At 50.0% G+C, this 124,631-nt stretch overlaps 5 protein-coding genes and 3 long non-coding RNA genes across 17 annotated transcripts; 5 read left to right on the top strand and 3 right to left on the bottom strand.

Annotated features, from left to right (window-relative positions):
* The first annotated feature begins 9,472 nt into the window (after nucleotides 1-9,472).
* LOC108176638 (uncharacterized) lies at nucleotides 9,473-22,672 on the top strand. Of its 2 annotated transcripts, XR_011380044.2 has the most exons (4): nucleotides 9,478-9,691; nucleotides 13,679-13,995; nucleotides 14,448-14,507; nucleotides 22,536-22,672. It is a non-coding gene; the product is annotated as an uncharacterized LOC108176638 (long non-coding RNA). The 2 variants fall into 2 exon arrangements; XR_007919446.2 differs by lacking the exons at nucleotides 14,448-14,507; nucleotides 22,536-22,672 and adding an exon at nucleotides 14,138-14,417 and having other exon boundaries at nucleotides 9,473-9,691.
* Nucleotides 22,673-35,153: 12,481 nt separating this feature from the next.
* Nucleotides 35,154-82,432, bottom strand: LOC103348262 (uncharacterized). 4 transcript variants are annotated; one of them, XR_011380042.2, is made up of 4 exons: nucleotides 51,237-51,373; nucleotides 49,315-49,419; nucleotides 43,325-43,439; nucleotides 35,154-35,409 (listed from the first exon to the last, which is right to left on the bottom strand). It is a non-coding gene; the product is annotated as an uncharacterized LOC103348262 (long non-coding RNA). The 4 variants fall into 4 exon arrangements; XR_516691.5 differs by lacking the exon at nucleotides 51,237-51,373 and adding an exon at nucleotides 50,468-50,605; XR_011380041.2 differs by lacking the exons at nucleotides 49,315-49,419; nucleotides 51,237-51,373 and adding an exon at nucleotides 82,294-82,432.
* Nucleotides 50,614-54,447, top strand: LOC100340483 (tubulin alpha-1A chain). The gene is made up of 4 exons (XM_002711101.6): nucleotides 50,614-50,698; nucleotides 52,438-52,660; nucleotides 52,801-52,949; nucleotides 53,257-54,447. Exons 1-4 carry the CDS (start codon nucleotides 50,696-50,698, stop codon nucleotides 54,235-54,237), a joined length of 1,356 nt encoding a protein of 451 aa, XP_002711147.1. The 5' UTR covers nucleotides 50,614-50,695; the 3' UTR covers nucleotides 54,238-54,447.
* LOC100357307 (prothymosin alpha) lies at nucleotides 67,641-69,027 on the bottom strand. Its single transcript, XM_089308736.1, has 2 exons — nucleotides 69,013-69,027; nucleotides 67,641-68,255 (listed from the first exon to the last, which is right to left on the bottom strand). Exons 1-2 carry the CDS (start codon nucleotides 69,025-69,027, stop codon nucleotides 67,767-67,769), a joined length of 504 nt encoding a protein of 167 aa, XP_089164862.1. The 3' UTR covers nucleotides 67,641-67,766.
* On the top strand, nucleotides 82,289-85,523 carry TUBA1B (tubulin alpha 1b). 2 transcript variants are annotated; one of them, NM_001195806.1, is made up of 4 exons: nucleotides 82,289-82,382; nucleotides 83,653-83,875; nucleotides 84,016-84,164; nucleotides 84,365-85,522. In NM_001195806.1, the coding sequence occupies exons 1-4, from the start codon at nucleotides 82,380-82,382 to the stop codon at nucleotides 85,343-85,345; spliced, it is 1,356 nt and encodes a 451-aa protein (NP_001182735.1). In that variant the 5' UTR covers nucleotides 82,289-82,379; the 3' UTR covers nucleotides 85,346-85,522. The 2 variants fall into 2 exon arrangements, with proteins under 2 accessions (NP_001182735.1, XP_069907386.1); XM_070051285.2 differs by lacking the exon at nucleotides 82,289-82,382 and adding an exon at nucleotides 82,913-83,555 and having other exon boundaries at nucleotides 84,365-85,523.
* Nucleotides 85,524-87,063: 1,540 nt separating this feature from the next.
* Nucleotides 87,064-100,326, bottom strand: LOC138844347 (uncharacterized). The gene is made up of 2 exons (XR_011380043.2): nucleotides 99,973-100,326; nucleotides 87,064-88,003 (listed from the first exon to the last, which is right to left on the bottom strand). It is a non-coding gene; the product is annotated as an uncharacterized LOC138844347 (long non-coding RNA).
* Nucleotides 100,327-100,460: 134 nt separating this feature from the next.
* Nucleotides 100,461-115,372, top strand: LMBR1L (limb development membrane protein 1 like). 5 transcript variants are annotated; one of them, XM_002711093.6, is made up of 17 exons: nucleotides 100,461-100,855; nucleotides 103,355-103,439; nucleotides 104,305-104,338; nucleotides 105,300-105,439; nucleotides 105,586-105,689; nucleotides 107,066-107,189; nucleotides 108,375-108,443; nucleotides 108,584-108,648; nucleotides 108,983-109,055; nucleotides 109,145-109,228; nucleotides 109,327-109,403; nucleotides 111,087-111,164; nucleotides 111,248-111,321; nucleotides 111,540-111,630; nucleotides 111,731-111,797; nucleotides 114,488-114,649; nucleotides 114,805-115,372. In XM_002711093.6, the coding sequence occupies exons 1-17, from the start codon at nucleotides 100,784-100,786 to the stop codon at nucleotides 114,873-114,875; spliced, it is 1,470 nt and encodes a 489-aa protein (XP_002711139.1). In that variant the 5' UTR covers nucleotides 100,461-100,783; the 3' UTR covers nucleotides 114,876-115,372. The 5 variants fall into 5 exon arrangements, with proteins under 5 accessions (XP_002711139.1, XP_089164403.1, XP_089164405.1 ...); XM_089308277.1 differs by lacking the exon at nucleotides 109,145-109,228; XM_089308278.1 differs by lacking the exon at nucleotides 105,586-105,689 and having other exon boundaries at nucleotides 100,473-100,855.
* A 2,018-nt stretch (nucleotides 115,373-117,390) lies between these two features.
* On the top strand, nucleotides 117,391-122,062 carry DHH (desert hedgehog signaling molecule). The gene is made up of 3 exons (XM_070052190.2): nucleotides 117,391-117,996; nucleotides 120,636-120,897; nucleotides 121,183-122,062. Exons 1-3 carry the CDS (start codon nucleotides 117,694-117,696, stop codon nucleotides 121,806-121,808), a joined length of 1,191 nt encoding a protein of 396 aa, XP_069908291.1. The 5' UTR covers nucleotides 117,391-117,693; the 3' UTR covers nucleotides 121,809-122,062.
* Nucleotides 122,063-124,631: the final 2,569 nt, after the last annotated feature.

The following is a 124,631-nucleotide window of genomic DNA, read 5'->3' as shown; positions in this document are numbered from 1 at the left end:
GATTTATTTATTGATTTGAAAGAGTTACACACAGAGAGGAGGAGAGGCAGAGAGAGAGAGAGAGGTCTTCCATCTACTGGTTCACTCCCCAATTGGCTGCAATGGCTGGAGCTGTGCCGATCCGAAGCCAGAAGCTTCTTCTGGGTCTCCCACGTGGGTGCAGGAGCCCAAGGACTTAGGCCATCTTCCACTGCTTTTCCAGGCCATAGCAGAGAGCTGGATTGGAGTGGAGCATCCAGGACTCAAACCAGTGCCCATGTGGGATGCCAGCACTGCAGGTGGCAGCCTTACCCGCTATGCCACAGTGCCGGCCTGTTAGTTATAATTTGTAATTGCTGCTTTGAGGCCTCCACCAGCTACAGCCACCCTCCAGAGACAGTGAAAGATAGTTTGTGATGCCTTTCCCGAGGATGGTCCTACTTTGCTACCTTCTGTGTGTTTTATTGAAAACTGAATATTTTATCTTCATCTTCTTTGAAAGCAGAGAGACAGAGAGAGATTTCCCACTTGCTGGTTCATTTCCTAAATGCCCACAGCAAGACAGGGATGGGTCAGGCCAAAGCCAGGAGCTGGGAACTCCTTCTGGGTCTCTCAGATGAGTGCCAGGGGCCCAAGTACTTGAACCATTACCTGTTGCCTCCCAAGGGTGCACATATGCAGGGAGCTGGATTGGAAGTGAAGGAGTCAGGACTCAAAACTAGGCACTTGAGGGCTGGCACTGTGGTGAAGTCGGGTAGGCCTCTGCCTGTGGCACCAGCATCCCATATGGGCGCAGAGTTCAGGTTCGAGTCCTGGTTGCTCCTCTTGTGATCCAGCTCCCTGCTAATGGCCTGGGAAAGCAATAGAAGATGGTCCAATTGCTTGGACCCCTGCACCCATGTGGGAGACCTGGAAGAGGCTCCTGGCTCCTGGTTTCAGCTTGGCCCAGCTCTGGCTGTCACAGCCCTTTCCATCAGCAGATGGAAGATCTCTCTCACTGGCTCTCCCTTTTTAAAAAATATATATTTTTTAAAATTTGAAAGTCAGAGTTACAGAGAGAGAAGGAGACCCAGAGATTTTCCATCTACTAGTTCATTCCCAAATGGGGAGATTTGGGCCAGGCCAAAGCCAGGAACCAAGAGCTTCTTCTGGGTCTCCCATACGGGTGTGGTGGCCCAGGACTTGGGCCATCTTCTACTGCTTTCCCAGGAACATTAGCAGGGAGCTGGATCGGAAGCTGAGCAGCCAGGACTAAACCAGTGCCTACATGGGTCGCTGGCACTGCAGCAGTGGCTGAACCTACTTTGTAATAGGGCCAATTTCAATTCTGTCTGTGCGTTCACTTTTACTTCCTCTTGGGCCCTTCTTGATCTGTGTGGTCAGCTCCAGTTCAGCCTGGCCCAGGTAATGATTCTCCTCTGTAACTCAGAGCCTCAGAGCCAGGAATAGGTCTGCCCCAGGCCAAACATGGCCAGGAGCACCACTGGCCCTGCTCTACTCCAAATCTGTGAGGCTGGTCCTCAGGACAGGCCCCACCCTGGAAAATCTCTGTGCTGACTGCTCAGCGACAGGCATGTCCCCAGGCAAGGATGCCACCAACCCCACTGTTATCAGGGACAGACCAGCAGGTATGCAAACACAAACACTGCTGGACAGGGCTGTTTTTGTCCACTTTCTCCAGCTACAATTTGTAGTTCCTTTTTTTTTTTTTAAAAGATTTCTTTTATTTATTTGAAATACAGAGTTACAGAGAGAGGTAGAGACACAGAGAGAGGTCTTGCATCTGCTGGTTCACTCCCCAGATGGCCAAAACGGCCGGAGCTGCGCCGATCCGAAGCCAGGAGCCAGGAGCTTCTTCTGGGTCTCCCACATGGGTGCAGGGGCCCAAGGACGTGGGCCATCTTCCACTGCTTTCCCAGGCCATAGCAGAGAGCTGGATCAGAAGAGGAGCAGCTGGAACTACACTGGTGCCCATATGGGATGCCGGAGATTCAGGCCAGGGCTTTAACCCACTGCACCACAGTGCTGGCCCCTGTAGTTCCTTTTTCAAAGAGAGGGTTTCCCCACCTCCTCACTCTGCCAAAGCTGGAAGTGTGAATAAGTAAATAAACCCTCATATTCTGTCTTCTGCCTGTGTCCCATCAAAAACTACCAGGCACTTCTCATGCATTAACATGGGACCTGAGTAAGATGGACCTGGCGGGGGGGAGAGGGGGGCAGCGCTATGGCATAGTGGGTAAAGCTGCCGCCTGCAGTACCAGCATCCCATATGGGCAGCGGTTTGAGATCCAGCTGCTCCACTTCTGATTCAGCTCTCTGCTATGGCCTGGGAAAGCAGTAGACCATGGCCCAAGTCCTTGGGCCCCTGCGCCCATGTGGGAGACCCAGAAGAAGCTCCTGGCTCCTGGCTTCAGATCAGTGCAGCTCCGGCCATTGCAGCCAATTGGGGAGTGAACCAGCAGATGGAAGACCTCTCTCTCTCTCTGCCTCTCCTTCTCTCTGTGTGTAACTCTGACTTTCAAATAGATAAATATATCTTTAAAAAAAAAAAAAAAAGACAGACCTGGGTTGAATTCCAGCTTGGTCACCTCATCATTGTGCGCTTGGAAAGGACACATATCACCTGCAAGTCTCAGGTTTTCTTCTGCTAAGATGATACCCATAGTGTCCCTGTAAAGAAGGCAGGGGCAGGATCTCAGGAGCTGGTGGCTGGCTGGCTGGGGCCTTTTGCAGCACAGCATGGGCACAGGGCTGTGCTCCTGCACAAGGTATAGAGTCTGGGATACCTGGAACCCTCTTTCATCCTTACACAGCGGAGATATAAGTAGTGGGAATGCAGGGCTAAGATCCTGAAAGCCTCTCAGATGGACAAGGTATCATTGTGTTTTATTATGTTTGGGAACGTTAAAAAAAATCCCCTTTGCTGGGAAATTTTGTTTAGAATAGAATTTTAAAAATAGGGAAGTTACTGAAACTACTTCCAACTTCCTTTTTTTATTTTTTATTTTGTTTGAAAGGCAGGGTTACAGAGAGAGAGAGAGAAAGAGAGAGAGAGATCTTCCATTCCCTGGTTTACCCCCCAAGTAAGTGGCTGCAATGGCTCGGGCTGTACCAGGCCAAAGCCAGGAGCCCAGAGCTTCTTCTGGGTCTTCCCACATGGGGGCAGGAACCCAGGCACTTGGGTCATCTTCCACTGCTTTCCTAGACACATCAGCAGGGAGCTGGATGGGAAGTGGAGCAGCTGGGAGTTGAACTGGCGCCCCTATGGGATGCCAGCACTGTAGGTGGTGGTTTTACCCACTGCACCACAATGCCAGCGGCGCCCCTCCCTTTTCAAACTTGGACATTTTAATCATGATTATGTGGATATGTTCTGAAAGGCCAGGACTGTACATGCAGATGCTTCTTAATCACACACTTGGATATTTTTAGGTGTTTATTCTGAGAGCTGAAGGGCGTGGACCCCTAAATCAGAAGCTAAACATCAGTCTGGTGGTGAGAGATGGGGGAAGAAGGAACATGACTTTGAAAAGAATGTTTGGAATTTGAAATGAAAATAGTATGGGGAGGCCTTTGGAGTTGCATTTACGGCTTTGTTGAAAATTCATCTCTTTCTGCAGGCAATGCATGTTTGAAGATAGGATTAAAAAAATCTGCTCTTTCTAACGACTCTTAAATTTCTTCTTCTTTGTCCTTTCTCTAATCAACCAGGCAGTTTTTGTCATTCATTATTGTTACCACTTTTTCCTCATGTAAGTCAAACTGGCAGCTCTTTAAAAAAAAAAAAAAAGATTTATTTCTTTATTTGAAAGTCAGTTACACAGAGAGAGAAGGAGAGGCTGAGAGAGAGAAAGGTCTTCCATCCACTGGTTCATTCCCCAGTTAGCCTCAATTAGCTTCCCAATTAGCTGAGCTGCGCCCATCTGAAGCCAGGAGCCAGGAGCTTCTTCTGGGTCTCCCACATGGGTGCAGGGGCCCAAGCACTTGGGCCATCTTCTACTGCTTTCCCAGGCCATAGCAGAGAGCTGGATCGGAAGTGCAGCAGTTAGGACTCGAACCAGCACCCATATGGGATGCAGGCACTACAGGCGGCAGCTTTACCCACTATGCCACATTGCCGGGCCCTGGCAGCTCTTTTTAAAACATTTTATATATTTGAGAGAGACAGACAGAAAGAGCTCCCTTCCACTGGCAGCAGGGCTGCAACTGCTTGAGACGTCACCTGCTGCTTCCCAGGGTGCCCAAGAGCAGGAACCTGGAATCGGGAACAGAGCCAGGATTCAAGCCTCACTTGACACGGGATGTGATTCACTCTGACACAGGATGTGAGTGTCCCTCCTGCCATCCTCACGGCGAGGTAAAATGCCTGCCCTCAGACACCCAGCTCTCTGCAGGCAGGTGTGACTCTTCTGTGTGTCCTCCATGATGCCTGGCATTGTCCTGCTACTGTTCCTCACCATCACTTCCTGTCAATAATCAATTTTCAGGGCTGTCATTGTGGCATAGTAGGCTAAGCCTTTGCCTGTGGGGCCAGCATCCTGTATGGCCACCTGTTCGAGTCCTGGCTGCTCCACTTCCAATCCAGCTCTCTGCTATGGCCTGGGAAAGCAGTAGAAGATGGCCCAAGTTCTTGGGCCCCTGTAACCACGTAGGAGACCAGGTACAAGCTCCTGGCTCCTGGCTCCAGCTCCTGGCTTCGGATTGGCCCAGCTCCAGCTGTTGTGGCCATTTGTGTGGAGTGAACCTGTGGATGGAAGACCTCTCTCTCCCTCTCCCTCTCCCTCTCTCTCTCTCTCTTTTTCTTTCTCTGTAACTCTGTCTCTCAAATAAATAAAGAAATCTTTTTTAAAAAAATCAGTTTTCTTCACTCTCTTAGAAACTTTCTAGGATTCCCCAGTGTCCCTAAAAGTGAGTTACCCCCAAATTTGTTTGATTGCATGTGCTTGTTTGTATGTTATACATCCTCTTATATATAAAATATACACACATATATGCATATATACAGTTTACTTAAAAATTGTCTATCTAGCATTATGCTCCTATTTTATGTCCATCATAAGCATGTACCAAAATACAAAGTTTATATGAAGATGACCTAACAAAGTATAAATAGAATTTGTGACAGTTTTTTCTCTGCACTTGCTGAGTATTGTCTATAGGACAAAATCCAGGTTCAAAACCACAGTCTTCAAGGCAGGTGTTGTGGTGCAGTGGGTTAAGCTGCTACTTTGGACACTACATCCCATATCAGAGTGCCTGGCTTGAGTCCTGGGTACCCTGTGCTTCTGATCCAGCTCCCTGCTTATGCACCTGGGAGGAAGTAGAAGACAGCCCAAGAACTTGGATTCCTGCCACCTACATGGGAGACCTGGTTGGAGTTCCTGGCTCCTGGCTTCAGCCTGGCCTAGCCCTAGCTATTGCAGGCATTTGGGGAGCAAACCAGCAACTAGAAGACCTCTCTGTCACTCTGCCTTTCAAATGAATAAATATACCTTTTAAAAAAGATTTATTTATTTATTTGAAAGGCAGAGTTATAGAGGCAGAGACAGAGAGATCTTCCATCCACTAGTTCACTCCCCAAATGGCCAGATAAAAAGCAAGGAGCCTGGAGCTTCTTCCAGGTCTCCCACAAGGGTACATGGCCCAAGGACTTGGGCCACCTTCTACTGCTTTCCCAGGCCATTAGCAGGGAGCTGGATCAGAAGTGGGGCAGCCCGGTCTCAAACCAGCACCCATATGCGATGCCGGCAGTGCAGGCGGTAGCTTTACCTGCTATTCCACAGAGCCGGCAGATTTATTATTTTAAAATAATAAATAAAATCACAGTCTCCAACACAATGTTGAGGGGCTACCAAATGTCCCCTCTCCTGAAAGTCACCTGCCTGAGGCCCACTTGCCACAGCTGGCTTCTCTCCCCAGCCTGCCTTTCCCAACGGCTCACAGCCTTCCCGACAGAAAGAAACCCCTCTGCCACCCTGAACTGCACCAGGCCCTCTGTCTACAAGCAGTAATGATCTAAGAATGCACCTGTGCCTGGGGGACAGTGTCTGGAGAGACACGTAAGAAATGCTGCAGGGCCATGTGACAGTCACAGCAGTGCTCCGTGCCTGGGCCAGTTTACAGCCACAAGTCACAATGAGGGGCCAGGCCACCAACAGCCACACCAGCATCCAGTATGAGTGCAGGCTGGGTCCTGGCTGCTCCATTCCCATGCAGCTCCCTGCTAATGCACCTGGGATGGCAGTGGAAGATGGTCCAAGTCCTTGGGCCCCTGTACCCACCCACGTGGGAGACCCAGATGGAGTTCCAGGCTCCTGGCTTTGGCCTGGCCCAGCCCTGGCCATCGTGGTCATTTGGAGAGTAAGCCGGCAGATAGAAGGCCTATTTATCTCTCTCTCCCTCCCTTCCCCTCTCCCCTTCTCTCTATAACTCTTGATTTTCAAGTAAATAAATCTTAAACAAAAATAAAACAGAAGAAATCTTCAAGTGAGATAGGGGGCTTCCTGTTGGAAAAAACAAAGCTAAACTTTTTCAGATAGAAAATGTCTTTTTTGCCTGGTTTGGCAACAGGGATTGGTTTTGCCATTTAAGTGAACTTTTTTGCAAGTGGAGTTCCCCAGATCTGGGTTGCCAAGCTCGCGACGAGGACATATGTAGAGCCCTTGGCCAACACTCAACACACTAGGGATCTCCAGGACTTTGCGTTGGAGCTCCCAGCTCACCGAACCACCTCTTGCTGGCGCCAGGCACCCCTCCACATCTCCACCTTTGCTTTTTTGGACTTGCGTTGGTTCCTCCATCGGAAATACCCCTCTTCCGCTTCATTGCTGTGGAACTCCTAGCTCACACCTGCTAGCTGTGGGGCACCAGTAAGGCACTGGGGGTGCAAAATGAACACAGCAGCCTTGGCCATATTCACAGAAGGGAGGAGACAGTTAGGGAGCCGGACAGACACGCAGTGGTGAGGATGCTGTACTTTCAGAGCCGGGCCAGGGCGGGCTGCACATGGCTGCCAACTCTCAGCACCTGGAAATCAAGGATGTCTCCCGCCAGAGGGGAAACAGCTCAAAAGCTAAGACCCTCCGAGGAATCTTTTTGTTGGCAGAGAAGGGGGCTGATCCATGCTGAGAGAACAAAAATGAATGAGTTGGGGGCCGGTGTTGTGGCGCAGCAGATAAAGTCGCTGCCTGAGATGCCAGCTTCCCACACGGTCGTCGCCGGTTCGAGTCCTGCTGCTCCACTTCTGATCCAGCTCTCTGCTAAGGGCCTGGAAAAGCAATGGAAGATGGCCCAAAGGCTTGGGCCCCTGCACCCACATGGGAGACCCAGAAGAAACTCCTGGTTCTTGGTTTTGGCCCAGGCCATTGCAGCCATTTGGGGAGTAAACCAGCAGATGCAAGATCTCTTCCTCCCTGTCTCTGTAACTCTTTCAAATAAATAAGTCAATCTTTTTCTTTTTAAATGAGTGAGTTGATATTGTTAAGGCAATTGCTCTGTGGACTCAGGAAATTAACCATGAGGGACACCCTTAACCCTACAGCCCAGCCTGAAACTCTGACCAGATGCCAAGCTGGAGGTCAGGCGAGAGGTCACCTCCAGGGAATTTTCCTCTTGCTTTTAGCCAAAGCTAAGGACGGGAGCCTTGAGCCCTGCGCTGTTGCTGGGGAAACCGGCGGCCCTCGGAAGGAGGTCAGGTTCCCCAGAAACAGCACAGGGAATGCTCTAGGGACACCTGAGGAACATGCCAGGTGGCTTGCGTGCAGGGCCCTAGTCTGAGGGCGGAGGCACCAGCGAAACAAGTAAGTTAATGAAATAAGGAGAACCGGAGAGGAGAACATTTGATTTCAAGGGCCTGCCTGGTGCTGCATTTAGAGGAGGCAGTGAGGGCTGCTCAGGGAGTCTGGGCCACTTGTGTTGCGCCTCTGCCCTCTGCACTATCCTGGGGCTGCAGCACCTCCACTGAGATGCTCCACCAGCTTCCTAATGCCCAGATGCGTGCTGGCTTTTTGTTTTTCAGTCCAGCTACTTCCTTCTATAAAACTCACTGGCCGTGAGATCCGCTACATGCAATGTCAACCATTATCTGTTTCCCATACTGGTCACCGCCTGGAACCCCCCTGTTAACTCTTTGTCCAGTGCCAACACAAACTTCTAGCTCTCCAGTGCCACCTAACCCGCCATCGCCGCAGGGTTGGTTCACGTTCTCTTTGCTTTCTAACCAAATTCCTGACACACACACACACACACACACACACCCCAGGTCTCTGGGCGGGGGGGGGGGGGGGTCTCCTGAATCCCACAGACCACACCCAAAGGCCGGCCCAGGAAGCCACCACACGCCCCGCCCCGGGCTCTGCAGGACCACTCAGCTGGGAAAGCTGCTTTTCCAAGAATGCAGTCCCTTAACACAAAGACCTGGCTTTGTGATGCAGTAGCCACCCCAGTGGCTTATCACCAGCCTGATAACAACAAACGGCTCTTATCAGGGAGACCACATTTTTTTTTCCCCAACTGCAATCTCTCAGATTCCACTCTGCCCAGAGCCCAGTCTTGATTATGAACTTTCACAAGGTTTGCAACAATGGTGAATGCGCGCTTTTGTCCAGGCAGGTGCAGTGCGCACAGGGCTTTCGGCCCTGGGGTGGGCAGCGCCAACAGAAAAAGCGGCAGGAGCATCAGAACGGCCTGAAGGTTTGGGGGGGGGGAGTGGGGGGGCGGGCTTGGAGGGTTTTAGATCAAAGCCTCGGCGAGGTGGCACTTGAATAACCGGCAACTCCCAAATTAATGTCATTTCTGTCACCCACTACACCTACGCCTGGTAAAATCACAGGAGCACAACAGCCCCCGACGACCCTCTGCGGGCAGTCCCCACTTCCGGCCTGCGCCCGAGCCCCCGGCGGGTGACCCTCCCCGGTGGCCCTAGGACCCCCACCCCTACTCCCCACCCCCAACGCGGCACAAGCGCCGCCGCCTCCAGGCCTGGCGACCCCAGCACACCAAGCCCGTTCTCCTGGGGAGGGTCGGCCGGGACCCATTTCCGACACGCAGAGGGCGTGAGCGGGGCTACGTTAGAGCGAGGGCCAGTGCTGGGCCCCAAGCCGGGCCTTCGCCGCAGCCCCGCCACCGCCTCCCCCGGCGGGGCCCGGTAGCGGCGCGGCGCGGCCAGCAGATGGCGCCGCAGCTGAATTTTCGCGAGCCGCGGTCCACGCCCGGTAGAAGACTCGGGGGGGGGCAGTCAAGGGGGGGATTTGTCTTTTTTTTTTTTTTTTTTAATAGTGGTCCCATTTTCAGTATCATCTGGCCTTCTTTGTCGTGCCAGAGACCTTTTTACGGGGACACATCGGAATGAACGTCAGCTGTTTGACTATCAGGACGCAACCCCAAACGTGCGGGTTTCCAACTCTTTCTGCAAACAGTCCCGCGGCATTTGTTGTTAGGGAGGGGTTCGGGGGCCAAGGGAGGACGCGGCGACACCGCCGCCTGCCGCCGAGGCGGGTAGAGTGGAGAGGGCGCGGGCTCCACGCGGCCCCGCGCTTCCGTCGGGAGAAGCCTACGCGCCCGCCGGGGCCTCTGGCGGGCAGAACGGCTTCCAAAGCCTCCCCCACGCTAAAGGGCAGGTCTGGCCTTTTGGGTAACGTTATTTAAGGCGATCCCGAAGGCAGATGGAAAATGGAGGGCTGTGGGAGCCCTCTCTGGTTTACTCCATCCTGAGGTAAATGCGAGTCCCCAGGCGTCATGCGAAAGCGGATCGTGACAACAACGGGGCTGGGGGCTGCGCCGCCGCTTCCAACCCCGGCCTTCATTCGTATTCCAGGCTTGCGGGAAGGCCCTCCTCCTCTCCCCACTTCCTTTTCCTCCTCGCTCATTTGCCGGGAGCCTCGGCGGCGCTCGGCCCAGCGCGCGTTGCTGCAGTCCACTGGGGCAGCGCGGTGGCGCCACCGCGCCCCTGCGCCTGCGCGGCTCTGCGCTCGCGCCCGCCCTTGCGCCTGCGCCCTGCTGAGAAACCCGCGCCTGCGCCCTGCTGCGGAGTTCTCGCCCGCGAGGCCCGGCCTTCAACGGCGCCCGGGGTGGGGGTGGTGGGGGTCGATGCGAGTGTGAGCGCCGTTCCCGCATCTGTCCTGGCGATAGGGTGAAGCCATGTGGGCCCGCAGACTCGCACCTCCCATAAGCCCGCACGCTTTCGCGGGGAAGCAGCCGGGGCCAGGGAGAAGGGGGAGGGTGGGGTCTCAGCAGTGGCTGCCAGGGCCGGAGCCCTCACCGTCTCCGCGTTGTTTTCGGGACACGGCAGCCGTGGTTCCGCAGTGACCTCGCGAAATCAGCGAGATCTCTGCCCTTGTTTATCTGCACACGTCTGCCCAGGCCAGCGGGAGCCGCCCCGGCCCGGCCCAAGCCCGGCCCTTCTGGGGTGGGGGCGCGAGCTGCCTGCTGGCTCTTTGTTCTGCCTTGGAAGATGGGGCTCCAGTCCCAGACGCCAGCTGCTTTCCCTTTCCCCTCCCGCGGGGAGCAAAATAAATTCATCGCCAATAATGCTTTGGACGGCGTATTTATGGAGCTAGGAACTCTGACTGTGGGATCCAGGGTCAAACTATTTTGAGAGTCCTTTTTTTTTTTTCCATTCCTTGTCATTTTTAAAAGATATTTAAGGGATACAATATTTCAGGTATTTCCGATATATTTTTTAAAGAATTCTAATGTGAGTTTTTGTCCTGGACTTCTAGACAGGGATTACAGAACTGCGCCCCTCTTTATGAAAATAAAATAAATAAAAAGACCACCCGCAGAAAGAGGTGCCATGGACACTGCTGTGAATTGTACTGGCCACAGGGTGCACCTTGCATTTAAGTCTGTGATTTTGCAGGTTTTGCTAAGGAACCATCTGAGATATGTAGCCTGTTTACATTATAAATGACATTTTTCTCCTAAAAACGATTCAACTTGGTCCCTTTAAAAGAAAAGAGGAAAAAAAAAAAAAAACCACCACTCACAATGGCTTATCCCTGATTTAAGCACCGAACTAAGACAAAGAGTGCAGAGCCTGACAGCTGCGGTGGCCTTTTATGTTCGGTTAGAATCCCCACCGCGGAAGCGAGCCCACCACGCGGGTTTCGGCCTTGCGGACCGAGGAGGACCTGGATGGGCATATTGGAAACACCGCAGGTTTCCTTCCCGGGGGAGTCAGCGCTCAGCCCTTGGAGGCATTCCCTCCCAGGGTGCTCGCCCCCCACCCCTTTCTGCTTTTTCTCTAAGAAAGTTATGTTTAACGATTTCTCTCCCCCTCATTCTTTGCGGCTGACCTAGGAGGAAGTGCGGGCGCCCCGCACCGGGAAGCCAGCGTGGCCTGAGCGCTTTCGGGCGAGGGGTGACCCTCGTGCTTCCTCCTGCCCAGGCCCAGGCCGGCTTCGGGCCGTTCTGAAGCCCGATACTGACACCGAGGCACCAAGGCGTGGAAGGGATTGCAGATGCCCTTGTAATGAACGGACAGGCTTGACAGAATGGCCGCTGGGCACACACATTCATCCTCCTGGGCCTGTGTAGGACACCCAGCCGGCACACTCAGTGGGTTCTGGCCAGGGACGGTGCACGGGGCTCCTGTGCTGCCTCCTGTATGGAGGAGGTTTGAGCAAAAAGAATTAATTACAGGCACTGGGAGGGCAAGGGGTCTGCTTTGCAAGTCCCTGTGTTCACCCATGCCCAGCAGGGTGACTATGCAGTGGGTATTTCAAACTCCTTGCTCCTTGCTTTAACACACACACACACACACACACACACGAGAGGAATGGCTGTGCTGGGACCCTGAGGCCAGGCCTGCTTGATGGTCAGTTCGATAGTGATCCTTTAGAGACAGAAGCCAGCAGCCAGGGTGTTGCCAACGTCTCTGACCGGTGATGACAGCAGCTGACAATCCCACTCTGAATACTCCACCTGCAACATCTGGTGTCAGCCTCACTGGGCCCGCAGGCTGCGGACCACTGCCATTGTTACTGTCACCCTTATCCTACACGGGGCGCAACGTCACCCCAGTCACGCTGGATCAGTTAGCCGCAGGAGGATTTGGGAGTGGCTCCCGGGCTCCTGTGCACAGAACACCCAGCAGTGCCACCACGCGTGGCTCCTCGTGTGAGGATTAGCCAACCCTTCTCAAGCCTCTAAAGTGGCATTGGCGCAAGCACAGATCAGAACCTACATAGCTGGTGTGCCTGGGTTTCCTGTTCTGTGTGCTGTGTCACTGAGTACCCCGCCCTGTGCCCTGGGTAGTACGTCACTGTTAACTTTGAGTATTGTGAAGACAAGTCTGTGGAAGAGTAGGGTAAACAAACAAACAAACAAAAAGTAAATGCTAGAATACCCAGAGGCGGAGAGCTGACAGCTTCTGAAAGCTGGCCTGCCCTCACTTGCTGGTGTGGGCACTCTGCCCGCCTGCCTTCCCTCCCTCCCTCCCTTCCTTCCTTCCATGTGCTCAGTATCCTCCAGTCAGCCACCCGCTGTGCCTGGATTCTTTTTTTCCCCTGCCCCAGAGACACAAATATGGTTGCATGTGGACTTGCTGTGCCATTAAAAAACTTCCAATGCACAGGCAAGGTAGGGAGAAAACAGTGAAAAGTAACTATGCGTGGAAGGCTACGGAACAGTTCAGAAGAATGAATCAGATTTAAATTCAATGCCGAAAAAAGACAGTTTTTTTTTTTTTTTTTTTTTAAGAGCAAGTTGAGAGCATGAAGTACAGCATGGCAGCATCTGTGTTTTAATAAGACACACGAAAGCGATGTGATTTGCATGCACACACAGACACACACTCACACATCTGCAAACCCAGGAGGTAAACAGTTGATTATGCCTTACATTGGGAGTGGTGCTTTCTCTGGCATGAAGTGGGTGTTACTGGCAGACTTGTCCTTTGTCTTTTTGCAAGATAATTTATTCATATCATAGGCATGGAAAAGAGAAAGATAAAGGGCAGAAAAGGAATAGGTGGCCCTGCTGGAAAATAAATGAGACGAGCAACGTGCAGTAAGGCAAGCAGCACTAATGCACCCAGCAAAGTCTAGTGCGGATCGGTTAGGAAGAGAGTCCTCAGGCGGACATGTCAATCTAGGGCTTTTGAAAACTGACCCTCTCTGGCCTCCGACACAAAGACAGTCTTGAGACATGCCCTAGAGTTGGTACCAACAGCCTGGATTCAAGACACAGCTGCCTCTTCCTGTAACCTCAGGTTAGTCTCTCAGGCTTAGTGGAGAGAATGGTCCCATGCCTTACAGGGAGCTGGGTGCGGTGGGGGCAGACGTGATGCGGGGATGCAGACTCTGCCCGTGCCACTCTCTTCCCATCCTCTCTCCCCCTGAGCTGCATGGAATCATTTGTCTTTAGGATGTCTGAAATGTGCCACAGGGAGGGAGAGCTAAGTTGATAAGCTGGCAGGCGGTCTTTGCTATCTGCTAATAGCAGATAGGCCTTCGTTATTTGAGACTTGCTGCCGACGCATGGTTTTTAAACTTCAATAATGTGCACTCATGTATTTACTGTAAGAAATACACTGACATGATTCATTTCTAAAAATAATACCCTTTCTCTATGAGCTCCACTTTTGACGCAAGAACTAAAATACCCAAATCAGGCCACTTAAAGTATCAGTCAAAAATATAATCACAATTGGTCTGGCATCTTAAAAATGTGTTTTTTTGTGGTCCTAATACAATTTTAGGCCCTCCTGAAGTGTCAAGAATCAAATTCCACGCCCTTATTCAGAAGGACTGCAGGAACAATAAGAGAAACCATAGTGCCCTCAATATAATTGAAAACAAAAGGAAATACGAACACATTCATGAATGCCAGTGCCATGCTCACAGCACCGTGTCCAAGCCACGCGGGATACAACTATTTTCCATCACGGTCTCACCTCTGAAACAGAGCCAGGGTCTCCTTTGCTTTCGCCGGATGTGGGAGCGACTGTTGAAAGAGCACGAGAGCCGGCAGGGTTCCAGTGAAGTGGAGCAGGATGCTGGTGGAGAGGTTCTGCAGGTGGGTTCAGATGGAATCCCTTTGCAGGAGCTCACTCCAAGCACACAAAGCCCCCGGCTCTCCCAGGCTTCCACCACCCCATTAACTGGGCTGTCATTGCAGGGCTGGGTACCCATTGTTCACTTTCTTCTCCTCTAATTAGATTTGACAGATTGCTCTTCGGGCGGGACTGGCTGCTGCCAAGAGCAGAGAGAAGAGAGATGAGGGTGACCTCGCCATTACGCCCTTGGGATCCATCCAGCCTCTGATGCTGCAGCCTTAGCAGCTGTCAGGCGGCCCTTCCTTTGCCTCCAACCTCTTCCTTAAGTGCCCCCTGGCATTCTCAGTGCCACTGAGCTTCCTTACTTTCAATACTGTAGGATTCAAAGCCCAAGTAAGCGGTGGGAGTGAAATAAACGGTGCTCTAATATTTTTCACAATAATTCTCTGACCCTTTTTTTTTTTTTTTGCAGCCCTGAGAAGAAAAACAGATCATGTCTCTCCCTACCTATTTCCTCTATCTCTTTCTGCAGGTTAGTTTTACTTATTTATTTTAAGATTTATTTGATAGGCAGAGTTACAGAGGGAGGGAGAGACAGATCTTCCATCTACTGCTTCACTCCCCAAGTGGCTGCAATGGCCAGGGGTGGGCCACACTGAAGCCAGATGCCTGGAACTCCAAGTGAGTTTCCAAATATTCTGGCCATCTGCTGCTGCTTTCCCAGGCCCCTTAGCAGGGAGGTAATTAGCAGAGCAGCCAGGACTTGAACAGGAGCTCTGGTAGGAGATGGCGGTGTCCCAAGCAATCCTTGAATCTCTGTGAAGGCATGGGATACGGCAATTAAGGTGCCATCCGGGATGTCCACAATTCATGTTAGACTGCTTGGTTCAAGCTCCGCTCCACTACTTCTGATGCAGATTCCTGCTAACCTGTACCCTGGGAGGCAGCGGGTGATGGCCCAACTACTTGGGTCCTTGTCACTCGCATGGGAGACCTGGATTGAGTTCTGGGCTCCTGGCTTCAAGTGGTCCTGCCCTGGCCATTGTAGCCATTTGGGGACTGAACCAGAGGATGGAAGATGTGTGTGTGTGTGTGTGTGTGTGTGTTTGAACATGCACATGCTTGTATGTCTTTCAAATAAAATGAAAATTACTAAAAAATAATTTTTGAGTCTTTACCGTATCAAACACATGCTATAAACTGGGCTATACTGGTATTTTTTAAGAATTAGATACTGGGGCCAGCATTGTGGCTTAGCAGGTTAAGCTGCCGCCTGCAGTGCCGGCATCCCATACAGGTGCAGGTTCGAGTTGTGGCTACTGTATTTCTGATTAGCTTCGGCTAATGTGTCTGGGAAGGCAGCAGAGGATAGTCCAGGTGCTTGGGACCCTGCATTCACCCAGGAGACCTGGAGGAAGCTCCTGGCTTCAGCCTGGCCCAGCCCATGGCTGTTGCAACCATGTGGGGAGTGAACCAGAGGATGGAGGACCTCTCTCTCTCTCTCTTTCTTTGTAACTCTGCCTTTCAAATAAATGAAACAAATATTTTTTAAAGTTTTATTTAATTTTATTTGAGAGGCAGAGAGAGAAACAGAGAAAGAGGTCTTTCATCTGATGGCCACAACGGCCAGAGCAGCGTTGATCCCAAGTCAGGAGCCAGGAGCTTCTTCCAGGTCTCCACGTGGGTGCAGGAGCCCAAGGACTTGGGCCATCCTCTACTGCTTTCCCAGGCCATAGCAGAGAACTGGATCAGAAGTGGAGCAGCCGGGATTTGAACGGCGCCCATATGGGATGCTGGCACTGCAGGCTTACCCGCTTTGCCGCAGTGCCGGTCCCTGAAACAAATATTTTTTAAAAAAGAATTAGATACTGAAGTGATGAAATTGGAAGTGAATCAGCATATAATGCAATATCTTTGGAAGATTCAAAAACACAGACCAAAAGAGGGAAGTGGCACGCACAATGTGTGATACACAGAGAAGCTGGTTCATAGACTTTAAATGCCTGGCACCGAGCAACAGCCTGCCAGCCAGTTTTGTCAGTAACCAGCCATTTCCCAGTTTAATCAATGCTGGATAAACCCTACTAGCCAGAAAAGCAAGTTTTTTTTTTTTTTCTTTTTTCCCTCGGAGGAAGGAATTCTCAATCAAGGATTATATTTTCCCTTTACTGAGAATTTAATGGCTTTGCAAATGCCACTGTGCTCTCATAGGAACACAAATAGAAGTGGCCTCACCCTGACCTAGCCCTGACCCTCTCCTAACCTCAAAGAGTTGTGAGCAGCCTTGGGGTGCAGTGAGTTAAGCCTCCACTTGGGTGCCTGCCTCCGGTATGGGAGTGCCGGTTCAAATCCCAGCTGCTTCCAATCCAGCTCCCTACTTCTGTGCTCGGGAAAGCAGCAGGGGTATTTGAGTACTTGAGCTCCTCCCAACCATATGGGAGACCCAGATGGAGTTCCCGGCTCCTGGCTTCAGAGTAAACCAGAGGATGGGAGATCTCAGTCTCTATCACTCTGCTTTTCAAATAGATACTTTTTAAAAAAGATTTATTTTATTTATTTGAAAGACAGAGTTACAGAAAGGGGTAGACACAGAGAGAGAGGTTTTCCATCCGGGGTTCACTCCCCAAATGGCCGCAACAGCTGGAGCTGCGCCAATCCGAAGCCAGGAGCTTCCTCCGGGTCTCTCATTTGGGTGCAGGGGCCCAAGGACTTGGGCCTTCTTCTAGTGCTTTCCCAGGCCATAGCAGAGAGCTGGATCAGAAGAGGAACAGTTGGGACTAGAACCAGCGCCATATGGGATGCCAGCACTTCAGGCCAGGGCGTTAACCCAATGGGCCATAGCGCCAGCCAAAATAATTGTTTTTAAAGAGTTGTGAGCAGGAGTTCTTTCCAGCTTGAGTCCCACCTCTGCTTCTAATCCAGCTTCCTTTCCTGGAGGCAGCAGAAGATGACCCAAGTACTTGGATCCCTGCCACCCAAGTGGGAGACTGGAATGGAATTCCTGGCTCTTGGTTTTGGCCTGGTCCAGCCCTAGATATTGTGGGCATTTGGAGAGTAAGCCAGTGGATGGAAGATATTTCTCTATCTCTGTCTCTCAGTTGCTCTGCTTTTTAAATAAACAAAAATGAGATAAAATAAAGAAAAAATAAAGGAGAAAGTTCTTCTGGGAGACAATTTAGTGTTTACTGAGTTATTATGTAAACCCATTCATTTACAGTCACTCACCTACTCCTAAGCATTTATTAAAAGCCCATTACTTGCTAAGCCACTGCAGACTGACAAGACTATAATGAGTAGGACTCAGCCTGGAGAAGTCAGAAGTCACCAGCTGAGGAATTCTGAGCCCTGGTGCACTGTGGTGGCCATGAGGGGTCTTTCTTGGTATAAGAAAACAGCCACCAACGAAGAGATTAGAAATTTTGGAAGAGATCCACAGGAACAGGACACAGAAAGGGAAGAACTGTGGCTCTGATCTTGGTAGCTCATGGGAAGCATTGTAAGATGGCTCTGGCAGGCAGATGGGTGGGATGGAGCAAGACTCAAGGCAGAGAGGCAGTAAGAGACCATCGCAAAAACGTAGGTGAGATAAGGTGGCTGACCCAGTGTCTTCAACAAATCAGAGAAGAATAAAAGGAGATTGGGCAGGAGGGAAGTTTTTTAGTTTCTAAGGAACCCCAACCACACACAAAGAGACAGTTAAATGCAATGTATACACCTTGTTTGGATCTTGATTCATACAGAGCAACTGTAAATGGAAAATATGGGAGACCGAGTATTAGATGATATTACAAACAAACCACTGCTAATCTTTTTTTAAAAGATTGATTTATTTGTTTATTTAAAAGGCAGAGTTACAGAGAGGCAGAGGTAGAGGTAGAAAGAGAGAGAGAGAGAAAGAAAGAGAGAGAGAGAGAGGTCTTCCATCCACTGGTTCACTCTCCAAATGGTTGAAACAGCTGGTGCTGGGCTGATCCAAAGCCAGGAGCCAAGAGTTTCTTCCTGGTCTCCCATGTGGGTGCCTGGCCCGCCAAGTGGGTACCAGTTCAAGTCCTAGCTGCTCCACTTCTGATCCACATCCCTGCTAATGTGCCTGGGAAAGCAGTAGAAGATGGTCCAGGTGCTTGGGCCCCTGCACCCATGTGGGAAACTTGGAGGAAGCTCCTGGCTCCTGGCTTTGGCCTGGCTGAGTCCTGGTTGTTGTAGCCATTTGGAGGAGTGAACCAGTGGATGGAAAATCTCTCTCCCACACCCCTACCCCTCTCTAACTCTGCATTTCAAATAAATAAAATAAATCCCTAAAACAAAAAGACTGGCTAACACACCTGCATCTCATATTGGAGTGCCTGGGTTTGCTACCAATGTGGCTCCAGCTTCCTGCTAATACAGACCCTGAGAGGCGGAAAAAGCAGCTCCAGTGGCTGGAGACCCGGATTGAGTTTCTAGTTCATCTCTGATCTCTGGCCATTGTGGACATTTGGGGAATGAGTCAGTGGATGGAAATTCTCCCTTTCAAGTTGAAAAAAAAAAAGAGGACACAGAGGTATTAATGGATAGGATGTTATGATGTCTGATGTCTGATATCTGGATTTGTAATAAAACCCTTTACCAAAAAAACAAAGTGACCATGGGAAAAAGTTAATAATTCAGATGATGGGGGCTGGCGCTGTGGTGCAGTGGGTAAAACCGCTGCCTGCAATGCTGGCATCCTATATGAGCACCAGTTCAAGACATGGCTGCTCTTCGTCCAATCCAGCTCTCTGCTGAGGCCTGGGAAAGCAGTAGAAGATGGCCCAAGTCCTTGGGCCCCTGCACCCATGTGGGAGACCTGGAAGAAGCTCCTGACTCCTCGCTTAGGATAGGCTTAGCTCTGGCTGTTGTAGCCATTTGGGGAGTGAGCGGGCAGATGGAAGACCTCTCTCTCTCTCTCTCTCTCTCTCTCTCTCTCTCTCTCCCTTCCTCCCTCCCCCTCTGTGTCTGCCTCTCTGTAACTCTGTCAAATAAATAAAATATTTTTTATTAAAAAGATTTATTTATTGCTACTAGCATTATGGCACAGTGGGTAAAGCTGCTGGCTGCGAAACCGGCATGCCATACAGGCACCAATTTGTATTCTGGCTGCTCCATTTCCAATCCAATTCCCTGACAATGGCTTGGGAAAAGCAGAGGAAGATGGTCCAAGTGTTTGGGCCCCTGCCACCTATGTGGGGGACCTGGATGAGGCTCCTGGCTCCTGCTTTCAGTCTGGAACAGCCTTGGCTATTGCGGTGGTCTAGAGAGTGAACCAGAAGATGGAAGATCTAACTCTCTCTCTGTGTAGCTCTGTGTTTCAAATAAAAAAAGAAAGAAAGGCAGAGTTACAGAGGTAAATGGAGAAACGGCATGGGCGCAGGGAGTCCTTCATCCACTGGTTTACTCCCCAAGTGGCTGCAATGGCCAGGGCTGGGCCAGGCCAACACCAGGAGCCTGGAACTCCATCTGGGTCTCCCAGGGCTCTGGTCTCCCAAACACAACTGTCTCCACTCCATGCCATCTTGCAGTGTTGTGTCTGGAAGACGTTTATAAAGTATGGCCATGCCCTTGGTCTGCTCCCCATGTGGTACCTACTGAACCAGACAGTGACGCAAAGCCCTGCTGTAATCTGATCCCAGTGTGCTCTTTTCAGCCAGATCTCTTTGGTTTTGTTTGCTGGCTGGTTTTTGTTCCGTGGGCTTTATTCTGTTTTCTTTTTCAGGACCATTCCTCCCAGAATATCAGATTATTCATTATTTTCTGAACACGTTCATTGCTTGCAATTCAATAAAGGGCTGAGACAGTGCCAGCATAGAGTAGCTCTCCACAGATGTTAGTTTTGGATACTGAACTATTTATAATTCCTCTCCACTTCATGCAGCTCTTTTTACAGTAAAGCCTCTTTCCACTTTCCTCCATGTCGTGCTACCAGATTCAGCTCAGGGGGCATCTATTTTAGGAGACCTTTCCTGGGTTCTCAGGCAAGGCTGGGGTGCCCTTGACCCATGCTTTCCTTACACTTAGCCTATTACCTCTGCTGCAACGGCTGCTCCTCCTCCGATAGTGTGCTCTTCCCAACCATCAGGGCTGTGTTTTCTGCAGATTGAGGTGAAAGGCTAACACCATATTGGGTACTCAGTATGCTTTTTTATTTTATTATTTAAAGATTAATTCATTCATGTATTTAAAAGACATACTTAGAGAGAGAGAGAGAGAGAGAGAGAGAGAGAGGAACACAGAGAGGGGCTGGCACCGTGGCTCACTTGGTTAATCATCTGCCTGAGGCGCCAGCATCCCATATGGGTGCTGGGTTCTAGTCCTGGTTGCTCCTCTTCCAGTCCAGCTCTCTGCTGTGGCCTGGGAAGACAGTGGAGGATGGCCCAAGTGCTTGGGCCCTACACCCACATGGGAGACAGCAGGAAGCACCTGGCTCCTGGCTTTGGATTGGCGCAGCACTGGCCATGTGGCCATTTGGGGAGTGAACCAGCTGAAGGAAGACCTTTCTCTCTGTCTCTCTCTCACTGTCTCTCACTGTCTAACTCTGCCTGTCAAAAAAAAAAAAAAAAAAAAAAACACAGAGAGAAGGATAGAGATCTTCCATCCACTGGTTCACTTTTTAAATGGTCACGACAACCAAAGCTGGGCCAGGCTGAAGCCAAAGAGCCTGGAATTCCATCTGGGTCTTCCACGTGGGTGCAGGGGCCCAAGCACTCAGGCCATCTTTCCCCAGCCCATTAGCAGGGAGCTGGATCAGAAGTGGGGCAGCTGGGATTTGAACCAGTGCTTATATGCTAGCATTGCAGGCAGCAGCTCAACTCCACCACACCACCAAGCCAGCCCCTAAAATTATTTTATACCCGGTGAAAAAGAGCCAGTGAAAAGCTTTGAGGGGGGTGTACAACAGTCTCAAAAACACACACTGAAAATGAATTCTGTAACTAAGAGGAGTAACAACTCCCCTGATAACTTGGAACTGTGTGCATTTGGTAAGGATGTGTGTTAACTCACTTGCTCACGTGAAGTTTCTTTCTTTATTTTAACTTGAAATCTGGGTCTGTAATTTTCACTCTCCCTCCTCTTGTGAAAAAAAATGTATTAGGCAGCTAAAGGAAAACAAAAGGTGTGGGAACAACAAATCAGATCTTAGCACTCAAGGATAAGGGTTGGGATTCAGCATTTTCGATGGATACAAAATACAGAGAACTCAAGACCCTCCCAAAGGGTCTTCTGTTTCTCTTCCAGCCTTGTTAAAGGCTGTCTGTAAGCCATGCTCCATTACATACAACTCAACCACTTCTGTCCAAGCAGTCTCACAAGTTAGGAATTTGACCAGCTGTTCATGGGGAAGTAGGGTAAAAAATGCCGAGCATTCCCCCTCTCTGGTTTGCATCCCCCCCACCCGTGGCTCACTCTCTGCCCCCCCTCCCCACTTCTCTCCCTAGCTCTCTTACACACGCACACACACACACAATTATGGTGAAATATGCCACATGTATGGTATTTACTTACATAGCTTGTTCCTTATTCTCAGTTATTTTTATCCTCTGTAAAGTGGGAAGTGCTGTGGAAAGCAAACTGTTCTTAGTTATCCCTATGATTCACAGTGAGTTAAGTCAGCCCCTGGGGCCACTGCCATTAGCCATGGCCGCATCTCAGGAAATCCTCCCAGTTGATACAATTTCCCACCATAGATCTAGGGACTTGATCAGAAACCACAGGTGCGGTTCCAGGCAAAATGCATTCAAGAGGGAAAACTGAAGAACATCAGGCCCTTGAAATTATTTTGATTGTTTTAATTTCATGTCTTTATTTTTATTTGAAAGGTAGAGAAACAGAGAGAGTTTCCAAATGCCTATGACAGTCAGGGCTGGGCCAGGTCAAAGCTACGACCCCAGAACTCAATCAGGGTCTCTCCATGGGTGGCAGGGGTCTCCCAAGTACTTGAGCGATCACTGCTGCCTGCTTCGGCAGCAAGATGCATCTGAATGAAGCAGAGGAGCCAGGATTCAACCCTGGCACTCAGGTGTGGGCTAGGGTGTCCCATGTAGCCACCTAACCACTGCCCCAAACACCCAGCCCAGCCTTGAAATGCTCAACTTTTGGTAAGCAGCAAACTCACCTTAGGAGGTTTTAAGATTTGTTTATTTGAGAGGCAGAGTTTCAGAAAGAGAGAGGGAGAAACAGAGAGGTCTTCCATCTGCTGGTTCACTACCCAAATGGCCACAACAGCCAGGAGTGGGCCAGGCTGAAGCCAGGAGCCAGGAGCTTCTTCTGGGTCTCCCACATGCATGCAGGGGCCCAAGCACTTAAGCTATCTTCTGCTGCTTTCCCAGCCCATAGCAAGGAGCTGGATCAGAAGTGGAGCAGCCAGTACTTGAACTGGAGCCCATATGGGATGCCGGCACTGCAGGTGGCAGCTTTACCCGCTATACCACAGCTCTGGCCCCTCTTAGGGGGCTCTTAAAACATATTTGGAATGGGGGCCCAGGGTTGTTTTTTCAGAGTTTCATGGCAAGTCTACTGTCCTAACCCCACTTTCTTTGTGTCACAGGCAGTGGTCTGTGGCCCAGAGCAGCTGCTGGCTTGCCCAGGACCACATGCCTAGCTGAAAGCAGAATCCAGGAGCACAGCGGCTTCAACCACTGCTTGGGACCCCTGCATCCCATACCAGAGTGCCTGGGATCTACTGATCCAGCTGCCAGCTAATGCAGACCCTGGGAGTAGCAGATGAGTCTGTACTACCCACACACGGGAGATTCTGATGGAGCTCCTGGCTCCTGGGTTCTACCTGGTCCAGCCCTGGCTGTTGCAGTCATTTGTGAAGTAAATCAGCAGATGGAAGATTGATCTCTCCCTCCCTCTCTGCCTTTCAAACAAAGAGAAAGAAATAAACTTAAAAAAAAAAAAAAAAAAAAAAAAAAGCAGGAGCAAGCCCAGAATTCAAAACTCCTCATTCCTGGTTCACAGTCTTCATTATCACACCAGCATCCCATCCCTTATCTTCCAAATATTTATGATTATTTCTTCCTGATACATTTGAAAATGTGTAGTTTAAATGCTGCTTCTTCAATAACAACACCATGGAATTACAAGATCTAGCATTCATGAACGTAGCAAGTCACGGAAGAGTTTGCACCGTATGATTCTATTTCTGTGAAGTGGGCAGAACAGGCAAGCCCACCAGGGTAGGAGCAGATTAGCAATTACCAAGAGCTGGCGAGGGTGCAAATGAGCACATGGCTTCTTTGTTGTTTTCCTTTTTGTTATTGCTTTAAGTGCACATCCTTATGGGCTACAGTGTGGCCATTCAATACGTGGGTGTGATGTGTAATGATCAAATCAAGTTAGCTGACATTTCCATCTCCTTATGCTTTTTTTTTTCTTTTTTAAAGATATATTTATTTTTTACTTTAGAGTCAGAGTTACACATAGAGAGGAGAGGCAGAGAGAGAGAGGTCTTCCATTTGATGGTTCACTCCCCAATTGGCTGCAAGGGCTGGAACTGCGCTGATCCGGAGCCAGGAGCTTCTTCTGGGTCTCCTACGTGGGTGCAGCGGCCCAAGGACTTGTGTCATCTTCTGCTGTTATCCCAGGCCATAGCAGAGAGCTGGATTGGAAGTGGAGCAGCCAGGACTAGAATTGGTGCTCATATGGGATGCTGGTGTTTCAGGCCAGGGTGTTAACCTGCTGCGCCACAGCGCCAGCACCTATTCTTTTTGTTTTAAATGTTGATTAACTATAACTGTACATATTCATGTGGTATGATTTTTTTTAAAAAAGATTTATTTATTTACTTGAGAGGCAGAGTTACAGACAGAGAGAGGGAGAGACAGAGAGGTCTTCCATCTACTGGTTCATTCCCCAAATGGCCGCAGTGGCCACAGCTGGGCTGATCTGAAGCCTAGAGCCAGGAGCTTCTTCCAGGTTTTCTACTGCTTTCCCAAGCTAGAGCAGAGAGCTGGATTAGAAGTGGAGCAGCCAGGACTTAAAACAGTGCCCATATGGGATGCTGACATCACAGGCAGAGGTTTAGCCCACTGTGCCGCAGTGCCACACCTTCCCTTGCCAAATACTCAAGATTGTGGAAGAATGCCATCTCTTCCAGTAAGGCTTCTCTGACATCTCCCTACCCCTTGGGATTACTCAGGCAGATCTGAAGGAATGGTGAGGAAAATGCAAAGAAATGGACAAATCTGAAAAATGCAAAGGAGGCAGATGGGCAAATTGCTAACTATAAAGGTCAAGCAGAATAAACAGTGAGTTTGGGGGCCGGAGCTGTACTGCAGTGGGTTAATGCCCTGGCCTGCAGCACCATGCTGGTTTGAGTCCCAGCTACTCCACTTCCAATCCAGCTCTCTGCTATGGCCTGGGAAAGCAGTAGAAGATGGCTCAAGTCCTTGGGTCCCTGCACCTACGTGGGAGACCCGGAAGAAGCTCTTGGCTCCTGGCTTTGGATCAGCTCAGCTCTGGTCATTGCGGCCATCTGGGGAGTGAACCAGCAGATGGAAGACCTCTCTCTCACTCTGGCTCTACCTCTCTCTCTAACTCTGTCTTTCAAATAAGTAAAATAAATCTTTAAAAAAAAAAGAAGTAAGTTTGTGAATAAGATCTGAAGGATCTGCTAACAATTCAAAGAAATCCCATTTGTTTTTTCAAGCTCTGTGTTGTCTGTAGCTTAACAAGACAGATTCTCTGGCTCTCAGAGAATGAATGACCCAACTTCCTGCTGCCACGTAGCTCTGCATCGCTAGGCAGGTCACTCCACTCTTCCGGCCTGGATGACCAGAGAGGGATCTTACTTAGCCGTCCCTTTCATAGAAGCATTTTGCTTTACTGATCCAGAACCTTTTTTTTTTTTTTTAAAGACTTATTTATTTATCTGAAAGGAAGAGCTACAGAGAGAGAGAGAGAGAGAGAGAGAGAGAGAGAGAGAGGTCTTCCATCCAACGATCCACTCCCCAGATGGCCAGAGCTGGGCGAATGCAAAGCCAGGAGCCAGGAGCCTCCTCCAGGTCTTCCCACATAGATGCAAGGGCCCAAGCACCTGGGCCATCCTCCACGGCTTTCCCTGTCTTGCACCAGGCCTACTCTGCCTTGCTCTAGGCAAGGGTGAGGCAACCCAGCCCACAGGCTGTTAAAAGGCTCAGGAAATCATCTGGTCTGGCTTTGCTGAGGCAAGGACCTAGAGCAGGCAAATTTTGAAGCTGCTAGTTTTGTGTGGCCTGCGAATGGTGTTCTAAATATCCAAAGCACCCTTTGCAGATAAAAGGTTCCCCACCCTTGCCCTGGAGGCCTTGGTGGCCGGCCCAGACTTTCCGGTCACTCCCCAGGCTGGCTCAGGCTGGTGGCTCCATCCTCCAGGAGGAGGCCCTACTGCTAGCACTTTTGCCACCCCACTCCTCATGGCCTTCTCAGGGATCACTAAGTGAAATCTTGCCTGCCTGGTCCACTCCATGCCCTCTGAACTCCTGAGGCATTCACAGTTGTCAGCACCCAACTTAGCATGGAATGGCATATGCTCGTCTTACATAACTTACTGTTGTTTCCATGTGCATTAGTCATGGTTTCCCCAAGTAGATTACATATTCATTGAGGGAAGGAACCACAATTTATACTTCTTCAAAATCCTAAGTTCTGGAGTCAGACTGTGCTCAAACCCCGGCCCTGCCACTTCCTAGCCATGGGGCATTGCGCAAACAGCTTTACTTCTCTGTGTATTAACTTTTCCTTACTGAGTAGGTTGCAAATAAATCTTTTTGAGACACCTAAGAGTATCAGAAACTCTTGGGATTGGCAATGTGGCCTAATGGGTAAAGCCGCTGCCTTCACTGCCAGCATGCCAGGTGGGCAGCCGGTTTGAGTCCTGGATGCTCCAATTCTGATCCGGTTCTCTGCTATGTCCTGGGAAAGCAGTATAAGATGGCCCAAGTCCTTGGGCATCTGTATCACCCCAATGGACCTGGAAGAAGCTCCTGGCTCCTGGCTTTGCATCGGCCTATCTCTGGCCATTGCGGCCATTTGGGGACTGAACTGGCAGATGGAAGACCGCTCTCTCTTTCTGCCTCTGCCTCTCTGTAACTCTTGACTTTCAAATAAACAAATAAATCTTTCTTTAAAAAAAAATAAAAGAAAAAGAAAAGAAAGGAAAGAAACAGAACAGAGAGCTCCAGAGTGTTCTGGATGCCAGCTGCCAGTAATCTAAGAATCCATACCACAGAGCCCCTGTGGATGTAGTTTTCTGTTTGTAAATGCAAGCACTTTAAAGAAGCAAACACAAATTACCAAGCCCACTGGTGGTTGAGGCGACAGTATGTCTGGTAGTGCAAGACAGTGATAGAGGTAAGGAGACAGTAATTAAAGACCCAGAACCAAGCTTGCACACACACTGCTATTATATTCTATGTTACACCAGCTACCACGTGTGCCCTTCCCCCACCAGTACAAACAAACGACACGGTGTCCACCAGCTTATCTAAAAAAGCCACAGATTTGAGTCCCCTGTGGTTCCTGGACTGCACTCCGGTAAAAGTCACTATTGAGAAAATGAATGATTGGCATGAGGACACTGTGAGGCTGCAACAGCTGGGGCTGCCCAGATCCCATGGGCTCCGGGATCCGCAGCATCGGAAAAGACTAGCAAGTGAACTGCTCTCACAAGGACTCTACAGGATGACTCCCTCTTCTGTTACAGGTACATATCATATTTTCCAAGGGGAAAAAAAAATCAGAGCTAGCTGAAACACATGAGATGAGACACAGAGGCCAGAATCCTATGGGCCTACGCAGGTCTCCTTGTCCGATCCTACTAAAGTGACTGGGGCAAGGCCGGGGCACTGGGTGGGTGGGAGCGCCATGGTGCTGGCCAAGGTGTCACAAGAAGATGTTGGCCCCTGGCCAGAAGTGTCTGGGAAGTACCTGCTGGGAGCTGGATGTAAACGCGCAGCTTCAAGAGCAGAGGAGGAGGATGACACCCACTGCCTGGCCCTGTGGCACTGCCCAAGGCTGTCCCCTATGCCGGCCAAGCAGGAGTCCACACAGACTGGTGGAGACACTGCCTCTCTCTATGTCCTTTTACTCGGCAGCCTCCATATTTTTTTTCTGGGTCTCTCAGTGCAGTCCTCTGAGATTGTTTCTGAGCGAGCAGTTGGCAGGCACAGGGAGGAGTCAGCCCTGTGTGCTGGCGCTCTGGGGTGCGCCTCCTGGCACCCACCCAGCTTGGCCATCAACAACAACAGCTTCCCTTTATGTTTCCAGTAAGTTATAAATACAGCTCCTCCATCCCACCTGTTTTCTGAGAAGCGCTGTAGCTGTGTCCTCAGCCTTGGGTGAGAGAGAGCGAGAGCGAGAGAGAATAGCTGCTGTAGGAAAACAGCTTTAAAATTTCCACAGAGCAACGGCTCGTTTTCGCAGAACCCTCCTCCCCACATTTGGACGAGTAATGTGAATTGTGGCCCCTTTGTTGCCAGGTTTCAGCACTGCACTGCTTTCCCCCTTTATGCTAATTGCCTTTTGAAGCTGCCCAGCCCTAAATAACCTTCTTGTGTACCATTAGCTGTGGAAGGAGGTGCTGGCTTTCTGAGCGGCAGAGAAGGTGCGGCCGCCCCTGGGGTAGCAGGGCGGTGGCCAGCCAGGCTGTGGCTTTAGGGACTCTGATCACTGTCCCCATCAGGTGAGAGGGGCCAGGAGTGCCTGGCACCAGGCCAGCCACTACATGAACAGCAGAACAGAGTTCCTGTCTTAGCCAAATGAGAAAACATCCTCAGCCGCAGTCCAAACAGGTTGGATTTCTGAAACGCCTCTCGTCACAAACCTCCTCTCAAACACCGGGTCTCAGTGCACTGCTCTGAGGTGAACAAAAATTGCATTTTCCAGAATGAGGTCAGGCACATCATTCCCTGCTGCAGTCAAGGTCAGAATTTAATGAATCTGCTGCATCCAGTCTCAGAACTGCAGAAATGAGTCATTTCAGCTGATTCATCACTGCGTTCATATGAGCAACATGTTTCCTGGGGCCTTGAAAATTGAAACAGGAATGTTTCCCTCACATTCCAGGGGCTGAGCAAAGACCTGGAAGTCACAGAAATGAACTTCACCCAAGAAAGGTTCCTGACAGATCTTCGGTCCCTGTAAGGGAAACACATCCCCGTCCCTGTCCCTGTCTAGTAATGCAAACGTTGCACAAGTAACCACAATTCAGGTGACTGTTTTATATTCTTTTTCTTTCTTTTTTTCAATTTATTTATTTTATTTTTTTGACAGGCAGAGTGGACAGTGAGAGAGAGAGACAGAGAGAAAGGTCTTCCTTTTGCCGTTGGTTCACCCTCCAATGGCCGCCATGGCCGGCATGCTGCGGCCGGCGCACCACGCTGATCCGATGGCAGGAGCCAGGTGCTTTTCCTGGTCTCCCATGGGGTGCAGGGCCCAAGCACCTGGGCCATCCTCCACTGCCCTCCTGGGCCACAGCAGAGAGCTGGCCTGGAAGAGGGGCAACCGGGACAGAATCCGGCGCCCCGACCGGGACTAGAACCCGGTGTGCCGGCGCCACAAGGCGGAGGATTAGCCTAGTGAGCCGCGGTGCCGGCTTATATTTTTTTTTTCTTTTTTTTTAAATTTATTTGAAAGGCAGAATTACAGACAGGCAGAGGCAGAGAGAGCAAGAGAGAGGTCTTCCATCTGTTTGTCCACTCCCCCAGGTGGCCAAAATGGCTGGAGCTGGGCTAATCCGAAGCCAGGAGCCAGGAGCTTCTTCTGGGTCTCCCACATGGGCGCAGCGGCCCAAGGGCTTGGGCCATCTTCTACTGCTTTCCCAGGCCATAGCATAGAGCTGGATCAGAAGTGGAGCAGCCAGGTCTTGAACCGGTGTCTGCATGGGATGCCAGCTTGGCAGGCGGCAGCTTTACCCCCTACGCCACAGTGCCAGCTCCTATCTCAGCTGCTTTTGCAGAGTAGGAGCACCTGCTCATGCCTGGTCTAATCTCACCACCTGTGCACCTGAAGAACCAGCATGACAAAACAGAGAAGGAATGCGTTGCCACGGATCTAGTGAACACCACTCAGCACCATGTGGGGACCAGATACCTGCAGCTCCTTCATGGTTTTGCCATCCCAGAACCCCTGTATCCTCTTAAAAAACAAACACAAAACACCCCGAACACTCTCTTTTAGCAGAGTTTTTGAGACCATGAGGTCTGCTACCTTCTCACCTGTCAACAGATTAAATGTTCTCTTTCCTTCACCCCAAAACCTTGTCCTTGTTACTTTGATTTGGCACCAGTGACAGGAACTGAGATTTTGGTAATGGCACCACCATCTCAGGGACTAGGACATTGGGCTTGTGTTGTGGCGTAGTGGGTTAAACCACCACCTGCAGTGCCAGCATCCCATATGGGCACCAGTTCAAGTCCTGGCTGCTCCACTTCCAATCCAGTTCCCTGCTAATGTGCCTGGGAAAACAGAAGAAGATGGCCCAAGTGCTTGGACCCCTGTACCCATGTGGAAGACCTGGAAGAAGCTCCTGGCTCCTGGCTTCAGCCTGGACCAGCCCCAGCCACTGCAGTCACTTGGGGGAGTGAACCAGCAGATAGAAGACCTCTCTCTCTCTCCCTCTCAATCCTCCCCCTGTAACTCTTTAAATAAATAAAATAATTTTTTTTTTAAAAAAAGAGAGACAGAACTGAGACGTGACAGGCTGAAGGGGCTCCCTGAGAGTGCCCATATTCTCATTCTCTTTCTTTTTCCTTCCTTCCTTCCTTTCTTTTTTCTTTTCTTTCTTTCTTTCTTTCTTTTTTTTTTTTTTTTTTTTTTTTTTTGACAGGCAGAGTTAGACAGTGAGAGAGAGAGAGAGAAAGGTTCTGTTGGTTCACTCCCCAAATGGCCGCTACGGCTGGCGCGCTGTGCCGATCCGAAGCCAGGAGCCAGGTGCTTCCTCCTGGTCTCCCATGTGGGTGCAGGGCCCAAGCACTTGGGCCATCCTCCACTGCCTTCCTGGGCCACAGCAGAGAGCTGGACTGGAAGAGGAGCAACTGGGACAGAATCCGGTGCCCCAACCGGGACTAGAATTTGGGGTGCTGGTGCTGCAGGTGGAGGATTAGCCAAGTAAGCTGTGGCGCCGGCCTCATTCTTTCTTTTCTTAATAGTTTTGCCATATCCATAGGCATCCCTGGGCAGAAGGTGTTTAGTTTTGCCTGTTGTTGGTACTCTTCAGCTAGGATTGTTGTAACAATGCACCACAAACTGGGTACCTTGAACAGACACTGATCATCTTTGGTTCTGTAGATTAGAAGCCCAAAATCAAGGTGCTGGCAGGGTTGTGGGTGGGGTATCTGCTCTAGGCCTCTCTGCTCAGCTTGTGGATGGCCCTGTGTCTCCACATATCTACCGGCCTTGTCTTCCTCCTCAGCTTGTCTGCGTGGTCTGGCTTTCCCCTTTCTGGAAGGAAACCTGTAATGTGGGATTAGGCCCTACCCCAGTGACCCCGTGCTAACTGATGACTACTGTAAAGACCCCGTCTCCAAATAAGCTCATGATCTGAGGTCTCGGGAATTAGAACTTCATCACCTGACTTTTGAGGTGGGACACAATTCAGCTACATTGCCACGGTGAACGTTCTTGGGAACGCAGACTCTGAGATGGAGTTGGACGTGCATGGGTGGTGTTCGCAAAGCTTGGTCTTTGGAATCAACATCTGGGGATGGGAGATGGAAGCAAGACTGTGCAGAAGGCAAGTTAAGCTGGGATACAGACCTGGCTGGCTCCCCAGGGGGCTCTCTGCTCTGGCAGCAGGGCTGGGCTGGGCTGAGAGGAACAGGCAGCTGTCTGTAGGGGAGGCCCTCTGTGAAGGGTTAGCTGCTGAGGGCACCTGTCAACAGCATTCCAGCAGCCAGGACGGCAAGCCTTCATCAAGGGCTCGAGGGCAAGGCATCACATTGTCTGCAATGCTGGCTTTGACTTTCATAAAAATGGGGTGCCAGGGCGGGGGTTGCTGACGCTGTGGCATAGCAGGTTAAGCTGCTGCCTGCAGCACTGACATCCCATTGGTTTGAGTCCCGGCTGCTCCACTTTTTTTTTTTTTTTTTTTTTTTTTTACAGGCAGAGTTAGACAGTGAGAGAGAGAGAGAAAGAGAAAGGTTTTCCTTCTGTTGGTTCACCCCCCAAATAGCCACTTTGGCCGGAACTACGCTGATCCAAAGCCAGGTGCTTCCTCCTGGTCTCCCATGCGGGTACAGGGCCCAAGCACTTGGGCCATCCTCCACTGCCTTCCTGGGCCACAGCAGAGAGCTGCACTGGAAGAGGAGCAACCGGGACAGAACCGGCGTCCCAACCAGGACTAGAACCCGGGGTGCCAGCGCCGCAGGTGGAATATTAGCCTAGTGAGTGTGGCACCAGCCAGCTGCTCCACTTTTGATTCAGCTCCCTGCTAATGTGCCTGAGAAAGTAGGAGAGGATGGCCCAAGTGCTTGGATCCCTGCACCCATGTGGGAGACCCTGGTTGTTGCGGCCATTTGGGGAGTGAACCAGTGGATGGAAAACCATTCTATCTGTCTCTACCTCTCTCTGTATCTCTGTCTTTCAAATAAATAAAATAAATCTTTTAAAAAAAAAAAAAACATTGGTGAAGTCACATAGGTGACTTCACACTGTGCCTCCAACTGTAATTCATTATACAGGGTTTATTTTTCGCTCCCTCCTCTTCCTTGTCTGTAACCTCCCACACTGACAGTAAGAAAGAAACCTGCCCTGCCACCTGCCATCCGTTCACTTCACTGTTCGATTCCAGGGCACTTGGTGGTGGCTTCAGGACCGTTAGCCAGGGCTTGCCTGGGAATCCACTTCGTGGGCAGGAGGACAGGGCCCTTCATCTTGCAAATGCCACTCATTTCCAGAGTTACTTAGGTCCATGTCTTTTCTTCTCACCCTCTGCAGTGTTGTTTTTCACACATTTGTGATACGGCTGCATTATTTTACTAGATGCCATTCTGGGATCCTCTGACCTAAATGCATCAGGAATCAATTTCTAAAACTCACAATCTGAGTGCTAAGGAATTTCTTTTTAGACCTATGCAGCGAACAGAGCCAGGAAATATATATATATATATATATATATTTTGTGGCTATAATGTTTTCTTTGTTAAAAAAAAACCTTTTTATTTAGTTATAATTAGCATATCATATAACCCACCCATTTAAAGTCCACAATTCAATGGCTGGGAGCACATTCAGAATTGCGCAACCATCACCACAGTCCAGTTTAGATCATTTCCCTCAGCTCACAAAGAAATCCTGTATCCATCATCACTCTCCATTTCCCAGCCCCTTCCTATGCTCTCATGTCCCACCAGAAAACCTCCAATCTACTTTCTATCTCCATGAATTTGTCTTTTCTGAACATTGACCATAAAAGGAATCATATGGGGCTGGTGCTGTGGTGTAGCAGGTAAAGCTGCTGCCTGAAGTGCTGGCATCCCATGTGTGTGCCAGTTTGAGTCCCGGCTGCTCCTCTTCTGATCCAGCTCTCTGCTATGGCCTGGGAAAGCAGTAGAAGGTGACCCAAGTGCTTGGGCCCCTCACCCCTGTGGGAGACCCAGAAGAAGCTCCTGGATCCTGGTTCCCCATAGGCACAGCTCCAACCATTGCAGCCAACTGGAGAGTGAACAAGCAGATGGAAGACCTCTTTCTTTCTCTCTCTGCCTCTTCTCTCTCTGTGTAACTCTGACTTTCAATAAATAAATCTTTTTTTAAAAAGAGGAATCATACAACATGTAGCCTTTTATGCATAGCTTCTTTGATTTAGCATGTCTTCAAAATTAATGTTATTGTATGTGTCAGTATAGCACTGCTGTTTTCTTGAAGAATAATATTTCACTTTAAACATAATTTAAGGCTGGCGCCGCGGCTCACTAGGCTAATCCTCCACCTTGCGGCGCCGGCACACCGGGTTCTAGTCCCGGTCGGGGCGCCGGATTCTGTCCCGGTTGCCCCTCTTCCAGGCCAGCTCTCTGCTGTGGCCCGGGAGTGCAGTGGAGGATGGCCCAAGTCCTTGGCCCTGCACCCCATGGGAGACCAGGATAAGTACCTGGCTCCTGCCATCGGATCAGTGCAGTGCGCCGGCAGCAGCGCGCCAGCCGTGGCGGCCATTGGAGGGTGAACCAACAGCAAAGGAAGACCTTTCTCTCTCTCTCTCTCTCTCACTGTCCACTCTGCCTTTCAAAAAACAAAACAAAACAAAACAAAACAAAACAAAAAAAAACCCATAATTTATGTAATTTTCACCAGCTGATAAACATTTGCATTTTTTTCACCTTTTTAAAAAAGAAGCATTTTATTTATTTGAAAGGCAGAGTGACAGAGGGAGGAGAGACACAGAAATAGATCTTCCATCTGATGGTTCACTTGCCAAATGGCCAATAGCTGGGGCTGGACCATGCCAAAACCAGGAGCCAAGAACTCCATCTGGGTCTCCCAAGTGGGTGGCAGGGACCCAAGGACATGGCCATCTCTGCTGTTTCCCAGGTACATTAGCAGGGAGCTGGTAGTGGTATCAGAAATTTATTTTTAATTATACAGTGTTGCTTCTTTTGAGGCTAGTGCTATGGTGTAGCAGGTGGAGCTGCTGCCTGCGAAGCCAGCATTCCACGTGGGAGCTGGTTCAAGTCTCTGATGCTCCACTTCCAATGCAGCCCCCGACTAATGTGCCTTGGAAAAGCAGTGGAAGATAGTTCAAGAGCTTGGGCCCCTGCCACCCCCTTGTGGGAGACTGGGATGAAGCTCCTGGCTCCTGGCTTCGGCCTGGCTTGCCCCTGGCATTGTGTCCATCTGTGGGGTGAACTGGCAGATCTCTCTCTCTCTCTCTCTCTCTCTGTAACTCTTGCTTTCAGATAAATAAATAAGTCTTTAAACAAACAAACAATTGTAATTCAGTGAAACTTAGACTTGGATTTGAGCTCTGGCTCTATTGCATTTACTTGGTGACTTCTGTCAACTTAAACTTTTGTGCCTCAATTTTGTCATCTGTAAAAGGGAAATAATCATTGTATCTATCTCTGTTGAAGAATATCTATCTCTGTGTTGAAGAATAACTGAGTAAAAATGCCTAGAACAGAGCCTTAGCAATCAGTGATAACTTCAGAAATGTTAGCTTTTACCATAGGTCTCAAATCATCTAGCAATAAAATTAAAGGTATTTTTTTCTTTTATTTTTTCAGGATTTTTTTTAAAAAAGACTGATTTTATTCATTTTAAAAGCAGAGTGACAGAGACATAGAGAGAGCTTCCACTAGTTTACTTCTGAAGTGGCCTTAACAGCCAGGGCTGGGCCAGGCCAAAGCCTGGAACTCCTGCCAGGTCTCCCACATAAGTGGTGGGGCCCATGCTCTGCTGCTTTCCCAGACACATTAGCAGGGAACTGGATCAGCAGCAGAGTAGCCAGAACTTGGACATGCACTCTGACATGGGATGCCAGTGTGACAGACAGCAGCTTAGCTCACTGCACCACTGTCCCGGCCCCAGGAAAGCTTTTTCAAATTAAAAACATTACCGAGCAGTGCCAGCATCCCATATGGGCACCTGTTCGAGTCCCAGCTGCTCCTCTTCCAATCAAACTCTCTGCCTGGGAAAGCAGTGGAAGATGGCCCAAGACCTTGGGCCCCTGCACCTATGTGGGAGACCTGGAGGAAGCTCCTGACTCCTGGCTTTGGATTGGTGCAACTCTGGCCATTGCAGCCAACTGGGGAGTGAATCAGCAGATGGAAGACCTCTCTCTCTTTCTCTTTCTGCCTCTCCTTCTTTCTCTGTGTACTACTCTGACTTTCAAATAAATAAATAAATCTTAAAAACAACAAAAAAAGTTGCTGCCTGCAGTGCCGGCATCCTATATGGGGCCGGTTCAAGTTCCAGCTGCTCCACTTCCAATCCAGCTCTCTGCTATGGCCTGGGGAAGCAGTAGAAGATGGCCCAGGTGCTTGGGCTACTGTATCCACTGGGAGACCCAGAAGAAGCTCCTGGCTCCTGGCTTCGGATCATCCTAGTTCTGGACACTGCGGCTATTTAGGGAGTGAACCAGTGAATGGAAGACTCTCTCTCTCTCTCTCTCTCTCTCTCTCAGTGGCTCTCTGAAACTCTGCCTTTCAAATAAATAAATAAATCTTCAAGAAACAAAAACCAACCAAACAAAAAAAATTATCAAATTTTATTTTGTTCAGAGGATACAAATTGAAAAAAAAAAAAGAGGGGGGTATGATTATGCAAAGGGAAAGCAAAGATTTTTGGTTGAAACAAAGATTTTCAGAAAATGTGATTTGGCTCCAAGGCACTGAACCAAGCTGTGGCTAATGTAAAATGCTGCAATCCTGCAGATGGTCCTTTGGGAGAAACATTCGTTTCTAAATTAGAATTCCAACCATATACTTCTTCAACACACTCGCTTGTTCCTGTGCAGATAAGAAGAGGAGGGGAGATCAGATGAATGCAGGAGAGCTGGGGGTGGGGGGGAAGGGGGGTCCCTGCCTCAGCTCAGCCCAGCTGGAGCCCCCATCCACTGACTCCAGGGGCTGTCACTCCCCACTGAACAGCACAGGCTGCAGCAAGTCTCAGGCTGGGGAGTTGCTGAGGGCTGCAGGGTCACTGCGCCAAGGCCAACCCGAGCGAGCAGACAACTCCAGAGCTGCTACTCAGCACCAATGAACACCGCACTGCAGAGCTTATTTCCACAAGGAAGGCACTTGCTATTCATCAAAACATGTAACAGGGAGAGCCCAGCCGAGAAGCCAGATAGAGCCAAGTGGGGATTCTCATTTTGCCTCTGATCAGTTGTCAGGGCTTGGGATGTACTATTTATCTTCCCTGAATCTGTTTCCTCAACTCAGGAAAACAGTGAATGTAATTGTACCTACCTCCTAGAATTATTATTGTTTAATATTTGTTGATTTGTTTGAAAGTGTGAGACAGAGAGAGGGACACACACAGAGGCAGAGAGAGAGAGAGAGAGAGAGAGAGAGAGAGAGAGAGAGAGAGATCTGCTATCTCCTGGTTCATGCCTGCAATGGTGGGGGCTGGATCAGCCTCCACCCATGTCTCCCACATCATGGCAGGTGCCGAAGCACTTGGGCCATCACTACACCAGTGTCACAAGTAGTGGTTTAACACATTGCTCTACAATGCCAGTCCCGCTGCTGGAATTATTCTGAGGACTGAATTAGATGATAGATATAAGGAATTGGCCTACATTTGGTAATCAACAAGAATCATAATAAATAAGTCTTCAGATGCTCTTCTGGAGTTCAAATATCTGACAAGTAGATATTTATGCCATATAAACATTAACTAGGAAGTGAGGAGCATTTCATCTAGCAGCAAAGCTACCAGTTAAGAAGGGAAGCCAGCTTCCTTTGAGGGAGATCGCACCTGCTGACTCCTGATTCCAGCTTCCGGGTAGTGCCGACCCTGGGAGGCCTTGGTAATGGCACAAGTGATTAGGTTTCTGCTACCCATGTGGGAAAGCTGGATTGCATTCCCAGCTCCCACTTGGATCATGGTGGGCATTTGGGGAGTGAACCAGAGGATGGAAGCTGCCTGTCTCACAAATAAACATAAAAAATGTAAAAACACTGTTTCTAAATCTCAGCCCAGGTTTGCAACTGTTGCCAAGTTCAGAGCTGTAACCATCTACCTGTGGACTGCAGATGGTGGAAACAAGGTAGGAAGCCGGCTGTTCTGATACACAGGTTGTGAGAGGTGCAGAGGTGTACAAAGACAGCGTAGCCTGAACTGGGTAGCCTGAACTGGGTTCCCTCCGTGATAAAACTGTCCCCGCGTCTGGCATGTTTGTGCAGGGTTGTGTGTATCTGTGGGGTTTATCTGAGCCAAGGTGTTTAAAGTTGAGAGGGTGACGTCAGTGTTTCTGGGACTGACGCTGAAGTGGCTCTCAAACCAGGATTTTCTGGATGCCTATTTGAAACAGGCCCTGTCACTGGCACCACGGCTTCTGCAGACACTGCATGTGATCTCAGACCGTCAGCAAAGGCTGGAGGGACCGTCTTGCCTCAGACCTGGGGGTCACCTATGTCTCATGAAACCCCTCGATTCCTGACTGTTCTCGTGGTTAGAGCTGGTGACAGCAGATCATAAATCCTATGTAAATCAACCCCTTCTGGAGCATCCTCTCAATGCTCCCCCACAGACAGCCTGGGCACTGGTTGAAAGGAAGCCAAGGGCGAACTCCATTTTACACTGATTTTCAGTGAACACAAGATGCCTGTTTGCTGTCAAACCATTGAGGAAAACGGGTTCTGGACTTTTTTTTTTTTTTTTTTTTTTGCAATGATTTTTATCTCCTGCGTCTGGCACTGGCTAAGGTTTCAGGCAAACAGAGGCACAGAAGACATAGCAACAATCGCTGGGGAGCTTCCTGGTTGCTAGGAACAGTAAATACCACAGAGACACAGAGACTCCACCTTTCTCCTGCACACAATGAGACCTGGAGCTGGTTTCTCATTGCAGATACAAGAGTCCTCCAGGCAGAGCACAACAGCTTCTTTTCCCTCTTCCCTTCCTGTTAGATTTTTACAATTGTACACTTTGCACACGCTGCCCAGGTGCCTGCCTGTTGGCTTCTAAATTCACCCAAGAGCACTTAAGTTCACTAACCTCCGTCTCAGTGCTGCACGGGTGAGATGGCAGGAACCAGTGCTGTGCATCTGACCGGGGAATGCTGGGTACTGTGTGAGCTCCTCACCTTGTTTATGATCGCCCGCGGTCTGGGAGACTTACTGTGAGATGCTCGCCCTACTGCAAACATTCAGGAGTGATCTCCAAGCCTACTCTCCAATCTCTCTTCAGAAAAGACAGTAGAAGCATGCAGAATACAAAATGCAGCCCTGGAAACTTAAGATTTTTCCATGACTCATTCAAGGAAATTGCATAATAGCCTTTCCCTGCCAAGCTCCCACACTCTTCTCAAATACCTTGCTATTTTCCTTATTCTATTCCCTTATTCCCCAACCTGTCTCTCTTTCCAACCTTTCTCTGTGCCACTGATTCCCCCCCCCCCCCTCTTTTCTCTAAGGCTGTAAAGCTCTCTAGGGTCTTGTCACATGATGGGAAAGGTGATCGTGGAAATCTGAAGTACCCCCGACCTTGCTAGCTAGTCTGTTTCCTAGCAACAGCACATGTTGCTTAGTAACACAGGAGCTGAGAGAGAAGTTGCTCTTCCATATCTGAAAATAATGAAAGCCTTCAAAAAGATTAATAGTGGGCTTACTTATTAAAATAAGCTAAATCCAGAGACAATTTTACCACAGAGGGGACACAGTTCAGGCTATGCCATATTAGTAAACCTGTAACATCTCTTACAATCTGTGTAACAGATGCTGTTCAGATAAGCAGATGAAGGAGTGAATGCACAGCCTTTCCTCTTTCTCTTCTGCAGAGGGCACAAATCAATGTTGAAGTCCAAAGGGAGATGGAGAAATGTTTCCTAAATGATCATTTAGGCTGGGCAGATATAAAGACACTCAGCCTTCTCCAACTTTCCTCTTCTGCACATGAATAATTGATTTTTAAGTCTTAAGGAATATGCGGAAATATTTCTTAAGATGCCTGCTTTGGCTGGGCTTCTTTGGGCGTTGGCTTTCAGAGTGCCATCAGTGATTCTCAATCAAATTATCCAGGGCCTCTAGGGATCTAGAAATAACAGAGTCAGGAGCTGGCATCATGATGTAATGGGTAAAGCCTCTGTCTGCAGTGCCAGCATCCCATATGGGTGCCAGTTCGAGTCCTGGCTGCTCCACTTCTGATCCAGCTCTCTGCTATGGCCTGGGAAAGCAGTAGAAGATGGCCCAAGTCCTTGGGCTCCTGCACCCATTTGGGAGACCTGGAAGAAGCTCCTGGCTCCTGGCTTTGGATTGGCTCAGCTCTGCCAGTTGCGGCCATTTTGGGAGTGAACCAGCCAATGGAAGACCTTGCTCTCTCTGCCTCTTCCTCTCTGTAACTCTGCCTTTCAAATAAATAAATAAATCTTAAAAAAAAAAAATAACTGAGCCACAGCAAACACACTAAAACTGTTTGGCTCCAGAATGGTAAATTAATAATTCTGAAAGTTTTTATTATTACTTACTGAATTAGAGCTACTGAATCAGACTCTCTAGTTATACAACTGGGAATCCATATTTTTGACAGGCACCTCAATTGGTTCAGCACATTTAGGGATCGAGCCAACGTGTTTCAGGGGAAATTTTTTATTTTGGTTTCAAATTTACATACATAACTCTTAAAGAGGAAGCCTGGAAGGCTGAGTCCTAAATATTCTGTCACATCCTCCCCTTTACCTAGGCCCTTCAGGTAGTAAAAATTGGTCAAGAATTGGAAGACTAGTCATTTTGTTGTAGGCAGGCATACAGAATAAAATTGATCAGGTTTGTGAGCTAGAAGACCACGCCTCCACACCCTGCCCCATGTGACCTCATGCCATACATGGAAACACCTGTGCACCCACCTGCCAATCAGTCTAATTAACCACTCCCCTTTATAAGTGGATTAAAGGCCTGAAACATGGTGGGCCCAGCCCTTTTTTCCTTTTGCCCTAGACCCCTTTTCAGCCCTGTGCCTCCGGGATGTGTGGCCTTTGGGCCACCCGCCCCATGCATGCTTCCTGGCCTACATGCTCCTCCACGTGGCTGGCTCTTGGTGCTTGGTATGAATCCAGATTTCCCTCTCTCTTATATAGAGCTCTCACTCTCCTATGCATTTCTCCCACTGAATAAAAGCTTAAAACTTATCATGCTGCCTGGTTCATTTATGCCAGTATTCAAAATTCTTCTCTAAATTCATGGCAAGGGACAACAAGAGTTATTAATATTCCAAATTTATTAATAAGCATCCGGCAACATAAATGGAATCCCAGATGGGACTTCTAAGGGATATGTTTCCAATATTAATTTGTTCTATCTGCAAATATTAAGACAATTCTGACATATGAATGACATAATTTCGTGACAAGTTGGGGATAAATTTAAATGTATTAATACATGTGAAGTACTTAGAAAAATGCCTGGAACATAGTGCTAGATGAAGTTATCATTTTCATCTGGCTTAGTATGTCAAAAAGCTGGTCATAATGAATGGAAATTGAGAATATAGAATAACTGAGGATACTGAGCATATAAAATATTGAAGAGAGTAACAGAGAACAATAATTAATTAATAATTATTAATAATAATTAAAATATCGATAATAATAATTAATAATAATTTAGGTATGTTGAAAGTGGGATGTCTGGGGACATCCAGGGGAATAAAACCAATATGAACTAAGTCTCCAAGATGAGAGCATTTTTTTTTTTTTTTTGACAGGCAGAGTGGACAGTGAGAGAGAGAGACAGAGAGAGAAAGGTCTTCCTTTGCCGTTGGTTCACCCTCCAATGGCCGCCGCTGCAGCCGGAGCACCGTGCTGATCCGATGGCAGGAGCCAGGATCCAGGTGCTTTTCCTGGTCTCCCATGGGGTGCAGGGCCCAAGCACCTGGGCCATCCTCCACTGCACTCCCTGGCCATAGCAGAGAGCTGGCCTGGAAGAGGGGCAACCGGGACAGAATCCGGCGCCCCGACCGGGACTAGAACCCGGTGTGCCGGCGCTGCAAGGTGGAGGATTAGCCTATTGAGCCACAGCGCCGGCTCAAGATGAGAGCATTTTGTATAAGGCATTTTAAAAATAAATTTTGATTTTGTGTGGGATTAACTATACATACAAAAGAATCAGTTATAACTCCCAGTGTTTTATGTATAACAAGATCCAGGCAACTATAAACACTTTTGGAGGCATCAAATGCTTTTTTGTTCACTAGTAAATCAATCTTACCCTGGCTTATGTACAACACGGAATTAATTAAGACAAAGATGGAGAGAAAAGAGAAAAGCCCACATTTGGGGGTTGGGGGATGGGGTCCGGAGTGTCTTTTGATTACTATCAAATCCCTGGGGCCAGTGCACCATGGCAACCTCCCTGGTCTGCCACCTAATTTCCATCCCCTTTGGGAAGGCAGGGGGCCGGACAGAGGTGGTTCAGTCTGCATTATTTTTAAATGATCACATCTTTTCATTTTTTAAAGATTCAATCATTTATTTGAGAGTTAAAGTTATAGACAGAGAGAGGGAGAGATAGAGAGAGGTCTTCCATCTGCTGGTTCACTCCCCAAATGGCTACAATGGCCAGAGCTAAGCCGATCTGAAGCCAGGAGCCCAGAGCCTCTTCTGGGTCTCCCTTGCGTGTGCAGAGGCCCAAGGACTTGGGCCATCTCCCACTGCTTTCTTAGGCCACAGCAGAGAGCTGGATCAGAAGTGGAGCAGCTGGGACTCAAAATGGTGCCCATAAGGGATGCCAGCACTGTAGTCAGCAGCTTTAACCGCTAAGCCACAGTGCCGGCCCCCAGTGTGCACTCTTGTGCATATGTGTAATTTGGGTCAATGAAATGCAACCAAATTATAAATTGTGCTTCGTGGAGACAGATGATTTCCATCTTCTAAGTTTCTGTTCCTTCTTCTGTAAGAATGCTTTTGAGCCTCTTCAAATTTTGTCCCCTTTTTCAGATTTCATTGGAAGGCTTGGGTTAATCACCACCCCGATGCACTAGGAAGAAGTGCAAATTAAAATGTGTATCTGAGGACATAAATACTTCATTAAAAACAGTGCTTCAGGCCGGTGCCGCAGCTCAATAGGCTAATCCTCCACCTGCGGCACCGGCACACCAAGTTCTAGTCCCGGCCAGGGCCGGATTCTGTTCGGGTTGCTCCTCTTCCAGTCCAGCTCTCTGCTGTGGCCCGGGAGTTCAGTGGAGGATGGCCTAAGTCCTGCACCCGCATGGGAGACCAGGAGGAAGCACCTGGCTCCTGGCTTCAGATTGTAGGGATAGATTCCCTAGTTTGCTAAATAAGCTCTCCTGGAATTTATGACCTTCTGCTCCCCACCAGCTCCCCTGGAATTTATGGCCCAATGCTTCCCCCCAGTGACTCCCCACTCCCTGTGCCATCTCCTTTGTGTGACCTTCCCGCCACATAACGTATACAGCCTATACGTTTAAATGAACCAATGAACATGTTAGGTCCCAATGCCTACCATATAGAGAGTAAGAAGGTAACCTAGGTAGGAGATGACCTGCACCCTTGTAAGTGTGAGGCTATAAAAACCTCTCTTATGCAAACGAGAGGGCCTTTTGCCTGTGCACTGCTAAAGGGCTGTGTGCAGGTAGGGGGTCCTAGCCGGCTGGTACAAATAAACCTCTGCTTTTGCATCCGGCCATTGCGGGGTGAACCAATGGAAAAGGAAGACCTTTCTCCCTGTCTCTCTCTCTCTCTCTTTCACTGTCCACTCTGCCTGTCAAAAACAAACAAACAAACAAACAAAAAAACAGTGCTTCAGGGGCCGGTGCTGTGGTGCAGCAGGAAAAGCTATTCTAGCTCTCTGCTATGGCCTGAGAAAGCAGTACAAGATGGCCCAAGTCCTTGGGACCCTGAACCCACTTGGGAGACCTGGAAGAAGCTCCTGGCTCCTGGATTCAGGTTGGTCCAGCTCTGACCCTTGCAGCCATTTGTGGAGTGAACCAGCAGATGGAAGACCGACCTCTCTCTCTCTGCCTCTCTGTGTGACTCTGCCTTTCAGATAAATAAATAAATCTTAAAACAAAACAAAAGCAGTGGTTTGGGACTGGTGTTGTGGCACAATGGGTTATGCAGGCACAATCGCCTGCAAAGCCAGCATCCTGTATGGGTGTCGGTTCTAATCTCAGCCACTCTGCTTCTGATCTAGCTCCCTGCTAATACACTTAGAAAAGCAGTGAAAGATGGTCAAGTCCTTGGGCCCCTGCCACCCACGTAGGAGACCCAGATGAAGCTCCTAGCTCTGGTTTTCCCTCAGCCATTGCTGTCATTTGGGGAGTGAACCAGCCAATGGAAAGATCTTCCTCTCTCTGTCTCTCCTTCTCTCTCTGGAACTCTGCCTTTCAAATAAACAAATAAATCTTAAAAAAAAAAAAAAAAAGTGGTTCAGGAAATGATTGAACATCAAAGTATTCTACCACCAGAGACACATTTTCAGAATTACAGAATATAGATACCTATCATGCTGTTGTATATCTTACTTCTGGAATAGAAAGTCAGTAATATGTATCTCTGCTATATACTGAGTCTTTCCCAACATACATGAAACTCAACCAGAATGACTACAAATAATTCTTACCATGGTTATCCAGGAAAAAACTAGTATGCAGTAATATTGCACTGTGTTGCCCAAGTTTGAGGGAAAGCATGTTATATTTTAAATAAAATTCTGGATTCCAGAGAGAGGGTCATACTCTTACCTAACTTTTTAGCACTGGAGTGTGCCCTGGGTGACTTCAATGGTTAGTCTTTCGAGGCCACCCACGATGAGAGCGAATTTCCTCAATGTCATAATCACTGTAACATTGCTAGATCCTAAAATGAAGACCAGCATAAATTCAGTGTGGTGACATAATCAGACCCACCTCTTTGTTGAATTTAGACTTTGAGGTGTACTTTGCAAGAGAACTTAAGAGAAATCTAGTTGTTTGAATACAGCCATGGGCATTCGAACATACGCCACTCAGGCAGGTGACACGCAGGTATGGGCACGCTGTGAAGGGGACAGAGGTAGTAACATGGTGTGAGACAAGACACACTGAGCAGAAAAAAGTGGGGACTGTGACTTCACGGCACCTGGAAAACCACACAGCCAGCTTTGCCTTTGTGTCAGGCAGCTCCTGTGTGGCCTCTGTTCCCTAGCTCTCAAGACATTGTATTGCATTTTGAACTCCACCAGAGCAACATTTCCTACTGTCTTTTATTCCAAGCCCTTGTTATATGTTGATTTCCTTGTTGTAAAATCCAAAACGGGGTCATAGCTGTGGGATAGGAGGTAAAGTCAACACCTGCAGTGCTGGCATCCCATATGGGTACCTGTCCTGGCTGCTCCATTTCCAATCCAGCTCTCTGCTGTGGCCCAAGAAAGCAACAGAAGATGGCCCAACTCCTTGGGCCCCTGCACCCATGTGGGAGACCTGGAAGAAGCTCCTGGCTCCTGGCTTCAGATTGGTGCAGCTCTGGCCGTTGAGGCCACTTGGGGAGTGAACCAGCAGATGGAAGACCTCTCTCTCTCTCTCTGCCTTTCCTTCTTTTTCTGTGTAACTCTGACTTTCAAATAAATAAATAAATCTTAAAAAAAAAAAAAACACTTTAAAAAATCCAATGAGTACTCTTCCGTCTTTACTTAACAATTTCTCTACAGTATTTTATATTATGCAGAGCCTTCTTTGTTAATTTTTTTTGAGAGGCCAAGAGAGAAAGAGACAGTGCTGTTTCATTCTCCAAATGCCTGCAATGGCCAAGGGCCAAAGCTAGGAGCTGGGAACTCAATCCAGGTTTTCTACATGGGTGGCAAGAACCCAATCATTCTACTTTGGAAATTTATATTCATTAAATAAAAGATAAAAAAAAAAAACTTAAAAAAAAAAAAAAATGGGGGGGAAAGCCATTGTAACCCATGAGACGTACTTTGGAAATTTATATTCATTAAATAAAAGATAAAAAAAAAAAACTTAAAAAAAAAAAAAAAGAACCCAATCATTTGCTCTGTCACTTGCTGCCTCCCAAGGTCTGCATTAGCAGAAAATTGGAGTCAGGAGCAGGAAGCGGGAGTCAAGTCCACATTCCAGTGTGGGCTGTGGGCATTACAGCTTAGCCCACCCCTCAGTACTCTCTTGGCATTCTCTCCTTTGTTTATAAATGTCAAGGTCATCTCCTTGAACTTCTCCTTCTTCTGGACACTACTTCTATCCTCTTCTGACACTTGTTTCTCTGGTGGTCTTTTACTGTTGTTCATTTATTAAATCTATTCCCAAACCTGGTAAGTCAACCTCCTAAATTTCCTCTTCTGTGGCATCACTTGAAATTCTGTGTCACACTGGAGAATTCTAGTCTCCTAACATCCCACTGGCATTAGAACCATACTGTTAGACTTCAAGTGTAGGTCTCTGCCTCTGTCCCAGCGCCAACTTGAGATTCCCAGTGGCCACCAAGACTTTTGCTCTCAATCCCTCCATCACCTCAAATGGTTTAACACTCAATGTATAGCTCGCGTCAACTCAACTTTCCTGACCTTAACACCCTCCTCCCAACACACAGACAGACACACATTTCCTGCTCAGACTCACTTCTCTTTTCAACTTCCCTATTTCTGTCAATAGCACCACCACCAGTTCATTCTCTTAGGCCTGTAGGCTAATTATTTTAGAGTTAATTTTGACTCCTTCCTTTCTTTTACTATGTGTCCAACCAAACACGCCAAGACTCTTTCTTTGAATGATCTCTTCCATTATCTCTTTCTATTTCACTGTTGATTATGAAGGTCTGGAACCTTCAGCTTAGATTATTGCAATATTTGGGTCCCTGCCACTCACATGGGAGAGGAGACCCTGGCTCAGTCTCCCTCCTGCCCACCATTGAAGGTATTTGGGGAGTGAACCAGCCGATGTCTCTATCTCTCTGCCTTTCAAATACATAAACCTTGGGAGGAAAATTATTTCTGGGAGATCTAATAACAAACAGGAGGGACTTTAGTTTCAAGGAGTGATAGGAGCATAACCCAGACTGGAATGGATTTAGAAGCAAAAAAGGAGGAAGAAGTAGAAAAGTGTTAGAGAGTTCCCTTATTTCCTATGTAAGTTATGATATGTGGGATCATGCATGAGGTCCCTCTCCATACACCAAACACATGCTACTTTCAAACCTACCCATATGTGCATGCTTTAACATCTCAATTAGATTGGAAGATTTCAGAGAAAAGAGAATTCCCTACTACCAGTGATGGTCTAGGGCTCACTTACAGACACAGAGTAAATGCTTTTTTTTTTTTTTTTAAGAGAGATTTATTTATTTATTTGAAAGTCAGAGTTACACAGAAAGGGAAGAAGAGGCAGAGAGAATCAGAGAAAGAGGTCTTCCATCCGATGGTTCACTCCCCAACTGACTGCAACGGCCGGAGCTGTGCCGATCCGAAGGCTGGAACCAGGAGCTTCCTCTAGGTCTCCCATGCGGGTGCAGGGGCCCAAGGAATTGGGCCATTTTCTACTGCATTCCCAGGCCACAGCAGAGAGCTGGATCAGCAGTGGAGCAGCTGAGACTCAAACTGACACCCATACAGGATGCTGGCACTTCAGGCAGTGGCTTTACCCTCTGTGCCACAGCACTGGCCCCAAGTAAATGCATTTTAAATATAAATGGTGGTGCCAGCGCTGTAGCATACTGGGTAAAGCCGCTGCCTGCAGTGCCGGCATCCCATATGGGTGCCGGTTCAAGACCTGGCTGCCCCTCTTCCAATCCCGCTCTCTGCTATGGCCTGGGAAAGCAGTAGAGGATGACCCAAGTCCTTGAGCCCCTGCAAACACATGGGAGATCCAGAGGAGGCTCCTGGCTTCGGATTGGCACAGCTCCATCATTGCGGCCTTCTGAGGAGTGAACCAGCAGATGGAAAACGTCTGTCTCTCTCCTTCTCCCTCTCAAATAAATAAATTAATTTAAAAAATTTATGATAAATTACTTTGTTAAATACTTTTAGATTAGCATAGAGAGCTGTTCATTTAATTCCACAAGCATGTATTACTATCCACTGTACGCCAGGCACTTTACAAGCAACTAGGACTCAACTTGCATTTTAACAAAGCAGAGTATAGACATGCAAAGAAATCATCAGAATTCCGTAAGTATTATGAAAGAGAAATGTTTCATGCTATTACTCTGTACAAGAATGATCGTTAGCAAAATATTTAAACATGCATAATGATACTGTAAAAACTGGTGGGGCCAGCATTGCGGCTGAATATGTTCAGCAGCTGCCTATGATGCCAGCACCCCATATGGGTGCAGGTTCAAGTCCTGGCTGCTCCACTTCCTATCCAGCTCCCTGCTAATGTGTCTAGGAAAGCAGCAGAAGATGGCCCAAGTGCTTGGATCCCTGCCACCCACATGGGAGACCCGGAAGAAGTTCCTGGCTCCTGGTTTTGGCCTGGCTGAGCCCTATATGTTGTGATCACTTGAAGAGTGAACCAGGCCAGCGCCGCGGCTCACTAGGCTAATCTTCCGCCTTGCGGCGCCGGCACACTGGGTTCTAGTCCCGGTTGGGGCGCCGGTTCTGTCCCGGTTGCCCCTCTTTCAGGCCAGCTCTCTGCTGTGACCAGGGAGTGCAGTGGAGGATGGCCCAAGTACTTGGGCCCTGCACCCCATGGGAGACCAGGATAAGTACCTGGCTCCTGCCATCAGATCAGTGTGGTGCGCTGGCCACAGTGCGCTGGCCACGGCGGCCATTGGAGGGTGAACCAATGGCAAAAGGAAGACCTTTCTCTCTGTCTCTCTCTCTCACTGTCATCTCTGCCTGTCAAAAAAAAAAAAAAAAAAAAAAAAAAGAGTGAACCAGAGGATGGCAGATATCTGTCTCTCCCTCCCTCTGTGCAACTATTTCAAATAAAAAAGGAGAGAAAGGGGATGAGACTACTGGATAACATATACAGGGCCCCAAATGTTTCAGGAATCATTCTGATTTTACTGAGTCATTAATACCATAAATCAAAACTCTGCCACCCCCTACTTTTGAATAATCCTACCCAGGCTGGGGTGAGCAAGTTTAGTATAGTGTTTAAGATGCCACTTGGGAAGCTCCCATCCCATGTCAGACTACCTGGGTTTGAGTCCCAGCTCCTCTTCCAATCCAGCTTCTTACTAATGTACATTCTTTTTTGAAGGCAGAGTCATAGAGAGAGAAGGCGAGAGAGAGAGAGAGAGAGAGAGAGAGAGAGAGAGAGAATCTTCCACCTGCTGGTTCACTCTCCAAGTGGTCGCAATGGCTGGAGTTGGAGTTGGCCCAGGCAGAAGCCAGGATCCAGGAGCTTCATTCAGGTTTCCCATGTGGGTGAAGGGGCCCAAGCACTTGGGCCATCCTCTGCTGCCTTTCCAAGTGCACTAGCAGGGAGCTGGATCAGAAGTGGAGCAGTCAGGGCTCGAGAAGATATCCATATGGGATTCCAGCAATGTAGGCGGTGGTTTTACCCACCATGCCACAGTGCCGCCTCATTAATGTACATTCTGGGAGGCAGCAGGTGATAGCTCATGTATGTGTGTCTCTGCCACCCATGTAAGAAACCCAGATTGAGCATCTGGTTCCTGGGTCCCATCACTCATGTGGGAGACCTGGATGAAGCTCGTCCTCCTGATTTCAGCCTTGCTGAGCCTGGGCCGTTGAGGCCATTTGGGGACCGAACCAGCAGATGGAAGATCTCTCGTCTCTCCCTCTCTCACTTTGTAACTCTGCCTTTCAAACAAATACATATTTTAAAAATTAGCAGTAAAAATAGGAAGTAAATTAGTAAGAAAAAATTTTTTTTTGCTTTCCATAGTTTGAATGCTTTTAAATCAGATAATGAAGAAACAAAAAGAACAGAGTGGTTATTTTCTCTGATCTCCCGCTTATATATTTAAGATTGTCAAATACACTATTGCTGACCTAGATCTTATTGTTACTTCTGCCCAAGAGGAGGGAGAAAGACCTTCATTTACACAAAGAACAGAATGGCTCTGAGATAGAGTTACAAAGAATCAATACCATGAACCCTCCTCTCTTGTAGTTAAGTCTCTGTAAAACACAAAAAGGACTGAAATTACTGGGGCGATGAAAATTTTCTTAATTTATTTTTTTCTACTGTAAGGAAAATAGAAATTCAAGACTATTGCTCATTCCAAAAAGAAGATTTCTATACTTACTATATACAGTCTAGCAATGTTTGATTTCCTTTGTTATTAAAATGGTTTAAGCATTTTTAATGATCTATTAATCTTTATGCTCTCTAGGCCATTTACTTTTTATCTTTGTTAAACACACTTCTGGGTTCAGAAAGTATTCAAGTCATCCTCAATCCTTCTGTCTCTTTACTGAAATATATTTTATTGGCTAAAAGGATTGCAACAAGGTGATGTTGACTACTTTTACAATGAAATATGCAAGCAGTAGATAAAATGGCTTGTGTGTTAGGCTTCATTTTTTTCTAGAGAACTTACTGCAGCAAATCTGTGCAAGCAAAGCAGAGGTGTGGCTAGCGCAGTCCCACAGCCGCCATTGTCATCCCACAACCTGCAGTGCTGCCCACGCCCTGCTCTGCCCACCAGCCCGCAGCAGTGACTGGGCTCCACAGGGCGCTGTAGTAATGCAGCCCCCGAAAATCAGTTGCTGGAAATTGAAAGGAAAAACAGAAATTTCTATTTTTGATAGTCAAACAAATCTCTTTACCTCTGAAATGTCATCCACAATGGCAAGAGGTGCACAGCCCGGAGACCTATTTTGCATAGCCCATCCTTGATGAGAATGGAGCTGTTCTGAGCAGCAAACCATTTCCTAGGGGGGAAAGCAAAGCCTTTTTTGTCCCCAAGAGGCCTCTGGGCAGCCACCAGTCTCCAGCTGAATAACAGCGGTGTGAGGCCGGCTAAGGTTCCCACAGTTAGGAGGGTGTGGACCCCATTCTTATAAGCACTATATAAAAATGGACTGCGGTTGAACTGAGACTGCAGAGTTGCCTGCAGATGGAGGCAACAATACAAAGTGGTCCTCTTTTTGCATCCTACATCTTTCTTGTCTTCTTTTTAATTTAGTGTTTTGGTTACTCTTTTTTGTTTGTAACTTTCCCAAAAGGCGAGCAATGCAGAAATATAATTGCACACACAAGGGATACCGGTTTCTGCAGTCAATTCTTTCTCCTTGTGTTTTCCCAATTCTGTATTGGGAACGATGATTCATTTCTACATCTCACAAAATATATTACAGAGTCTTTTGGCAAATGAGTATCTCTCATCAGCTAACCCTCATGTGTCCATTAGCTCTCACCGACTGCAATGCTAGAACCTTTTGTGTTCTTTTATGCGGTATGGCTATGCCTCCCATCACCCATTTTGTTGAGCTATTTGGGTGTCTGTGCCCAAAAGAAGATATGAAAATACATTAATTGAACCTGCAGAGCCTTTTTTTTTTTTTTTTTGGATGACTGTATTACCGGGTCCTTTTCTAATTAAAATAAGAGAGAAAGGGAAAGCATATTTACTCAAACCATTTTGAGTATCGCTCCCGTCTTTCCCACTTTATTTTTAAAGCAATTCGAGATGCTGGTTCGTAACCAAATGTAGCTTAGTGTACTGTCAGGGGGCGATTCTTCACGAAGATTCCATCTCAACACAAATGCTACGATTGAAACCGTACCTAGGTGATTTTAGCTGCAGGTTGAGACTGAAGCGATAGAAAATGATCTAGCCGCAGTCCTCTTTCTTCCCTTCCGCCCCTCCCGAGAGCCCCACCCCGTAATGGATGCTGGGCTGCCGGCTTTGGCTCGGTCTCTTTGTCTGAAGGATGCAGTCTATGGATACTGGGGGAAAACGGGTGGGGGAGCGATTACCTCATCCCATGTCGCCTGCACCAATCAGCACTCTTCTGCCGCGGCTTCTCCGGGCAGAGAGAGGGGTCTGGACCAACAGGAAGAGGCCCCGGCCCATCCCCATGGCGACCGGGCTGTATATAGGCGGCCGCCACCGCCCGAGCCGCAGGTTCTCTTACATCGACCGCCTAAGAGTCGCGCTGTAAGAAGCAGCAGCCTCCCTCTCGGCCTCCGCGCGCAGCAGCAACCATGGTAAGCGCCGGCCCCCCAGGCGGCCCGGGGAGCCCTTTGTAGCCTTTTTTGTCCAGGGTGGCTTTGTTTGCTTTCGGTCCCTACGCCCTGCCGCTGCCGCAGTGCGGAGCCAGGGCCCGGCCGGGACGAACAAAGGCGACGCCAGGGAGTGTTTGTCGCCGAGGACTCCCCGGGGCCGCAGCTGCCCCTCCGGCGGGGCGGGAGGGTCCGCAGCCGGGCGGGGCGTGCGCTCCGCGCTCGTGGGGCTCCCCGGGGACCTGCAGCCCGGGGGCGCTGGGTGTAGCTGGGCGCGGAGAGGAGGACGGGAACCGAGGGAAGCCTCGGGTTGGCGCAAGACCCTTGCGTTCTAGAGAGACAGCCGTCTACTAGCGGCTGGGGCCGGGGCGGCGCAGGGGCGGGGTTGTTTGTTTCTGGCTTCCCCGGTGTTGGAGCCGCCGGACCGGGTTCGCCCTCGCTCAGCCTCCGCGGTCACGGGGAAGCCTTGAATAAAAGCCTTGCATCACCGCGGAACTGAAGACTTCAAAAGGGTTTTCATTACCTGCTAAAGCTCAGATGAAAAAAAATTGTTTTCTCGAGGCCCAGAATCCCAATTCACAAGCCCTTTAAAGTCTGGTCCAGCGTGGCCACGCCCTTGAGGGCTGCGGGGCCGGGCTGTGGGGGGGCGCAGGGTCCGCCCTGGGTGCCTGCTGGGCTGCGGTCGGGAACGCCCGCCCCGCCCCCGCCCCAGGGAGCAGACAATGAAAATTGCAGCCCTAAAAGTGACAATCTCTGTGGGATGAGGAGTAAGAATTTTATGTGGTGGGTAAAGAATTTCAGAAAGAAAACACTTTTTTGTTGCTTTAAATACATATTTCACTGTCCTTTCACTGGGCTTTTGTTCTTTGCTAGCTTCTCATATAACATTTCTTCCTAACTCGCAAACTGTTGTTTCAAAAATACTAACAATTTTTCAGTTTTTTACAGTGGAGGCGATTCTGTAAAAACTTAAAGTAACACAATTGCTGCAGACAAAGAATTACATTCTGCTCTCCAGCCGTCTTTTGTTCTAGGGTGTCTTCATTAATTCATTTCGATTCAGGAGCATGGTCCCAGGCTGGGTCAGGGGAAGAACTAGCAAAACAGCACAATGAGATCATATAGGCAGTTGCTGGAAATAGAGCTTGCTCTGTTAAATAATGTAGCAGACAGTACAGGCTAGCGCCAGGCACAGCAAATAACGGCAGTGCAGCAATGCAGAGGCAGACTTTTGTCTAGCTTCTAATAACTCCTAGTATTGATGGATCCTGCAGGCAGACTGCAGAAGGGTGTGGCTTGCAGCTGCAGTACAGATGCCTCTTGGAATCCTAAGTCCTCTGCAGAAGAAACTAATCTCCAGTTAAAGGGGGAAAAAAGCAGTAAAATGAATTCCAATCCATGATTGGATTGAATTTAATTTACTTCATTTTACAAAATCTGTGCTTTGAAGCCATAAAAAAATCTTCCATTCAAGCATGGCTCTGTGAACAATGGGCTTGCACCATGTGCTAAACTGTGCCAAGGCGACATTATTATTCAGACCACACCCATCTGCAGTATTTGTAGCAGGTGCTTTTCTTTCATCGTTTCTATCATATTAGGGATAAAACTGCAAATAAATTTGAGGAAGATCTAATTACTAGAAATACTTTTAGAAATTTGCTGAAAATTCAAAATGCTAATACAAAATAATTTATATATATTTTTCTCTTTCCCTCACACAGCGTGAGTGCATCTCCATCCACGTCGGCCAGGCTGGTGTCCAGATCGGCAATGCCTGCTGGGAGCTCTACTGCCTGGAACACGGCATCCAGCCCGATGGCCAGATGCCAAGTGACAAGACCATTGGGGGAGGAGACGACTCCTTCAACACCTTCTTCAGTGAGACGGGCGCTGGCAAGCACGTGCCCAGGGCCGTGTTTGTAGACCTGGAGCCTACGGTCATTGGTGAGTTGGCCTCCGTGGCCTCAGTGAGAGCCACGGGTGCTGGGACAGGTCTGGGACAATTCTGTGAGGGGGGAGCCCCTGGCACCCCGGGGCCCTGCAGGCTGTCAGTGACAGGTGGCTGGTCTGCTTCCCTCTTCCAGATGAAGTTCGCACCGGCACCTACCGCCAGCTCTTCCACCCCGAGCAGCTCATCACAGGCAAGGAAGATGCTGCCAATAACTATGCCCGCGGGCACTACACCATTGGCAAGGAGATCATTGACCTCGTCCTGGACCGAATTCGCAAGCTGGTATGTTTCCTCTCAACAATAAAGTACATTAGTAAGTTAAGGGATGCTGTTTGGTTGAAACAGAATTGAAATTGAAAAAAGGTTTTTAAAAATTCAATTAAAACATGAACTATCTGATATCATTTTGTAAATACTGAGAATTTTTAAATGAAGAAATGTTGAGTAATTCCAAGGTCTTCGCTTTTTAAAAAGCATTTGTTAAAGTAAGATCTAAATTCTTAGAGATGTACGAAAAGTGAGACTATTTACTATGATTGTATCACAGACAACAAAGACTTAATCTTTTCTATTCCTCTCTTTTAAACAGGCTGACCAGTGCACGGGCCTGCAGGGCTTCTTGGTTTTCCACAGCTTTGGTGGGGGAACTGGTTCTGGGTTCACCTCCCTGCTGATGGAACGCCTCTCTGTCGATTACGGCAAGAAGTCCAAGCTGGAGTTCTCCATCTACCCAGCCCCCCAGGTTTCCACAGCTGTGGTGGAGCCCTACAACTCCATCCTCACCACCCACACCACCCTGGAGCACTCTGATTGTGCCTTCATGGTAGACAACGAGGCCATCTATGACATCTGTCGTAGAAACCTCGATATCGAGCGCCCCACCTACACTAACCTGAATAGGTTGATAGGTCAAATTGTATCCTCTATCACAGCTTCCCTGCGGTTTGACGGAGCCCTGAATGTTGATCTAACAGAATTCCAGACCAACCTGGTGCCCTACCCCCGCATCCACTTCCCTCTGGCCACATACGCCCCCGTCATCTCTGCTGAGAAAGCCTACCACGAGCAGCTTTCTGTAGCAGAGATCACCAATGCCTGCTTTGAGCCGGCCAACCAGATGGTGAAATGTGACCCTCGCCACGGTAAATACATGGCTTGCTGCCTGCTGTACCGTGGCGACGTGGTTCCCAAAGATGTCAATGCTGCCATTGCTACCATCAAGACCAAACGTACCATCCAGTTTGTGGATTGGTGCCCCACTGGCTTCAAGGTTGGCATTAACTACCAGCCTCCCACGGTGGTGCCTGGTGGAGACCTGGCCAAGGTGCAGCGAGCTGTGTGCATGCTGAGCAACACCACAGCCATTGCTGAGGCCTGGGCTCGCCTGGACCACAAGTTTGACCTGATGTATGCCAAGCGTGCCTTTGTTCACTGGTACGTGGGGGAGGGCATGGAGGAGGGAGAGTTTTCTGAAGCTCGTGAGGACATGGCTGCCCTGGAGAAGGATTACGAGGAGGTTGGTGTGGATTCTGTTGAAGGTGAGGGTGAGGAGGAAGGAGAGGAATACTAAAAATGTCGCAAAGGTGCTGCTTTTACAGGGAAGCTTTTTCTGTTTCAAACAGTGGAAATTTGGGGTCTGATCAGTTAATTTGTATGTAGCAGCATATGCTCTCATATACAATTACTGAGTTATGCTTTGAAACATGAATGCTTTGTCGGGGACCCAAGCGGTTCATTTCTCTGATGGGTTTTGAATAAAGTATTCCCTGTCTTAAATAAATTCAGTGTTGTGTTTTTTATTCGAGTGTCTGGAAACTTCTATATATTCAGTACATTAAGAATTACCATTGCCTGTGGTCCATACACAAACTATTAAATGACTTTAGATTATCTTAGTGTTTTACATTTATTTTAAAAATAAAATGTGAACTCCAGTATTTTGGTTAAGCTGCTGCTTGCAATGCTGGCATCCTATCTGTGCTGCTTCCAATCCAGCTTCCTGCTAATGCATTTGGGAAGGCAGTGGATGATGAGGGTTCAAGTGCTTATGCCACTGCCACCTGTGTGGGAGATCTAGATGGGAGTTCCTGGCTCCTGGCTGTTGTAGTGTTTGAGGAGTGAACCAGTGGATGGATTTCTCATCTTTCCTATCTATCTGTCACTCTACCTTTCAAATCAAGAGATCTTTTATTTAAAAAGCCAATCCATGGGGGCCAGCACTGTGGCATAGTGGGTAAAGCTGCTGCCTGCAGTGCCAGCATCCCACATGCGTGCTGGTTTGAGTCCTGGCTGCTCCACTTCCGATCTAGCTCTCTGCTATGGCCTGGGGAAGCAATGGAAGATGGCCCAAGTCCTTGGGCCCCTGCACCCGCATGGGAGATGAAAGAAGCTCCTGGCTCCTGGCTTTGCAATTGACATAGCTTCAGCTGCTGTGGCCATCTGGGGAGTGAACCTGATGGAAGATTTTCTCTCTCTCCCTCTTTCCCTCTCTCCCTCCTTCCTTCCCTCCCTCCTTCCTTCCCTCCCTCCTTCCCTCCCTCCCTCCCTCTCTGTGTAGTTGACTTTCAAATAAATAAATAAATCTTTGAAAAAAAGTTAATCCAAGGGCCAGCACTGTGAAATAGTGGGCTAAGCCTTGACTTAGAGTGCTGGCATCCCATATGGGGGCCAATTCTAGACCAGGCTGCTCCTTTTCCCATCCAGGTCTCTATGGCTTGGGAAAGCAACAGATGATGGCTCAAGTGCTTGGGACCCTGCACCCACGTGGGAGACCTGGAAGAAGCTCATGGCTCCTGGCTTCCGCCTGGCCCAGCCCTGGCTGTTGTAGCCATTTTGAGGGTGAACCAGTGAATGGAAGACCTCTCTGTCTCCTCTCTCCAACTGTGCCTTTCAAAATAAATAGAATAGGGGCCGGCGCCGTGGCTCACTTGGCCAATCCTCCACCTGAGGTGCCGGCATCCAATATGGGTACCAAGTTCTAGTCCAGGCTGCTCCTCTTCCAGTCCAGCTCTCTGCTGTGGCCCAGGAAGGCAGTGGGGGATGGCCCAAGTGCTTGGGCACCTGCACCCACGTGGGAGACCAGGAGGAAGCACCTGACTCCTGGCTTTGGATCCGCGTAGTTCTGGCCGTAGTGGTCATTTGTGGGGTGAACCAACAGAAGGAAGACCTTTCTCTCTGTCTCTCTCTCTCACTCTCACTGTCTAACTCTGTCAAATAAATAAATAATAAATCTTAAAGAAAATCCAATGCACAAAAAGTAAATGGAAACTAAATTAAATGTAAGGTTTTTTGTTTGTTTGTTTGTTTGTTTGTTTTTTACAGGCGGAGTGGATAGTGAGAGAGAGAGAAAGGTCTTCCTTTGCCATTGGTTCACCCTCCAATGGCCGCCATGGCCGGCGCGCTGTGGCCGGCGCACCGTGCTGATCCGAAGGCAGGAGCCAGGTGCTTCTCCTAGTCTCCCATGGAGTGCAGGGCCCAAGCATTTGGGCCATCCTCCACTGCACTCCTGGGCCACAGCAGAGAGCTGGCCTGGAAGAGGAGCAACCGGGACAGAATCCGGCGCCCCGACCGGGACTAGAACCCGGTGTGCCGGCGCCGCTAGGTGGAGGATTAGCCTAGTGAGCCGCGGCGCCGGCCTAAATGTAAGTTTTGAATGTACATTCCCAGCACTTAGCAAAGTGTTAAAAGTTAGGTAGATATACAAAGACTGTTGGTTGAATGAGTCAAATTTAGAATAAAAGAGATAAAGGCAAAAAATTCAGGTGCTGATGCTGTGGTGTAGCCGGTAAAGCCACTGCCTGCAGTGCAGCATCCCATGTGGGCACCGGTTCGAGTCCTGGCTACTCCACTTCCAAACCAGCACTCTGCTGTGGCTTGGGAAGGCAGTAGAAGATGGCCCAAGTTGTTGGGCCTCTACACACACATGGGAAACCTGGAGGAAGCTCCAGGCTCCTGGCTTTGGATCGACCCAGCTCTGGCAATTGTGGCCATTTGAGGAGTGAATCAGCGGATGCAGGACCTCTCTCTCTGCCGCTGCCTCTCTGTTTCTCTGCCTTTCAGATAAATAAATAAATCTTTAAAAATTACTAAAAATTCAAACAAGTTAAATATAAGTTTAATAATGCCAATTTTAATTACAATAGGAAAAAACATCCTTTAGCTTTGTCCACTGAAAACTCCTATGTGGCAATGAATGTCCCTTTCACTGAGATGGTGATTTCTAAATGCCATTGCCCATTAAAAGGAACCAGGATGTTTTGGAGGAAGGATTGATTCCAAGCCTGGAGCAGGAAATACACAAATCTAGCCTCAAATATTTTGTCATCCCAGAAAACAAAGATCATATAAAAGACTATTAAAGTATCAAAAGGATCCAAGAATCAAACATTGAGCCATTACAAACTATGGGGCAGGCGTTTAGCACGGAAATAAAGATGCCACTTGGGACACCCAGATCCCATGTCAGAGTGCCTGGGTTCAAGTCCTGGCTATGCTTCTAATTCCAATTTCCTGCTAACGCAGAGTCTGGGAAGTAGCAAGTAATGACTCAAATAATTGCCACCCATAAGCAATGCCCAAATTGAGTTCCCAGCTCTTGACTTCAGTCTGGCCCAGCCTTGGCTGGGAGTGAACCAGCAGGTGGAAGATCTCTCTTTGCCCTTTAAATAAATGGAAACAAAGAAATAAAAATATAAGATACGTTAAAATCCATGTGCTCATACCCTTTTTTATTTAATTAAAACCACAATGAAAAACAATATGACAGTTCTTCAAAAACTGAAACACAGGGAGGGGTATACACTTGGCCTACCATTTAAGACGCTGGTTAGGAAATGTACCATATCAGACTACCTGGCAGTGAACCCCTACACAAACTCCTGATCCCAGCATCCTGCTAATGCAGACCCTGGAAAGCAGTGGTAATGGCTCAATTAGTGGGGTTCCTGCTATCCATATGGGAAACTCACATCGAGTTTCTGGCTCCCAGTGTTGACCCCCTAGACAGTCAATGCAGGCATCTGGGGAATGAACCACAGAATTAGGTTCTCCATCTGTCTGCTTCCCAAATAAATTCTAGGAAAAAAATTTAAAAAGAAACAAAATGACCATATGATCTACCAACTCCACTTCTGGGTATATGCTACGATTAAACATGATTTAAGAGCCAGCACTGTGGTGTAGGGGGTAAAGCTGCCACCTGCAGTGCCGGCATCCCATATGGGTGCCAGTTCAAGTCCCAGCTGCTCCACTTCCAATGCAGCTCTCTGCTATGGCCTTGGAAAGCAGTGGAGGATGGCCCAAGTCCTTAGGCTCCTGTACTCACGTAGGAGACCCAGAGGATGATCCTGGCTCCTGGCTTTGGATGGGCCCAGCTCCTCCTGCTGATTCAGACCTTGGGAGACAGCAGTGTTGGCTCAAGTGATTGGGTTCTTGACACTCATGTGGGAGATCTGGTTTTAGCCCAGCTCAGAGCCATTGTGGGTATTTGGGGAGTAAACTAGCAGATCGGAGCTCTAATAATTTTTTAAATAAATAAGCAAATAATTCATCATTTTTAAAGAGTGTAGAGGATTTATCCTATTGGGATTTCTAGGAGGTAGGTCTAGAGGGAGGTCCTTAGGTCACTGCAGCATTGTGGTGTATTGGGTTAAGCTGCTGCCATAATGCCGGCATCTTATGTGGGTGCCAGTTAAAGTCCCAGCTGCTCCACTTAGGATCCAGTTCCCTATTAATGTGCCTGGGAAAGCAATGGAAGATGGTCCAAGTGCTTGGGCCCTTGCACCCACAGGGAAGACCCATCTGAGGCTCCTGACTTTGGCCTGGCCCAGCCCAGCCCTAGCAGTTGAGTCCATGTCAGGAATGAACCAGCAGTTAGACGATCTTTCTCTTTGTCTCTCTGTCACTCTGCCTTCTGAATAAATAAATAAATAAATAAATGGAAGGAGGAAGAGGAGGGGGGAGGGGAAAAGGAGAAGGAGAAGGGGGTTGTTCCTGGACAGCACTGGTCATAAAAGCCAAGTTGGTCCCGGTTGCTGTCTCTGCTTCCTGACTCATCATGTGACCCTTCCTCTGTGCATATTCTGCCATCCTCTGCCCTCATCAAACCCCAGGCCAACGGGGCCACTCAATCTTAAGACTGTAAAACTCTAAAACCATGAGCTGAAATCAGCTTCCTCCTTCCTGGGTAGCTTGTTTAGATATTTAGTTGCACCAATACAGTGACATCCAAAAGAACTGAAAGCACTGACATTTGTACTTCCATGTTCATAGCAGCATTATTCACTCATAACAGTTAAAAATTGGAGCAACTCTAATTTACATTAGGGAAGAATGGATGAACAAAATGTGGTACAGAGCCGGAACTGTGGCAAAGCAGGTTAAACCACCACTTGCAATACTCGCATCCCATATCAGAGCACCAGTTCCAGTCCCGGCTTCTCTGCTTCCTGTCCATCTCCCTGCAAATACACCTGGGAATGCAGTGGCTGGTGGCCTAAGTTTTTGGGCTGCTGATTCCCACATGGGAAAACCGGATGGAGTTCCAGGCTCCTGGCTTCAGCCTGGCCCAGGCTCACCTGTTGTAGTCATCTGGGAAGTGAACCAGTAGATGGAAGATTGCTCTCTCTCTCTGTCTCTCTGCCTTTCAAATAAATGAAAACCAAATTCTTTTTAAAAATGTAGTAAACACATACAATGGAGTATTATTCAGCCTTTAAAAAGAATGAAGTTTTGGGGACAGTGCCATGGCTTGGCTGGTAAAGCCACCACCTGTGGTGCTGGCATCCCATATGGGTGCTAGTTCAAGTCCTGGCTGTTCCACTTCTGATCCAGCACCTGACTAATGGCCTGGGAAAGCAGTAGAGGATAGCCCAAGTGCTTGGGCCCCTGCATCCACATGGAAGACCCAGAAGAAGCTCCTGGCTCCTGGATTCAGCTTGGGCCAGCCATGGCTGTTGTGGCCTTTTGCGTAGTGAACCAGCAAATGGAATATCTCGTGCTCTCTCTGTTTCTGTTCTCTCTTTCACTCTCTGTAACTCTGCTTTTCAAATAAATAAATAAATCATACAAAATAATTAAGTTTTTATACATGCTACAATATAGATTAATCTTAAAAATATGCTGAGTGAAATAAGACAGACACAGAAAGACAAATATTGTTTAACTTCTTTTAAAGAATCTAAAATGAAGGCCGGTGCCGCGGCTCACTAGGCTAATCCTCCACCTAGCGGCGCGGCACACCGGGTTCTAGTCCCGGTCGGGGCGCCGGATTCTGTCCCGGCTGCCCCTCTTCCAGGCCAGCTCTCTGCTGTGACCAGGGAGTGAGTGGAGGATGGCCCAAGTGCTTGGGCCCTGCACCCCATGGGAGACCAGGATAAGTACCTGGCTCCTGCTGTCAGATCAGCGCGGTGCACCGGCCACAGCACACCGGCCGCGGCGGCCATTGGAGGGTGAACCAACAGCAAAGGAAGACCTTTCTCTCTGTCTCTCTCTCTCACTGTCCACTCTGCCTGTCAAAAAAAATAAATAAACAAACAAACAAACAAACAAAAAGAATCTAAAATGAGCCAGTGCCATGGCTCACTAGGCTAATCCTCTGCCTGCGGCACCGGCACCCCGGGTTCTAGTCCCGGTTGGGGCGCCAGTTCTGACCCGGTTGCTCCTTGCTCCTCTTCCAGTCCAGCTCTCTGCTGTGGCCTGGGAATGCAGTGGAGGATGGCCCAAGTCCTTGGGCCCTGCACCCGCATGAGAGACCAGGAGGAGGCGCCTGGCTCCTGGCTTCAGATTGGCACAGCGTGACAGCCGTAGCAACCATTTGGGGGGTGAACCAACAGAAGGAAGACCTTTCTCTCTGTCTCTCACTAACTCTGCCTGTCAAAAAAAAAAAAAAAAAAAAGAATCTAAAATGGCGGGGCCAGTGCTGTGACACAGTGGAAGGTTAAGCTGTGTCTGTGATGCCAGCATCCCATTTGGCCACTGTTTATCCAGTTCCCTGATAACATACCTGGGAAAGCGGTGGCAGATGTCTCAAGTGCTTGGGCCCCTGCACTCATGTGGGAGACGAAGCTCCTGGCTTCAGCTTAAAAAAATAATCTAGAATGGGGGTGCAGCAGCTTAAGCAGCTGCCTAATGATTCATCCAATATGATCACTGGTTCAAGCCCTGGCTGTTCCAGATCTGATTCAGTTCCCTGCTAATGCACCTAGGAGAGCAGTGGAAGATGAGCCAAGTGCTTGGGCTTCTGCCACCCACATGAGAGACTCAGATAAAGTTCCTGACTCCTGGTTTTAGCTTGGCCTAGCTCTGGCCATTGCAGTCATCTGGGAGAGAACCAGCAGATGGACACACTCTTGCTCTCTCTGTAGCTCTGCCTTTCAAAAAACAAAAACAAAAACAAAACAACAACAAAGAACTCCAAGCTGGCCTTGTGACTGCTTTGACTAAGAACAGAGCAGAAGCAAAGCTGTGCCAAATCTAGGTCAGACAAGCCCTTAAGAAGGCTGGCAGCTTTGATTTTATTGTTTTAAAGGCAAGCCACCATGCAAATAAGCCTGAGCTAGATTAATGATGGATAAGAGACCACATGGAGAGAGAGAGAGAGAGAACCACAGCACCACAACCAACAGCTAGCACTGAGGGAGACCACCTTAGACCTTCCATCCCCGGCTGAGTTCCCAGCTGAATGTAGTTGCATGAGTGAGCCAGGTGACACCACACGGAATAACAAGAACTAATGAGTTATTGTTTTTAAGTCAGTAAATTTGGGAGGGATTTGTTACACCACAATAGCTAACTGAAACAGGGCTTGCACACTCATTTGGAGAATACACTATTTCATCAGATTCTCCAAAACAATTACAACTACTAATCTAGAGGGATGAAATACCCAAAGTCCTTTAGGAAATCTCTTATAAACATGGTTTTATAACATTTTTGTTAGGTATGGAAGCAGTGTGTTTAAGATTACAGTCTTTTGCCCCATGTAAGTAGAGTATGACTATTGAATTTGGCTGTCAAATGCAAGGTCATATGGTTTAGGAATATAATGGGAATGGCAACCTAAAATGAAAAATGAGATATCTGATGGGCCATTCTGCCTCTACTTTAAAGCAAGTTTAGGTAGCATTCGAGGGCCAGACCAAAATTCTGATATTTATTTATTAGTGTTTTTAATTTACTTTTTAAAAAGATTTGTTTATTTACTTGAGAGGCAGAGTTACAGATGGGGAGAGGGAGAGACAGACAGAGAGAGAGAGAGATCTTCCATCCATTGGTTCATTCCCCAAATGGCAGCAATGGCTGGAGCTGGGTCGATCTGAAGCCAAGAGCCAGGAGCTTCTTCCAGGTCTCCCATGTAGGTGCAGGGGCTCAAGCACTTGGGCCATCTTCTACTGCTTTTCCAGGCCATCAGCTGGATTGGAAGTGGAGCAGCCGGGACTTAAACCCTGGGTCATTTAGTATGGCCCGGGCTGCAGAAAGAGGCTTAAACTACTATGCCGCAGCACTGGCCCTATTTATTATTTTTTAAAACATTTATTTATTTATTTATTTGAAAGGCAGAGCTAGAGAAAGAGTCTGGGAGAGATAGATCTTTCATCTTCTGGTACACTCTTCAGATAGCCACAATGGCCAGGGCTTGGTCAGACCAAAGTCAGGAGCCAAAAGCTTCATCCAGGTCTCCCACGTGGGTCACAGGAGACCAAACACTTGGGCCATCTTCCACTGCTTTTCCCTCATCATTAGAAGGGTGTTGGAGAGGCTGGCACTGTGGAATAGTGGGCTAATCTGCTGTCTCCAGTGCCAGCATCCCATAAGGGCTCCAGTTCAAGTCCTGGCTGCTCTACTTCCAATCCAGTGCCCTGCTATTGTGCCTGGGAAAGCAGTGGAGAATGGTTCAAGTGCTTGGACCCCTGCATCCAAGCGGAAAACCTGGAGGAAGCTCCTGGTTCCTGGCTTTGGCCTGGCCCAGCCCTGGTGGTTGCAGCCATCTGGGGAGTGAACCAGCAGATGGAAGATCTGTCTCTCCCTGTCTCTCTCTAACTCTGCCTTTCAAATAAATAAATTAATGTTTAAAAAATTATAAATAGGGCTGACCTCTCCCTCTCTCTGTAACTTTTTTTCAAATAAGTGAATAAACCTTCAAAAACAAGCAGAAAAAAAATGGGAGCTGGAACAGAAGTGAATCAGCTGGGACTCTAACTGGCACTCAAATGGTATGCAAGCATCACAGGCAGCAGCTTAACCCACTGTGCCATGACGCCATCCCCCACACCAAAATCCTTCACAGAGAAATAGGCATATGAGTATATGAAAATATACACACAAATCTACACACAGAGAAATGAAAAAAAAAAAAAGAAGAAGAAGAAAAGAAAAACCAATCTGAAAATGCAAAGTTCTGTAATACAAAGTGTGGGCAAAATGTAGTTTCATACAAGAACTACCTGAGCGGATTCAATTACCATCACAGTGTGGCCATGGTAGAAAGTGAATTTGAGACTGAAAGCCTCCCTGGAAGAATCTATGTTTTAAAAATGACTGATGGTTGGGGGCCAGTGCTGTGGCTTAGTGAGTAAGGCTGAGGGCTGCAGTGCCAGCATCCTATATGGGTACTGGTTCTGGTCCTGGCTGATCCACTTTTTTTTTTTTAATTAATTAATTATTTTTAAAAGCAGAGTTACAGGGAGGCAGAGACAGAGGGGGGGGTCTTCTGGCTCACTCCCCACTCCCCAGAGGGCCACAATGGCTGTAGCTGTGCTGATCTGCCAGGAGCCTCCTCCAGGTCTCCCAAGCAGGTGCAGGGGTCCAAGGATTTGGGCCATCTTCCATTGCTTTCCCAGGCAATAGCAGGGAGCTGGATTGGAAGTGGAGCAGCCGGGACTAGAACCAGTGCCCATATGGGATGCTGGTGCTGCAGGCCGAGGCTTTAACCTGCTGCGCCACAGCACCAGCCCCCAGAAGTTTTAAAAATATTTACATAGTAGACAGAAGTCCCTGTGGATGATGCTGTATGACACAGTTGACAGTGGCCTCAGGGAACAAGCAGAGGGGTTGGGTGTCTGCCCTCCCACAGCAAACTTCTTCAGCACCCCAAGGCCTGGGTAGGTACTTAGACAATCTGTTTCTTTTGAGCATTATGTTATAAACTGTCTTTGTCCTGATAAGAAAGCTGAAGGTTAAGAATATTTACTACTTAGGAAGCTAAATATGGACTTTTTATCTGGCTAATAAGGCTAAGGTAAAGCTTTAATAGGATCAAATTTAACTATGTTATGTACTCTGTGGTAAATTTCAGATCTTCTCTGTTATGTTTTCTTGATAGATTATATAAAGAAATAAAGATTTTTTTTCTCTGTTTCTCAAACTATTTCACTATAGTGTTAGTGTTGACAATCCTGCAATAAATATAGCCCCTTAACTCTGTGACTTGGGTTAAGTGCACACCTTTTTATTTTTTATCATTTTTTAAACTTTTATTTAATAAATATAAATTTCCAAAGTACAACTTTTAGATTATAGCGGCTTTTACCCCCTATAAAACCTCCCTCCCACCTGCAACCATCCCATCTCCCGCTCCCTCTCCCATCCCATTCACATCAAGATTCATTTTCAATTATCTTTATATACAGAAGATCAATTTAGTACATACTAAGTAAAGATTTCAACAGTTTGCACCCACACAGAAACACAAAGTATAAAGTACTGTTTGAGTACTAGTTATACCGTTAATTCACAGAGAAGAGAAGAGAAGAGAAGAGAAGAGAAGAGAAGAGAAGAGAAGAGAAGAGAAAAGGATTTCTTCTGGATTGAACTTGAAATCTTGTTTATACTTGATATATAGGCTGGGTGTCAAAAAAGTCCTAGTATCTGGGGCCAGTGTTGTGGCGTAGAGGGTGAAGCCACCATCTGTGATGCAGCATCCCATATTAGTGCCAGTTCACATCCTGTCTGCTCCATTTCCAATCTCTCTCTTTGCTAATGATCTGAGAAAAGCAGCAGATCATGGCACAAGTATTTGGGCTCCTGCTATCCACATGGGAGACCTGGAGGAAGCTCCTGGTTCCTGGCTTTAGGCTGGCCCAGACCTGGTTAAGCTATCTGGGGATGGAAGCAGCAGTTGGAAGATATCTCTTTCTCTCTCTCCCTTTGTAACTCTAACTTTCAAATAAATCAATAAATCTTGAAAAATAAAATAAATAGGGGCCAGTGCTGTGGAGTAGTGGGTAGAGCCACTGCCTGCAGTGCCAGCATCCCATATGGGCACCAGTTCCAGTCCTGGCTGCTGCAATACTGATCCATCTCTCTGCTATGGCCTGGGAAAACAGTACAAGATGGCCCTTGGGCCTCTGCACTTGAATGGATTGTGGGAGATCTGGAAGAAGCTCTTGGCTCCTGGCTTCAGATCAGCACAGCTCTGGCCATTGCAGCCATCTGGGGAGTAAACCAGTGGATGAAGATCTCTCTCTCTCTCTCTCTCTGCCTTTGTCTCTAACTCTGCCTTTCAAATAAATAAATAAATAAATTTAAAATGAAATAAAATAAATAAATAAATTTTAAAATCCTGGATATTCCTTAATGATGCTTTGTTAGTTTTACAAGTTTCTTTGTAGCTGATGTTAGTTAGCATGTTCTAATTACACTTTTAGGTAGGAACTTCCCCAAATCATTATTTATTTTATTTATTTGAAATACTTTGTAGCAATGAGTCAAGAAACAATTTCCTTAAAAATCACATCAAAGGTGCTAAGCAAATGTCTAATCTGCAACTGTTAGCTTGGGTAACTCTCATTGTTTTTGTAAAGAGCAAAAATATTTTATTCCTCCAGAAACCTTTTATCTAAGGAATACAAACTTCATGCATTTTAGCAAGTAAAACTTTAGGGACATAATGATTCTTTCCACCATACCCGCCCTCCCACCTGCAACTCTCACCCCTCTTCCTCCTCCCTCTCCTATTCCCATTCTTATTTTTTTTTTACTAAGATCAATTTTCCATAACTTTATACACATATGATTAACACTACACTAAGCAAAGAGTTCAAAAAATGTTCCTCTACAGTCGAGAGAAGGTAAAAATCTTAATATTGTCATAGGAGTATATGATTTAGGCAACATGGTGTTTATTTTTATTTTTTTAAGATTTTTAAAAAAGATTTATTTATTTATTTTATCTGAAAGTCAGAGTTAACAGAGAGAAAAGGAGAGGCAGAGAGAGAGAAAGAGGTCTTCCATCTGCTGGTTCACTCCAATTGGGTGCAGTGGCTGAAGCTGTGTTGATCCGAAGCCAGGAGCCAGGAGCTTCCTCTAGGTCTCCCACATGGGCGCAGGGGCCCAAGTACTTGGGTCATCTTCTACTGCTTTCCCAAGCCATAGGAGAGCGCTGGATCAGAAGTGGAGTAGCCAGGATTCGAACCGGCACCCATATGGGATGCAGCACTGCAGGTGGCGGCCTTATCCGCCACACCACAGTGCCAGCCCCAACATGGTGTTTGATAATAGCATCTTCGAGGGGCCCGCGCTGTGGTTCAGCGGGTTAACGCCCTGGCCTGAAGCGCTGGCATCCCATATGGGTGCCGGTTTGAGACCCGGCTGTTCCACTTCCCATCCAGCTCTCTGCTATGGCCTGGGAAAGCAGTAGAAGATGGCCCAAGTCCTTGGGCCCCTACACCTGCGTGAGAGACCTGGAAGAAGCTCCTGGCTTCAGATCAGCACAGTTCTGGCCATTGCGGCCAATTGGCACTGCAGATGGAAGACCTCTCTCTCTCTCTGCCTCTCTTCTCTCTGTGTAACTCTTTCAAATAAATAAATCTTTACAAAAAAATAGCATCTTTGAGAACTCTGTGAAAGAGATGACATTTTAGCATTTTTAGCATTTCCTTCTCCTGTACTGGTCACTCTCAAGCCAATCCAATACCCTCCCATACCCAATTCTTATTTTTTTTAATCCAAATCTTTACTTCCTACCAATAATCTACCAGTAGCTACAAAAATAGTTGCTGATCCCTTAAGATGCAATCTTCCTGTAAATTACAGCATTTAAACAGGAAATTTTTAGAAACTAAAAAAGCAACTTCTAAAGAACTCTCTAGGAAAAGTTTCAAGCACCATCTCAAAGTTGATGATATTTTGGGTAGCTATTTTAAGTATCCTGAGTCATTAAAGGCAGTGACTCACACTTTATCCTTTTTTTTTTTTTTTTTTTTTTTTTTTTAAATCAACAGCTTTACTGAAATCTAATTCAGGGAATGGTGTTGTGGTGCACCAAGTTCGGCTGCCAACTAGGACACTAGCACCCCATACCAGATTGCCACTTCTAGTCCTTGCTGCTCTGCTTCTGATCCAGCTTTCTGCTAATGCAACTGAGAAAGCAGCAGGAAATGGCCACCCTCTTGGGAGACTGGGATGGCGTTCCTTGCTCCTGGCTTCAGCCTGGCCCAGCTCTGGCTATTGCAGCCATTTAGGAAATGAACCAGCAGATGAAAGATCTCTGTCTCTCCTTTTCTGTTGCTTTGCTTTTCAAATAAATAAATCCTTAAAAAAAAAAAAAAAAAAAAGGATGGGGCCGGCTCTGTGGCGCAGTGGGTTAACACCCTGGCCTGAAGTGCCTGCATCCCATATCGGCGCCGGTTTGAGAAACCACTGCTCTACTTCCTGTCCAGCTCTCTGCTATGGCCCGGGATAGCAGCAGAAGATGGCCCAAGTCCTTGGGCCCCTGCACCCATGTGGGAGACCCTGAAGAAGCTCCTGGCTCCTGGCTTCGGATCAGCGCAGCTCTGGCCGTTGCAGCCATCCGGGGAGTGAACCATCGGATGGAAGACCTTTCTCTCTCTCTGCCTCTCCTCTCTCTGTGCAACTCTGACTTTCAAATAAATAAATCTTTTTTTTTTTTTCCTTTTTAAAGTACTTTTAAGAAAGAAAGCAGGGCCTGGAGTTTGGTGCTGTCCCTCCCCTGTTGCGAATTCACTGGGTTTGTGGGCGTGAGCGCTGCATCCGCAGGGGCGCGGCTGGCCTCTACTCGGAGGTGACCACATTGGGGGAGACGGGAGTGAGGGTGGAAGGTCACGGCGGCCTCGGGTTCACAGGTGCCTTCTGCCTTGCGGTCTAGTCATCCTCATCGGTCTTCTGCTTCTTGGTGTCCACGTCGTCCTCCTCGTCATCCTCAGCTGCCCGCTTGCCTGTAGCCGCCTCGGCCTCCTCGTCTTCGTCTCCGTCCTCTTCCTCACCATCGCCCTCTTCCTCCTCCTCTTCCTCCTCGCCACCTTCCTCCTCTTCCTGGTCTACCTCGTTGTCCGCCTCCTGCTCCCTGTTCTCCTCATTGGTGTTGCCGTTGGCGGGGGCGTCTCTCCCATTCTCCGTCTCCTCCACCACTTCCTTCTTCTCTTTCAAGTCCTTGGTGGTGATCTCGGAGCTGGTGTCCACGGCCGTGTCGGATATGGTGGGGCACGCCGGGGATCCGAGGCAGCGGACTCGAGAGAAAGCGGCGTTCGGGGGCTCTGGCGAGGCGGCGGCAGCGGAGGCGGCTGCGGCGAGCGGGGAGCCGGGCCCGGGAACAATGCAAAGATGGCTTTTCAGAGCAGCCAGTAAATAAATCTTTTTTTAAAAAAAGGAATATTACAATATATAGGTGGCTTATAGCTTTCCTGTTTCTTCTTAATTCACTCAAATAGATGTGCTGTGAAAATACTTCTATTTCAGTGATCCAGATTGTTCTATCACTAGAACATGAAATTTTAGAATACAGCAATTTCTTTGTATGGTTAATGGAGACATAATTCACATACCATAAAATCCACTCTGTAGTATTTGTTTAATTTACAGGCTTTTAGTATATTCAGCAAGTTGTACAACTATCACTACTATCTAATTCCCAGAATTTATTCTCATAATTCTACTAAAACTTCAAACTCTATAACCATTAGTAGTCACTCCCCATTAACCCCTCATTGAGCCCATGGTATATACTAAACTTTCTATGGATTTACCTGTTTTGGACATTTTATATGAACGAGTCAAACAATTTGTAGCTTCTTTTTGTTATTATTTTCTTTTAAAGAAGACATATTTACTAATTTACTTGAAAGGCAGTTACACAGAGAGAGATTTTTCCATTTGCTGGTTCACTCCCCAAACAGCTGCAATGGCCAAGGCTGGGCCAAATCAAAGCCAAGAGGCAGAAGCTCCACCCAGGTCTCCCAAATGGGTACCAGGGCCCAGGGACTTGGGTCATCTTCCACTGCTTTCCTAGGTGCATTAGCAGAGAGCTGGAGCAGAAGTGGAGCAGGCAGGACTCAAATCAGAGCCCATATGGCTTAATCTGCTGTACTACAGTGCTGGTCACTATGCCTACCATTTTCAAGTTCATCGTTGAAGCATGCATTAGTTTTCATTTCTTTTTTATTGTCAATTAGTATTTTATTAAATTGATAAACAGTACATTTTTTCTTTTTTCTTTTTTTTGGACAGGCAGAGTTAGACAGTGAGAGGGGCAGAGAGAAAGGTCTTCCTTCCGTTGATTCACCCCCAAATAGCCGCTACAGCCGGCACGCTGAGCCGATCCGAAGCCAGGAGCCAGGTGCTTCCTCCCGGTCTCCCATGTGGGTGCAGGGCCCAAGCACTTGGGCCATCCTCCACTGCCTTCCCGGGCCACAGCAGAGAGCTGGACTGAAAGAGGAGCAACTGGGACAGAATCTGGTACCCCAACCAGGACTAGAACCTGGGGTGCCGGTGCCACAGGCAGAGGATTAGCCTAGTGAGCCGCGGTGCTGGCTAGCAGTACATTTTCTTTACCTGTTCACCAATTGATCAGTTGTTTCTACTTCTTGGCTATTATGAATCATGCTACCATGAACATTCATATACAAGTTTTTGCGTGGTCATGTTTTCACTGACAGTAAGTATATACCTAGAAGTGGAACTGTTGAATTAAACAGTAGCTCTGTTTAGCATTTTGTGAAACTGCCAAGTTGTTTTCCAAAATGGCTGCCCCATTTACATCCTAGTAGTAGTGTATGAAGGTTCCAAATGCTTAACTTTTTTTTTTTAAGATTTATTTATGTATTTGAAAGTCAATGTTATACGGAGAGAAACGGAGAGGCAGAGAGAGAGGTCTTCCATCTGCAGGTTCACTCCCCAATTGGCTAACAGCCAGAGCTGTGCTGATCTGAAGCCAGGAACCAGGAACTTCCTCTAGGTCTCCCATGCAGGTACAGGGGCCCAAAGACTTGGGCCATCTTCTGCTGCTTTCCCAGGCTACAGTAGAGAGCTGGACCGGAAGTGGAGCAGCCAGGACTCGAACTGGTGCTCATAAGGGAAGCTGGCTCTGCAGGTGGCATCTTTACCCGCTTTACCACAGTGCCGGCCCCCAAATGTTTAACTTTATTTTTATTTATTTATTTATTTATTTATTTATTTATTTTTTTGACAGGCAGAGTGGACAGTGAGAGAGAGAGACAGAGAGAAAGGTCTTCCTTTGCCGTTGGTTCACCCTCCAATGGCCACCGCGGCTGGCGCGCTGCGGCCGGCGCACCGCGCTGATCCGATGGCAGGAGCCAGGAGCCAGGTGCTTTTCCTGGTCTCCCATGGGGTGCAGGGCCCAAGCACCTGGGCCATCCTCCACTGCACTCCCTGGCCACAGCAGAGAGCTGGCCTGGAAGAGGGGCAACCGGGAGCAGTATCCGGCACCCCAATCGGGACTAGAACCTGGGGTGCCGCCGCCACAGGCAGAGGATTAGCCTAGTGAGCCGCGGCGCCGGCCCAAATGTTTAACTTTAAAAAGAGGCTGGCGCCGTGGATCACAAGGCTAATCCTCCACCTGTGGCGGCGGCACCCCAGGTTCTAGTCCCGATTGGGGTGCCGGATACTGCTCCCGGTTGCTACTCTTCCAGTCCAGCTCTCTGCTGTGGCCTGGGAGGACAGCGGAGGATGGCCCAGGTACTTGGGTCCCTGCACCCGCATGGGAGACCAGGAGGAAGCACCTGGCTCCTGGCTTCGGATTGGCACAGTGCCAGCCGTGGTGGCCAATGGGGGAATGAAACAACGGAAAGAGGACCTTTCTCTCTGTCTCTCTGTCACTGTCTATAACTCTACCTGTCAAATAAAAATTAAAAAAAAAAAAAGATTTACTTATACTTTCTCCTAAAGTTTCATAGTTTTAACTATCACATTAGGTCTAGGATCTATTTGGGGTTAATTTTTGCATATGTGTAAGGAAGGGATCTGTACTCATATTAGGATGCTCCAGACAGATGGAGCCAGTATGACAGATATATAGGTAGATATAAATAGAAAGATATACTCATGGATATAAGAGGAAAACAACTTCCCATCAATACTGATAAAGTGGTAGTCTTGGTGACATGACATAGGGATGTGCAGGTGGTGATCCACTGGAGGAGAGGCAGCTGGCAGGAAGAGGCAGAGGATAGGGGAGACTTCCAGGATGGGTTTTAAAGTGAGGAGGGGGGGCGGTGCCATGTGGGTAAAGCTGTCACCTGCAATGCTGGCATTCCACACGGGTGCCAGTTCCATATGAGTCCCAGCTTCTCCACTTCTGATCCAGCTCCCTACTAATGTGCCTGAGAAAGCAGCAGAAGATGGTTCAAGTGCTTGGGCCCCTGAACCCAAGTGGGAGACCTGGAAGAAGCTCCAGACTCCTGGCTTTGGGTCAGCCTAGCTCCGGCTGTTGCGGCCACCTGCAGAATAAACCAGCAGATGAAAGACCTCTCTCTCTCTGCCTCTCTGTAACCCTGCCTTTCAAATAAATAAATAAACATTTTAAAAAAATAAAAATAAAAGAGGAGGAACTTTCCAGGCTCTGAACAGCACAGCAAAGGTTTAGGGGAGTGCTTGGTTGTGCTGGGGGGTTTGGGTGGCACTATTACAGGGAAAACAGAAGCAAAGAAAGGTGACCTCGGTTCCTATCTCATGTGGAAGAATTTCCATGTGGACATGGTTTATTTAAGGCAGAAACCTCCTGCTGCAGCAGCCAGGAGGGAGGCCTCTAAGAGTCAGACCTGAGAAACTGGTAGAGGTGGAGTCTTTTAAGCACAGTTCAGGGAATAATCAATTAAAGGGCAGGGACAAAACCCATCAGAGAGCCAGAGTTCTAAATCCATCTAGCCTGCACAGAATAAAACCAAAAGGCCATCAGAAGGGTGGGACAGGTAACTTTGTGTTCTCAGGGTAAAACCAGAAACTCAGAAGAGTGAGACAGGTACTTTTGTCTTGCTAAAAACAGTTTCTGGTGGAAGAGGGGGGAGGAGTAAGCACTCTTAAAGGGACTCCCCCTTTCCTCATTCCAACCAGGACCTGACCTGAATTCCTATCAGGCCACCTGTCACAGCACAAGGGAGCCTGGGAGGCAGAGATCCTATGGAGTGGGGCTGAGGAGGCCAGTACTGGCCACATTATGAAGATGTGTGAGTATTACGTGCCACTTCCCACCTTCAGTCCCCTGCCAGAGGCTCTGCTTATGGGGTGACCCTGCTGGGAACTTCAGAGCCTTCTGCCCTGTCCCTAGGAGGCAGACTGCTGGCTCTTCTCCTCAGGCTTCTTACAGGCATTTATTGTACTCCTAGATAGTGCCCACTCATTGTGGCCACCTCTGAGCCAAGACTGATGGGATGGGCACTCCTCCCACGACTGCCCTACACCCAGTGGTCTCCACTTTTGCCAGGTGCAGAACTCAAGAGTCTCACACCCTTGACAACGCTCAGGGCCTCACAGCTGAAGGAGTCTGGAATCAGATGGGCCTCAGTGCAACCCCAACAGTGTGCACTCTGAGGACGTGGCCTGCTAAGGCTGCTAATGGCCTGGACCAGCCCTGGATGCTATGGACATTTGGGGAGTGAACCAGTGACCAACAGAGGGAAAAAAAATCTCTCTTGCTCTGCCTTCCAAATAAATAAACTTAAAAAATAAATAAATAAAAAGCTGACAAGATAGCAAGGAACCTTTAACATGGATTCCATTTCTCTACAGCCCTATAGGTGGTTAGGGTAGAATGTGAAGTTGAGACCCCATCAAGGTGAGAAGTATAAGAGACCCACTGCCTCAAACAGTTGAGACTCCGAAGGGCTAAACCTTCAAAGCAAGGGTGAGCCAAAAGCAGATCTACCCCAACCTGTCTTCCAGAGGACTGAAATAAGAATGGTCTTGATGGGAGCGGGTAAAAGAAAGAAAAATAATACCTAAGAAATGGTCAAAACAAGCTGAATTTTCAGGGAATTGCAACACTAATTCATACAATCTGGGTCTTTCAAAATTCCTAAACCCACCAAATTCAGTTTAAAGTGAGCCTAGTAGAGTAAGCACTGTGGCACAGCAGGTTGAACCACGGCTTAGAAAACCCATACCCCATATCAGAGTGCCTGGGTTCCAACCCTGTCTCTACTTTTTTTTTTTTTTACAATATTAATTTATTTATTTGAAAGTCAGAATTACAGAGGGAGAGACAGAGAGAGAGAGAGAGACATCTTCCATCAGCTGGTTCGCTCCCTATAAGACTGCAATGGCCAGGGTTGAGCCAGGCCAGAGCCAGGAGCCAGGAGCTTCATCTGGTCTCCATCTGGATGGGGTCCAAACACTTGGGTCATCTTCTGTTATTTTCCCAGGCCATTAGCAGGAAACTGGATCAGAAATGGAGCAGCCAGGACTCCAACCAGCACCCATATGGGATGCCAGCAAAGTGGGCAACAGCTTTATGCACTACACCACAACACTGGCCCTGTGCCTCTACTTCTGACCCAGCTTCCTGTCAGTGCTGGGAGGGAGCAGATAATGGCTCAAGTACTTGGGTCCTGGCTACCCACATGAGAGACCCAGATAGAGTTGAGGGCTTCTGATTTTGACTTGGCTCAACCCTGGCTATTGTAGGCATTTGGGGAATAAGCAATCAGATGGAAGATGGCTCTCTTTCCCTCTGTCACTCTGCCTTTTAAATAAATAAAAACAAATGTCTAAAGTTTTTTAGGAAGAATAGAAATAAAAATATCCTGAAAATAAAATGATCTTCTTAATCTTGAAGAAAAAAAAATAAATCCTCATGTTAGGCATTAAAGAATTTTCTCCACCGGCGCCGCGGCTCACTAGGCTAATCCTCCGCCTTGCAGCGCCAGCACACAAGGTTCTAGTCCTGGTCGGGGCGCCGGATTCTGTCCCAGTTGCCCCTCTTCCAGTCCATCTCTCTGCTGTGGCCTGGGAGTGCAGTGGAGGATGGCCCAATTTCTTGGGCCCTGCACCCCATGGGAGACCAGGATAAGCACCTGGCTCCTGCCTTTGGATCAGCATGGTATGCCGGCTGCGGCAGCCATTGGAGGGTGAACCAATGGCAAAGGAAGACCTTTCTCTCTGTCTCTCTCACTGTCCACTCTGCCTGTCAAAAAATAAATAAATAAAAATAAAAAAATAATTTTCTCCAAAAATCAAAAATTCCCAAGGAAAATGAGGCTTTATAGTAGAAAAAAATTAAATGCACAGGAAGTAAAGTATTCCGAACATCAACTAGTTTTTTTTTTTTTTAAAGATTTATTTATTTACTTGAAAGGCAAATATATAGAGAGATCGAGAGATTTTCCATCTGCTGGTTCACTCCCCAGATGGCTGCAATGGCTGGGGCTAGGCCGGCCAAAGTCAGGAGCCTATAACTCCATCCAGGTCTTCATGTGGGTGGCAGGGACCCAAGTACTTGGAGCATCCTCCACTACTTTCCTAGGCTCATTACCAGAGCTGAATTGGAAGTGGAGCAGCTGGAACTCGAACTAGTGCTCAAATGGGATGTGGGCATCACAGGTGACTCCTTAACCAGCTGTGCCACACCACCAGCCCCTGATCATCAACCAGCTTAAACAACACAGACCACCAGGGGCTTTGGATGTTGGAATAATAAGATCTACACTATAAAATAATTCTGAATTCTATTTTTCAAGAAATAAAAGGCAAGCTTGAAACATCTATAAGAAACAGGTAGCAGGGGGCCAGCATTGTGGCATAATGGGTAAAGCTGCTGCCTGCGATGTCAGTGTCCTATATGGGTGCCAGTTCATGTCCCAGCTGGTCCATTTCTGATTCAGCTCCCTGTTAATGGCCTGGGAAAGCAGTAGAAGATGGCCCAAGTGTTTGGATCCCTGCAACCCACGTGGGGGATCTGGATGAAGTTCCTAGCTCCTGGCTTTGGCCAAACCCAGCCCAGCCATTGCAGCCATCTGGGGAGTGGACCGGCAGATGGAACATTCTTTGTGTATGTGTGTCTATCTGTCTGTCTTTCTCTCTGTAACTCTGATTTAATGAAATTTTTTAAAATCTTAAAAAAAAAATAGGTAGCCAATAATTTTTTTAAATAATTATATTAGCTTCCTAAGGTCTGCCAAACCAACATTACCACACTTAGTAGCTTAAAACAACAGAAATCTGTTCTCTCACAGATCTGGAAACCACAAGTTCTAAACCAAGGAGTCGGTAGGTTTGCTTCTTTCTGAAGACTGAGAGCAAGTCCATTCTTTGTATCTCTGCAAGTTTATGGCAGGTGCTGGCAATCCTTGGCATGCCTTAACTTACAGAAATATCACTCTAGTCTCCGCCACCATCGTCACATGGCCTTCCTCTCTAAACGTCTTCTGCTTTTCCCTCTCTTAGGAGGACACTGCTGTGGTGGGGATACAGTTTTAGTGTGTCCCTCAAACGTCCATGTGTTGGGAGCTTGGTTCTCTGTGTGGCAACACAAAGAGGTTAAAGAACCTTGAAGAGGTGGGGCCTCACGTGAGGTAATTGAGTCACAACAGGTACAGTCCTCAGAGGGATTTATCATGATCTCCAAAATGAGTTAGGTCCATGAAAACAGGCCACTAGAAAGAACACATTGGCCACACTGCAGTCTCTGCTTTCCCACCTAACCATGCTCCTGCCATGACGCCATCTGCATATTGTGATGCAGCCAAGGGAGATCTCACAACGTGCTGAATAATTGGGGTCACCCAGTCCCGGACTCTCAGCCTACCAAATCGTGAGCTAGGGATGGGTGCTTGGCTCAGCAGCAGAGACACTGCTTGAGATGCCTGCATTCCCTATCTGAGCACCAGCTCCGCTCTTAATCCAGCTTCATGCTAATGTACACTCTGGGAGGCAGCAGGTGATAGCTCATATGTACATGAGCTGCCTCCCATGTGAGAGACCTGGATTAAGTTCTGGACTCCTGGCTTTAACTTGGACAGCCCTGGTTATGAATCAGCAGGTGAAAAATCTCTTTGTCTTTCTCTCTCTGTCACTCTGCCTTTCAAATAAATAAGTATCTGAGGGGCTGGGGTTGTTGCATAGTGGTAAGGCTGCCGCATGCAATGTCAAAATCCCATACAGGCGCTGGTTCTCAGCTGTTCCACTTCTGATCCAGCTCCCTACTGATGGTGTAGGAAAGCAACGGAAGATGACCCAAGTGCTTGGGCCCTTGCACCCACATGGGAGACCTGCAAGAAGCCCCTGGCTCCTAGTTTTGGACTGGTTCAGCTCCCGCCATTGCAGCAACTTGGGGATTGAACCAGCAGATAAAAAATCTCTCTATGTTTCTCCCTCTCTGTAACTCTGCCTTTCAAATAAATAAATAATTATTTTTTTTTATTTTTTTTATTTTTTGACAGGCAGAGTAGACAGTGAGAGAGAGAGAGAGAAAGGTCTTCCTTTTGCCGTTGGTTCACCCTCCAATGGCTGCCACGGCTGGCGCGCTGCGGCCAGTGCACTGCGCTGATCCGATGGCAGGAGCCAGGAGCCAGGTGCTTTTCCTGGTCTCCCATGGGGTGCAGGGCCCAAGCACTTGGGCCATCCTCCACTGCACTCCCTGGCCACAGCAGAGAGCTGGACTGGAAGAGGGGCAACCGGGACAGAATCCGGCGCCCCAACCGGGACTAGAACCCGGTGTGCCGGCGCCACAAGGCGGAGGATTAGCCTAGTGAGCTGCAGCGCCAACCCCCTGCAACACTAAAACCCCATATGGGCACCGGTTTGAGTCCCACCTGCTCTACTTCCAATTGAGCTCCTGCTAATGGCCTGGGAAAAGCAGCAGAAGATGGCCCAAGTACTTGGGCCCCTGTACCCACATGGGAGACCAGAAAGAACCTCTTGGCTCCTGGCTTTGGCCTGGCCAAACTCTGGCCATGTCAGCCATCTGAGGAGTGAACCAGTGGGTGGAAGATCTCTCTCTCTCTCTCTCTCTCTTTCCCTCTCTCTCGCTGTAACTTTGACTTTCAGATAAATAAATAAGTCTTTTTTTAAAAAAATCAAGTAAGGGGGCCTGTGCTGTGGCATAGTGGCTTAAGCTGCCACCTGTGGCGCCAGCATCCCATATGGGCACTGTTTTGTATCCTGATTGCTCCCTGCTAATGTGCCTGGGAAAGCAGTGGAATATGGCCCAAGTGCTTGGGTCCTGCAACTACGTGGGAGACCTAGGAGAAGCAGATCAGCGCAGCTCCAGCCATTGCGGCCACTTGGGGAGTGAATCCGAGGATGAAGACCTTTCTCTCTGTCTCTCCCTTTCTCTGTAACTCTACCTCTCAAATAAATAAACAAAATCTGTTTAAAAAATCAAGTTAATGACTACAAATAAACCTAATAACAACAACAAAAGAAGAAGAAATCTACAGAAAAAAATTCTAATGCTTGAGGCAGGCATTAAACCTAGCAGTTAGGGTATGGGTTAATAGCTGGGTTAAGAGCTTGCATCCCAGTAGCTGGTTAAGCTGCTGCCCGTGATTCTAGCACCAGCATCCCAAATGAGTGCCAGTTTGAGTCCTGGCTGCTCTACTTCTGATGCAGTTCCCAATTAATTCACCTGGGAAAGCAGCTCCCACGTGGGAAACCTGTACACAGTTCCAGGCTCTTGGATCTGGCCCGGGCCAGCATTGGCCATTGCAGTCACTGTGAACCAGCAGATGGAAGTTTCTCTGGGTCTCTCCCTCTAGGTAACTCTGCCTTTCAAGTAAATAAGTAAATCTTTAACCAGAGCTTGCACCCTGTATCTGAATGCCTGGGCTTGATTCCCACCCCCAGCTTTGGATTCCAGCTTCTTGGTACAAATACTGGGAAGCAGCAGTGATCGCTCAAATAATTGGATCTCTGCCATCCATATGGGAGACCTGGAATGAGTCTTAAGACTGGCCCAGCCCTAATTATTAGTAAGCTGGCATAGCAGGTGGTGGCTTAACCCACTGTGCCACACTGCAGGCCCTAGACGGAAATATAATTAAAAATGGCTTTCATCAGCCGGCGCCGCAGCTCACTAGGCTAATCCTCTGCCTGCGGCGCCGGCTCACCAGGTTCTAGTCCCGGTTGGGGCGCCGGATTCTGTCCCAGCTGCTCCGCTTACAGTCCAGCTCTCTGCTATGGCCCAGGAGTGCAGTGGAGGGTCGCCCAAGGTCCTTGGGCCTTGCACTCACATGGGAGCCCTGGAGAAGTACCTGGCTTCTGGCTTCGGATCAGTGCGGTGCACCGGCTGCAGCGCGCCGGCCGCGGTGGCCATTGGAGGGTGAACCAACAGTAAAGGAAGACCTTTTTCTCTGTCTCTCTCTCACTGTCCATTCTGCCTGTTTAAAAAAAAAAAAAAGGCTTTAATCAAGCGAGTTATTTCTTTTTATCAGGGAGGAAATCCATTCCAGAAACTCTGACTTCCCTTAATGTTCCATCGGTCAGAACCAGTTCCAATTGCAAAAGAGACTGGGAAAGCAAGTATGTGGCAAAGGGAAATAAGGTTATCTCGATTTGTCCCCCAGAGTTAAATGAATATCCACAGCACAGCAGTTTAAGCTGCTTCTTGGGACGCCCTCCTCCCTTATCAGTGTACTTGGGATCAACCTAGCTTCCTGCTAATGCACCTGGGAAACAGCAAACCATGGGCTAACTACTAAGGTTCCTGCTACTCAGATGGGAAACTCAGATGGAGTTCCAGGCTCCTGGCTTTGGCCTGGTCTAGTCTCAATTGTTGTGGGCATTTGGGGAGCAAACCAGCAGATGGAAGATCTCCCTTTCTGTTGCTCTGCCTTTCAAATAAATAAATAGGGGCCAGCGCTGTGGTGTAGTGGGTAAAGCTGCTGTCTGCAGTGCCAGCATCACATATGGGTGCTGGTTCGAGTCCTGGCTGCTCCACTTCTAATCCAGCTCTCTGCTATGGCCTGGGAAAGCAGTAGAAGATGGCCCAAGGCCTTGGTTCCCTGCACCTGCATGGGAGACCGGAAGAAGCTCCTGGATCCTGGCTTCAGATCAGCGCAGCTCCAGCTGTTGCGGCCAACTGGGGAGTGAAACAGTGGATGGAAGACCTCTCTCTCTCTCTCTCTCTGCCTCTTCTTTTCTCTGTGTAACTCTGACTTTCAAATAAATAAATAAATCTTTTTTTAAAAAAATTAAAAATCTTTTTTTTTTAAATGAGGGGGGATAGGCATTATGGCAAAGTAGATTAGACCACTACTTGGGGATACTAGCATCCCCTACTGGAGCACTTGGGATCAAGCCCCACCTCTGCCTCTGCTTCCCATTAATGTTCTTCAGAGGCAACAGTACTAAGTCCCTATCATCCATGTGAGAGACCTAGCTCCAGGCTCCAGCCTGGTGCTGCCCTGGTTACTGCAGGCATGTAGGGAGTGAGCCAGTGGATGGAAGATCTCTGTCACTCTGCTCTCCAAATAAATGTAAATAAATAAATAAATACTGCTTTAAAAAAAATAGGGTGTGGCATTTTAGAGCAGTGGGTTAAGCTAATGCCTGCAGTGCTAGTACCCCCCCTCTGAGCACCAGTTCTGCTCTCGACTGCTCTGCTTCCAATGCAGCTCCCTGCTAATGCACCTGGGAAAGCAGCAAGTACCTGAGCCCCTGCCACCTACCTGGGAGGTCGGATGGAGTTCTGGACTTCCAGCTTGGGCCTGGTCCAACCCTGGCTATCATGGCCATTTGGGGAGTGAACCAGGGGATGGAAGATCTGTCTCTCTCTCTCTCTCTCTGTCTTTCAAATATATAAAACAAATCTTAAATAAATAAAATACATTAAAAATAGGATTCTCTTAATGAGCGAGAATGGAAGAAAGTGAGGTTAGGAAGGGCAATCGAGTTTTCATTTTGGTGCCCACAAAACGGACTTCCACAGAACAGACATGAAGCCACATAAAGGAAAAAAACTTTAAAACGAGTAAATAAATATACAAAGTAATTTCAGATTCTATCAGCTGTTCAATAATAGGGTGATATGATATAATAAGGTGGTGGGCAAACAGATAAATCTGACAAAATTTAATAATTGGACAAATGAAAGAAAGATGATTCCAAGTTAATATTTATTTCTATTCATAAATAAAGCTTAAGAAAGATAATTAAGGGTTTAAGTCGAAACACTATCCCCTAACAAAGTTATAGCAGAATCTAGTCATATCTGACATCAAAGCCAATAAAGCAGAACAGGAAATGGCGTAGGCAAGCCTGTTAACACTGGAATAAGAACAAAAATCACTCCCCAGGAGCTGTTGATCTTAGTAAATTGTTGCTACTTGTATGTTCTGTTTGTTTGGGGCCAGGAAAATTAACAAAACGCTTTGTAAAACTCTGTGTCTGAATCACAAGATGTAACTACCAACAACAGTTACTGAGGGCTTTGAACAGTAACATATGTAGGGAAGATGGGAGTGGCTCAGACTGCAACACTGGGTTTCCCACTACAGAAAAGACTCAACGCAAATAGTTACAACAAAACAGAGACCTGTCCAATGAAATACAATGTTCCCCCAGTATATAGACTACACTTATGTTAGAGACACAAATAACAACTCCCTTGTCAGTCCTTGAATACAAAGTACATACATGCACAGTATGATAGAGACCCCTGTAAGTTTTACTATGGCTGCAAGCAAGCAAGCAAGCAAGTCACCCTGCTGGTTCAGGTACTCAAGAGGAAGCAAAATAAATTATCACTATTTCATATTTTTCTGGCATAAACATACCAGACTGGGTTCTATTTAAAGATATCTTTCAGTTCTATTACTCTGTGAACCCTGAGGTATCATCAGGGACCTAAAAAGAAACTCAAATACTTCCGCATGCACAGCAGGGGAGTACACAGATAACAAGACCAGCAAAGCCAGTAGTTTTAGGAAGGCATCCAGGGAGACAGAGGGGCCCACAGCAGCAAACCCCTGCAGTGAATGTGCTGCTATTCTGCAGAGAGTCAGGAGGAGGGAGGTGCCTGCTCTGAAATGGCTCTTGTCCAAGGCAGATGGCGACGTGGAGTTCAGCAGTCTGCTTCCCTAGCGTTCATTCCTCCAGTTAAGGAAAGCTAAATACTATTTTCAGTATCCTTTCAAGAACCAGGAAGAGGGGTTAAAGACTAAGAAGTGACAATTTCCAAATTTGTAACTGCCCTCTCTAACCAAGTTTGAAAAGTGTGTGTAAATTGGGGTTTTGAGTCTAAAATCTTTTAAAAGAACTAAAAAAAAATTTTTATGGGAAATAAACAAGAATTTCCAGCTTGCATGCCAGGTTGACATGGGAGTCATGTATCTTTACAAAATGCATGTAGGAATATTAGCAGTGCAAATGTGCTATTTGTCTGCAATCAGAAGGCTTTACCAAGTCTGAATAAGGTAATAAACGGACATGAATTGTGAATTTTTACTGTGTCATGTTCACCTGCTGCAACATGGGGAGGACATCTTGAATAGTTTACCAATAGCACAAGGTTTCTGCTTAACGACGATTTTAAAGCCACGCTGTAGCCCTAACCATCTTAAGGCATTTCCAAAGATTAGCAATGTAGTGTACAATCTTGAAAGAGATTTTCCTGGCGGTGGGGGTGGGGAACTAGTCTGTCCACTCTAACCTGGGTCTCTTGGCCCTAAACTCTAAACAACTGACATAATGCACGACACCTTTTTTTTTTTTTTCTTTCTACAAAATTCTATCAGCACAGGGGATCCGCCCTTCGGAAAACCCTGCAGTGTCAAACGATTTAGCTCCCACCCCCACCCTCAGGTTTCATCTCACTTCTTCAATTCCGCTACCAAATGTTCCAAAGCTGTTTTTTTTTTTTTTTCAACTACCCCCCCCCCTTTTTTTAAAGTCCCTAGGGTAGTGTCCATAAACCTGTGGCTTTAGGTCCAAGCGCGAGGCCTACCCTGCCCTTCTCCCAGCCTCAAATGTCCAGAGCATTGGGTACCACTTTTTCCAGTGGTACTGCTAATCCGCTGCCGGCGAGTGATGATGACACCGAGTCATCACCCAGCAAGGAGCCCAGAAGAGAAAGCTGCAAAACTCACTGACCAACGGCAGCAACAAGAAAATGAGCGGCTGAACCAACCGAACCAGGGGCCGGGGGTCTCTGCGTCCGTCACACGGCCCGGGAGACTCCCATCCCCCACCCCGAAGTCGCCAGGGCCGCCCACCGCAGACTACCGCAGAGGCGCGCGCGGCCGCGGGCCCGGGGACCCGCCCAGAGCGGGCGCGGGGCGCGGGCGCGGGCGCGGGCGCGGGCGCGGGCGCCGATCCCGCCTCTGCGGCGGCCAGGCCGGGCCCGGAATGGCGCGCGGGACCGAGGGCGGAGCCCGCCCGCCCCCTTCCGCAGCCGCTACTTAAAGCGGCTCCGGCGCCGCCCCTGCCTCAGTGCGTTACTTACCTCGACTCTTAGCTTGTCGGGGACGGTAACCGGGGACCCGCCGTCTGCTCCTGTCTTCTTCTCCGCCTCCTAACTCGTTAGCCACCATGGTGAGTACGCGCCGCCCGGCCTCGAGCTGGGAGATGGGGAGATAAAGGACCGCGAGGCGCCGGGGGTCTCTATCTAGCGCGGGCTGGGGCCGGCGTCGAACGGTGGGAGGCAGGTGGCACGGCGTGGGCAGATGAGAACAAGGGTTTGTGGAGAATGGCGGAGCCTCAGAAAGAAGATGGTGGCCGGGTTTTTTCCCCCAGGGACTCCGGGGAGCGTGGCGGGGCGCAGGGCCGACCCCTTACGCCGTGTTTGGCGCTCTCCTTTAATCCTTAATTCTCGGGCGCGAGGCCGGTAGAACTCCCCTCCACACACACATACCACCATCCCCCACCCTGAGTCTTTTTCCTGCGCCCGCCCCTCCCCACTCAGCCCAGCGCCCGGGGCTCTCGGACGCGCGCCGTCCCTGCTGGCCCTCACTTCCTCTTGGGCGCGAAAACGCGGGGGCGGGAAGGCGCAGGAGACACAAAGCGCACGCGCGACCGTTACCTCGGCGGGAAACGGCCCCTGCAGCCTGCGCGTGCGCGCTGGGGCGCTGCGGTCCGGCTGGAGGGCGTGGCTCCCGCGACCCGGAGTTTCTGGAACTGGAATGTGGGGAGGGGAGAGGGGGAGAATTCCTGGAATGCGTTCCGCGCTGCAACTGTGTATTAGGACAATGAAGCCCCGGCAGGCTGTAGGGGGCCATCTGTCCCTCCTTGCTTCGTTAGGAATTTGTGTGGGAGCAGGTGGTGGCGGTTAGGGGGTTGCAAAGGAGCGGAAATCGGATCTTGGCTCAGATGTGGGACGCTGATAATCCCCTGCTGTACCCGGACACTTGCGGACATGCCGGACCAAGCCCAGTGCCTGCGGGCAGGGTAGGAGGCTGGACGTGGCCACCTTGGGCCTCTCTTGCAGCTGCCGGGCCACGCCCAAGTGCGCACCCGAAATTGCTCATTCATCGCCTGCCGCAGAGCCCCGCCCCAGGCTCTGCGGGCCTGGCATTTCCTCTGCTGGGCCCTGGCCACGTGCTTCCTGATCTCACAGCTGCATGGAGAGCTGGCCGCTTCCCCTATCATGGCTCCCCAAAAGGAGGAAGTCGAGACTAAGCCGTTGTAGGCCGGAAAGAGGCCTACCACACTGTGGATGGCTGAGAAATTCATTAAAAGAAATGTAGCTTTTCTCCCCAACCGAAAAGGGTAACATTTTAGGGAATTTTAAACCAAATTTTTGAAAGTTGATTCTGCAACAGTCACCCATGGCTTAAATTCTTTTTTTTTCCTCCTATCCTCACAGCGTGAGTGCATCTCCATCCACGTCGGCCAGGCTGGTGTCCAGATCGGCAATGCCTGCTGGGAGCTCTACTGCCTGGAACACGGCATCCAGCCCGATGGCCAGATGCCAAGTGACAAGACCATTGGGGGAGGAGACGACTCCTTCAACACCTTCTTCAGTGAGACGGGCGCTGGCAAGCACGTGCCCAGGGCCGTGTTTGTAGACCTGGAGCCCACGGTCATTGGTGAGTTGGCCTCCGTGGCCTCAGTGAGAGCCCCGGGTGCTGGGACAGGTCTGGGACAATTCTGTGAGGGGGGAGCCCCTGGCACCCCGGGGCCCTGCAGGCTGTCAGTGACAGGTGGCTGGTCTGCTTCCCTCTTCCAGATGAAGTTCGCACCGGCACCTACCGCCAGCTCTTCCACCCCGAGCAGCTCATCACGGGCAAGGAAGATGCTGCCAATAACTATGCCCGCGGGCACTACACCATTGGCAAGGAGATCATTGACCTCGTCCTGGACCGAATTCGCAAGCTGGTAAATACCCTATATAAAGATGTATTTAAGGTGGATCAGGGGATTGGAGTGCAAGTGTAATGGGGTAAACAGATGGCAGGATTTTCTGTGGTGCCTGCCAAAATGGGGACTGGGTTACACTACTGGTAATTGGTGTTCTAAACCAGATGGGAAATGTGTCCTGACATTAAAATGCTACCTTTTGTTTTCTTTCTCTCCAGGCTGACCAGTGCACGGGCCTGCAGGGCTTCTTGGTTTTCCACAGCTTTGGTGGGGGAACTGGTTCTGGGTTCACCTCCCTGCTGATGGAACGCCTCTCTGTCGATTACGGCAAGAAGTCCAAGCTGGAGTTCTCCATCTACCCAGCCCCCCAGGTTTCCACAGCTGTGGTGGAGCCCTACAACTCCATCCTCACCACCCACACCACCCTGGAGCACTCTGATTGTGCCTTCATGGTAGACAACGAGGCCATCTATGACATCTGTCGTAGAAACCTCGATATCGAGCGCCCCACCTACACTAACCTGAACCGCCTTATTAGCCAGATCGTGTCCTCCATCACGGCTTCCCTGCGGTTTGACGGAGCCCTGAATGTTGACCTGACAGAATTCCAGACCAACCTGGTGCCCTACCCCCGCATCCACTTCCCTCTGGCCACATACGCCCCCGTCATCTCTGCTGAGAAAGCCTACCACGAGCAGCTTTCTGTAGCAGAGATCACCAATGCCTGCTTTGAGCCGGCCAACCAGATGGTGAAATGTGACCCTCGCCACGGTAAATACATGGCTTGCTGCCTGCTGTACCGTGGCGACGTGGTTCCCAAAGATGTCAATGCTGCCATTGCTACCATCAAGACCAAGCGCAGCATCCAGTTTGTGGATTGGTGCCCCACTGGCTTCAAGGTTGGCATTAACTACCAGCCTCCCACGGTGGTGCCTGGTGGAGACCTGGCCAAGGTGCAGCGAGCTGTGTGCATGCTGAGCAACACCACAGCCATTGCTGAGGCCTGGGCTCGCCTGGACCACAAGTTTGACCTGATGTATGCCAAGCGTGCCTTTGTTCACTGGTACGTGGGGGAGGGCATGGAGGAGGGAGAGTTTTCTGAAGCTCGTGAGGACATGGCTGCCCTGGAGAAGGATTACGAGGAGGTTGGTGTGGATTCTGTTGAAGGTGAGGGTGAGGAGGAAGGAGAGGAATACTAATTTTCCATTCCTTTGAGCCCTGCAGCATGTCACTGAACTTCAGCTTCAACAGTAGCTGACAGCCATTAGACTTTCCCGGCTACATTGTCTTCACTCAACTGTGATCATGTCTGTTTTTCCATGTGTACCTGTGAAATAATTTGCATCATGTCTGAAAGTAAAGGCTTTAAGAAAAAAGCTATGTCTCCTGTGTTTTTTTTAAACTACAAGTCATGTATACCTGGAGCATGTGATGGCTGTGGGCCCCCCACTACCTATCCAGGTGCTCCAGGGAAAGGGGGATACCTTGGACTGCAAAGGCAAGAGACCTGGCATGTAACTAACCAGTTCCAAAAGTTAGTCTGCTAGTCCAGGGCTTGTTTAGTTCTTGTGGTCATGACTGCATTTTAGGTATAAAGAAATCAGTACTTTTAGATAGCATGCAACTTAGTATAAGGTAGTAAAGAGGAAGAGTCATCTTTGAATTTCTGGTTCACTCCCCAAATGACTGACAACATACAGGTTGAAACAGTGTTCCACATGAATGGCAAGGGCCTGAGTAGTTGGGCTGTCTTCCACTGCCTTATGTGGAAGATTGCATTCTGCAAGAATAAGTTTCTGTTCATCCATGCTGATAGCTTGGGTTAGGATTAGAGTGCTAGGCATATGGTAAGTAGTTAAGATGTCCCTTGGTCTGCTCCCATCCCATACCCAGCTTTGCTTTTGATTGCACACTCTGGGAATCAGCAGGCAATGGCTCAAGTACTTGGGTCCTTGTGCCATCCATGTGGGAGACCCAGATGGCGTTATGGACTTCTGGCTGGGGCCTCACTCATTCCCAGGTGTTGTGGGTGCCTGGTTTAGTGAGCAGTGGATGGAAAAATCTCGAGTAGGAGGGGGCTATACAATTTTCCCAGGTTATTTCTTAGCCCATATATCATACAGATTTACAGAAAGGCATAGACATTTCAGGGAAAGCTGGTGGATAGCTTTGCAGGCCTAGGACAGCAGCACAGACCATGAAGAAGGCAGGCACCAGGATGAGATTAAGTGGCTCAGTGCGGATTCAAGGTCTGAGTTAGTGCTGAACACCCTGAGGTCTGTAAAATGATTCTGTCCTCTCTTCTGCAAAATAAGCAGGGAAGGTGGTTCAATCAGAGCCTGGGGCACAGCAGCAAAGAATGCAGAGAGCAGCTTGCACTCCAGAAAGGTCCCTGAGTGGCCTACAGTCACAGTCAAGTGTGTCATGGTGCTTCTTCAGATTTCTGAGGCACAAGGCAGGCAGGACTGAGAAGCCAGGATTTCAGGTGTTTTGGTTTGGCTTGTTTGCCTGGTGGGAACCCAGAAGCAAGCATGCACCCTCCACAAGTCTTTGCTGCTACAAACCAAATAGGAAGCTCTGGAGAAAACTAAGTTCATGGGTACCACTTCCAACTTAGGCTGTGGTGGGCATGGTGATGCAGTAGGGGAAGCTGCCATTTGAGGGGCTGGCATTGTGGTGCAAAGAGTTAAGCCTCTGCTTGCAGCACCAGCATCCCATATCAAAGTGCCAGGCTGCTCCTCTTCTAATCCAGCTCCCTGCTAACGATGGTGGCCCAAGTATTGGGCACCTGCCACCATTGTGGGAGACCCAAGTGGAGTTCCTGATTCCTGGACTAGCCCAGACAGTTGCAGCCATTTGGGGAGCGAACCAATGGATGGAAGATTCTGTCTCCCTCTCTGTCACTTTGCCTTTCAAATCTTTTTTTTTTTTTTTTAATCACCACTTGGGGGTCCAGCACTGTGGTGTAGCTGGTAAAGCCACCGCTGCTTGCAGTGCTGGCCAGCATCCCATATGGGCACCAGTTTGAGTCCCAGCTGCTCCATTTCTAATCTAGCTCTCTACTATGGCCTGGGAAAAGCAGTAGAAGATGGCCTAAGACCTTGGGCCCCTGTACCTGCGTGGGAGACGTGGAAGAAGCCCCTGGCTTCAGCCATTGTGGCCATTTGGGAAGTGAACCAGCAGATGGAAGACCTCTCAAGACCTCTCTCTCTCTCTCTCTCTCTCTCTCTCTCTCTCTGCCTCTCCTCTCTGTGTGTAACTCTGACTTTCAAATAAATTTTTAAAAATCACCACTTTGGGACACTCACATCCCCTATCAGAGTACTAGTTCATGTTTCAGCACCTGGATGGAGTTCCTGGGTCCTGGCTTTGGCCTGGCTCAATGCTGGCTGTTGTGGCATTTGTGGAGGAAACCAGAGGACGGAAGATTTCTCTGTCTCTCTGTGTCACTGTGCCTTTCAAATTAATTAATTTCCAATAAATATTTCAAGCATATGGGGAGGAGAGGAATAATAGTAGAATGTTTTGCTTGATATAAACATGGAACTTTTGGATTTTGTTTGTGATTTTCAATTCTTCTTGTTACCTGTCATTGTGAAGCTTCCTCCTGAACTGAATAATATTGAGTGACATGCATAGGGAATGCGAAATTGCAGAAATGACAAATGCATGTTGTGGCTTCCAACTTGCTGTCTCGTAGATCACTCACTCCGAGGGAAGTACATGATTCATGATGAGCTGCCCTGCAGGTGCATTGGCAGGAAGCTGGATCAGAAGTGAGAGTAGAACTCAATCCCAGGCATTCCGATCTGATGGCAGGAGTCCCAAAGCAGCAGCTTGTGCCACAATACCCACCTCTGTTGGAAATATTTTAAGAAGAATTGGAGGGAAGCCTGTCATTTAGAGAAGGGAGGTTTTTCATGTTCTACTGTTCAAATCCAGTTTTCAATATTTTTGGTTGCCTTTTAAACTACCCTTAAGGGGCCGGCATTGTGGTATAGTGGGTAAACCCGCTGCCTGCAGTGCCCACATCCCATATGGGCACCGGTTCAAGTACTGGCTGCTCCACTGCCGATCTAGTTCTCTGCTATGGCCTGGAAAAGCAGTAGAAGATGGCTCAAGTCCCTGGGCCCCTGCACCTGAATGGGAGACCTGGAAGAAGCTCCTGGCTCCTGGCTCCTAGCTTCGGATCAGTGCAGCTCCGGCCATCACAGCCAAATGGGGAGTGAACCAGTGGATGGAAGACTTCTTCCTCTCTTTCTCTTCCCCCCGCCCTTTCTGCCTCTCCTTCTCTCACTGTGTAACTCTGACTTTCAAATAAATAAATAAATCTTTAAAACAAACAGACTTCTTGGGGCAGGCATTTTGTGTAATGATTTTCTTTAAGGAAGAAGGTTTATTGTTGGTCAGGGAAACCCAAAAGATTGCTTCCCTGTGCATGAGAACAGCCTGTGTAATGATTAAGATGCCATGTGGGGTGCTCACATCTCATGTCAGAATGCATGGGTTCAAGTTCTGGCTGTACTCCAGACTCCAGCTTCTTGCATATGTGCACCCTGGGAAACAGCAGGTAATGCTTTAAGTACTTGGGTCCCTGTCACTCACACAGGAGACCAGGGTGAGGTTCCTGGGTCCTGGCTTCAGTCCAGCACTGTATTGGCCCTTGTGGGCACATGAAGAATGTACAGGACTTCTGTCTCTGTCTCTCTGCCTTTCAAATAAATTAAAAGTGTTTTAAAGGGCAGATATCAAGGCTGGCACTGTGGCATAGCGGGTAAAGCTGCTGCCTCAGTGCTGGGATCCCATATGGGTGTCAGTTCGGGTCCCAGCTATTCCTCTTCTGATCCAGCTCTCTGCTATGGCCTTGGAAAGCAGCAGAAGATGGCCCAGGTCCTTGGGCCCCAGTAACCACATAGGAGACCCAGAAGAGGCTCTCCTGGCTCTTGACTTCACATCAGCCCAGCTCCGGCTGTTGTGGCCATTTGGAGAGTGAACCGGCCGGCGCCGCGGCTCACTAGGCTAATCCTCCGCCTTGCGGCGCCGGCACACCAGGTTCTAGTCCCAGTCGGGGCACCAGATTCTGTCCCGGTTGCCCCTCTTCCAGTCCAGCTCTCTGCTGTGGCCAGGGAGTGCAGTGGAGGATGGCCCAAGTGCTTGGGCCCTGCACCCCATGGGAGACCAGGAGAAGTACCTGGCTCCTGCCATTGGATCAGCGCGGTGCGCTGGCCGCAGCGCGCTGGCCGCGGCGGCCATTGGAGGGTGAGCCAATGGCAAAAGGAAGACCTTTCTCTCTGTCTCTCTCTCTCACTATCCACTCTGCCTGTAAAAAAAAAAAAAAAAAAAAAAAAAAAGAAAGAAAAGAGAGTGAACCAATGAATGGAACACTGGAACACTTCATTCTCTCTCTGTCTCTGCCTCTCTATAACTCAGCCTTTCAAATAAATAAATCTTTTTTTAAAAAAGGACAAATATCTCTCTGAACTATACTTTTTATAGCCTAAATTATTTGGTTACTGATCGGACTTACTGCTCATACTAAGTAATTCACTCCCTGTTTCCAACTGCCTTATACATCAAGGCAATGACTTATAAGTCTATTATATGTCTTGTAATTATTACATCATGGGAGACACGAGATCCCAGGAGAGGGTTGTGAGGGAGGTGTGGCTTTGACGAAAGGTGGGGGCAGCCAGAGCTGCCATCAACCCTCCTTTACAGGGTTCCTGGAGTCTGAATTATGATCCTGTGTATCTCTGCCCAGCAGCATGTACAGTGCCTGGCAATGCTTAGGGTCTACAGAATGCTCCTAGAGGGTAAGAAATGCTGAGTGTTTCCTTCTTAAGCCAGGTTCCTTAGTGTTGGTTTCAAGGTAAGCTTTAAGACCTGAGATTTTATAATATTTGCTCTTGAGGCCAGCACTGTAGTGTAGCAGGTAAAGCCACCGCCTGCAGTGCTGGCATCCTATATGGGCATCAGTTTGAGTCCCGGCTTCTCCACTTTCCATCCAGCTCTCTGCTATGGCCTGGGAAAGCAGTAGAAGATGGCCCAAGTGCTTGGGCCCCTGCACCCACATGGGAGACCCAGAAGAAGCTCCTGGCTTCAGATTGGAGAAGCTCTGGCCATTGCAGCCAAATGGGGAGTGAACCATTAGATGGAAGATCACTCTCTGTATCTCTCTGCCTTTCCTTCTCTCCCTGTGTAACTCTGACTTTCAAATAAATAAATAAATAAATCTTTAAAAAAAAAAAAAAAAAAAAGGAGACCTTTAAATTAAAAAAAAAAAAAATACTGTTTCCCAGCTCAGGCCTCCTTCAGCCCCTCCAGAGAAGCTGCAGCTCAGGGGAGAGCCTAGAGAGCAAAGAGACATCTCACCTATTGCTCTGTCACTGTTCAGGCCCCTGAGCCCTCTGAGTATACTCTCCATTTTGCTCTACAAATTTGCTTTTTGCCTTCTCCAGAGGGCTAGCAAGGAGAGTGATGGAATCTGGAAGGACTTGTTGGCTTTGAGATTTGTGTCCAAGCCTCAGGGGAATGAAGGGTAGGGCACCCCAGGGCCTTGACAGTGATACTCAGCTCTACCCAGGAGCTATTTAATCACAAAAGGAAATGGAAATAAGAAAGACTATGTGGCCAGTGCTGTGGCACAGCATGTTAAAGCCCCGGCCTGCAGCATCCCATAGAGGCACTGGTTTGAGTCCCAGCTGCTCCACCTCCAATCCAGCTCCCTGCTAATGTGTCTGAGAAAGCAGTAAAGATGGCCCAAGTGCTTCAGTCCTGCACCCACACAGGAGACCCGGATGAAGCTCCTGGCTCGTGGCTTCAGATCGGCTCAGCTGGGGAGTGAAGCAGCGGATGGAAGACTTCCCTTTCTCTCTCTGTCTCTACCTCTCTCTGAAACTCTGTCTTTCAAATAAATAAAAGAAAAAGCACAAGGAAAGTTTACTTAGCCAGGACAAGGACAATAAAATAATAATGATTATTAACTTCAACTACATCAACACCTTCAATCCACACTCAACCACTCACCTTTTTTGAAATTTTTTTAAGCACCAGAATGAGGAAATGCCTCGCAGCTTGGCATTCTTCACCTCCCTGAGGTCACTGTTAAAATGGGAGGCGCCTGGTTCCTCCTTTCACAGCTGGTAGATTTAATTGCAGAGCAGAAGGGAAGTGTACCAGGAGTCTGGGCTTGCCGGCCTCAGGCCCTAAATGCCGTGTGCCACAAGATCAAAGGGAACGTGGGTCATCTGGCTCTTCTGAGGATTCGGGCTGTGGTTTAGGGACTCGCTCAGTCTCAGAAGCTTAATCAGGGGAGGGGGTAGAGCATTTCATCCATGGATGCCATTTCCACCCTCGCAATCCCAACTACATCCTGGCAAATTCCTTAATGCCCTGCAGATGGCACCAATGACAAGGAGTTCTCTGTCCAGGAAAGCTGAGCTTGGAGCTGTGAACTCTGCCCTTGCCATCACCTTGGAGCCGAGCCTATAAGGATGCATAACAGGAAGTGACTGACCTGGCACCCTAAGCATTCACATGTTGTCTTTTTCTTTTTTTGTCTGTCGATTACTGAAGACAGCTAAGTCAGTCACCTGCTAGGCTACTGTGAATCAAGGGGCCAAGGGAAACCCTACAAACAGAAATTTGGTTTATTTTTTAAATATTTATTTATCTGAAAGGCAGAGCAAGAGAGTGAGTGGCTCACTCCCCAAATGGCCACAACAGCTAGGAATGGGCCAGGCTGAAGCCAGGAGCCTGGAACTCAGTCTGGATCTCCCACCTGGATGGCAGGGAGCCAAGTTCCTGAGCCATCATCAGTTGTCTCCCAGGTTGTGCATTACCCGGAAACTGTATCAGAGGTAGAACAGACTGGACTCAAGCCAGGGATGTGGGTGTCCTGAGAGGTGACTTAATCTGCTGTGCCCAATACTCACTCTCTCACAAGCAGTTTTTTTCTCTACTTTACACCCCCAATGGCAGAGAGGGAGAGATTGACTTTCCACCCACTGGTTCTTTCCCCAAATGCCCACAATGGTCAGGACTGGGTCAGGCTGAAGTCAGGAATGTGGAACTCCATTTGGCTCTGCCTCATGGGTAGTAGTGGCCAAAGTATTCTAACCATCAATTGCTGTCTCCCAGAAGCATTAGCAGAAAGGTGGATCGGAAATGGAAAAGCTGGAGGTTCCAGGTGGCACTTGAATATGGGATACAGGTGTCCCAAACAGCAACTTAGCCTGCTGCACCACAATGTCCTCCCCACCACCAAGGAGTTTTTGGACCTTAGACTCTGCCTACAAGGTGCTGCTCCTTCCTGGGTATCAAATATGACCTTGGGGTCAACATGTAGTAAGAGAGGAGCACATTGCCACATTGATCTAAACTCAATATATTTTTTTAAGATTTATTTTTATTTATTTGAAAGACGGAATTGCAGAGAGAGGTAGAGACAGAGAGAGAGGTCTTCCATCCACTGGTTCACTCCCCAAATGGCTGCAACAGCCGGAGCTGATCCGACCCAAAATCAGGAGTCAGGAGCTTCTTCCAGGTCTCCCATGTGGATTCAGGGGCCTAAGGACTTGGGCCATCTTCTGCTTTCCCAGGCCACAGCAGAGAGCTGGATTGGAAGTGGGGCAGCTGAGACTTGAATGGGTGCCCATATGGGATGCTGGCACTTCAGGCCGGGGGCTTTAACCTGCTGTGCCACAGTGCCAGCCCATCTAAACTCAATATTGATACAAAGTCAGTAATCATCTGATGATGTGAGTATAATCATATAGATCTTGATGTTATTGTGTGGCTAAAACCAGCTTCCTCCCCTCTGCCACCTGGTTCAGAAACCAAAACAAATGTCCTACCCTACCTGTTCCCACTGACCAACCCATCTCCCTGTTGACAGCCTGGGTGCTCTTGTATCCAGACACAGTTGTCCCTTCATCTATATCTTCTCCAGCCATAAGTGCCCCTAAAGCTTTGGTTAACTCTTCCTTCAGTGATAGAATGGAAACTCAGATGTCATTTCTTCAGGGCAGTTTGGTGCAATGATTAAGCTGCCCAGTGGGATGCCAAATTCCCATAAAGAAGTGCCAGGATGCAAGTCCCCACTCTGCTTCATGCTAATGCAAACACAGGGAGTTAGCAGGTAAGGCAGAAGGCTTAGGTCTCTGCCACCAACATGGGAGACCCAAATTACGTTCCACACTCCCAGCTGCAGCCTCCCAGCGATTGTGGGCATTTGGGGAGTAAATCAGCAGATAGGAGCTTGCTGTGTCCATTTTTGCTTTGGTCTCTCTGCCTCTCAAATGAATAACAAACAAACAAAACTTTAAAAAAATGTTATCTCAGGCTGGTGTTGTGCTGTAGTGGATAAATCTGCTACCTGTATTGCCAGTATCCTATAGGGGCACCAGTTCAAGTCTCAGCTGCTCCACTTCCAATCCAGCTCTCTGCTATGGCCTGGGAAAGCAGTAGAAGATGGCCCAAGTGCTTGGGCCCCTGCACCCACATGGGAGACCTGGAAGAAGCTCCTGGCTCCTGGCTTTGGATTGGTGCAGCTCTGGCCATTGCAGCCATTTGGGAAGTGAAAAAGCAGATGGAAGACCTCTCTCTCTCTCTCTCTCTCTTTCTGCCTATGCCTCTCAAATAAATCTTTAATAAAAAAAGGGACTATTCTCTGAAATATTTTTTTTGAGAAGTCAGAGATAGGTAGGGTTAAAAGAACACAACTTCTCTCCCCTTCTCAAAACCAATTTTTTAAATTGATGTATTTAATTAGTTTCATTTTATTTGAGAGACAGAGAGAGAGAGAGAGAGTCGCTGATTCCATCCCTCAACGCCCACAACAGTCAGGACTAGCTGGGCTGAAGCCAGGAGCTTGGCACTCAGTCTGGGTCTCCCATGTGTGTGGCAGGAGCACAGGTACCTGAGCCATCATCCTCTGCCTTCCTATGGTGCACATCAGCAGAAAACCAGATCAGAGGTGAGGAAGCTTCTTCCGGGTCTCCCACATTGGTGCAGGGGCCCAAGAACTTGGGCCATCTTCTATTGCTTTCCCAGGCCATAGCAGAGAGCTGGATTAGAAGTGGAACAGCCAGGACTCGAACTGGCGCCCATATGGGATGCTGGCACTGCAGGCGGCAGCTTTGCCCACTGTACCACAGTGCAAGCCCCATGGCCCTTATTTTTAATAACTCTTCTCCCCTACCCTGATCCCCAGCAACAACAAAAAGTTCTCAAACCTATGGAGGTCCAGCCTTCTGGCTTCCTGGCATCTCAGATAAGGGAGCAGTTTCTGAATTGCTGGCCCATTTTTTAGAAATCACTTCTGTTCCCACAAGACAGACAGAAAGGTAACAGCCTGTGTGGTATTTTTTTTTTTTAAGATTTTATTTATTTATTTGACAGGTAGAGTTACAGACAGTGAGAGAGACAGAGAGAAAGGTCTTCCTTCCATTGGTTCACTCCTCAAATGGCCGCAACAGCTGGAGCTGCGCCGATCCGAAGCCAGGAGCCAGGTGCTTCTTCCTGTCTCCTATGTGGGTGCAGGGCCCAAGCACTTGGGCCATCCTCCACTGCCCTCCTGGGCGACAGCAGAGAGCTGGATTGGAGGAGGAACAGCCGGGACTAGAACCCGGCGCCCATATGGGATGTCAGCGCTGCAGGTGGAGTATTAACCAAGTGAGCCACGGCGCCGACCCCTGCTATTGCCTCTTGAAAGAATCATTGCTACCACCATCCTCCCTATCCCCCGACCCCCTCTTTACCATCCTGCTAAAACTTGACCTTTGATGCCCTTGAGACCCTGGGTCACCTCCTGTCTACTAAGGCCTTACCACTCCCCTGCATCCTGAGGGGGCCCTTTTGAGGCAATAGCAGACTATTGAGGGAAATGGATGCCTTGGGGTCAGACTGGCTAGGTTCATATTCCAGCTCCCCTCTACTACTTGTGGGCCCTTCCACAGGATAACAAACCTCTTTAAAGTGACTCTTCCAGCAAGCGTTGTGAACACGGTGAGTCAAGCTGCCACTCTTCGTCACTGGCATCTCGCATCTAAGCACCAGGTTGAGTCATGGCTTTGCCATTTCTGGTCCAGCTTCCTGCTGATGTTTCTGGGAAGCCAGTGGATGATGGCCCAAGTGCTTGTGCCCCTGCAACCCATGTGGAAGACCTGGATAGGGTTCCTGCCTCCTGGCTTTGGTGTGGGCTGGACCAGGCTTTTGCAACCATTTGGGGAGTGAATCAGGGAATAGAACTCTCCCTTGCTCTTTCTCTGTTCTCTGTCTTTCAAATAAATTAATCAATCTTTATTAATTTATTTGAATCTTCATTGATTAAAAAAAGTCTATTTTATAGCATCCTGGTAACACTTGTTTATGAAAAGTGTGTGTTGTAATTCCCTTCATTATGTAACTTGAAGATGTTGAAACTTACAAGGTCAAGGTGATCTCTTCTCTACTAAGAACTGGTGTCTAATCCCCTGGGTAGATTCAATCCAAAAAATTGAGTGTTTATGCTGAGAACATCCCTGCTTGGAGATGGAAAGAGGGGAGTGAATTTAGAAGCCAAATACGCACACAATCTTTGAAGAGGAAAGGAGAACATAATTGAAGGTAAAGTTCAATGGTCCAAAGCATTTAACAACTCAGGGTAATGAATGCATGAGATGGCACATACATGGTTAATAATACAGTGTTCATGAACACCACAAATGGATGGCACCTTACAAATTTCAAGGAGCTACAAAGGATTGGGGAGTGGGGCCAATGTTGTGATGTAGCAGGTAAAGCTGCTGCCTGTAGCACTGGCATTCCATATGGGTGCCGGTTCAAGTCCTGGATGCTCCACTTCTGATCCAGCTCCCTGCTAATGTGCCTGGGAGAGCAGTGGAAGATAGGAAGACAGTCCAAATGTTTGGGCTGCTGCACCCATGTGAGACCTGGATGAAACTCCTGGCTCCTAGCTTTGGCCTGGCTGGGCCAGGCTATTGTGGCCATTTAGGGAATGAGCCAGCAGATGGAAGATCTCTCTCTTTTTCTATAACTTTATCTTTCAAACAAATAAATATTTTAAAAGGATACAAGTTGGAATTTTCAGTGGTGGGCACTTTTACCTCCATCCATATGGAAATTCCTGGTTGAAATCCTGCCTCTGTTGCCCAACCAGCTTCCTGCCAATGTGCACCCTGGAGGTAACAGATGATACCTCAAGTACCTGAGACCCTGCCACCTACCTAGGATTCCTGGAGTTCTGGGCTCCTGGTTTCAGCCTGGCCCAGCCCTGTTGTGAGCATTTGAAGAGTGAACAGTGAATGGAAGATATCTCTTTCTTTCTGTCACTCTGCCTTTCAAATACATAGATCATTAAAAACCAAAACCTCACTGTGAGTAGGCCAAACAGCCTGTCTAATATAGTCCAATGGCTATCATTTTGCAACCTGTGAGGGCCTGAAAGGTTTAAAGTATGTGTTTTTTTTTTTTTAATCTATTTTTTTTAATCTATTTATTTGATTTAAATAGATTTATTTATTTATCAGTAGCTGGAGCTGGGCCAGGCACTCTGATGGGGGATGCAGTATTTTTTTTTTTTTTTAAGATTTATTTACTTATTTGAAAGGCAGAGTTACAGGGAGAGAAAAGTCTTCCATTTGCTGGTTCACTCCCTTAATGGCCACAATGGCCAGAGCTGTGCCAATCTGAAACCAGGAGCTTCATCTGAGTCTCACATGCAGGAACAGGGGCCCAAGTACTTGGGGCATTCTCCACTGCTTTCCCAGAGGCATTAGAAGGGAGCTGGAAGGCCGGTGCCATGGCTCAATAGGCTAATCCTCCGCCTGCGGCACCAGCACACTGGGTTCTAGTCCTGGTTAGGGTGCCAGATTCTGTCCTGGTTGCCCCTCTTCCAGGCCAGCTCTCTGCTATGGCCCGGGGGGGGGGGGGTGCAGTGGAGGATGGCGCGGTGCGCCAGCTGCAGCGGCCATTGGAGGGTGAACCAACGGCAAAGGAAGACCTTTCTCTCTGTCTCTGTCTCTCTCACTGTCTACTCTGCCTGTCAAAAAAAAAAAAAAAAAAAAAAAAAGGGGAGCTGGATTGGAAGTAGAGCAGCCAGACTCTAACTGGTGCCCGCATGAGATGCTGGTGTTGCAAGTGGCAGTTTTACCTGCTACACCACAGCACTGGCCCTGGGATGCAATATGTTAACTGCTAGGCCAAACTCCTGGATGTGCCTGCTACTTTATTTATTTTTAAAGATTTTGTTATTTTATTTGAAAGGCAGAGCAACAGACAGAGGGAGAGACAGAGAGAGCTTCTATCCACTGATTCACTCCCCAAATGGCCAAAATGGCTGGAGCTCAGCTGATCTGAAGCCAAGAATCAGGAGCTTCTTCTGGATCTCCCTCATGGGCGCAGGGCCCCAACACTTGGGCCATTCTCTGCTGCCTTCCCAGATGCATTAGCAGGGAGCTGAATGGGACATGGAGCAGCCAGTCTGCAGGCCACTTTACCGGCTACACCACAGCATCATCGGCCCTGGCTTTGTGTTTTAGTATCGTTGTTGCACACTGCTTCTCATAGTTTGAAGTATGTATCTGAGAATAGTTATCAAGGTCCTCTCTTGAGGAGGGAGTGTAAACTCCTCCAGGGCAGGGCCAGAGGCGTCTCCTGCCCGTGCTCTCCTTACTTTCCTTACAGCAGAGCCAAGGCCCTGGTCACTATCTTCTCTTTGTAACTGTCTCTATTCACCCTGTAAGGAGTTCTGTTCATGCCAAGCTTGGTAGTTTGGCTGTTAAGAGGAAAATCAGTCCTTCAGGTCCTTTCAGTATCCTTCTGTGGGCTCGTCCTGCGAGGTCCACACTGTTGGGATGGTGGGGTGACAGCATTCTTCAACAAGAAGCACCAGAGGCAGTCCATTTATTAACAATCAGGCACAGGCTTTTATAGGGCAGGCAAAGGGGAGTAGCTAGTTCAGGGTAGCAACACTAATTCTATAGAATAAAGCCAATACTGGTGCCTCCATGCTTCTCCAACCAGCCTACGTAGCCTTCCAGGTGGTCTTATGGGTCTGGGCCACACCTGGGAGCTGTCCAAGACCCCTCAACAGGAAGTGGTGGTGGGGAAAGTGTGCCTAGGGCCACTGCCACCTGCCAGCAGTCAGGTCATATGTGGATCTCAGTGTGCTGAGCCCCCAACCAGGGTCTTTCTCAGGAGGCATGGTGTGCCATGCCCTCTTAACCTCTTGCATGGGCTAGGCAGGCAGTCTCTCCCTGTCAGGCACAGGATCACCCACATCCTTCTATCACAAAAGTGTATATGTGGTGGTGGTGGGGATACACAAATGCACAGAAATATGAGCATACATAACAGATGCAAGGTATGCTTTTTTTTTTTTTTTTTTTTTTTTGGACAGGCAGAGTGGACAGTGAGAGAGAGAGAGAGAGACAGAGAGAAAGGTCTTCCTTTGCTGTTGGTTCACTCTCCAATGGCCGCCGTGGCCGGCGCGCTGCGGCTGGCGCACCGCGCTGATCCGATGGCAGGAGCCAGGAGCCAGGTGCTTTTCCTGGTCTCCCATGGGGTGCAGGGCCCAAGCACCTGGGCCATCCTCCACTGCACTCCCTGGCCACAGCAGAGAGCTGGCCTGGAAGAGGGGCAACCGGGACAGAATCCGGCGCCCCGACCGGGACTAGAACCCGGTGTGCCGGCGCCGCAAGGCGGAGGATTAGCCTAGTGAGCCGCGGCGCTGGCTGGTATGCTATTTTTTGTTTCCCAAGGCTCTAGTGCAAATCACTGGGGGAAATACAAAGGGGAAAAAATACCTTGTCTTAGGGCTGGCTCTGTGGCATAGCAGATAAAGCCGCCACCTGCAGTGCTGGCATCCCATATGGGTGCTGGTTCAAGACCTAGCGGCTCCACTTCCGATCTAGCTCTCTGCTATGGTCTGGGAAAGCAGAAGAAGATGGCCCAAGTCCTTGGGCCCCTGCACCTGCATGAGAGACCCAGAACTCCTGTCTCCTGGCTTTGGATCAGCCCAACTCTGGCCATTGTAGCCATTTGGGGGAATGAACCAGCAGATAGAAGATCTCTCTCTCTCTTTCTGCCTCTCTGTAACTCTGTCTTTCATATAAATAAATAAATCTTAAAAAAAAAAAAAGAGAGAGAGAGAGAGAAGAAATTACAAAGGTACAGAATTCAGTTGTTAATGGTCTAGGCCACCTTCAAATAGTTAACTAGACCATCTAGGCCTTTACAATTAGGCTATTATTCTTCAGTGAGGGGCCCTTCCTTTTCCTTTCCCTGTACTGTTCTCTCTGATCTAAACAGAGTTTAGGGGGTTGTGCTGTGGCGTATTGGGTTAAGCCACCACCTGCAGCACCTGCATCCCATATGGCTGACGGTTTAAGTCCTGGCTGCTCCACTTCCCATCTAACTCCCTGCTAATGCACCTGGGAAAGCAGTGGAAGATGGACCAAGTCCTTGGACCCCTGCACCCCTGTAGTTTACCTGGAACAGACTCCTGGCTCCTGGCTTCAGGTTGGTCCAACTCTGGCCCTTGTGGCCCTTTGGGGAGTGAACCAGCAGATGGAAGACCCTCCCCACCTCTCTTTCTGCCTCTAACTTTTTCAAATAAATAAATAAATAATCTTAAAAAAAAAAATAAGAGTTCAATTCCATGAGGCTGGAACTCCTAAACCCCACGTGTACCAAGGTCACAGGATGGTAATTTGCATGCCTTCACTTTGTGAACTTAGGAACAGGACAACTTCTCACTGCTCTCTTAGATTCCAACTGCAGCAGACTCAGGTGGTTAGATAATGTCTGACTGGGCTGCACTCACCATAGACCCTCCTGGGCATGTCCCACAAGGTTCCAGGAAATTTCTGTAGTATTTGCTCCTTGCACACGTAGGCCTTTCCACAAAAGTGACCGAGTCCCTGTCCCGGAGACACAGGCGGCACGCGGGACTCCAACACCAACACACTCAAAACGCTGCTGCAGGCCGCGGTACCTTCCAGAACTCCCTGTGTGCTCTCACATCCCGCCTGGCCGGTCCGCTCCAAGGGGGTCACTCAGAACCTGGCCGCTGCTAAGTCCCGAGAGCCGTCGCTTCTCCAGAGCAGCAGCCGTGGAGACAGAGGGAGGGAGGCGGTTGCTCGACTTTACAATGAGCTTGGTAGGCCCACAAGATCCCGCCTCCTTCTGCGGAGCCAGCCTATGAGCTCTCCTCTAGCGATGAGCGGCAGCTCTTTAGGAGCCAATGAGTTCCGCTTCCTGGATGGAACCCGCCCACCGCCTTGTGTCGTCAGTTGGTCTTCTTAAAACGATAGAACTAGCCCGGTGCTTCCTCGCTGCGAGTCGGGCCGCTGGTGCTGGCGTTGAAACGTGACCGTGGCCCGACCCTAAAGGGGAGGGGAGCGGAGGGGGGCCGGAGTCCTTTAAAGCGAGGCAGGCAGGTGCCTGCCCCTTTAAGGGCGGGGCGTCCCGGTGACCGAGTCTGAGCCCCAGATCGCCCCGGAGTTTCCGCCGCCGCTTGCGAGGCGAGCTCCTCGGCTGGGTCCGGGTGTTTGGCGGCGGCGGCGGCGGCTTCATCCCCGCTCGGCCTCCCCCGGGCCCAGAGACGGCCTAGCCTCAGTCATGCTGAGCAGAGTATGGAAGCGGCGGACTACGAAGTGCTGTCCGTACGGGAGCAGCTATTTCATGAGCGGGTCCGCGAGTGCATCGTGAGTGCGGGACCCCCGGGCGGGAGCGGGGGGTGGGGGGACCGGACAGCCTGGGCTTCCGGGCGCCTGCGGACCCAGCTTGAACCAGGTGGGGGCCGACGGAGCCCCCCCCCCCCACCACCAAGGCGGGACCCAAGGACGGGCGCCCCGCCGGCGAGCCCCTGCAGGGGATTAGCTGGGTCCCCGCGCGGTAAACAAAGCCCGTCGGTTTCCGTTCCTGCCCGGCACGCCCCTCCCCCGCCCGCCCGGCCATTCCCTCCCCATCCGGGGCTCTGGCGGGGGGTCTTCAGTGTCTGCAGGGGGCCGAGGGGGGGATGGGTTGCGTTTCCTCCTCTATAGGGGTTGAAGGGGAGGGGTGGTCACCGGGAGCCAGATTCCAGGAAAGATTTAGGAGGTGGAGGGGGCGGCTGGCAGGAGGACCTGGTACTTAGTGAGTCCCATCCCACTTAGGAAGACAGCACTGTTGGTCGGGGCATTCTAATGTTTGCAGATGGGGAACGACCAAGGATGTCTCCGTGGTTGATTCTCCCGTTGCTGTCTTTCCTCGGTCACAGCCAGGATCAAAGCCGCTCAGCGGTGGATGGTGGTGGCTAGGGGCAGCGCTCAGCGGTGGATGGGGGCTAGGGGCTTAGAGAGTCCTGCCTTCCTCAAGCCTTTCTCCCCAGGGCAACCCTTGGCCCAAAAGCTGAGGGGAAGGGAAAGGTTTGGAGGCATTGAGAGAAGAGTCCTGAGTGTGTGTGTGTAGCCGGGGTGGGGGGCTTCTGATGGGGTTTTCCTTCATCTTTCTCAGCTGGGTTCTTGTCTGTGAGATTGGAGCCAGGATGGAGCTAGCTGGTCTGTCCTTATCAGTAAGGGCTGGGAAGTAGGCAGCCACGTGTGGCACTCCAGGAGTCTGTTTTCAGGAAGCCTGCCTTGGTGGTAGTCCCACTTGTTGGGGTTGGGCACCCTGTGGAGACACACCCGAGGTGGAGCCTGTAGGGCCAGAGGCCCACATTCCTAGAGAACAGGGAGGGATGAGACCTTAGACACAACCAAGCCTCCCGTGTACCTCCCATCAGTACTGGTCAAGGACAGCCTAAAGGCTTCCGGTACCTCCTCTGGGCTGGAATCCTGGGGAGCCCCAGAATGACCTTTTGAGCCCTCCCACCTTCCTGTCTATTACACAAGTTCAGGGCTGAGTAATGGGTTGTAAAAATCCTGCAGCTACAGACTTTTTTTCCCTTTTGCCTGACTCCTTATATTTCTGCATCCCTAATGTCAAAAGCTGCAATTTTGTCCTGGACCTTGGCTCTCCTGGGTCTCTGTTGGCTTCTTTGCCTCCATGTATAGACAGAGTGTGCAGAGTCCTTGTGAAATCAGCCCATTTTTGCAACTGGAAGATCCATGAAACCGATCTTGTCTTTTGGCCTGTCTCAAGAGCAGTAACATTGTATCTTAAGACTCTGACCTTGGCTGTGGAGCCAGGCTGATCCATATTTCCTCGTGTGGGCAATGACTGCTTACTTGAGGTAGAGTAGGGATGCATGTGTGGATTAACCTGGCCAAGTTCAAGTCCAGTCACTTAGAGACACGGCTTAACCTTGGAGCTGGAAGTCGCACAGGGCAGGGTCTAGGATTTGAGTGCCTTTAACGTGGCTGGTGCTGGCGCTGGAAGCCAGCCAATGGGGGAGGGGATTAAATGAGGCTCTGGTTTGGTTCAGGACAGACCTGATCTTGCAGAGCCCCTGAATAAACGGAGTAGAACTTCTGCCTTGGTCTAGAGACACGATTCCTCCTTATTCTCTCCTGTAGTGTAGGTCAAGGCTGCAGCAGCAGTGGAGGGTGGAGGCAGGGTGGTGTGCCAGGACAGTGTAGATGTTTTCCTACCCTCCAGCCTGCTTCCCTTCCTAAGGATAAACTTGGAGTAAATGCCCTTGAAATCTGTTCTATGGGTGTGTCCATAGGCAGCTCTAGGAGTTTCTCTACCCATTAACTACCCGGGGTGGGGGGTGGAGGGTCCATGTAGGGCTGGGTGCTGTCCTGTTTCCCCAGGAATGTGGGACAGTACCTTTTTTTTTTTTTTTAAAGATTATTTATTTGAAAGGCAGAATTAGAGAGAGAGGAAGAGACAGACAGAGAGCGATCTTCCATCCGCTTGTTGAGTCCCCAAATGGCCACGGTGGCCAGAGCCAGGCTAGGCTGGGCCATCTTCTACTGCTTTCCCAGGCCATAGCAGAGAGCTGGATCGGAAGAGGAGCAGCCAGAACTTGAACTGGCACCCATATAGGATGCCGGTGCTGCAGGTGGAGGCTTTACCCACTACACCACAGCACTGGCCTGGGACAGCTCCTGTCTAGCCCTTCCTCGAGGTCTCTGAGGCCCTGAAGGCCAGGAATTTACCAGAGAGAATGATGGAGCCCCTGGAAGTACAGAGTGTTATGGAGTGACCAGCCAGGCCACCCGGGGCTGTGGAATTTCTGGGAAGTGGAACATCTCATTGGAACTCACATTCTCTTACAGATCTCAGCTCTTCTGTTTGCCACACTCTACATCCTTTGCCACATCTTCCTGACCCGCTTCAAGAAGCCTGCAGAGTTCACCACAGGTACCTGTGACACCGCGCCCCACCCCGCCCCACGTACCTGCTGCCATGGGGCCTCCTGGGAAGGAGGCTGGGCTGTTCTGGAACTTCTGCCCTAGTGGCCTCCCTTCCTCATGAGCAGGGGCGAGGTGGGGGTAGCAGCACACCTGTGGGCTGCCACGCAGGTCACTTCACCTTTCCAATCCTTAGTCCCATCCTGCGAATGGGCATAGCAGTGTCTGCACAGTCCCTTGTCATTGTGTGCACCCTATGAGGTAGCTATCATGTAAGCCTTTTGTGAACCGGCAAGACAAATGTCACCCTTGGCGGGAGCTGTGACACCTCTCCTCACCCACAACCACAGGCCTCCTCAGCCACTTGCTGGTGGCCTCTGGCTTTGTCAAGGGCCCAGATGTGCTCAGATTGGAGCTTTCCTTCCTGTAGACGTTGTGTGAGGGGGATCCACTCGCCCCAGTTCCTAGCCCCCACCTGTCCACAGCCTGGCCCCAGCCTCTCCCCCTCAGGAGAGTTTGCTAAGACCCCACCCAACAAGGCAGCTAACCGAGTATGGGTCCCCTTCCCCTCATTTCTCTTCCCTCCACCTGCAGCTGATATAAGCAGCCTCCAAGACCTGGTGTCTTGAGCTCAGAAAGAGGAACCTGCATTGGGAGAGGTGGAGGAGGAGGGTGGAGTAGGGGAGTTTCTAGCCCACATTCTCTTTACCTGGGGCCACTCACCTGTTAAGCTGCCACCTTGGAGGGTTCACAGTGTAAGGTCTCCCAGGGTCGCCTCTTTTCAAGGAGTGGGAAGGGACATATTTTAATGCCCAGATGGCTCCCAGGGCTGCCTACTGACATCTTGCCTCTCCTCCCCCTTCTCTTGCTCACAGTGGATGATGAAGATGCCACAGTCAATAAAATTGCGTAAGTATCATTGTCTCAGTCCCTGGCACCAAGTGGCCTTTAGGAGCTGGAGGCAGGGAGGCCCCTGGAGTGGCAGGAGGAGGGGGCTGGGGCATCACACAGTGAAGAGACAGTGTCCACTTCCACCCTGCTTCTGGCTTCTTCCAGCTTTGCCCCACCCCTGGGCACACTCAGGAAAGCTGCTGTTCCTGTCTCCCTGGTTAGGTCAGGAACTTCAGGGAGCCTTATGGCCAGGAACTGTGAGGGTTGGGGCCTGAGTCACAGAAATGTCTCCAGCGTGGCTTCACCTCCCGGCGGCCAGTGGGAGGGAGTGGAGTGGGGGTGCGTTTTGGGAACAGAGCCGGGTATGGGGAAGGGAGAATGCCTGAGGCAGGGCATGCTTGGTGCCCAGAGGAAGGCCAGGGCATGATAACCCCTTGGTGTGTATAGGGAGGAATAAACAGACGGCCCCTTTGGGCCGAGAGGTTAGAAGGCAACCCTCCTTACGTGACATTCTGACTACATGCAAGGACTTCTTCCTTTCAGGGGGATGCAGCCAGGGCACGGGCCTTGGCGGTGAAGCTGGGCTCCCATTCCCCCTGTTCTTTGCCCTTGTGCCCTTGTGCAAGGCATAGCCATGTGAGATGACCCTGCTGTTACCGAGGCAACAGGGAGGCAAGCTCAGAAACCCATATCCCTGGGCAGAGAAGAGAGGCCACGCCCCTGAGCTTTGGCATTGTGCATGCTGCAACCCATAGACATTCCTGGGGCCAGGTGGCCCCAAGGTGGGGCCCATGGTGTGTACTGAGGCTTCCCTGGGAGGGACGGGGCGAGGGGAGGGGCAGCAGTGTGTAGACCCCCACTGGACAGTTCCTTCCCTAGGTCTTTCAGTGGTGCAGCTGGTTCTGGAAGTTACAGGGGCCCTCAGGGACTAATGGAGCTTCCCGGACACAAGCAAGGTCACTTTCCCTTCTCTGCCCAGGCTGGAGCTGTGCACTTTTACCCTGGCCGTTGCCCTGGGTGCTGTCCTACTCTTGCCCTTCTCCATCATCAGCAACGAGGTGCTGCTGTCCCTGCCTCGGAACTACTACATCCAGTGGCTCAATGGTTCCCTCATCCATGGTGCGTGGTTCCTGGCTGGGGCTGCGGCTGGGGAGCAGGGAGTCTGGGGGACACAGACCTCCCCAGAACAACCAGGCGTGAGTCACTGCTTCCGGTCCCCTGCGGACTGGCCGCCTCACCCATCTCTGCTTTTCATTTTACTCTAGGCCTCTGGAACCTGGTTTTTCTCTTTTCCAACCTGTCCCTCATCTTCCTCATGCCCTTTGCGTATTTCTTCACTGAGTCCGAGGGCTTTGCTGGCTCTAGAAAGGTGAGTGGGAGGCAATGTCAGAGAGGCAGCAAACATAATTCCACTCACTTGCTTCCACTGAAGGGATTTTCATAGAGGAACTATTTGCAGAGTTAAGGGAGCCAACCAGGAGATTTTTTTTATTTATTTTTTTGACAGGCAGAGTGGACAGTGAGAGAGACAGAGACAGAGAGAAAGGTCTTCCTTTTCCTTTGGTTCAAGAGATAGAAAGGTCTTCCTTTGCCGTTGGTTCACCCTCCAATGGCCGCCGCAGCCGGCGTGCTGCGGCTGGCACACCGCGCTGATCTGATGGCAGGAGCCAGGTACTTATCCTGGTCTCCCATGGGGCGCAGGGCCCAAGTACTTGGGCCATCCTCCACTGCACTCCCAGGCCACAGCAGAGAACTGGCCTGGAAGAGGGGCAACCGGAACAGAATCCGGCACCCCACCGGGACTAGAACCCGGTGTGCTGGTGCTGCAAGGCGGAGGATTAGCCTAGTGAGCCGCGGCGCTGGCCCAGGAGATTTTTTTTTTTTTTAATTATTTATTTGAGAGGCAGAACCATGGTGGGGGGAGACAGAGAGAGAGGTCTTCCATCCTCTGGTTCACTCCTAAAATGGCTGCAACAGCCAAGGCTAGGCCAGGCTCAAGCCAGGAGCCAGAGACTCCATCAGTGTCTTCCTATGTGAGTGGCTGGAACTCAAGGACTTGGAGCCATTATTGCTGCTATCCAGGTACATTAGCAGGGAGCCAGATGGGACACAGAGCAGCCAGGACTCAAATTAGCACTCTGACACGGGATGCAAGTGTCCTAAGCGTGGATTAACCTGCTATGCCACCCTCTCAGTAAAGAGTTGGAGGCTGAAGTGACAGTAGGAGGTCATTACCACCCCTGGGCTTGTGGAGGTCAAGGGAGGAAATAGTTCTGGGACCCACACTGCTAATTGAAGCTGGAATGTGAGGCCACTCAGCACAGGAGCTGTTTGTTGTCTTAGTGGCACAGCCAGTGCCGAAACCAGGGTGCTGAAGGTGGCAACACGCACAGGAAAACTCCCTGATGGATTGCTCGTCTTACTTTCCACTCACTCCCTTGCTGGTTCTTCACGGGGCGGGCTGGACAGGATACCAGAGAGCAGAGAGCTTGCGAGATGTAGACCTCAGAGGCCGGAAGGAAGGAGAATGCATTTGGGGAGGAGGTGCCCAAGGAAGAATAGCGAGTGGGTATGATGATGGGGGGGTTGGGGGTGGGGGTGGGCGGAGGGCACAGCGACTTCATGCAATGAGCGGGGATGCCTGTGTCCTGTCTCCCCTTCCCTCGCCTGGCAGCCATCTCCAGTGTCTCCTCGCCTCCCTGACAATGACCTCCTCCTCCCCTCTCCTGCTGCCTCCCCTTGCAGGGTGTCCTGGGCCGGGTCTACGAGACAGTGGTGATGCTGCTGCTGCTCACTCTGCTGGTGCTGGGCATGGTGTGGGTGGCGTCGGCCATCGTGGACAACAAGGCCAGCAGGGAGTCACTCTACGGTGAGGGGCCAGAGTTCTTCCCCTTCCATCCGAGCGACTTCCCAGGCAGTCAGTGCTCCATTCCAGGAGTGACCGCGTCCCTCTCACGTGACAGACATTGGCACCCTGGGCATTAGGCGGGAGGTACAGACTGATGGTCCTCTGCCAGGTGCACCCTGCATGCTCATTCCATCAGACCCTTGCAAGGACTAAGGAGTAGAGTTGACCCCAAACAACGAAGGGGTTGGGGGTGCCAACCTGTTCCAAGGAAAACAAAATCTATGTGCTTTTTGGCTCTCCATACTAGCAACAGAAGGGGGCGGGAAAATTATTACAGGAATACATTGTGTACTACAGATCTTATGTAGCTGTGATTTTTTTTTTTTTTTTTTTTTTTTTTTTTTTTTTTGGACAGGCAGAGTTAGACAGTGAGAAAGAAACAGAGCGAAAGGTCTTCCTTCCGTTGGTTCACTCCCCAAATAGCTGCTACAGCTGGCGTGCTGCGCCGATCCAAAGCCAAGAGCCAGGTGCTTCTTCCTGGTCTCCCATGAGGGTGCAGGGCCCAAGGACTTGGGCCGTCCTCCACTGCACTCCCAGGCCACAGCAGAGAGCTGGACTGGAAGAGGAGCAACCGGGACAGAATCCGGTGCCCCAACCAGGACTAGAACCCGGGTGCTGGCACCGCAGGCAGAGGATTAGTCAAGTGAGCTGTGGCACCGGCCGCATCTGTGATTTTTTTAAAAGGCTTATTTATGGGCTGGAGCTGTGGCATAGCGGGTGAAGCCACCGCCTGCAGTGCCAGCATCCCTATGGGTTGCTGGCTGCTCCACTTCCCATCCAGCTCTCTGCTGTGGCCTGGGAAAGCAGTAGAAGATGGCCTAAGTCCTTGGACCCCTGCACCTGCTCTGAAAGGCAGAGTGACAGAGAGGGAGAGACAGAGATCTATCTGATGATCACTCTTCAAATGGCTGCAGCAGCCAGATTTGGGCCAGGCTGAAACCATGAGCCTGGAACTCCACCCTGGTCTTCCCACAAGGGTGGCAGAACGCAAGTACTTGGGCCATCTGCTGCCACCTTCCCAGACACAAGCAAGGAAGGGTTCGTAAGCAGAGCAGCCAGGACTCAACCTGGTGCTCAGATAAGGGGCTGCAGGCTTACCCTGCTGAGCCACGGTGCCTGCCCCAACTTGCCACTTTTCATCCTTAGACTTCTGGGAGTACTATCTCCCCTACCTCTACTCCTGCATCTCCTTCCTCGGGGTCCTGCTGCTTCTGGGTAAGTGTGCACAGCCTGTGAGGGAGTGGGTAGGGTCTGTGAGCCAAAGCGAGTGGGGTGGAAGAAGAGGGAGCAGAGGAGGAGTTAGGGGAAGGGGTAGAAAGAAGGGCCTGGCAGGTGACTGGCTTTTATCCCCACAGTGTGTACCCCGCTAGGTCTCGCCCGCATGTTCTCAGTCACCGGGAAGCTGCTGGTCAAGCCCCGGGTATGTGCTCCTTGCCCTGTTGTCCTACAGAGGGAGCCTTCTGCAAAGCTGGAGCCAGACAACGAAGCAGCCCTCCAGTTGCATGGTGCACAGAGGGCCACTGCCTTTGTTGGCTCCTAGCACGTGGAGCTGGGCATCCCTACCCCTCCCCTAAACGTGCAAGACAGGACGCCAGACCACTGGGAGACTTAGCAAAGCTGCTGGCCACAGGGTGGTGGCTGCAGCTTGGAGGAAGTCCTGATACTGTGTAGCCCCGGCTAAGCAGGGTTCCTCTGGGGCCTTTGGCAGTGAGGGAGTCCCTGAGGGTTGGTCCTTCGTTTCCCTGTGCCCCCAGCTGCTGGAAGACCTGGAAGAGCAACTCTACTGCTCGGCCTTTGAGGAAGCAGCTCTGACACACAGGATCTGTAGTGAGTTGCAGCTCTCAGCTTGGGGTGATGGGCTTAGCCCTGGGCAGGGCCATGGGACTGGAGGCAGGCACCATCTTCTCTGCCCTTAGATCCCACCTCCTGCTGGCTGCCTTTGGACATGGAGCTGCTGCACAGACAGGTCTTGGCTCTGCAGACACAGAGGGTCCTCCTGGGTATGTGGCTTGGCACACCTGGGTGTCCCCAAGGAGAGGAACCCCCCGCCCCTTGTTCCAGGTGCTGGCTAACCTGCTAGTCTCCCATTTCTAAACAGAGAAGCGGCGGAAGGCTTCAGCCTGGCAGCGGAACCTGGGCTACCCCCTGGCCATGCTGTGCTTGCTGGTGCTGACCGTGAGTAGAGCAGCCGTGGGCAGGCAGGGGAGGAGGCCCTTGAGACTCAGGGAGGAGGGGGAAGACACAGGGACCGGTGATCATCAGTAATCATAGATGCCTTTCACTTTGGGCCTACTTTAAGTCCTGCCCTGTAGTGAACACATCACCACAATGGTAGGAGCTGGGCGGATCTAAAGCCAGGAGCCAGGACCTTCTTCCAGGCCTTCTATGTGGGTACAGGGTCCCAAGCATTTGGGCCATCTGCTGCTGCTTTCCCAGGCACATTAGTAGGGACATAGATTGGAAATGAAGCAGCCAGGACTCAAATTGGCACCCATATGGGATGCTGGCACCACAGGCAGTGGTATTATCTGCTATGCCACAGAGCTGGCTCCTATGTTTTTTAATTAAATAGTTTAGTATTTATATATTTGCTTTCATCTACTTAAAAGAGGTAGAGTGAGGGGCTGACATTGAGGTATACTGGGTAAAGCTGCCACCTGTGATGCCAGCATCCCGTAAGGATGCCAGTTCATGTACCGACTGCTCCACTTCACATGTGACTCCCTGCTAATGCCCTGGGAAAAACAGCAAAGGAGATGCCAAGTGCCAGGGCCCCTACACCCATGTGGGAGACCTGGAAGAACCTCCTGGCTTTGGCCTGGCCCAGTCCTGGCTTTGCAGCCGTGTGGAGAGTGAATCAGTGGACAGAAGATTTCTCTCTGTCTCTCCCTCTCTCTAACTCTGACTTTCAAAATAAATAAATCTTTTGAAAAACTTAAAAAGCATAGTGACAGAGAAAAAGAGAACTATCTTCTATCCACTGATGCACTCCCCCTCAAATACCCATAGCAACCAGGGCTGGGCCAGGCCAAAGCCAGGACCTGGAGCTCCATCTGACTCTCCATGTGGGTGGCAGGAACCCAAGACTGTTAGCCATCAGCTGCTGCCTCCCAGGATGCATTCCTAGGGAACTAGACTGGAAGTGGAGTCCAGGGGACTCCAATATTGGATACACGAGCCCAAACAACAGCTTAGCCCTGTGTGCCACCACACTGGCCCCTGATCCGTAAACAAGAATTAAATAACTTGCCAGGTTTGTGGTAGAATGTGAGAATAAGGGTTGAAATCCAGTCCCACCCCAGATTTGTGAGTTGTAGGAAGAGGCACCATTTTCTTTCTCGAGATTTTATTTATTTATTATTTGAGAGTCAGAGAGAGGGAGAGACAGAGAGAAAGGTCTTTCATCTGCTGGTTCACTCCCCAAATGGCCACAATGACTGGAGCTGAGCTGATCCAGAGCCAGGAGCTTCTTTGGTTCTCCCATGTGGGAGACTTGGGCCACCTTTTTCTGCTTTCCCAGGCCATAAAAGCAGAGCTGGATCAGAGGAGGAGCAGCCAGGTCTCCAACTGGTGCCCATGTGGGATCCCGGTGCTACAGGTGGAAGCTTAGTGCACAATGCCACAGCACGAGCCCATTCCCTACCCAGCCTTTGTGCAGTCCTTCTTCCCAAAGGGGCTGACCTTGTGGGATCCTCAGAGGTGCTCTGTTGCTGGTCACAGCCCTGAAAAGGGTCCTGCACACAGCAGGTTGATGGGCAGCAGAGCCAGGCCTGGGAAGTGCGGACGGACATGGGGCCCATCTGCTGCTGATATGAGCTCTGGGCCAGGGATGGCAGTCCGTGCCCTTGCCTCCCACAGGGCCTGTCTGTGCTCATCGTGGCCTTCCACATCCTGGAGCTGCTCATCGATGAGGCGGCCATGCCCCGAGGCATGCAGGTACTGCCCTACCTTCCCTGGGGAGAGGTGGGGGGGGCCGCGGTGGGAAGAGCGTCCACTCTGATGCTGTTCTTCCCTGTCAGGATGCCTCCCTGGGCCAGGTGTCTTTCTCCAAGCTGGGCTCCTTCGGTGCCATCATCCAGGTTGTCCTCATCTTGTATCCTTCAGCAACCCGCCGTGGCCTCTGCTCACCAAACCTGTCTCCCTTGGCACTGGGGTGGGGGTGGCAGGTGGTGATGGGGAAGGGAGCAAGTCTTCACCAACCTCAGGTCCAGAAAGAAGAAAAAGACCTGGCTTTTGAAAGGAGGGCTGCCCCCTTGGAGGTGAGGCCTTACCCCTCCGAGCGGCCTGCTTCTTCCCTAACCCTGTCGGCAGTTACCTGATGGTATCCTCCGTCGTGGGCTTCTATAGCTCTCCGCTCTTCCGGGGCCTGCGGCCCCGGTGCCACGACACAGCCATGACTCAGGTAGCTGGGATGGGGTAGGGGAAGCCTCCTGGGCATGTGCATGGGCCATGGGTCCGGCCGCTGTGCTACCTTCACCTCTTCTCTCCCTACTCCCACCCAGATAATTGGGAACTGTGTCTGCCTCCTGGTCCTAAGCTCGGCACTTCCTGTGTTCTCTCGGACTCTGGGTAAGTTAGTAGAGGGCGGTAAAGGGAATTGGCTTTTTCTGAGTACCTCCTGCTGGCAGGCAGACGTGTGTGTGTAAATGCATGTGTGTATATATACATATGTATGTATGTGTATATATACTGTTTCCACCCCTACACCAAACTGGGAGCTCTACCCATTATATAGATGGGGACACTGAGTCCCGTAAAGTATCTAAGTATGGCTGAGTTTCAGAGTAGTGTTGGTTCAAAGCTCAGACTTTATTTTATTTTTGAGAGGCAGACAGATGGAGATGGGGCAGAGAGAGAGCACGCCCATCCAGTGTTCACTCCTTAAATACCTGAAACTCCTGGTGGTGGGGACTGGAGGCTCTAGCAAGAACTCAGCACTTCAGCCATCAGTGCTGCCTCCCAGGATCTGCAGTGACAGAAGCCCAGCCACTGATGTGGGACACGGGGGTCTTTAACTGCCAGATCGAATGCCCGTTCCCCGGAGCTCAGTCACTACATCCTGCCGCTTCTCCCATTAAGACTTTTGCTTCTGGTGGGGAGCACAGTATTCATGAAATCTTCCTTCTGGGTGGGTCAGTTAATAAATATTCTCATCTGAAAGAGAAGAAAGTAGGTAATCAACTGACCCAGACTTGTACTGCTAGTTTAAGGCAAGACCAAGATAGTTTATTTATTAAGATTTATTTGTTTAGTTGAAACGTAAAGAGGAAGAGGGAGAGGCAGAGATATCTTTCATCTGCTGGTTCACTCCCCAATGGCTGCAACAGCTCGGGCTGGGACAGGCCAAAACCAGGAGCCTAGAACTCCCAAGTGTCCCACGTGGGTGCAAGGGCCCAAGCACTTGGGCTATCTGCTGCTGCTTTCCCAGGCACATCAGCAGGGAGCTGGATAGGAAGTGGAGCAGAGGGACTGAAGCCAAAGCTCGTATCAGATCTTGGTGTCCCAGGCGGGAGCTTAACCCACAGCACCCCAACCGCAGCCCCCAGATCCATTTAGAAGCCTTTTCTGACCCTCGGTCCTGTGCTTTGTCTGCACATTCAGTACTCATTTACTCAGTCCTTCTCCTGCCTTTTGAGCTTTGATCTGGATTAGCTGGTTAATAAGTTTACAGAAATAACGAACTCACCCCAAGTTACAGATGTAACTTCCAGCCACCACCACCATCACATTATCCTTTGTGGATTATAAATGGCTTTGTGTTTAAATTGGCTCAATTTAGTTCTTAAAGTTAAACTTGCTACTGTGCCATTGGTATTTACGCCATGGGAATTTTATAGGAATGTACAATTATTAATTCCTCTAGGTTTTAAATGTTTACAATTTTATTTTACTTTATTTGAAAGGCAAAGGGTGACATCTCCATCTGTTAGTTCATTCCCTAGATGCCTGCAAAAGTCAGGGTTGTGCAGGCCAAAGCCAGGGGCCAGGTGCTCAGTCTGGGTTTCACATGGGTAGCAGAGACCCACGTACTTGAACTGTCACCTGCTGCCTCCCAGAATGTACATTAGTAAGGAGCTGTGGGCCCCTGCACCCGTGTGGGAGACCTGGAAGAAGCTCCTGGCTTCGGGTCGGTGCAGCTCCAGCCATTGCAGCCATCTGGGGAGTGATCCAGTGGATGGAAGACCTCTCTCTCTCTCTGCTTCTCCTTCTCTCACTGTGTAACTCTGACTTTCAAATAAATAAATAAATCTTAAAAAAAAAGCTAGGTTGGAAGAGGAGCTGGGACTCAAACCTAGGTAGTTTGTGACACAAGATAGGAGCTGCCCAAGGGGCATCTTAGCCACTGGACCAAACTTGCTCACCCCAGTGTGGGTAGGATTATTCAAAAGTAGGGGGTGGTAGACTTTTCAATTATGATATTAAGGGCTCAGTAAGTTTAAAATGGTGCCTTGAACATTTAGTGCCCAGTGTATATTATCAGATAGTCCCATTCTTTTTCTTATTGTTCTTCTTTTCTTATTTGAAAGAGTTACAGAGAGAGGGGGAAGACAGAGATCTTCCACCCATTGGTTCACTCCCCAAGTGGCTACAATGTCCAGGGCTGAGCCAGGCTGAAGCCAGGAGCTTCATCTGGGTCTCCCACATGGGTGCAGGGGCCCAAGCACTTGGGCCATCTTCTGCTGCTTTTTCCAGGCCACTAGCAGGGAGCTGGATTGGAACTGGAGCAGCCAGGACTCAAACCTGTGCCCATATGGGATGCTGGCACTACATACAGTGGCTTTACCCTCTGCGCCACGGCGCTAGCCCACGGTTCTTTTTTTTCCCCCACTTAATAGTTGAAGAAACTCAGATAAAGTGTGTGTAAGGAACTTGCCTTACTTAGATCACATAGTCAGTTAGGGGTGGAGGTGGGATATGAATTAAAACATCCCCATATCATGGTCTGAGCTCTTAGCCCTCACACTGCTCTCTACTAAGAAAAATCCTGGTGACCAGCTTCGAAGCTATTGGCCTAGGAACACGTAGTAGGCCCAGGGGCTTAGGAACAGTTGGAGCTAGAGGAGGAAGCCCCCTGGGGGAGAAGGGAAGATGGAGCCCCTAACTGACCTTGAGCCAGAGCTTGGGAGGGCGAGTAATTGATCCCTAGAGGCCGAGCTATCTGTTGCAGTGCTAAGATGTGGCCGCCAGGAGGCAGCAGAAAGTCGAGCTGCTGGTAGGAGAGGGACTGGGGAGCCCACCTGTCACCCTGTGCACTTCAGGACTCACCCGCTTCGACCTGCTGGGCGACTTTGGACGCTTCAACTGGCTGGGAAACTTCTACATCGTGTTCCTCTACAACGCAGCCTTTGCCGGCCTCAGCACGCTGTGCTTGGTGAAGACCTTCACCGCGGCCGTGCGGGCAGAGCTCATCCGAGCCTTTGGTGAGGGGCAGTGGGAGTGCACGCTGATGGGGGGGTACTCTAGGCCAATGGTCAGTCCAGTTGGGAAGGGTACGCTTCCTGCTTTGCTTGCTGTGTGCCTGGTCCACCCACTCCCTAGCCTGCCTTTGACCTGCCCACCTCCCCCTCTTCTTCAGGCCTGGACAGATTGCCGCTGCCTGTTTCCGGCTTCCCCCGGGCATCTCGGAAGAGCCAGCACCACCAGTGACCTCCGGCTGGGGGAGGGAGGGAGAGAACTGGACACTGCCATCTGCTACCGAAGGGCCTGGAGGGAACCGGGGTTGGTGGGATCTCAGGGCCCGGCATCTGAGAGTGTGGGTGGGCAGAGGGGAACTGAGCCATCTGCACTGTTGCATAATCTGAGCCAGCGTTTGGGACCAGGCCTCTGCTTTTCCAGACTTAACAGTGGTCTCAGCTTGGGGTTGGGCTGGGTGACTGGGCCTGGCCTCCTGGTCCCAAATCCGTTTACAAATCAATCTGCCTCACTGCTGTTCCGGGCCATGCCCGGAGCCATGTTTACATGACCTGATGTGCAATAGGGTGGGGTGGGGGCAGGGAGGGGGCTGGGCCAGGGCAGGCTCAGGCAGCAGGTTGTCTGCCTTGCCTCTGGCCCAGTGGAGCCTAAGCACTGTGCTGTCCTAGAGAGACTGAAGGCGTAGGGATGAAGAGGCTGCACCCAACAGCAATAAAGTTGATCCCAGGGTTTGCTTTTTTGTTTGTTTATTTGTTTGAAGAGCTTGTTTCTGTGTCTACTTGAATGGCCTTGTTCCCACTGTCCCCAGCTCTCCTGCATGAGAGGGAAACACAGGGCTTTTTTTTTTTTTTTTTTTAAGATTTATTTATTTGAAAGTCAGAGTTACAGTACTCACAGAGAGAGGGAGAGATCTTTCATCCACTGGTTCACTCCCCAGATGGCCTCAATGGCCAGAGTTGGACCAGGTCTCCCACATGGGTGCAGAGGTCCAAACACTTGGGCTATCTTCCACTGCTTTCCCAGGCACATTAGTAGGGAGCTGGACTGGAAGTAGAGCAGCTGGGACTTGAACTGTCAACCAGCGATGGGATGCCTGCATCACAGGGGTGGTGGCTTAACCTGCTGTGCCACACCAACCCCTAAGCCATGATCCTCTTCTCTTAGTCTGTTTTTTTTTTTTTTTTTTTAAGATTTATTTATTTGAGAGGCAGAGAGAGATCTTCCATCCACTGGTTCACTCCCCAAATGGTCACAGCAGCCAGACCTGGGTCAATCTGGAGCCAGGAGCCTCCTCCAAGTCTCCCACACAGGTGCAGGGGTGCAAAGACTTGGGCCATCCTCCATTGCTTTCCCAGGCCATAGCAGAGAGCTGGATTGGAAGTGGAACAGCCAGGACTCCAGCCAGTGCCCATATGGATTGCCAGCATTGCAGGTGGCAGCTTTACCCGCTATGCCACAGCGCTGGCCCCTACAAGGGGTTGATTCCTACACCAAGGAAGACCCCAATTTCATCTCTCAAAAAACTGATTTCCTTCAGTAATTCTCTTGCTAAATTTCTGCTTAGGATTGTGCAGGTTATCCATTGCATAGCTTCCAGGGACACCATTGTCCCAATCATTGTGTATACAGTCACTGTGATAATTTCCTCACAAATGGCATTCAGATATCTTGAGGAATGGGTGTTTTTCTTCCTGATGTGCCCAAAGTTCCTTGGGAATGCCAGGTCTGGGGCTGAGTGAGTGGAGGGGGAATGTGAAATGCAACAAAGTATAGATTCCACAAATACTTGCCGAACGCCCAACTGTAGGCTGGACACTTTAGCCTTGGAGATACATGATAAACAAGTTTGTGCTTAAGAATTGCTTTGTCTAGTAAGGGGACCAGATAATTCTAACACTGTGCTGTCGGAGCAGTTAATTGCTTTGTCTCTAGGGAACCCAGGTGGGCATGGAGGGGTCATCAGGGAAGCCTTAAGAGGATGTGATTTCTAGATGATAAAAATTGGCAGGTCAGGTACATCTGAGATAAGACCCAAGAGGCTGGAATTGGATCGAGTCCAGGAGGCAGCTAAGAAGGGTGCCTGGGGGAAGGTCAAGGGGAGTCATCAGCCTTTTATGCACAATCTAAGACCATCCTTCAGTGGCTTCCAATAGACAAGTTACCCATTAGGAAAGAAGCAGCTGTTTGGATGCCTGGCAAGGATGAGAGGGGACAAAAGCGCAAGTCTCAAAGCAGACTAAGTACCCAGCTCTGTCCTTGGTTCTGGGGCAGGTCCAGTGAACTGTCAAGTAGGAGGGAAACCTGTCCCCTGGACCCCCGCACCTCCTAGCGCTGGGCACCCGGAGGAAAGATGGAAATGGGGGAAGTTTGGGGAGGTCCTGGCCGTGTGCCCAAAGGGCATGGCTGGTCTTGGAGGGGGACAGAAATTGGAACCCTTCCTGGAGGACAGCAGAGGGCATGGCCCCCCAGGGGAGGCTTTGGGAGAGCAAAGATCCAAGACAAGTATCAGGAGGGTGGTTTGGTTCCAAATTTAGGCTTGGGTAGATAAAGACGGTTATCCAGGCAGCTGAGGACTGTAAAGCTACGAGGATTTCCTAGGCAGGTGTCTGTCTGGGTTCCAGGATGGAGCACACTCCAGTGGTAAAATGGACCATTGGTGACCGGCTAGAGCCCCCGCCCGGGTGGGATGGGATGGGGCGGGACGGTCCTGGGAGAAAGGCGGGGGGCGGGGCCAGGGGCCACTTAAGGCGGAGTCCCGGCGTTCTGGCAGCGCCGGAGCTGGGCAGCAGAGACCGGCTGGGCTGGCATTCACCCACGACCCCCCTTCCCTGCTATGTCGGTCCATCTGTAGCAGGTTCCAGGCCCCCTCCCCCGCCTCGGTGGCATGTGGGCAGAGCTAGCGGGGGGCCAGGTGCGCAGAGCCACCAGGGCTCTAGGGCACTCTGGGGGCGGCTCTGCCCGCCGCGCGCTCTGATGCCTGCGGAGATGCCCAACTGACAGGCGAACTGGTGAGGAGAAGAACGTTGCCTTTTGGCCCAAGCCCGCTGCACCCATGGCACTGCCGGCCAGCCTGCTGCCTCTGTGCTGCTTGGCACTGCTGGTGCTGCCGGCCCAGAGTTGCGGGCCCGGCCGGGGACCAGTTGGCCGGCGCCGCTACGTGCGCAAGCAGCTCGTGCCGCTCCTCTACAAGCAATTCGTGCCCAGCATGCCTGAACGGACCCTGGGCGCCAGTGGGCCGGCCGAGGGGAGGGTGGCCAGGGGCTCTGAGCGCTTCCGGGACCTGGTGCCCAACTACAACCCCGACATCATCTTCAAGGATGAAGAGAACACTGGCGCAGACCGCCTGATGACAGAGGTAAGGAGTGCCTCTCCCAACCTGCGCTGGGGCACCGGCAACTCCACCGTTTTCCCTGTTGCCGCCTGGGGATTGGGGGCGGGGGGGGGGGGGGGGGAGGCGAACTGGGCTTCTTGCAGAGAATTTACTCTTATGACCTCCCCTTCGGTCCCCCACCCCCACCTGAAAACCTCCCAGCTGACTGAATCCAGTGGTTGGTGGGGGGTGGGGGGAATCCCCACTGGGAAAGGTTGGGATGGAGAGGAGGAGGAGGAGGGACCGACTAGTGAGAGTGAAGCCAGGAGAGGCAGCGAGGGCGGGGAAAAGAGGATGGCGGCAGGCGAGACGGGAAATGGCTGAGGCGTGGACCGGGGGTCAGCCACCGAGCCAGGCAGGAAGGGCTGGGGTGAGCTGGGGGCCAGGAGCCGGCTGGGCAGCAGACAGAAGCCCTTTGCCTGGCTCCTGCCCCCGACTGTGCAGAAGCCCTGGGCCAGAGACACCCGAGGAGGCTGGAGAAGAAGGATGGCCCAAGATCAGGTCATCAGGCCACCCTACATGGAGTTCTCTCTGCCATGGAAGAAGTGACCCAGAATGAGGGCAGACCTATTCTGGGGCCTGAACAATCATGTTGGGGGGGGGGGGTAACAAACAGGCTCCCAAAGCATCCCAAAGCACTTGCCTTGGAGTGAGAAGAAATCCACCTGCCATTATGGAGGATCCGCTACAGACTTGAACCGAATTAGCCTGTGCTGGGGTGGGCAACACCTTAAACGAGAAGGACCACATCTGACCATAGAGGGGGACACACGTCAAGACTGCAGGGAAACTTGGGGGTCACTTCCACCCACCCACCCCCACTTTTACATGGGAGAGCTGGGCCCCAGGAGGAAAAGTCATTTACTCAAAGTCTCAGAACCGATGAGTGGCGCGAGCGGAACTAGAATTCAGGGCTGTTGATTCTAAGTCCTATACACTTTCCATTACACCACCTAATTGTGTATGGAGCGAGGAAGGGGGGGAGAGGGAGTGGCACGGATTTCCTCTGATTAATTTCCATGGCTTTCCAGGTTACTTTGTTAGGAGAACCTGTCCAAGGAGAGAAAGTGGTCTCTTGCTCCTACCAAGAGATGAAGACGGGGCCACTCCCGTCTTGCCCCCTCTTCATGGAGTATGGTGGCCCTCTCTCTCCTCCTCCTCTCGCTCCACCTATGGCACAGGGGGCAAAACCACAACCAAGAGGGGGCTCTGCCAGGCCTGGGAACCCCCTGGGGCCTGCTTATCTCCCACACAGCTGGCTGCAAAAAAGGCCTCCATTGAGTTGGCTTTGCACTGGCCTGCTGCCCCCGCAGGTCAGGGCCCCAGGCCTCCTTAGGGGACACAACTGACAAGAAGTTGGTAGGAGTTACCACTGTTCCTGTCCCCCCCACCCCACCCGCAAGCCCTGTGGAGGTGAAGCCATCAGAGAGGCTGGGCTGGGGGGTGGGGTGGGTGGGAAGTGTCCCTCTGACAGGAGAAAGCCCAGTGGTGAGAGGTTGGAGGGGGAAGAAGAAAGGGAAACTGTCTCTCTGCACCTCCCCTCCCGGGTGGTGGTGCCACGGGGCGCGCCAAGGTCTTCAGCTCCCAGACCAGAACGGCCAAGATAACCGCAGTCTCACTCCCCCGGCTGCAGCAAGCAGCAACTTCTTGGCCTTCCTCTCCACCCCCACCCTGCAGAAGGTGCCCCCCCACCCCGATCCAGGCACGGCATTCTCAGGTGTGGCTCCCACTCCCTTCTGGGTTGTCTCTGGAACAGAGATGGAGAGATGGGGGCTCTCTTGAGGCTGGCTGGCAGAAGCCTAAGTGCTAACTGGGAGGACTGGGCCATGCTGGGGGAGGGGACCCAGCGGGCAGGAGCAGGGATGGGGAGGGGGGGCGCGGCTTTCTGCCCTTTCCTCTCCCAGAGTTGGGGCGGCTGAAAAGCGCCTTTGTGGCTGGAGCTGCTGAGTCCGCTTCTCGCCGTGTGTCCGCGGCCTCGGCCCGGGATTCTCGCTCAGTTAAGTCATCCGGGAGAATGGCCATTGTACTTCCCGCAGCCCCCGCTCTTTCTTCCAGCATGGCCTTGATCCCACAAGGCTCCTTTTGGCACCTCTGTCGGGGGCACCCAGACCAGGAAGGGGTTAACATTAGGGACTGAAAGCAGGAGGAGGAGGAAGGAAGGAAGGAAGCGATGCCCAATGCCAGGGAAGGCAATGAAACAAAAGATGAATCGGGTGGAGGGAGGGCAGCCAGGGCCCGGGGCAGGGGCCAGGTTCAAACAGGGGCTCCTCTGGTGCAGCCCAGCCTCCCTCCCCAACCTCCCACCACCCTGTCCACTCTGGCTCTCTCCCAGGTTCAGCCGAGGTCCCACAAGGTGGGGGGTGAAGGGCAGGCCCTACAAACTGGGGAGAAGTAGGTATGGTCACGCCCCCTCAATCTCAGAGGAACCCCAGGGTTCTTCCAGGAAGCTCCCCCAAATGGAGCAGGGAGTGCAGTTCGAACACTACACCTGTGCAGATTTCTCATTTTCCTAAGACATCTAAACGTGGGGAGGGAGTGGGGGGAGAGGTGGCCGGCCTGTCCGGGTCCCTTGGCCCCCAAGGTGGCGCTAGGGAGGAGACTGACTCCTCTCTCTTCCCTGCCAGCGCTGCAAGGAGCGCGTGAATGCTCTGGCCATTGCTGTGATGAACATGTGGCCCGGAGTGCGCCTCCGGGTGACGGAGGGCTGGGACGAGGACGGCCACCACGCTCAGGACTCGCTGCACTACGAAGGCAGGGCCCTGGACATTACCACCTCCGACCGCGATCGCAATAAGTACGGGCTGCTGGCGCGCCTGGCCGTGGAGGCCGGCTTCGACTGGGTCTACTATGAGTCTCGCAACCACGTCCACGTGTCGGTCAAAGCTGGTACTGTAGGGGCCAGGTGGGGAGGGCCACCCAAAGCGGGGTCCCCGGGAGGGGGCGGAAACTGAGCCCGCAACAGCTCTGTTTCTACCTTAGGGGAGACCGAGGGAGCTTTTGCGGTGTGAACCTCCCCCCTGCCCCTTGCATTTTTCGCCCAGGTTGGGGCCAGCCCCATGGGAAATTGCGGGGTCCGTGAAGTGGAGAGGTCTGTGCTGGGCTTGGCGTCGGTTCCAATGTTCTGGAGGCCGCTGGTCTTGACTCAGCACTCCCTGTGGTTGTATCCTGCAGATAACTCCCTGGCCGTGAGGGCAGGTGGTTGCTTTCCGGGAAACGCTACGGTGCGCCTGCAGAGCGGCGAGCGGAAGGGCCTGCGGGAGCTGCATCGCGGAGACTGGGTTCTGGCGGCCGATGCGGCGGGCCGGGTGGTGCCCACGCCCGTGCTGCTCTTCCTGGACCGGGACTTGCAGCGCCGGGCCTCCTTCGTGGCTGTGGAGACCGAGCGGCCTCCGCGCAAACTGCTGCTCACGCCCTGGCACCTGGTGTTCGCTGCTCGCGGGCCGGCTCCCGAGCCGGGGGACTTTGCCCCGGTGTTCGCGCGCCGGCTACGCGCTGGAGACTCGGTGCTGGCTCCCGGCGGGGACGCCCTCCGGCCGGCGCGCGTGGCCCGCGTAGCACGGGAGGAGGCCGTGGGCGTGTTCGCGCCGCTCACGGCGCACGGGACGCTGTTGGTAAACGACGTCCTGGCCTCGTGCTACGCGGTTCTGGAGAGTCACCAGTGGGCGCACCGCGCCTTCGCTCCTTTGCGCCTGTTGCATGCGCTGGGGGCGCTGCTCCCGGGCGGCAACGTCCAACCCACCGGCATGCACTGGTACTCTAGGCTCCTCTATCGCCTGGCCGAAGAGCTGCTGGGCTGAGGGCACCAGGCATGGAAACTTCGAGGCGCCGGACGAGGCCATGGGCTGCTGGCTGAGATCTCGGGGGTGTGGACAGCAAACGATGCTGTTGGGGAGGGCTGTGGGGGACTGCCTGGTTTAGGCGTACCTAAGAACTGAGAATAGGGGTTCCCGGGTCCCAGGCAGTTGGTGTTGAAGGTAAGGCCCTTCCTCCCTAGAGCCTCAGCCCTACCCAATAATTTTATTTTATTTTCTATTTATAAATTGTAATATAATGATCTGCTTGCTTGCCCAGCTTGTCGAGGGGGAGGGGCTGGGGCACTGCATTAACACCGTCTGACATAGCCAGACGTTCTGACAGGTGGGATGAAAAAGGGAAGGCTTCCAGGAGCTTATTGAAAACGTCTCTACTCAGAGGGTGAGGAAAGGGATGCTGGACCCAAGTCAACGCCTGCCCACCTCCCGCCCAGAGCGCACAAACATTCTGCCCTGGAGTTTGCAGCTTGGGTGGGCATTGTGCAGGGGGTGGAAAGTCCCTTGCACGTCATTTCTCTGCAGCCGCTCCCCAAGATGCTCAGGCTCCCCCTGGCATCAGCACACAAAGCATCTCAGCCTGCTCTTGCTCACCAGCAGCTCTGGCGCCTTCTTTCAAGGCCATGAATCAACCTGGCCCACCCCCTACGCTGGTAGGGGTGTCTGGATGAGGCTGATGTTGTTTTCTGGGATATCAGTGTGTTATCTGATGATAGGGGTGGGCATGTGTGTTGGGGAGGGGGGATCCCTGGCTGATAACAGTCCCCATGCCCTGGTGTGGTGTAGCCCAAAGAAAACACTTGTAGACAGAGGAAGTTCAAAACTGTTCTTACCAAGGGCTTCGGAGAATGGGTTCAGCATGGAGGGGTGTGTTTGTGTATGGGAGGGGGAGAATAGTTCCCCAACTAGGGCATGTAATTATCACAGCTGGAGCTCCCTTCCTGACTGCAAGCTCTGCTGGTTATTTCTATGGCTTCCTCCTGTCTCCCACCTTTGCTAGCTCTGCCTCCCTGGCCTGGGTGTTTTTGGAAACCTTGGGTTCCAATGGAGTAGACACTTGGAACCCAGGCAGGCAGATCCACTTCCTGAGTTAGGAGTAGAAGTCTCTGGAAGGCGAGTGTCAAGGGCCTGGAGGATGGTACTGCTTGGATCCCCCCAACCCCCTTTCCCTGCAGCAGCTGTGCTGGTGGTTAGATGGGTCCACAGCAGAGCACATAGGTCCCTGCTTATAAACTGCCCTCTGGTGGCCTTCAGGAGAATTCGAGGCTTAGGTAGGCAGTGCTTTGTTGGAAAGCCTAGAGATGACTCTGCTCTGTGGAGGGGACCTGTGCAAAGGCAGCCTCCCCCAGGAAGGAGAGCTGGTGGGAAGGGCAGGCTAAGTTGCCAGAGCAGAGCTGCAGGTATCAGGAGCTGGAGAGGAGCCCATCTGCTTCTCTCAGGAAAACCCGTTCAAGCTGCCGCATCCTTGTATCCCTTGTGCCTGCTCGAAGCTGGGGTAGGCCAGATTTCATTACATGTCAAAGTTGCTCCCTTGTGTCCCTTGCCTTTGCACCCTTAAGTACATTGGCCAAGCAGGTAAAAGCATACTAAATAGGGTTCCAGGAAGTGTCTGATAGAGCCAACATTTGGACCCTAGGTTTGCCTTGGCACCTGTCGCCACCTCGCCTTGGCCCAGACTCAGAAACACACCCAAGCTGCAGGGTCTTCCTGCTTTCTTTCTGAATCTGCCTTTGCCTCCCACCAGATTCTGGTGCTGTCCTGTCATGTCACCCCAGGTACTGCCTAATCTGATAAATTAGTCTTCCTATATCGATGGTTCCTTCTTCTTGCTATACTACTCAGATAATGCATATGTCTTAAAGGCCCTCTGAAAATAATATTGTGTGTGTGTGTGTGTGTGTGTGTGTGTGAAGACATCCACATCTCTTTGCAGAGTGCCTGGATTCTGTAGCTGGCTCTGGTTTCTAACTCCAACTTTCTGCTAATGCACACCCTGGGAGACAGCAGATGTAGGCTCAAGTGTTTAGTCTTTGCCTCCCCTTGTGTGAGATCTGATTGAGTTCTGGGCTCCAGGTGTCAGCCCAGGTGTTGCAAGCATTTGGGGAGTGAGCTAGCAAAACCAGTGGCAGTTTGTCTCTTTCCCTCTGTCAAAAAAAAAAAAAAAAAAAAAAAAAAAAAAAAAAGGAGAAAAAAATCATATCCTGGGGACAGGCATTTGATGATGAACCTGGTTAGACTCTGCATGGGACTCTAACATGCAACTCTGATTACAGCTTCCTGCTAATGGCTCAGCATGAGGGGCAGCAGGTGGTAGTTCAAGTAGTTGGCTCCCATGTGGGATACTTTATTGAGTACCTAGCTCCCGGCTGTTGTGTGCATTTGGGGATGAATCATCAGATGGAAGATCTTTCTGTATTGGTCTCTGTCTCTCTATTTGCCTGCCTTTCAAATAGATGAAAACAGGTTTAAGAAAATCCACATCCTGGGGCTGATGCTGTGGCACAGTGGGTTAAGCTGCCATCTGCAATACTGGTATTCAATATGGGTGCTGGTTCAGGTCCCAGCTGCTTCACTTCTGATCCAGTTCCCTGCTACAGCTCCTGAGAAAGCTGCAGAAGATGGCCCAAGTGCTTGGGCCCCTGCCACTCATGTGGGAGATCCAGAAGGAGTTCCAGGCTCCTGGCTTTGGCCTGACTCAGCCCTGGCCATTGCAGCCATTTGGAGAGGGAATCAGCAGATGGAAGATCTCTGTTTCTCCCTTTCTCTCTGTAACTCTGCCTTTCAAATAAATAAATCTTAATATTAAAAAAA

The sequence above is a fragment of the Oryctolagus cuniculus genome, chromosome 11 (assembly GCF_051225735.1).
Source record: "Oryctolagus cuniculus isolate XC-2025 breed Fujian yellow rabbit chromosome 11, ASM5122573v1, whole genome shotgun sequence".
Lineage (NCBI taxonomy): Eukaryota > Metazoa > Chordata > Mammalia > Lagomorpha > Leporidae > Oryctolagus > Oryctolagus cuniculus.
This window is presented reverse-complemented; position numbering and strand designations above follow the sequence as displayed.

Excerpts from the sequence above, each read along its gene's own strand:
- LOC100340483 (XM_002711101.6), top strand. Across the intron at positions 52,661-52,800 it reads CCTGGAGCCTACGGTCATTG|ATGAAGTTCGCACCGGCACC; the intron begins GTGAGTTGGCCT and ends TCCCTCTTCCAG. Across the intron at positions 52,950-53,256 it reads TGGACCGAATTCGCAAGCTG|GCTGACCAGTGCACGGGCCT; the intron begins GTATGTTTCCTC and ends TCTTTTAAACAG.
- TUBA1B (NM_001195806.1), top strand. Across the intron at positions 83,876-84,015 it reads CCTGGAGCCCACGGTCATTG|ATGAAGTTCGCACCGGCACC; the intron begins GTGAGTTGGCCT and ends TCCCTCTTCCAG. Across the intron at positions 84,165-84,364 it reads TGGACCGAATTCGCAAGCTG|GCTGACCAGTGCACGGGCCT; the intron begins GTAAATACCCTA and ends CTTTCTCTCCAG.
- LMBR1L (XM_002711093.6), top strand. The coding sequence starts at position 100,784 with ATGGAAGCGGCGGACTACGAAGTGCTGTCCGTACGGGAGCAGCTATTT. Across the intron at positions 103,440-104,304 it reads GCCTGCAGAGTTCACCACAG|TGGATGATGAAGATGCCACA; the intron begins GTACCTGTGACA and ends TCTTGCTCACAG. Across the intron at positions 109,056-109,144 it reads TCTGACACACAGGATCTGTA|ATCCCACCTCCTGCTGGCTG; the intron begins GTGAGTTGCAGC and ends CTCTGCCCTTAG.
- DHH (XM_070052190.2), top strand. The coding sequence starts at position 117,694 with ATGGCACTGCCGGCCAGCCTGCTGCCTCTGTGCTGCTTGGCACTGCTG. Across the intron at positions 117,997-120,635 it reads CAGACCGCCTGATGACAGAG|CGCTGCAAGGAGCGCGTGAA; the intron begins GTAAGGAGTGCC and ends CTTCCCTGCCAG. Across the intron at positions 120,898-121,182 it reads CCACGTGTCGGTCAAAGCTG|ATAACTCCCTGGCCGTGAGG; the intron begins GTACTGTAGGGG and ends TGTATCCTGCAG.